We start from the raw sequence: 139,730 nt of genomic DNA on the forward strand, positions 1-139,730 counted from the left end.
CTTACAAATTTGAGTTCAGAAGCAAGATCTGTCAACTTCAAGAATCCCTCTTGTGTCCTTCCAGGCCAATTGCTTGGGGGAGAGCATCCAAAAGTGATTTTCTCCCTTTTCCAGATCTCCATTTAAAGATCCAACCGTCTGGATTTTAGAGGGGGAAAAGACAAACCTATCCTCAAAATTTCAGTCTAATCCAACATCTAGATCTCAAGATATCAAGGTTTTAGTGAGGATAAATCTGGACCATTGGATCGTTTTATTTTCTAAAAAAAATGATTTTTCCTGATTGGTTGAGCTTATTTCTCGTTTTCCGCCTTATGGGATCACGTGTCGCCTTCGTTGTCCGCGTTGGCCGCCCACAATGATTGGAGAACAATCATTGTCCACTCGCCCTGAAATAATAAAAAAAACAAAAGTCTCTCTCTCTCTCTCTCGCTCTCTCTTTTATATATTTTAAATCATAAGCCGCTTATTTTGACTATTCTTCTCTCTCTCTTCTCTCTTTCATATATTTTAAATCATAAGCCGCTTATTTTGACTATTCTTCTCTCTCTCTTCTCTCTTTTATATTTATATAATAATTATCCACTCATTCGCCCGAATTTCGGGCGAATGACATGGATGCCCCTTAATATATAAATAAATATATTATAAAATGCTAAATAAATTAAATAGATGTTATTTAAATAAGTAAAAAATCATTTCTTGGCTATATAACGGTCAAAAAAATAAAAAAAAAATATGGAAAAATTCCATAAAAATCATGAGAACACTTACCAACCTTAAGCCAAGTATTTAAAGCCCTGCAAAAAATATTTCTTCACTAAAATGAGGTTAAATTCCATGTAAAAAATGATAAAAAATCAGAAATAATAGTAAAATGAGAGTGTAACTGATTTATCTTTATTTTAATATGATAACATGCAAATTAGTCATTAAAATACATAAATATAATGTAAAACTCATTAATTAATCATGTTAATTTGCAAGTTATCACCCTGTTGATCTTTTGTCAGTTTTATCACCTGCCCAATATGCATAAAAAATTTATACATACGTAAGCATCTATAGTTAAACATGAATCTTTATAAATTAATAATCATTGTACTATGCTTACTTTGAGATACTGAAGCAAATTCTTCAGGTTTTCTCAATCATTGTTTGATGACGAGTCCATTTTCTTGCATGCCTTATTTTCTGTAAAAGCTAAATCTGGTCATGTGAGAGTAAGATATTGAAGAGTAGAAACAAATTTATGTATAGAGTATCATCAATTAAAAAACCATTGTTATCTACAGAGTTTGAAAGGGCACACAAAGTAGAGGCTGGTCTACATAATGCATTTAGATTTGAGTCAGAAAATATCCCATAATGTGTTTAACCAATTCAATCCGAAGAAGTAATGCACAGATTGTAAATGCTAAATGGAAAATTCTCAATGTAAGTATTTGGACTTATATATAGAATATCATTCGCCTAAATTAAAATTAAAATGGGATCATGCTAAAGCTTAAAATGTAACGATGTATCTCTTTAGAATCTGACTGAGCCAAGATTTTGTAAATGAGAAGTAAGTTTTCTAAACCAAGCTCGTGCATAGAGAGATTTCATGAGGTGGTATACATGATTTAGAAAATTTTCATCTTTAAATCAGGTGGTTGTTCCATGAAGATCGTTTCATGTAAATCACCATGGAGAAAGGCATTAGATACATCTAGTTGATGTGCCTTCCAATTTTTTCTAACACCTAAGGATAACATCAAATGAATTTTAGTATGGTTGATGATTGGATTGAAGGTTTGCTAAAATCAAATCCTTCATGCTGGTTATATCCTTTAGCTAGTAATATGGCCTTGTATTTATCTATTTCTCCATTGGGCTTATATTTAAGTCCATAAACCCACTTGTATCCAATGATATGAAAATTAGGATTACGTGGAACTAAAGTCCATGTGTTGTTAAGTATAAGAGCGTCAAGTTGAGCAATGGAGAAATTATAAAATCTGTTGGTAGATATCTTGAAGACTTTTAGTTTTGACGGTAACTCTTGGTTCAGGTGTGCCATACAGAGTAGGAATGATATCAGGCTGTCGTTCAATTAAGACATGGGGATGAATTTTTAGAGTTCTATCAACAGATTTTGACTTTTTAGTCAAATATGCGTGAGAAGAAGTGAGTGAATAATTAGGTGTATTTATATTAGATTCAAGACTAGGTACAGAAACAAAGGATGTTTAAGAAGCAAAGCATATGAAACATAATCAAAAAGAGGCACATGAAAGACGTGTGCATTGTGAGTGTCATCAAATTCCTCTTTATGAGTTCCTAATAATCCATGAGTTTCATTGTTAAGAGCAGATGAAAAAGAAAGCTCGTCTTGATAAAAGACAACAGTACGCGAGATGAAAGTTTTACCTGTGTGAAGGGAAATGTACACATAGCCAACATGCATAGAGCTATAGACCAATAAAACACACCTTTGTGATTTGGCTTCAAGTTTATTTTGAGAATACAGTTTCAACTAAGGATTACATAAACAGCCAAAGGTTCTGAGCAAATAATAATCTGGTTGACTTTTTTACAGTACTTCAAATGGTGATCTATTCTTAAGAACTGGTGTAATTAAACGGTTTATAAGGAACGTAGAAGTAGTAACAGCTTCATCCCAGAATATTTAGGCATGTAATTTTGATTTAATAATGCAAGAGATACTTCTATTATATGTTGTTCCATTCAGCAGCTCTCTTTTGTTCTGGGGTATGAGGACAAGAGATCCTAATTAACAATTCCTTTGGTTTTCAGATGGGGGTGGAGATATTGATACTTTCCACCCATGTCTGGTTAGAAATAGAATCTTTTAGTACAAAACTAATTTTCTACTCAACTCTGGAATTCTATAAATATGTGTATATTTACTAAAATCATCAATAATCAGAATCTAATCTGAATAACCAGAATGAGAAATAATTGGATAAGGTTCCCAAAGATCTGAGTGGATAATTTCCTGGCATTTGCTCGAAGTATGATAAGTTGGCTAAAAAGTTGTTTTTGGGAGTAAGAAATTTTGCAAAATTCACATATAAAACTTCAATCGAGTTGTGTAATAGGAAGTCCAAATGTTTTGATGATTGAATTTAAATTGAAAAACTGTGGGTGGCCAAGTTCTTGCGGACGCCTTTTCTCCAAGAAAAGTAGATTTGGTTTGATAGTGTGTATCCAAGCAGTAGATACCATCTTTAACTGCTCCTTGGAGAAGGATCTGATGGCTTGTTTTGTCCTTCACAAGACAATAGAAATCATAAAATTCAAAAAATATGTTGTTATCTCTAGAAAGTTTGTGAATACACTAAGTTCCTGGTGATTTCGTGTACATGCAGAATATCTTTTAGATCATTTTGGAAGTATCTTTTTTGAATAACCAACAGAAAAGATTCTCAAACGTGTACCATTACCTAGTTGTAGTTGATTGTTCTCACGATATGCTTGATGATGAACAATCACATTTTGGTCAGATGTTTCATGGTGAGTTGCTCCACTATTAGGATACCATCCCTGATTTTCTAATGAATTTACAACATAAGTTCGAGCGTTGGTTGCTTGATTGCAATTCATGGGTCTCCAATTTTGGAAATTTCTTTGTATATCAGGACATTCCTTTGCTCTATGTCTGAACTGTGAGAACAATTGACAGAGAGGTTGGAATCTCTGGTTTATTCCCCTCTCAGATCCTTGATTTGGAGAAAAACTTCTGTTCTGGCTGTAGTTTCTCCAATCAAAGTTGGATGGTAGCTGAAATCTTTGATTATGTATATTGTAAGCCATGGGAGGAAAAAAAGTTATAGCATCTTCTTGCTAATCATGAATTGAGAGCAGGAAGATCCTAATCCGCTTAAGTAAAAATAACATATGGTCATTTACCGGATGTCCCATTATCTCTAGGGATTCAACAACAGACCTGAATTATCTTATGTACTCATCAGTGGTCAATGATCCCTTCTTCATGTTGTGTCACTGTCTTTGGAGCTCCATCACTCTTACTTGATTCCATCCGGAGAATGTGTTTTCTAGCTTTTCCTAGTCTTCTCTTGATGATCTTGCATTACGGATGTGTGCCAAACCAGATTCAGATATAGTTTGGTGAGGAAATCCTAGTATATGTAGATCTGTTCTCCACCACTTCCTGAACTCTGGATTATCTTCCACATTTCATTGTGCATCTGAAATAGAAAAGGGAGGTGGAATGCCTATTCAAAATGCTGACTCCTCTTCACATGTGAGGCTCCCTCCCTCCAGGCCTCCTCCCCGATTAGGTTTGGGGAACTCAAAAATGAAGTTGAAAAGATCAAAACCAAGAGGATATCCAGATATTGAAACTTTAAAATCACTTTTGAGTTACCCAAATACATATTTCAAGTCTATCAGTCGAGGTAAAGCACTTTGATCATTAAAAAAAGGTTATGAAGGTGTGACTTTAGGAGTGGAGCAACTAAGTGAATTTAGGCGCAAATTTACAAAGTGAATTTAGGAGAAAAGAAGTGATAGAGAAAAATAAGAAACTAAGTAAATTAAAATTTCAATATAAATATGAAGCACTTCAAAGGTATAATTATGAGTATGGGTTGGTTATCGAGACATTTTTTTATTTCATCATCAGTATTCTATAGGGGGATAAACTATGTCATGATTATACATTTTGAGCTCTTTTAATAATGGAAATAACTAATCATTTTTATTTAGTTCCTGTGTAAATTTTGATGGATGTGAGTACATAATGTGGAAGTATGTCATAGAGAAGTTTACCCTCAATTGAATCTGATTTAGTCTGATATTCATTAACAAGAAAATATGACAAAGTTTACCCGCACTTGGAATCAAAGGGTTTTGCTAGTTGAAGTTTTTGAATGGTCAATTTTTTTATGAGATCGTGAACTTTCTCAGTCCAACAAATTATATTTTGAATTAGCATTCTTTTCCACACCATCCACTGAATATCCCTGAGTCAATGATAAAGAAATCATATCCAAACTAGACAAATAAAGTGTAATACTTATTTGCTTCACATAAATAAATTCTTCTCGTCATCCACCTGAATATAATTTTAGATAGTAAACAGCTTTGATCATTCTTGAATGATCATGCTGATAGTTTCTCAATTTAAATATTTTTAATCATAAAATATATAGAGCCAACTTTTTTTGTTCATACTTAGAAAACTTAATGAATGATTAGAAGGTGATCATTACTTATACAGTGGTCCTTTAATCTTGATGAAACCTCTTATAAAAAATATAAGGTAGAAGACTTTGACTTGAAAAAAGGTTCAACTCACATATTCATTTCTCTTTTAACTCAAAATAAACTTATATATTGAGCTGAATTTGTTTCAAATGGATCTAGACTAAACCAAGGGCAATAAGACTTCCCTGTGTGATATCAGAGAAGTAGATGTGCATAAGGGTTTTGGAGATATAGATGATTTAGAGGGGTCAGATGAGGGAGTTATTGGCCAAAAGATTTTTAATAGGATAGGTGGAATTTCCATCGTGAAGGCAGGTTTTTGAGGAGTTAGATGGCTAGAGAAGGTATACATCAAGGATTTCACAAGAAAAAAATATTATCCAACATCGTGGTCATTGATGCTGGTAGCTATCTGACACTATTTTAAACTCATTTTTAGTGGGGATGAATGACACCTAAAATTATAATATAAAGTAAAACCACCATGACATCGTGGATGCCAGTAACCCTTTTTTTCTCCAGCTCGAGGTGATGGAATTGCTATATAAGCTCAGAACTAGACCCCCCAGACCATTATCATACTTAATGATGACCAATCATCATGGTGTTTAATGGGAAGCCTTATAATAAGGTTAATTTAGACACATTAACCCTCTATATCTGGTTAAGGTGTTGTCGTCACTTTGAGGATCAATGCTAAAGTGATCCACTCATATTAAATTTATAAATGAGTTAAATTTGAGTAATTACCTTCATAAAGATGTAAAATTATGATATTGACCATAACTTCAATGATCTAATCCAAAATCATTATAATTTGATAATATGTATTCATAATTTCATACATAACTTATTTATACATTTATCCATGGCTACTTATTAATCTTATAGACATAGCACGTGATATCATCTATATTTCTTCATTATCATACTTTAAAGACATTATTCGTGTCATTATTATGCATACTTTATTTGACTTTATTTGACCTGAAGATTTCAGAAATCGATTCATCCCACATCTTATCATTTTTTAACAGATAACTGCACGTTATGAGTTTTCTTTATCATATATGGAGAAGTAATTTTGGTTAATGGAGATTAAGTTTAATGAACCAAGTTGGAAGGGGTGCCAAATAGAGGTAAAGGGCCAAAACTGTTAAAGGTATGAACAAATCAAAGGGACATCAACAGTCTTTGAATTTAGAAGGTGAGAGGGAAGGTGTGGCTTATCTCAGATATTGATATATCCATAATTTCCATCAATCTAGTGATCGGAATAATGAGGACACCTTCTTTGGGAGGCTATGACATCTGGTGTATGAATTCTCAAAATTTGCACCTTGATGAAGGCCACTACTAATGGTAGCCAAGAAAATCCGTGTTTTAAAAAAAGGAATTTTGGGAGTTATTACTCTATTCATAAATTGTATTCTTTCGATTTCTGTCTCTCTTTTGATAAGGATCTAGAATTTTCTGTCCAAGTTTCAAACCCTCTCCCTGTGTACCTTTTTGGGAATGATATAAACTTAAAAATTGAGATAAACTTAAAACAAAAAATGTTAAGAAACAATAGGTGGCATAGATATTCATCCTACAATTGATTAAAACTGACTAGGACGGCTACGGAATGGACGACTAAGGAATGGATGACGAAGGAATGGACGACTGGGTTGATGGGACAGACTACGGGTAGATGGGCGACTAGGGATGGATCGGATACTGGAGAGATAAAACAGTCACAGAAATCACACGGTCGAATTCGGACTTTAAAACCGATGAAAATCTGGTGGTGCAGCTCCCTTATCGACGGCGGGAGTACTGTCTTCCCCCACCGTGACGATGCCTAAGCACCGAAATCAATATCCAAATTCGCGTCACAAAGAAACACTCGAGAAAGAGAGAAAAGAAGTGGAAATCCAAACCAAATCTAATTCTGACAGTGGTGGAAACTTCTCGAGAAAACACTGGACGGAGAACACTTTCGAGACCAAAGAGTTCAGGCGTACCTCGGCACCGTAGTGCATGAAGAGGATGCGGGGAATTCCGATCATGATGAGGCTGGGAGAATCCGGGCGTTGAGCGGCCCATTGGACGAGGAAGATTCTGGGTGTTCCGGGCATTGAATGGCCTTGGTAGAGAGTAGATGTCATTGTCGCAGAGTCAGGCATAGGCGAATACCCGAGCGCGCAAAGCGCGTGTAGGGTGCGCGGAGTGCGCGGAGCGCTGGCGCGCGCGCGGAGTGCGCGGAGGCCGTGCAGCGCACCCGGAGCGCGCGTAGCGCGCGCGGCTCGAAGCGTTGGACGGCATCGACGATGACCGGCGCCGCTAGTGTCGAAGTCTTGCGGGGCGGCCTGGGCGGCCCTGGTTGGGACGGTCCCAAGCGGGCAGCCTGGGGCAGCCTTGGCGGCCCTGGTAGGGGCGGCCTGGGCAGCCATGGTTGGGGCGGCCTGGGCGGCCCTAGTTGGGTCGGCCTGGGCGTCCTTTGGGCGGCCCTGAGCGGGCGGCCTGGGGGCGACCTTGGCGACCCTGGCAGGGGCGGCCTGGGCGGCCTGGTTGGGGCGGCCCCAAGCGGGCGGCATGGAGGTGGCCTTGGGCGTCCTTTGGAAGGCGAGAGAGGGAGGGGGAGAGAGAGAGAGAAAGAGAGAGAGGATGGAGAGAGAGGATGGAAAGAGAGGATGGAAGGCCGACGTCGCGAGGCGGCGGCGGCGATGGCGGCGCTAGGGTTGGCGAGATAGGGAGGCTTGGGCATTCCTCCAAGAAGAGTTAAACAAAACTTAATTCTTGAAATTTGACTGCCTAACTGTTTCTTGAAACAATGGCCTATACATATAGGCCTTGGAGGAAAGAGAAAATACAACTTGAAGATGAGGAATTAAAGACGAGTTGTGCTTCATGTCACGCCAAGGGGCAGTTGTTGATCTGTCGTTGGCGACGTGTCATGACGCACAAAGGAACGTGCGTGTGTGGAGACATGCGTAGTGGAGACGTGCGTAGTGGAGACGGTTGCGGCACGTCCGGAGTGGGAGTGTTGACGTGCGTGCATGAAGACGTGCGTGGCGGAGACGGTTGGGGCATGTCCGTAGCAGGAGTGATGACGTCGGTTGACTGTGGCGGCGTATCCGTGGCGGAGATGTTGACTTCGGTTGACCGTCGCGACACGTCCGATGGTGATGTGTCGGCGTCCTCGCCATAAAAAACCATGGGTTGGCCTTATGGGTCTAAAATTTAGGATTCGATCTATTACGCATATGACCTTTTCTTGATTCAAGAAACTAGTTATAGATGTGGTTAATTAGTATTCATGATTATTCATTTGGAACCTCCATTATTCCCCCTTTTAAATGTCTCTATTTTTTCCACATTTTATATCATCCTTGGTTTTTGTCTCTTCTATCCTTCTATCTCAGTCTTTTATTTTCTATCTCCTCACACCTATACGTCATAAATATTAATAAATATATGATCTAACTCATTAATTAAACACAAAACATACACAAATTTATTGACCATAATTTAGAATATCAAAATGCAGTTTTAAAGATTTTGCTTTGCAGATGTCATTTTTTTGATGTATTTCCTTCATTAGATAAATTTATAAATTTGAATCAACACTCATGAAATTTAATTTTCTTAATGAGATTTATTCCATCATTAATTTTACGAGGAAAGTATTTTATAAAAAAAATGTCGATATAAATTTATGGAATTAATGATAATTGGTTAGAAAATGTTCATGGTGGAAATGGAGAGTTCTATTTTGATGTATTTGTATGAATTACTAGTTATCTGATTTTTTAGCTGAATGAAACTTGGGGGGTATGTCATTTGTCTTATAAAAGGAAATTTATCATTGTGATGAAATATTAGCTTAGGTCTTAATGATATTTTTTATAATGACTAAGTAATGGAATTAAGTGTGGCCAAAAGGGAGGCTCTTATTAATCTCTGTCACAGGCCTAAAAGTGTATTGAAATGATTACAGTGATTGAAGTGAAGGTTACCGTTTAAGTCGGGGGCATAACTTTAATGAAATATACAGAGACATGAAGTGTCAGTCCTAATCATTCGATGACAAGATAAAATGAGGTTGATAATGCCACAAGAGTGGATAAACATGACAAAAGAAGAATGGTAAGATTAAAGTTTGATAGTAATGTTATGGTATTTCATGATGGTGAAGGAGAATGAGGACAGCTGTTACTACATTTAATATTTCTTAGTTTGTGTTATGTCTCTTCGTATTTGTATTAGAATTACTTTTTCTTGTGTTTTTTAAACAATAATTTTTATTTAAATGTTGAGAAAGGGAAGCCAATTTTTTAGGGCAGAACTTGTGCTTGAGAAGTCTCATTTGGATGGAATATTTCTGTTGAAGCCAATCATGAATCCCATGATTGATGAAACATATTTACAGAAACTCACTGGGCCATACAAGTGAGATAGTATATAAAAACAACATGCACAATATTTCTAACATGTGATAAAATACTTCAAATTTAATTTTGAAAATGTCATTGTCATTTTAAATGGTTTAGGATGACGTTCAATGTAATTGGTTGCAAGTGGACTCTATTCGTTCAGATATGTATCCACCCTATTTGGATATTACTATTTGGAATCTCTTTTGCATTTTTTTCAGGAAAATCAGATATACTCTCAAACTAAAATAGTTGGCACCAAAAAAGAAATATAAAGTACACCAGAATTATATTATTTCAGAATTCAAGGTTTCTAAAGTTATCAGCTTCAATATTAGACGAAAAGACCAAGCAGTAAGAATGAAAGTATAATAGTGTTTTAGAACATATTAAGAGCAGACCATAAATACAGGAGAAGTATTCAAAGTTCCAGGAGAAGGCCCAAGGCAACGAACGTTGCATGGCCTATCTCACTGATTATTTAACCCTAGAGTTCCACAGAAATTATATATAGAGAGAATGATGGAAAGAGCTCTTACAGAAAATATTTCGCCTTGAGGAAGTTCAGGAACTCATTAACCTTCTCACTATCAGGGAAGACCTTCAAAGCACTCTCTCTTTCCTTGCATCTCTTCACCCAGCCCGCCAGCTTCGGCAGCTCGACCTCCATGCTAAAGCCTCCAGACAATTCGTACGTGCCGAACCAGGGCACGTAGCCAGCAAGGGCGATGTCCAAGAATCCAAACACTTCACCGCCAAAATACGACTTCTCGCCGAGCTCATTTTCCAACAACTTCATAACTTCTATAAACTCGTTCTTCGCCTCGGCCATCGCCTCCTCGCCTTTGGCCTTCCATAAGTTCACGCCGGCATTGTATACCTGAGAATTATTGAAGTACAACGCCATGCTTAAAGATGAAAAGTAGCACCCTTGCTATCAGCTATAGCTTTTAACACAGTTAGTAAGCACTTAAATCCAACATGGTAACACACTGCCCTCTTAGGCTATAAATGGGCCAGCAGCAGCTATTGTGGGTGGGTGTTGAAGTACAATGTACTGCTTAAAGAGAAAAGTAGCACCCTTACTATCAGCTATAGCTTTTAGCACAGTTGGTAAGCGATTAAATTGAGTAGGAACAATAGTCTTCAGTAGACTGACCTTGTCCTTTCAAGAGATGGCCAGATGCATAGGTATATATTGTATGTAGGGAGAGAGAGATTTTGGAAAATATGATTAGATCAACCGATTGATCTCTCATTTAGAAATATAGGAGATGAAAAGTAACTTAGTATACTTCGTTATTGCTGGGTATGAGATTTATAAATCTGATATATAACGACGGAATTTATACAGCAACGAAAGATCTGATAAGTGAACCGTGAGGCTTGTCCCTTCAGGGAGACAGCAGATGTGTGTGCGAGAAGGAAAAGAGAAAGGGAGAGAGAAGGAAAAAAGATAGAGAGAGATGGAGAGGGAAACAGAAAGAGAGGAGAGAGATATTATAGAGAGAGAGATAGTGAAAGAGGGAAAGCTAGATATAGAGAGGAGAGAGATAGTGAAAGAGGGAAAGATAGATATAGAGAGGAGAGAGAGTGAAAGAGGGAAAGATAGATATAGAGAAGGGGAGATATGTAGAGAGAGAGGAGAGAAGTATATAGAGAGAAAAGAGAGGAGAAAGATATTATAGAGAGGAGAGAGATAGTGAAAGAGGGAAAGATAGATATAGAGAGGAGAGAGAGTGAAAGAGGGAAAGATAGATATAGAGAAGGGGAGATATGTAGAGAGAGAGGAGAGAAGTATATAGAGAGAAAAGAGAGGAGAAAGATATTATAGAGAGAGAGAGATAGTGAAAGAGGGAAAGATAGATATAGAGAAGGGGAGATATGTAGAGAGAGGAGAGAAATATATAGAGAGAGAGAAGGAGACATAGAATAAGAGAGATCTATTGAGAGAGGAGTGAGAATAGATACGAGCAACAAAAGATGGATTAGATCTCGGAGATGTGAGATCTGAAAACTAACTCAGAAAGATACGAGCAGACAATAGAGGGTGAAAGAAGACCCGACAGCAATCGATACCGCAACAAAGATTTGTGAACAGAAAGAACCGGCAAGTAGAGAGAGAGAGAGAGAAAGATATCACCTTCTTATCAATCTATCCATTTATCTATCGATCCACCTATCTATTTATCTATCCATCTATCTATCGATCTATCTATCTATCTATCCATCCATCTTGTTGGAAACGTCAAACCCCCAGCCCTAAGTTTCAGGATTGTGGGGGTTGACTTGGTACATCCTAGAAAGTAGGATGACCTAGCACATCCTTGAGAATAGGATCGTACCTGCTTTCTAGGATCGTGCCTAGTTTTTAGGGGGCATTTACGCCTTGGGTTGTGCCTATAAAAGGCCCCCCATTTCCCTTGTTTTCTTCATCCAAACATCCCTTGATGTATTCTTCTTTTCTCCCTTTGAGTTGAGTAGAGTTTATTGAAAGTTCATTTGAACTACAAGTATCTTTCTCCTTCCCTCTCTCTCACTCTTGGAGTTGGTGCTCTCTTGACGGTGACGACGCGGGGACGTGACAAGGCTAACAACTACGCTTCGGTGTTTTTCCTCGTATCATCTTGGGATCTTCCTCGACATCTTCTGCATTGGTTCACGTCCATGTACGCTTCCGCGAGTGTGTGCGCACAACACATCTATCTAGCTATCTGTCTATCTATCCATCCATCTATCTATCTATCTTTCTATCTATCTATCTTTCTATCTATCTATCTATCTATACAGCCATCTATCAAACTATCTATCGATATATCCATCTATCTACCTATCTATCTATCCATCTATCCATCTATCTAGCTATCCATACATCTATATATCTTTCCACGATCTATCTATCTATCAATCCATCTATCTATATCTCTATCGATCTATCTACCTCTCTATCCAGCTATCTATCTCTCTATCCATCTATCTACCTCTCTATCCATCTATCTATCTCCCTATCCATCTATCTATTTATCTATCTATCTATTTATCGATCTATTGATCGATCTATCTATCTATCTATCTTTATATGATCCATCTATCTATCCATCCATCTATCGATATATCTATCTATTTATCTATCTATCTACTTATCTATCTTTATATTATCTATCTATCTATCTGCCCATCTATCTTTCAATCTTTCCATCTATCAAAGATTTACGGACAAAAAGAGCCAGAAATAGAGAGAGCGAGGGAGAGGGAGAGAGAGAGAGAGCAAGAGAGAGAGAGAGAGAGAGAGAGAGAGAGAGAGAGAGAGAGCACCTTCTTATCGATGAAGTCGGCCCAGAACCGGGCGTGGGCGCGGGCGAAGGGATCAGAAGGAAGAAGCTTTGAAGGGGCGGCGGGCCAGACCTCGTCGATGTAATGGAGGATGACGAGGGACTCGCAGACGGTGCGGCCGTCGTGGACGAGGACGGGGATCTTCTTGTGGACGGGGTTGAGTCTGAGAAGAGTCTCGCTCTTGTTGGCGAGATCCTCCTCCCTGTACTCGTACTCGATCCCCTTCTCCTCCAGAGCGATCCTCGCGCGCATCCCGAACATGCTCGCCCACATGCCCAGCAGCACCACTCCCTTCTCCGACACCTCAGACGCCATGCCTGTCCAAAAACCCTGAAGAAAGATCTCTCTCTCTCTCTCTCTCTCTCTCTCTCTCTCTCTCTCTCTGTCTCTGTCTCTCCAAGGATCTGTGTTGGATCTCCCCTCGCGTGCTCTCTCTATCTCTCCCCTTCTTTCTCCTTTTATTCTGGGTCTCTCTCCCCTTCTTTCTCCTTTTATTCTGGGTCTCTCTACCCTTCTTTCTCCGTTTATTCTCTATCTCTATCTATCTTTATCTATCTATTTATTATCTCTTCCTCTTTCTCCGTTTATTCTCTATCTCTATCCATCTTTATCTATGTATCTATTATCTCTTCCTCTTTCTCCGTTTATTCTCTATCTCTATCTATCTTTATCTATCTATTATCTCTTCCTCTTTCTCCGTCTATTCTCTATCTCTATCGATCGCGCACTCTCTCTCCCCTTCTTTCTCCTTTTACTCTCTCTCTCTCCCCATCTTTCTCCCTTCTTTGCCCCTTTATTCTCTCTCTCCCCTTCTTTCATCCTTTTTTCTCCCTTTATTCTCTCTCTCTCTCTGTCTATCTATCTCCCTCTCTCTCTGTCTATCTATATCCCTCTCTCAGTCTCTCTCTATCTATCTCCCCCTCTCTCTCTGTCTATCTATCTATCTATCCCTCTATCTATCTATCTTTCTCCCTCTCTCTCTGTCTATCTATCTACCTACCTACCTACCTACCTATCTATCTACCTACCTACCTACCTACCTATCTATCAGTCTATCTGTATATCTATCTTTCTCCCTCTCTCCTTATCTGTATATCTATCTATCTATCTTGAGTCTCTCTCGCGCTCTCTCTCTCTCTCTCCCCTTCTTTCTTCCTTTACCCTGGGTATCTCTCCTGGATGTCTATCACTTCTTACTCCCTTTATCATGTGTCTCTCCCCTGGATGTCTCTCTATATCCTTGGACGGATTATCTGTGCTCAGATTATAGACCAGAGTCACAGTGACTATATCTCTCTCTATCCTGAATCTCTCCCTACTAATATCTTGGGTCTCTGTCGCGCACTCTCTCCCTTCACTTCTTTGTCCCTTTATCATGGGTCCCTCTCTTGAATGTCTCTCTCTGTCCTGAGTCTCTCTCGGATTGTCTCTGCTCGGTATAGCCCGTTCTCGCTAGCATCTTCTTGCTTCTTCGCGACGTTTCGGGGTTAGTGGGCGAGTGGCTTATCCTCACGAATCCATGCGGTCTCCAAACCAGCGACATCTCTCTCTCTCTCTCTCTCTCTCTCTCTCTCTCTCTCTCTCTCTCTCTCTCTCTCTCTCTCTCTCTCTCTCTCTCTCTCTCTCTCTCGCTCGCTCGCTCTCGCTCTCTCTCTCTCTCTCCATTACTATTTTTGTTTCTATCTCTAACTCTGTCTTTTTCTGTCTATATTTCTATCTCTGTCAGTATCTCCACTTCTATTTCCATCTCTATTTCTATCTAAATCTCTATCTCTATCTCTCTCTCTCTCGTATCTCTATACCCAGGATATCTCCTATGGATCTCTCTCTCCTCTATGCCCTGGCCCCCCCCTATGGATCTCTCTCTCCATGCCCTTGCTCTCTCCTATGGATCTCTTTCTCTACCAGGGGTCTCTACTATGGATCTCTCTCTCTCTTCTCTCTATAACCTGGGTCTCTCCTATGGATCTTTCTCTCTACACCCTTGGTCTCTCAAATGGATCTCTCTCTACCAGGGGTCTCTCAATGGATCTCTCTCTCTATCTCTCTTCTCTCTATGTACCCGGGGTCTCTCCTATAGATCTCTCTCTCCTCACTCTCTCTCTCTCTCTCTATACCCTTGGTCTGTCATATGGATCTCTCTCTGTACCAGGGATCTCTCATATTGATCTCTCTCTCTATTCTTTGTCCTGGGTCTCCCTTGAGGTCGAATAGACGTGGAGTCGTCCGTTACCTTTCCCAGCAGCTACTTGCTCAACGTTTCCAGACAAGTGGAATGGACTTGATGACACTTCGTCCACTTGGGTACCTTGTGTAAACTACCATGTTATAGGACGTATAATACAAAAGTTAGTGCATATGAAACTGGTAAATGACCTTGGGTACCTTGGGCTCAAGGCTACAAACTGGTAAATGACCCATAGTTAGTGCATATGAAATATAATCATTATTATTCATCTCCATAAATATGCATCACCAAATGTACAAATTCAATTTTTTTTAATATTACATATTCTTGTTGAGTATTCTCTCATGACCCTGTAACTTTATTTTTGTATCAGATCCAAAAATGCCTGGGGCTGCAGTTCCAATTAAGGAATCCGTGAAAGAACTTGAGTATACAAGGGGAAGAAGAAGAAGAAAAAGGAGAGAGATGGAGACACCGAGAAGTGGGGGTTGAGAGATCATACATAAAATAGTAAGTTGTAATGGTTTATGGCCTTATATTGCAACTATATATCTGTTATAATCCTAGCTGTTACAATGATATTATCAAAATTAAATCATGGACCCTATAATGCTCCTATCAATAATGAATCCTATCCCCCAGTTCTCATCATATCTATCGTTGATCCTGGCCATCTATCATTGATCCTACATTGGATCCTAGCCGCTAATCTCATAACGAATATGTCTATCTGTACAATTCTTACTTGTCTAAAGTTGTGGTAATCCCTTTTAGTCTAGGATGATGCTAATGTGGACATTCCTTCAAATAACATTTCTTATTAAGCTCCACCCTTAATTCGATCGCAGCCGTTCAGCTCGTTCAAGTAAGCCTTCATCAAGGGATGCCTGATGCCTCATCAAACTCCCTATTGGAGAAGTGTTTCGCCAATGTATCTTGGAGGATATTTTTCCCTCAGAAAACTTTGATATGACCCCCTTTGTAAAGCTTACAATGGAAAACTACATACTATTGCACACCATGACTCTCCCAATTTTCAATGTTCAACTCTATGAATTGTTGCTCCGTATTGCGTTGGGCAAAACCTTTTCTAAGGCCTGATCAACAGATATCTTGATGATGGACGTCATCAGTGATGTCTTCCGGATGGGTATCGAGACGATGCTCTGATACCAATATGATGTCGGACGTCGTCGAGGATGTCGTCCGATTGAAAAATTCCCTAACGAGAATGTAACTTTGTGATACGATGAACCGTAGGTGGATGTACGTGCAGGCCCCGACTCGTGGGGATTTGCCGAGCACTGAGCTCCGGGGTGGGAGACCGGTGACGGTGACGGTGACCTTCTGACCCTCGTCGGAGCAACGACGGTGACTACGGCATCGAACGGAAAAGTTCCATTGGCGCTCGCACGTAACGGACGGGCTCGACCCGTACTTGGGGAATCACTCGAGAAGTAGTTTTCATGATATAATCTCTCACCTAAACTAACCCGAGCGCGGTGCAGTGCAGCCAAAAATATACTGAAAGACGTAATGTAATTGACGAGTAAGGGGAACGATGTACCTCGTCGACAGTGTCGCTTGTCGTTGGTGTCTTGGTCGGCATGAGCCGGTACGGCCAGGTGTGGTGGAGCAGTGCCAGAGACGGGCACGGTGTAGCTCAACAGGCACTGTCACATTGCTAGAGCCTAACATCGGAGGTCGGAGGCGAAGATAGAGGGGAAGCGCAGCCGCAATGCGGCTCAAGCGAATGGCTATTCTCAGAGTGTGTGGCCCCTCTCTAGAGGCTCGGCACGAACGAAGACAGATAATCATCGCGAGCGGTGGCAGGCAACACGATGGTAGGGTGTAAGTCGATACACCATCGGTCGATCGAGAGGTGGCATGCTGGCGTGATGGAGCACGAGCGTTTACAGCTCAAAGTAGCACACGGCCGAACGGATGGTGCGTGTGCGTAGCAGTGCGGGTGATGCACGAATGGCGGTTGCAACGGCGATGGCTGGGGCAAGAATTGACACTTGCACGGTGGGTTCGGAAGTGCCCGTCATGGATACACCAATGACCAACAACTATGGACGGCTGGCGGCGTGTCGTGTGACGACCGTCGGCACTATGAGAGTGTCGTATGCTTGGCCCGAATAGGGGCACATGACGATGCCTTGATAGAAGCGTTGCAGGCAGTTGTGATGTCAACTGTGAACTCACGTAACCGAAAGGTCGACCGTGAGCGACGCCGTTAACACCCGAGGAGCGCACTTGCCACACTTGCAGGGGCAGTCGTTTGCACTGGCTAGGGAAGGACAAGCATCATCCGTCACGTCACACGTCACTATGACAGAAACGTGACGATGACTGTGATGGATGACGATGGGGGTGTGACGGTGACGTGACGGTGATGGGGTGCTCAGGACGCATGATGTGATGACGTCATGGATGACGTACGTGTCATTATTTCTGAATACAGTTAAAAAACAGTATTTTTAACTGCCTCCAATCACCGTAAAAGTCCCAATTGCTTCATAATTTACGAGAAATTACACTAAATTCAAGAGATCTTCAGCCACCACACATTGAAGGCATCTGTTTTGCCCTTGGTGATCTGGTTCTTCGCGATGCAGCTATTCAGGACATCTTTCGTGAACTCATATAGGTTCTTCCCATCATCAATCAAACTGATCGCACCCATAGAAATAAATAACAAGTCAATAAATTTTACATATTACCCAAGAACAATCTAGAGCAGACTCACTTGATAACTTCCATGGGGATTTGGAAATTACAATTCCCAGCAAAATTTTGCATCGTGTCAAATTCAGCGATGGGGCATTCCTAGGATAAGAAAAAAACTTGAATTTCAATCCATAGAAACAAAAACTGGGAAAGAGCAGATTGAAGAAGAAGATTGAAAGGAGAGGATATGGTTTCTACCGTCGTTGTAAGAGGGGAAGTTGAGAAGCAGCGTGGAAGGTGGAGACAGTGAGGTGAAGTTGATGAAGTAGGCCAAGTGTTTTCTGAATGAAATTGGTGATCTGGTTAAGATTCTGCTTTGAGTCGTCGTCTTCGTTGCTTTGCGTGCTCTTCGAAGAGTCCATTCAGCCTGAAAACTTTCCTTTTAATTTTTTTTACTTTGAAATTCTTTCTTTTCCTCTGCGATTCTGGAAATTCGTCGATAAATTGTTTCTGCGGGATACTGTTAGGGAAGATGAAGAACAAAACCTCAAAATTTTTCTGTAGAAGTGCGTTTAGAAAGCGTGATTTTATTTTCTGACAATGAAATTTCCGATATCAAATCATCAAACGATCACCGAACTAAATTATTTTTGTGACTGAAAATGTAAATCTCCAAGACTAAATCATCAAATTGCACCAAAACAGATTGTTCCCAACTCTTGAAACAAAAATTTCTGAGATTGGACCACCAAATAAACACCGAAACCAAGTATTTCAACAGCCCAAAAAGAAATATTTGAAATAAAATTATCAAATTATGCTGAAACCCACTGCTCGCAGTACAAAGCGATCTGCCATTCACACTTCAAATAAACACCGAAACCAAATGTCACATAGGATTTTTCCCGTCACCGGTGACGGTGACGCCGTCACGGTGATGTGGACGTGATGGGACACCCAATAGAGGGACACATGACGGAAAGTGACGGTTTTTTTGTATTTTGTGGGATGCGTGACGTGATGATGACATGACAAAAGTGTCTTCAAGTCACCGTCTGTCACATTCCGTCATCCGTTCTGTCATGTCTGGGGCGTCACGTCCCGGACGTGTTGTTCCCTAGGACCAGCTCTGTCACAGCAACGTTGGGAACGATGTCTCCAGCAAGAGTGACTCAAAGATCCTCGTGGAGCAGTGCGGGCGGCTGTTTGTCAGAGTGTGCGGGTCTGACTGAGGATGCGGGCAGATCCTTCGTCAGCGCGGGCGGGATGTATTCGCTCTTGCTGGGCGGTCATGTTGACCACGCACGAGGGATATGTCGGATGGCCGTAGACCAAGCAATGCCGGAGAGAGTTATTCCCGCACTCACGTCCAACCCGACGCGTTGACCACGCATGGGAGAAGCCTGTGGCCGTGAACACAAACCATGCCGGATGGTTTGCTCATGTTTTCACACCCACCCAGAGATGTTGTGGTGGTGTAGCGGCCTAGGGTTGCAATGTCAAGTGTCGCTGCTCCCTCTTTCCTTCCTTTTCTTTCTTCTCCTTCCTCCTCTTCTTCTTCCTTTCCTCCCTCGCTTCTTCTTGGTGAGACCTGGATGATGGTAACTGCCAAAATACAAATTCCAGATCTGAACTATTTTGGGTGCCCATCATGGCCTTATATAGGGCCATGATAGGCCCTTACAAGAGGGTCCATTAAGGGGCCCTTGTACATGGATTCCCGTTACAAGAAAACAAATAAACTAAGAACCATAAAGAAAGCCACATGGCGCACAACGAACATAACACAACACGGCGAACCGACACGATGAAAACGAAAACACAAGCACGGTAAAAGGAGAAATAAAACAAACACGAACCTGAGAGAAATTCAAACAATCGATGCGCGGTCGTGCTTTTCACCCGAGGTGTTAAACCCGGATGTCTTCACCATCACCTTGGCATGCTAGTCGTGTGGGGGCGCGAGCCGGCGGGTTGTCGACGGTGATGATGACAACTCCGATGGTCTCCGATGGGGTAAGCTGGCGCACTCCATCTTATCTTCCCCCATGATGAACTCAATTTGGGGTAATAATTTTCATATAGGTAGAAAATACACTTATTTGAATTCCAATATAGGTAGAAAAAGTATGAGAACTTAAAAGCCAGAAATTAAAAGTTATACCCCCACATATCATAGGGTGTAAAGTACAGGTTTATGAGAAGAAAATAAACCTCTGTACAAGGGTTGACACTATGTAGATTTTAAAAGACGTAAATCCTGTAAATAAAATGAAAAATAACAAAAAATAACGAAAAATAAAAAATAACAAAAATTAGAAAATTAGATAAAATAAGAAAATTAGAAATTTAAATAAAAAATTTTAAAATATAAAATAAAATAAAAATGAGCTAGCAAGTTTTGGGTGTGAGGCTTCGCTGATTGAGAACTCCTAAGCTCAGTCGAGGCTTCGCCGATTTAGAAATTCTAAGCTCTGTACTTGGAGGCTTCGCCGATTGAGAACTCCTCAACTCAGTCCTTGGAGGTTTTGCCGATTGAGGACACCTTGGAGGCTCCGCTGATTGTGAACACCTCTGTACTTGAGTGGGTGTGAGGCGTCACCGATTGAGAACACCTCAGGCCTTGGAGGCTTTGCCGATGGAGAACACCTCAGTACTAGGAGGCTTCAACGATTGAGAACACCTTAGTGAGGCTTTGCCGATTGAGAACATCTCAGTCCTAGGAGGCTTCGCCGATTGAGAACACCTCAGTCCTAGGAGGCTTCGCCAATTGAGAACACCTTAGTGAGGCCTTTCTTGTTTGGAGCCACTTACAATGAAATGATTTTGCTCGTCACTTACAACTGAAGTTATATTGATTATATGCTGAAGCTTGCCCTCGTAAAAATAAGTGTTTTGCTTAACCCTGAGTAAATGAGCTCAAGGTTGTCTCCACAGGGAGCATATAATAAAGTTTAGATGGCCTTATATATGGTGATTAGGGGATAAGAGAAGATATTTATAAATTAAGAATGCAATGAAATGATAAAGATAGATACATGGAATAATGAGTTTATTTAATATAATGAATAAGAGGGTGCATCAAAATGATGGTGACAGATGAATAGAATGGGTGTTATGAATGAGATGGATGTGGATCGCTAGATAGTGATGGATTGATGCAAATGGGTGGACTTAATATATCAATTATACAGAGAAGAAGATGATGAAGTAAGAGTAAGAAGACACACCCTGGATTCTTATATTACATCAAGATCAAAATGATTTACGTACAGAGAGAGCCTCTCCACTTCTCTTTTTCTTTCTAACTTTAAAAAAGGAAGGAATATATAATAAAAATAAATAAAATAAATTATCTTTTTAGACAGACCAAGAAAATTTGATAGATGTTAAAATTGCTCTCTTTCACTTAACCTTGTAAAGTAGAAACTGTTGCTAGATAATTTTACATGAATTTTAAGGTTTATTAACAGATCACTATATGAATGGATACATGAGAGACAGCGAGAAAGGAAGCTACTCTCAAATTTTCAAGAGGATTTGAAGTTGAATGATTCTTAACCATCTAATTTTCTCTCTCATCTTGATTCTGCGGCAAGTCGCCAGTGTCATGAAAAGTCATAACTGGCATTCGTCATGTTTAAGTTTGTCATCTATCAATGTTCAGAGCAATGGACGGATGACTCAATGAATTGTTTTCAGTCATCACTCATATGTCACAAATGTTGGATGACTGATAACAAAAATGACAAAACAGATGATAATGATGACTGATGATGTTCAGGATGATGGAAATATAAAGGGATATATATTACATTTAAATAAGATATAAAGCATCTTTGTAGATGGAGAAGATAATGAGAATGACTATCGAAGATGACTGTAAAGGGGATGATGACTGTACACAATGTGGATGGTGACCGACAATGATAGGGATAAACATTATAGGTGACCAATGATCCCTGGCGATGAGGGTTAGACAAGTGTCGACAGTGTGGACAATAACTGCTGATAACATGAACAAAAACCATAGATATGGGGACAATGACTATCGATGATGCATAAGACGACCACCACCAATGGGGATGGCTATTGTGGATAATGGGGATGACGACTGAAGATAATATAATTCCTATTTCAAACAAAGATACCTAAGAATTAGAGTTTGTTCATTGTTGCAGAGATAAATGACACCAACAGAAACCATTGCCAAACCCCACTAAGACTGGGAGCTTTGTCACAACTGCTCCATCATCGACATGGCCGGGGGCTCCGTTTAGGGACGATGACGCGAATACTTCTCCGAGCACCTGCAAGGTATCATTTATGTACCATTTCATTTTCTTAACATGGGCGTGGACGAGTGGGATCCGGGTGTAATTGGCATATTTATACTCGTTCCACGCCTATAAACACTTATAAACACTCCACTTATATATAACACCCCCTGGGTGGTGTCCAGGGCATGGATGGATCGATCTACAGGCACAACCGCAGGGTTGGCCGTACCCGGCACCATGTTTTTTGCCATTAAAATTATAAAAAAAAGGAAAGACTGGGAGCTTTGTGACTCTCTCTACATTATGCCAATATCATTTGTTTGATAAAAAACATGGTGAGCCCTCAAGAAATCATTTTTTTATCACTTTCTTGGGTAAAAAAGATCCCAGGGCGGTAGCTTCAAGGAATGCCAATGACAATGCACATGACGAGGGCGGAGGGCAGCGAGGGGTGGCAACAGCGGGCACGTAAGGCAAGGGCGACACGAAGAAATAACTTGATTTGACTTTTTTAACTACAATATGTTTATTTAATGTTTTTTTAATATGTGACTTGTCTTCATTCATCTTTTTTATTTAATTTAATGTTTTTACGACATCTGTTTCGCCATCCGTCCAAGACAAGTTGTCTCGTCCATCATCTGTTCCATTTTCCAACACAGACAAATGACAAAAAAAGGCTGATGACGGCGTTGTGAGGATGATAAAACATGGACAAATGAAGATTCCAACAAGAGGAATATTCTTGGAAGGATGATAGAACAGATGGTCATTCTGTCCCCTTCCGCACATTCGGAAAAATTATTATTCATCATCCATCCAACAAGCCTACTAACAAGCTTCCTTTGATGGGGTTGGAGGGAATATTCTGCCACAAGGTCTGCAATTCCAAGCATCCAGGATGATACTTTCAGACGAAAATCATACAAAACCCATCATTGGCCACATGCCTGACTGACAATTGATGATTTACAAATGGATGACGAAAACTATCACATCGTCATCACGTTAAGGATGAATGATGATGCCAAAGATCCTCTCATGGATGATATGATGATGATTTTGATGTGGATTCTTGATTATCCTCTCTTCATCATCACATCATCATCATTAGTGATGATGATGTCTAGGCAATATGCTTCCAAAGATGGGCTTGGAAAGAATATTCTGTGTCCAGGCAAAAATATTCCAAGCATCCAAGACATGATTCTTGACAACCATCAAAATTATCCAAAACAAATCATCGGCTGCCGGCGTGAATGACGATGATGATTTTGCAATCATATCTTGTCATATGAGAAAACACTACCAAAGGGTTGATGAAAACTATATCATCATCTTCATCATGTGAATAACACAAGATGATGATAATGATGATCTTATCACAGGCGAATGATGGGACAATGATGTGGGCTCTTCATATTTCACATCATCATCATCATCACCGGCATCATCGCCATCATCTTCATCATCATCACCATCATTGACATCACAATCATCATTTTACTTTTGTATCATCATCACCATCATTGTCATCACAATCATCACCCTACATTTTTATCATCATTGTCATCATCATCGGCATTGTCATGCTCATCATCGTAAACATTGCCATCATCATCATCATATCATAGTCATCCTCATCGTTGTAATCATTCTCATCATCATCGTCGTCATCCTCAAAATTGTAATCATCGCTATCATTATCATATCAACGTCATCCTCATTATCGCCATCATTATCATTGCCATCGTCATCCTTATCATTGTAATCATTGTCATCAACATCTTCATTGTAATTATTGTCATCATTGTCATCATCATCATATCATGTTCATTCTCATCATCGTAATCTTTATCATCATCATCATAGCATCGTCATCCTCATCATCATGATCCTTGCCATCATCATCATATCATTGTCATCCTAATGACTGTAATCATTGTCGTCATCATCATCACTGTAATCATTATAATCATCATCATAATAACAATTGTCATCACCATTATCATCATCACAAGCATCATAATAATCCTTATCATCATCCCCATCCACATCCCCATCATCATCATCATCATTGTCATCATGCGCCATCATCATTATCATCATCACAATCCTTATCATATCCCCATCCACATCCCCATCATCATCCTCATCCTCATCATTGTCATCATTCGTCATCATCATCATCATCATCACAATCCTTATCATCATCCCCATCCACATCCCCATCAAATGCCGACCATCGAGGAGACAAAGTAAAAAAAGGCCGAGAAAGCCCAGCGAGACAGAGATAGAGATAGAGAGAGAGATAAAGAGAGAGAGATAGAGAGAGAGAGAGAGAGGCGTCGTAGAGGCATCCATGGCCACCCAAACCCTTGTACTCCTCCCAACAAGACGACGACGACGACGACGACGACGAAGGCGACGAGAGCCCAGGAGAAAAAGGGGGGCGAGAGAAGGCCCTCTTCTCCCTTCTTCTCCCCCCCTCTCCCATGGCGACGGCCTCCCTCTTCTCCACCCGCCCCCTCCTCCCCCCCGCCGCTCGCCGCCCTTTGCCGATGGTGCCCCCGATTTCCAGAGATTCCTTCAAAATCGACCCCAAATTGGTCGATTTCCACGCCGGGCTGCGATCCCCGCTCCTCGTGGGCGGCGGCGATGGCGGCGGAGACGATGGCGGGAGGAATGAGTTCTACCTCAACCTCGGGATGGCCGTCCGCACGCTGCGCGAGGATCTCCCGCTCGTCTTCTCCCGGGACCTTAATTATGAGATTTACCGGTGAGTGCCGTGTTCTTCTGTGAATTTGGCGCGGAGGGTTGGGAGCTCGCGAACCCTGGCCTTCCTCTTCCTGCCAGAATTTCTCGATTTTCTGGCAGAACTTCTCAATTTTCTGGCAGAATTTCTCAATTTTCTGGCAGAATTTCTCAACTCCTGGCAGAATTTCTCTACTTCTGGCAGAATTTCTCAACTTCTGGCAAAATTTCTCGACTTCTGGCAGAATTTCTCAATTATTGGCAGAATTTCTTAATTTCTGGGGTTTCGCCGATCGAGGGTTTTGGTAGTTGGAAGACATGAAGAATTATTGGCTAGGGCTTCGGGGACCAAGAAATTGAGAAGCCCTAGCCCTATTTTCTGCTGGAATTTCTAAGACTGGGCCGTGGTAACGCGAGAGATTTGAGAATTCCTTCTCCATCTCTGCCAGGAATTTGGGGAATTAAGCTTCTCCTACCTAGAATTTGAGAAACCCTATTGCTCTTTTTTGCTAACTTTTAGGGGATTTTAGGGCTCTCGAAGGCAAGAAATTGAGATTATCTAAAAATTCTGATTCGCTTGGATTTTGAAGCTTTTGACGAGATTACCAAAACTTTGCTGAAAGTTTGACGGATGTTGATTTTTACCTGCATGAGATTGAGAATCTCTAGCCCATTTTTCTGCCAGGGTTTCAAAGATTAAGCTCTTCCAACCAAGAAATTGAGAAACCCTATCATCCTTTTCTCTGCTAGGATTTCGGGAATGGAGCCTTTCAAACACAAGAAATTCATAATTCCTGTCTCCTTTTTGCTGCTAGGATCCGGAGATTCACATTTCCAACCAAGGAATTGAGAAACCTTAGCCCTCTTTTCTGACAACTTTTAGGGAATTAGCGTTTTCATACGCTGGAGATTGATAATTCCAAGCTTCTTTTTTAACCTGGATTTTGGGAAATGAGCTTTTCAACCAAGAAATTGATAAATCTGTGGCCCCTTTTTTGCCAAATTTTAGAGAATTAGGGTTTTTAAACTCAAATGACTGAGAACCTTTAACCCCCTTTTTTGCTCGGTTTTTGGAAATTCAGACCCTCCAAACAAAAAATTGAGAGTCCCTACCCCCTTTTCTGCTAGGGCTTATTGGATTAAGCTCTTCCAAACAAGAAATTGAAAGAGGCTAGGGCTTCCAAACAATAAACTATCAAACTCAAATAGGCTATCCAAACAATAATGATAGCAGGGCTTCCTTATCTGCTAGGGCTTCCAAACAATAAACTATCAAACTCAAATAGGCTATCCTCTCCCTCCACCCGAAAAAGACAGCAGCGCCTCCACACCATGAGTGGCATTCTACACCGAAGCCACCCTCCCTTTAAACACTATCTTGTTTCGATGCAGCCATATCGTCCAGAGCACCGCCAGCAAGCGCTGCTTCTCCTTAATTAGCGAGCAGGGTTTTCAATTGGCAAGAAATTCTGTGGAAATCAGGGTTTTTAATTAGCAAGAAATTGAGAATTCTTAATCCTTTTTCTGCTTCTCCTTGGGGGATTAAACTTGTCTATCCAATGAATTGAGAATCCCTAATCCCGTTTCTCTGATAGGATTGAGGAAATTAAGGTCTTCAAGTGCAAGAGACTGAGAATTCATTACCCTTTTTGCTTTTCAACAAAGTTTTAGGAAATAAAATTTCCTTGCCCCTCCTTTTCTGCCAAATGTCTTGATGATTAAGTTTTTTTTTTCTTGATTGTGCTTCAGGGCGGATATCACCTTCTCCGATCCACTGAATTCTTTCCAAGGGATCGACAGCTACCGTCTGATCTTCTGGGCTTTGCGATTCCATGGCCGGATGCTGTTCAGGGAGATCGAGCTGGAGGTGCTGCGCATCTGGCAGCTCTCCGACGACGTGATCCTCATCCGGTGGCGCTTGAAAGGCGTACCGCGAGTGCCATGGGAGGCCAGGGGCGAGTTTCAGGGCACATCCAAGTACAAGCTAGATCGCCGAGGCAAGATCTATGATCACAAAGTGGATAATCTCGCTGTGAACTTCCCCAAAGTGACGGCCCCGCCGCTACGTGTCGCCGCTGGGTTGGATTTGGTCGCTCCGTCGCCCTGCCCGCCCGTTGCGCTCCTTGTTCCTGGCGGGGAGGGCGCCATGGCCTGCAATTCTTCCTGGATCGAGTTCTACCGTGCCGTGGAGCGGACCCTTGATCAGAGGAAAAGCCTGCTTGCCGACGATCCGCCACGGTACATCGATGCAAACCCAGAATCCTTTGCCCCATTACTGCTCAGTTTCTGCATCTCATAACTTCAATGTAAGTGTATATATATATATATATATATCTGTAGTGCATCCTTGAATTTCCTTCCATCTCTCTGCCTCTCTCTACATCTCCCTCTCTATCTGTCTCTCTCATTGATCTCTAACAGTCTCTTGTTTTCTCTCTCTCCCTCCCTTGTAGTCTTTGTCTTATCTCTCTCTGAGTCTCTCATCTAGCTTTCTGTTTCTCTCTGTCTCCCATTCGTCCCTCCCTCTCTCACTCTATCTCTCTCCATCTATCTTTTTATCTCCATTTCCTCTAATAATTCTCTATCTTTCTTGTTATCATGGTTTCTCATGCGCTATTATCCCTCTCTCTGCCCTGATTTATCTCCTTATTTTCTTCTCTCTCTATCTCTACCTCCATCTCGATCTTTATTGATCTATCCAAAGCGTCTCTCATCTCTGTCTTCATTCTAGCCTCTCTTGCGCTGTATTTTTATCACTTTCTCTCTCCTTCACTTTTTATATGTTTACTTCTTAGATCTCTCTCTCAGCATGTATCTCTCTCTTGTCTCTCTCTTCTTTCTCTTCTCAATCTAATCTCTAAATATTGTGCTGAAACGGATTCATCAGACTGAGCTCAGAGCAAAAGGAATCTAGAACTCACAAAACTCAACACTCTCTATTTTGCTCTTTCTACCTTATATTCAACATTAAATTAACATCAGAACCATGCCACGATTGTTGTCTTTCATCTAAATCAAATCAAAATTAAACTAACAAGAATGCCAAAAGTCAATTTCCTTACAGTTGAATTTTACGCCTTTTTACTAACTTGAGATCACTACCAATATAAGTTAACCAGAAGAAAGGAACATAAGAGTTTGTAGCCAGGTATTCGACCAAATAAGATTGTCCAGTAATCCCACCCCATGATAAGTGCTCTCTTGTTGCTACTTCCAATCACTTGAGCCAATTTAACCCTTATTTCCGGATTCTTAGTATTGTTTAAATATTTCCAATTTAGTATTTAAGTATTTGGCCAAATATTCAAAAGTCGTCGTTTGGTTCAGTCAGTTTTTATAAAAGTTCACGCATCAAGATATTATCATTACTGCCTAGACAATTAGATAACCCAATGGCAAGATAATTAGATAACCCATTATCAACCCAATTGCAAGATCTAGGAGTGGACTTCATGTCGTCTTTCAAGCATCGCAGGTCCATTATTGTAAACCCTTAAATATTTGGTGCAGCGGATGACAGCCTCTTGAATGTTCTTGCTGTGTTCTATAGTTCATTCTCTCTCTCTCCTCACATCTCTCTCTCTCCCACCCCCCCCCAAAAAAGTTGACTTCCAACCTCAGTGCCAGCAGCTGCAGAGGATGATCTAAATATAGCCAAGATAGGGCCAATTTACACTGTGGCAGCCCTTCTGGCGGCGGCGGCGACGACGGCGGAGGATCTAAGCTCCGGGGCAGAGCTAGGGAAGAGCACGTCGAGGCGGTGGAGGACGAGATCGGCCTTCGAGGGCAACTCGTTGACCAGGAACTGCTGCACAATTGGCTTCTTGAACCAGTCAAGGACAGTATCACCACTGGCCCTGAGCACCACCTTCCCCACCTCAAACGGCGGCTCCAACGGCGCCAACGCCGCCGCCACCGCCGCCTTCAGCCCCGGCCCCGCCACGAGCTTTATCCTCCTCGGCACCACCCCGTAGTACACCATCCTCTTCCTAAACCGGTGCAACGTGTGCGCCGTCGCCGCCACTGCCGCTCCCACCGACAGCCCCCTCACGTCCAACGACCACGCAATGTGCTGGTCGAAGACGATCGCCTTGGGGAACAGCTTCGCCTCATAGGCCACCTTCCACACGCACCTCGCCCTGTTCATCTGCCCCATCAGCACCAAGTAATTGAGCAGCACGTTGACAAAGTATCTGGCGGCGCCGCCTTCCTGCTCGTAGTCCAGCCCCTGGAAGAACTCCCTCACGAGGGCCAGCGCCGGCCGCTGCCGCCGCTCCGGAGACGAGAAGAGTGAGCACATGAAGGCGTGCGCCGGGTGCTTGGCGGCGCTGAGAATTCCCATCAGGGCGGCCTCGTCGTCCTCGTCCCTGCACCGCACCAGGTGGGCGAGGATCGAGGTGTAGAGCACGAGATCGACCTTCGCGGCAGCGCCAACGTAGGCCTCCAGCAGGGGCCTGGCCGAGGCGTAGAGGCCGGCGCGAAGGCACGACTCAAAGAGCTGCCGGAGGAGGAAGCTGTTGGCTCGGACGCCGGCGGCTGACATGAATTGTAGCCACTTCAGACCGAGGTCGGCGGCACCGCCGCGGACGAAGGCCATCAGCACGTCGCTGGCGGCGATCTCCGCCGGCAGCCCCGCCGTCTTCATCTCCAGCAACACCTGCCCGGCGGCGTCTGCCATCTTCTTCCCTGCTAAGGCCGCCAGGAGGGCGGAGTACGTGCTCGCCCCGGGCCGCATGCCGGCGTCTGCCATGGAATTGGACAGTCTTAGCGCGGCGGCCGCATCGCCCGCGGCGGCGTGGGTCTCGATCAAGGCCGCAAACGTCGCCGGAGAGGGCAAGAACCCGGCTCGCTCCATCTCGGTGAAGAGGGTGGCGGCAGCGGCGAGGCGGCCGGACTTCGAATTCGCCTCCACCATGGCGGTGTAGAGAGCGAAATTGGGCCGGAATCCCATCCCCTTCATCTGTTCCCAGAGCTCGCCGGCGGCGTCGAGCTTGCCGGCCTTGACGAAGGACTCGATCAAGGCGGCGAGGGTGGCAGCGGAGGGCCGGTGCCCGTCTTCCTGCATTTCCGCAAACACCCGGAGGGCGAGCTCGAGGCGGCCCGACTTCGCCAGCGAGTCGACCAGCGAGGCGAAGGTCTGGGCGGCGATGTGGCGGCGCGTCGCCGCGTCCGATCGCATCTCCCCGTAGAGCTTGACGGCGGTGTCGAGGCGGCCGGACCGCGCCAGCGCCGGCACGAGCAGGTTGAAGGTGGCGGCGTCGGCGCCGCCCCCCGGCATGGACTCGTGGAGCTCGAAGGCCTTGTAGGGGAGGCCCTTGGAGAGGAGGACCTTGATCACGGCGTTGAAGGTGGGGGTCTCGACGGCGGGGCTGACGAGCTCGAGGAGGCGGCGGAAGCAGTGGAAGGAGACCTCGACGCGGCCGGCAGCGGCGAGGAGGCGGACGGCGTGGTTGGCGGCGGGGGCGAGGGCAGCGTCGGGGGCGATGTCGTCGAAGACGGCGACGACGGCGTCGAAGTCGCCAGCGGAATTGAGGCCGGCGAGGAGGAGGGAGAAGGGGGCGGGGTCGGGGAGGTACCAGGGCTGGCGGCGAGCCCAGCGGAGGAGGGCGAGGGCGGCGGGGGGGCAATTGAGGAGATCGGCGACGGAGCGGGAGAGATGGAGAGGGGAGGGGGTGAATTGGAGATTACCGAGGTGGGATTCCATGTCGGGGCCCCATCGCCAGCGGCGGACGAGCTCGACGATCTTGGCTATGGCGGAGGCGTCGGAGAGGGGGCGAGCGCGGTCGCCGACGAGGAAGTGGGAGTCGAGGCCGGGGCTGACGGGGCGGACGAAGCCGCGGCCGGAGCAGATCACCGAGCCGGCCTCGTCGAGGTATTCTACCTCGTCCGCCGCCCAGCTGCCGGCGGCGCCGCCGCTGCCGCCGCCGCTGGCGCCGGCGGAGAGGAGTCGAGCGGGGGCGACGCCATGGCGGAAGGGGCGGAGGAGCTTGCGGAGCATCGCCTGCGATCGCTCATCGACGGAGGAAGAAGACGATGGAGAGTGAAAACCCTAGGGTTTAAGGAGAGAATGGAGTTTGGGTTCTTCTGCTTTGATTCTTGTGAATAGTGTTTTACATTGGATTACGGTATCAGGACGGATGCTGAATGGATATATCATTCAGGAACTAAACGATTTTTTGGTCCCGGGACGAAAAAATTGTCCCGTCTGAAGATAAGGACGAATTTCGAGATGAAAATTCATCCTGGTGACCACCGGACAGGACGGTTTTCGTCCTGTGGGGCGAAAAAACCAACCTTTCGGAGGTCTCGGACAATGGACGGACAGATGTGGACAAAAAACTGCCAGATTCATATCCAACGGTTGAGATCTCGCCACGTGCCTCGCTATGACAATTCGCATCAAGGTTCCTGTATTTTTTCGCGCGTGCAAAATGATGTTGCTCAGAATTAATTGTACATATGTCCATTAGCATTCTCTCCCCTCCATATTTCCCTTAAAAAACTAAGAAATCAATATTAATATATTAAACATAAAATGGGTTTTTTTCGTCCGAGATGAATTTCAGGACAAAAATTCATCAGGGAGGACTGGACGGGATGAAAAATATCTCGATATGATTGGACGGGACGGTTTTTTATTGTTGGACAAAAAACTGTCCCGTCCTTTGTCCATGAACTTACTCTGGACATCGAACGGGACGAAATTTGTCCTGTCCCGTCCATCCTCCACGTCCGGGACGATCTGGAGCTATAATCTGATATCCGGATATCGGATAACGATATCAGATATCAGTTGCTACGGTACCAATATCTGATATATTTATCCGTCTCAATGTTGTTATCTGACTCCATTTCCCAAGAAGGATGACGATATCTGATAACGGAGTTGGCATCAGATTTCGATATTCAACATGGAATGGTTGTAAAAATACATTTATTCGTTGAAGCTGTCATCGTGCAATGGTTTTGGAGAGAATTTTTCAAACATGTTATCAGCTCGTTTAATGTTTACAATTCAAAATTTTTGTTTTCTTCCATATGGGATAATATGATTAGGAGTTTTAAACTCCAAGTCCTATTATCCCATATAGAAGAAAATAATTTTTTTGAAGCGTATAAATGAAACTAAGTAATAATATTATTACCGGGCAATGTTAACGTTAAACATCTAAAATCATGTTTATCATTGATTATTTCTCTTGATACCGGATACCGGTTCTGATATCGGGACATCAAAAGCTGATATCTGGTATCCGATATCCGCCTCGTCCTAACCTATTTGATATCTAGCCCGATATCCATTGTACACATGATTGTCGATATCCTTTCCATATCCAATATCCGGTATCAGACACTGTCCTGTTTTTTTTCGGATGTCGGATGTACGGTACCAGATATCGGACAGTCAATCCCTAGCTGTGAAGCTTAGTTGTTTAAATGAGGAGGTGGATTTTTTTTTGTTTTCTTTTGGGATGCAAATAGAAAGTTTTGTTGGATCAAAGCTCTGTTTTATTCAAGAAGTTTTGTTTACAATTCCATGTACAAGTGATAATTCAAACGGGAAAATGTGTTTCCTAGAATGTTAAGTAAACGTTGATTGGATCAGTGTTTGATTGTCATGACGTCCCGCATATGTGATGTTGCAAGTTCCAGGGGGGACAACAGAGGACTCCCCACCGACTTCATCATAACTCTCTCTCTCTCTATCCTAACTCTCCCACTCCTCTCTCACTCTTCATCATAATTTTTTCTCTCTCTCTTTATCATATCTCTCTCCCTCCCTCTCTCTCTCTCTTTATCTTTATCTTTATCTTAACTCCCACTCCCTCCTCTCTCTCTTCATCTTTATCTTTATGTTTACTCCCTCGCTCGGTGGATGGAGGTTTAGGATGTTTCTTAATGTTGATCAAAATAGTAAATGTGATAATGACCTGTCATCCACCATGACCATAAAGATGGATGGGAAATCCCACGACAAGAGGGGAACAAAAGGCGGATGCACTCAACAAGAACCTTTACAGTCCTGAAAACACTAGATTTTTACATATATAAAACCCGTGGTTGGCATCCATGGAACTACTTGATCTATCTATTAGCACAACCCGTGGGTCAGTCTTACCCGGCACAGTGTTTTTGCCCCAAAAAAAAATACTTCTATGACCTATTTTCATAAAATGACTAATTCTTAAATATTATGATGTGCCTTTTCTTGGGTATTCATCTATATGCTCATAATATTAATCATAGTCTCGGCGTGGCTCTCTCTTTCTATATTAACATCGTCCCTCTCCGCTTTCACTCTTTACCTTAATTCTCTCTCTCATCTCTCCCTCTTTATCGTAACTCTATCTCCCTCTCTCCTCTCTCATTCTTTATTCTAACTCTCTCTCCTCTCTCACTATTTATATTAACTCTCTCTCCTCTCTCACTCTTTATACTAACTCTCTCCTCTCTCACTCTTTATTTTAACTCTCTCCCTCCGCTATCCTCTCTCATTCTTTATCTTAACTTCTCTCCCTCTCTCCTCTCTCACTCTTTATCTTAACTCTCTCTCCCTCTATCCTCTCTCAATCTTTATCTTAACTCTCTCTTCCTCTCTCCTCTCTCACTCTTTATCTTAACTCGCTCTCCTCTATCCTCTCTCATTCTTTATCTTAACTCTCTCTACCTCTCTCCTCTCTCACTCTTTATCTTAACTCTCTCTCTCCGCTATCCTCTCTCACTCTTTATATTAACTCTCTCTTCTTCTCTCCTCTCTCCACTCTTTATCTTAAATCTCTCTCCTCTCTCCTCTCTCACTCTTTATCTTTACTCTCTCTCTCTCCCCTCTCTCACTCTTTATGTTAACTCTCTTTCTCCTCTATCCTCTCTCACTCTTTATCCTAACTCTCTCTTCTTCACTTCTCTCTCACTCTTTATCTTAACTCTCTCCTCTCTCACTCTTTATCTTAACTCTCTCTCTCCGCTCTCACTCTTTATCTTAACTCTCTCTCTCCTCTCTCACTCTTTATCTTAACTCTCTCTCTCCTCTCTCACTCTTTATCTTAACTCTCTCTCCCTCTCTGCTCTCTCACTCTTTATCTGAACTCTCTTTCTCTCTCTTTATCCTAACTCTCCCTCTCCTCTCCATTCTTTATCATAACTCTCTCTCTCTCCACTCTCTTTATCCTAACTCTCTCTCTCCTCTCTCTATCCTAACTCTCTCTCTCTCCTCTCTCTTTATCCTAACCCTCTCTCTCTCCTCTCTCTTTATCCTAACCCTCTCTCTCACTCTTTATCATAACTCTATCTCTCTCTCTTCCCTCTCTCACTCTTTATCTAACTCTCTCTCTCCCTTCCTCCCTCCCTCCCTCCCTCCCTCCCTCAACTTTCTCTCCCTCTCCCTCTCTCTCTCTTCATCTTCATCTCTTTATCCTACCTCTCTCTTCATCTCTTCCCTCTCTCACTCTTTATCCTAACTCTCTCTCTTCCTCCCTCCCTCCCTCTCTTAACTTAACTCTCTCTCCCCTCTCTCACTCTTTATCCTGACTCTCTCCCACCCTCCCTCTCTCTCTTCATCTTCATCTCTTTCTTAACTCTCTCTCCCCTCTCTCGCTCTTTATCCTAACTCTCTCCCTCCCTCCCTCCTCTTAACTTTCTCTCCCTCTCCCTCTCTCTCTTCATCTTCATCTCTTTATCCTAACTCACTCTTTATCCTAACTCTCTCTTCATCTCTTCCCTCTCTCAACTTTCTCTCCCTCTCCCTCTCCCTCTCTCTCTTCATCTCATATCTTTCTTAACTCTCTCTCCCCTATCTCACTCTTTATCCTAACTCTCTCCCGCCCTCCCTCCCTCAACTTTCTCTCCCTCTCCCTCTCTCTCGCTTCATCTTCATCTCTTTCTTAACTCTCTCTCATATCAGATTATCAGTCCTACGGGTTTTCGCTCCCCTCATGAGATAGATAGCATGCGACCACCCCGCCCACCCACCCCTCCTCTCTCCAGACCTCAACCCCCCAGCCCAAGCAGAGCAGCGGAGCAGCACTGCCTCTCCCTTCTCCGCTCCTGCGCCAACTCCCCCTCCTCCCTCCGCCAGACCCTCGCCCACCTCCTCAAGTCCGGCCTCCACTCCAACCCCCTCGTCCTCACCAAGTTCATCTCCACCGCTGACCCCCCCACCGCTACCTCCCTCTTCTTCTTCCCCTCCTCCTCCCCTCCCCCACTCGACGCCTTCCTCTTCAACTCTCTCATCCGCGCCCACGCCACCTCCAAACTCTCCCTCCCCCGCGCCTTCTCCTTCTTCTCTCTCATGCTCCGAAGCCGCGTCTCCCCCAACAAGTTCACCTTCCCCGTTCTCCTCAAAGCCTGCGCCGGCCTTCCCTCTTCCGCCACCTCCCAAGCCCACGCCTCCGCCTTCAAGTTCGGCCTCTCCGAAGACCCCTTCGTCTTGAACACTCTCCTCCACGCCTACGGCTGCTCCTCCGCCATAGCCTCCGCCAGGAAGCTCTTCCTCTCCATGGACAAGGCCAGCTCCGTGACGTGGAGCGCCATGATTGGCGGGTGCGTCCGGGCCGGCCTCTGCAACGAGGCTATCTCCCTTTTTCGCTCCATGCAGAGCTCCGAGGCCGCCCCGGACGACGTCACTCTCGTCATCGTTCTCTCCGCTTGCGCAGACCTCGGCGCCTTGGAAACTTGCAGGTGGGTCTGCTCCTACGTTGAGAAAAACCCCGCCATTGTTAAGAGCGTGGAGCTTGGGAACGCCATGATCAACGCTCTGGCGCAGTGTGGGGACGTGGACGGCGCGCTTGCGGTGTTCGAGGAAATGCCTGTCAGGACTGTGGTTTCTTGGACCGCTGTTATTGGTGGGCTGGCCATGCATGGCCGTGGCGGGGAGGCTGTGGCCGTGTTCGAGAGGATGAAGAAGGCTGGCGGGGCGGCAGACGCGGTGACCTTCGTCGCGGTGCTCTCTGCGTGCAGCCATGGCGGCCTCGTCGATGAGGGGTGTCGGTACTTTGCCGCCATGAGGGACGAGCACATGCTCGAGCCCGGAATTGAGCATTACGGCTGCATGGTAGACATGTTCAGCAGGGCCGGGCAGATCCCGCGGGCTCTGGGCTTCGTGGAGTCTATGCCTATGGCCCCCAATATGGTCATCTGTCGAACCCTAATTCGTGGCTGCCGCGTCCATGGTTATGGTGTGGCAGGGGAGAGCCTGGCGAGGCAGCTTCTAGAGGCTGACCCGAGCCAGAGCTCGGGGTACGTAATGCTGTCCAACTTGTACGCCATGAGAGGGGAGTACGAGAAGAAGTTGGGGGTGAGGAGGGCGATGAGCGAGAAAGGGATAAGGAAGGAGCCCGGGTGCAGTGCAGTCGAGGTGGGTGGGGAGATTTATGAGTTTACGGCGGGGGAGAGGGTGAGGGAGGTGATGGAGATGGTAGAGGAGGTGGAGAGGCGGCTGAGGGCGGGGGGGTATGTGGCGGAGACGAGGGAGGTGATATTGGATGTGGATGAGGAAGACAAGGAGATATCGCTTGGGTTTCATAGTGAGAGGCTGGCAATTGCATTTGCACTGCTGAGGACCGGGCCGGGGACGACGATTAGGGTGGTGAAGAACCTGCGCGTGTGCAGTGACTGCCATGCTGCAACCAAGCTGATATCAAAGATATACAAAAGGGAGATTGTGGTCAGGGATCGTACCCGGTTCCATTTGTTTAGGGATGGGTCTTGCTCATGTGGTGACTTCTGGTGATGCCCATCTTTGGCATTGTTGTCAAATAAGTATATTGTGAAGATAGTTGAAGCATCTCTGGAGACAAGCTTATTTAATGAAAAACAAATGTGCAAATCACAATCTGTAAAGACAATTTACCATTTTAGGAGATATCCTGGAAACAATATTTTTTTTCCTTAGATAAAGTATCATAGAGATGTCCAAAGTTTGGATATAATTCCAGTAGTGTCAAACAAAATTAATGAAAGCTGAGCCGATATTTTAGCCACATAATGTTGATGGAATAAATGTCATCAAACGTCAACAAGTGTTTTAGTACCCATATCATCAGAGAATAGCAGACTTGAAAATAATGAAAACTGAGCCAGTCTTTTAGCCACATAATGTTGGTGGAATAAATGTCATCAACAGTCAATGAGTGTTTTAGTGGTCATATCATCATAGCATAGCTGACTTCAAAATAATGAAAACTGAGCCTATCATTTAGCCACATTATGTTGGTGGAATAAATGTCATCAATGGCCAATGAGTATTTTAGCTGCAGATTGCAAAATCTTGGTCTTCACTAATAGGTTCAAACCGTTCTAATTGAGAACTATGCAAAAATATACAATACCAATAAACTAGGCCTGTAGATTTCAAGCATAACATGTCTTAACAGGAAAAGGGAGTCTTTACATTTTGGTCTGCATTAATATACTTCACCTCAGCTCACAAAATATTAAGTCACTATCATGTACCAGTACACTCACACAAGCAGGTTTTCTCGCAATTGGCTACGGGAAATGCCATATAAGAAATCCAGAAGATGATCATCTCTACAGAAATTACGCCTGATGGGTTCACTCTAATCCCGCTGACTTTAAAGAATGTTATATCCAAAAACCCATAATGTCCCTCTAAAGTTCAAGTAATCCAACCTATTCTGTACATTAATTATTTTATCTTACACAGTAGTGTTAACGCAACAAATAACTGTCGATATCTTTCATGTTCAGTTTTTAAATAAAAAATAATTTTTAGATATGCCTTAAAATTCATATAAAACATCAACAAAAACTGTTAAATCTCAAAATAAAGTAAAATGCTTTCATCAAAAATATGACTTTTGTTGACCATCATATGAACGAATAAAAACCTCTCACACTTTTTCTTCTATAATTTTTTTGAATAAATCTTGCATTTGATTTATTCATAAATGGAGGCTAGTTTGTAAATTCAATTCATATGGGCCAAAAGTATTCCAACGAGTCAATTAATATGGCATCTTGAGCTTAATATCACAAATATTTTTACTCAGAATATTAGTTTTGTCCATTTGACTTTCAGTGAAAATGTCACCGTTCTCATAAATATGAAGATTCAAAGTACTAATTCATTCCATCTCATTCCAAAATGATTTATGACCATTAATCCATTGTTGCATATGGGTTTTTGCTATGAAGGCAAAATTTATTTGACCAACGTTTGACCATTCCATATTGAACAAGCCATAAATCCTAACATTGGATGTTCATAAATCACCAATATCTGAATTATGAATGAAGAAGCAAACTTTGATTCTTCAACCATATCTCTACACTCTTCGGATTGTAATGATTAATTAGATTTCAAATAAAAAAACCAAACCTACTTCCAAGTATAAACTTTGCCTGGAGAAACCAATTAAATGATTGAGCCTATAGGAGCTAAGTTTCATTTTTTGAGCCCACAAGCACTTAGGGTGAACTCCCAAAGAACCAATAACAGTAGGACTCCAAAACCACCAAAAGAACCAAAGCATGCAAACTCCATCTTTATAGAGCCTTCTGTTGATCCAAGGAAAGAAAAAATCTCTAAAACTAGAAGCCTATATCTATGTAATTTATTTCATATGCAAACTAAGGAACAGCACGTCCGGGACGTGACGGCCCAGACGTGACGGAACAGATGACGAAACGTGATGAACGGTGACATGACGAACTTTCATCACATCACCGTCCCGTCACGCATCCCAGCATATAGAAAAAGCTGTCATGCTCCCGTCACACGTCCCTCCATAGGGCGTCCTGTCGCGTACCCGTCACCGTGACGGCATCAAAGTCACCGGTGACATGAATAAAACCTTATTTGGAGGACAGAGAATCGGTTTATAGGCGGCGTCGGTTTGCGCGCTCAAGAAAACAGGGAATTCTGTGCAAAATGACAGGAAATCAAAATGGCGACGTCATGTGGCAAAATCTCTGCCGTTTGACAGCTTAAAAATAATGATTTTTACTTGTATTTTCTGTCCGTTTTAACTACTTCAAAAATTCCGGCACGGCCGTCATCTGTGATGGCCGTTCCGTCACGTCACGCATCCGGGGCACCCCATCACCATCACGTCCCAGTCACGACCCCTTCGTCATCCTGTCACGACCCCTAAAACCATCACTGTTCATCTGTCACGTTTCCGCCATGGTGACGCGTGATGGATGACGCGTGTAGATCCCTAAATTATTGCAAACTAAGCCCAAAGCTTCTTCTTCTTCTCTTTCAATCTTTCATCATAAAAAAACTTCCTCCATGAAGAATTTCACCTTGAGAGAGAGCCAGAGATGGAGATAGGGGCAGTATCACTCTCCTCCCTCCTACCTCTCCAAAGGAAAGATACCCATCTCAGCCGACCTCCTCCTTCGTCCCCCTCTTGCAATTCCAACCTCTCTCGACCCACCGCAAGAACCAAGCTCGAGACCCTCTGCAAAAATGGCGATTTACATGGCGCTTTTCTCCTCCTCCAAAGCTCCCCCCGCCACCGCCGTTGCAGCCAATCTCTCCAAACCTTCCTCCTCGCCTGCAACGATCTTCAATTGGGCCGCCAAGCCCACAAACTCATCTCCTCAGAAGGATTAACCGAAAACCCTCTCATCATCGCCAATCTCCTCTCCATGTACTCGGCCTGCGGCTCACCGGATAGCTCTCTCGCCGTCTTTAAAGCTGTTCAAACAAGAACTCTCGTCCTCTGGAACGCTCTCATCAGTGGGTTCTCTCGCAACCGACAGTGGGAGAAGGCGCTTCAATCCTTTCAGAGTATGATCATCTCTGCAGAATTCTACCCAGATGGGTTTACTCTTCCTTCTGTGCTCAGGGCCTGTGCTGGGATTTTAGCTTTGGAAGAGGGGAGGCAGGTTCAGGCCATGGCGGCGAAGCTCGGCCTTGGTGCCGACGTCTTTGTCTGCAATTCCTTGGTTTCCTTGTACTGTAGATGTGGGCAGCTTGATGATGCTCTCCAGATGTTTGATACTATGCCTGTGAGAAACTTAGTCTCTTGGAACTCTATAATTCAGGGGTGCTCCGAGGCCGGAATGGCAGAGAATTGCATTGATTTCTTTGAAAGATTGGTTCTTGGGGAAGATAATCTGTGCCCAGATGATGCCACCATGATTGCTGTTCTACCCGTTTGCGCTTCCAAAGGATGGATTGAACTGGGGAGGGGTGTCCATGGCCTGGCCTTGAAACTCCAGCTTCTTCGTCTCACTTGTGTTTGCAACTCCCTCCTGGACATGTACTGCAAGTGTGGGGAGTTGCAGGAGGCCGAGGTCTTGTTCAGAGTGCTCCAGAATAAGAACAGGGTCACCTGCAATGTGATGCTTGGCGGGCTCGCTCGGGCCAGAGAGGCCCACAAGGCCCTTGACCTGCTCCGGGCCATGGCGATGGATGGTGAGAATGTCGACGGGGTCACCCTCTTGAATGTCATCTCGATTGCTTCGATCCACGCCATGATCGGCACCTTGATGGAGCTTCATGGGTATGCCATCAGAGCTGGGCTTGTGTCTGCTGAGCTGGTGTTTAATGCTCTGGTTGCAGCATACTGCAGGTGTGGGTATACCATGGCGGCGGAGAAGCTCTTCTTCTCCTCGCTGGGGACGAGGAAAACTGTTAGCTCATGGAATGCTTTGATAGGAGGCCACACCAGGACTGATGATTCACAGAGAGCTCTGGATCTCCATCTCCAGATGGTCTCCAGTGGCCTCCAGCCAGATGAATTCGGTGTGGGGAGCGTGTTGTCGGCCTGCGCTCACCGGCGAGATCTTCGAAGAGGAAGATCTGCTCATGGGTTTGCTCTCAGGAGCTCGCTCGAAGACGATGCATTTATCCAGGTCTCCCTGCTGTCTCTCTATGCCCAGTGTGGAGAATTGGCATCTGCAGAGGTTATCTTCCATGGAATGAAGGAGAAGAGATCAATTGCATGGAATGCCATTGTCTCTGGCTTGGCCCAGAGCCGCCACCCGGCGAAAGCGCTCGAGTACTTCCGCCAGATCCACCAGCCCTCAGCAATTGCCATCGCCGCCGCCTTCTCCGCTGCCGGCCAGCTCTCTGCCCTGAAACTAGGCCAAGAGCTCCTCTGCTACGCCATGAAGCTAGGCCTCTGCGACGAGGAAGATGTGTTCGTAGCCAGCTCAGTCATCAGTATGTTCTCCAAATCCGGCGCCATCGATGACGCTCACCGGTTCTTCGACTGCATGGAGAAGAAGATGAAGGGGAAGAGTGTGGTGTTATGGAATGCGATGATCATGGGGTATGCAGTCCATGGGCGAGGGCCGGAAGCAGTGGAGCTTCTGAGAAGGATGGAGAAGGAAGAGATAATTGAACCGGATTCTTGCACATTCATTGGAGTGCTTGCAGCTTGCAGCCATGCAGGAATGGTGGAGACTGGGGTGCAGCTTTTTGAGGAGATGAAGAGGAAGTACTCCTTGAAGCCAAAGGTTGAACACCTCGCTTGCATGGCGGATATGCTGGCGAGAGCGGGGAGAGTCAAGGAGGCGGCGGCGATTACCGTGGAACCAGACACGCAGATGCTAAGCTTGCTTCTGGGGGGTTGCAGGATCCATGGGAAGTTTGAGATAGGGGATGAGATTGCTGGAAGGTTGATGGCGATGGAGCCGGAGAAGCCTGAGCATTACGTTTCGGTGTCGAATCTGCTTGCAGCTGAAGGGAGATGGGACGAAGTGGGAAGGTTGAGAAAGACGATGAAGGAGCTGGGACTGAGGAAGGAGGCTGGGTGCAGCTGGATCCATGTTGATGGAAAGGTCTATGAGTTTATTGCAGGAGATCTCTGAAAGAATTGCCAGGTAGGGAGATGTCATCCTAGCAAGCTTGGGAAGAACACGACCTGGGGTTGTGTAAATATTGTTTTAATGAATTGTACAGCCTTAATCTTTTTGGCATAACGAAGGCAAAGAAAATAAATAAAACCATAACTTTAATGAATTGAACTTTTGACTTGTAATGGTATCTGTTCCACGGGAAATAAACTCTAAGACGTTGCTGTAACAAAGGAAAGTGGACCATTTGTTTGCTTAGGCTCCACATAAGATAAATTGCCCACAATCTACACACAGAGATAATATTTATCAACAATTATGTGCCTTGTGACGCTAAACATGTTTGTCTCAGCTTCAACATGCCACAAGGAATAAAACATAGACTTATCTAAAATTAATCAAAAGGTATTTTTTGAAAGAATTAACTTTGTAACAAATATCAATACAAAATGAATATTAGACTTCTTAATTGCGCTCATGGAAAAAATGATCCCAAGTAACTATGGAGCATAATTTAAGCTTACAAGGAAATTAAATCGTGGATTGTGGCCAAACATGAAACAGCACCTACCATTCAAAATGAAATTTTTTTATAATCCTCCCAATTTAGGTCAACTAAACATACCATCAAACAAGCATTATTAAAAATCCAACAGAGAGTACTATAAACTAAAATAAACATATTCAAATATTCTCCAATCTAATTAATAATGAAATTAATAAATAACAACGCCAATAAAATGATAAAACAGCTCCAGTCATTTTCTACAACCTCCAATAATTAAATAAATCTATTTTTCTTAATTAATGCTACCGTTGACGTAGGACGACTACGGGGTAGGCGAGAATGGGCGGGATGACAGGACTAGGGGTAGGATAGGCGTGAGGGATAAAACAATCCACAGAAATTCACGGTCGGATCCGGACTTTAAAACCGATGAAAATTTGGTGGTGCAGCTCCGACCCTTATCGAGGGCGGGAGTACTGTCTTCCCCCACCGCGACGATGCCTAAGCACCGAAAACAATACGTCGAATTCGCGTCACGAGGAAACACTCGAGAGGTAGGTTGAAGAAGCAGAGAATCCAAACCAATTCAGATTCCGACGGTGGTGGAAACTTCTCGAGAAAACACTGAACGGAGAACACGTCGACACCAAAGAGTTCAGGCGTAACTCAGCACCGCAATGCGTGAAGAGGTTGCAGGCAATTCTGAACGTGACGAGGCTGGGCGAATCTGGGCGTTGAGTGGCCCTGGATAAGTGCGGTTGTCGTGGGCGCGATCAAGTGTGGGCGAACACCAGCGCTGGCGCGCCTGCGCGGCTTGAAGCGCCGACGGCGTCCAGACAGGGGCAGCCGGAGTGCGGTCTCGGGCGGCCCTGGCGAAGGCTGTTAGGGCAGGCGAGGGCGGCGCGCGGACGGCGTACGTGCGGCGCAAAGGCGGCGCGTGGGCGGCGCGTGGGCGAAGCACGGGCGGGGCGCCGGCAATGCGTGGGCCGCGCGCGGGCAGCCTGGGTGGCCCCTTGGCAGACTACCTGGGTAGCCTTGGGCGAGAGAGAGAGGAAGAGAGAGAGAGAAAGAGAGAATGGAGAGAAAGAGAGAGAAGAGAAAGAGAGAGGAGAGGGGAGGCCGACATCGCAAGGCCGCGGCAGTGGCGGCAGCGGCGGTGGCGGCGGCGATGGCGGCGGCGATGGCGACTAGGGTTTGGAAGGTGGAAGATAGGGGAGGCTGGGATATCCTCCAAGAAGAGTTAAACAAAAACTCGATTCTTGAATTATGATTGCCTAATGTTTCTTGAAAACAATGGCCTATATATAGGCCTTGGAGGAAAGAGAGAATGACGAGAAAATAAAGACGTGCGCCGTGTCACGCCAAAGGGCAGTTGTGGATCTGCCTCTGGCGTCGTGTCATGACGCGCGTAGGGACGTGCGTGGTTGGATACGTGCTCGTTGACGGTTGTGGCATGTTGACTTTGGTTGACTCTGGTTGACCGTGGTCCATAGCGGGCGTGTTGACTCCGGTTGACCGAGGTGACGCCTTCGGTGCTGAAGTGTTGGCGTCCTCGCCATCAACCGTCCTCTCTATCTCACCCTAACTCTCTATCTTTCTCCATCCCTCTCTCTCTATCTCTCATCCTCTAGGCGTTCGCTCCTATCTCCATGATGTAAATAAAAATCTTATAACTTCACTCCATTATTTCTATCCTAGACATTAATCTTTGTTCACTAATCTCTTCTTAGCATGTCCCTTATATCTATTACAGATAATTATCTTTGTTCTATCATTTAATATTCCTCTCTCCCTCATTCCAATTCTAAATAATTGTCCTTCTTCTGTAATCTATCAATAGTCCGCCCCTAATTCTACCAACCTGTTATCTCTTCCCTTATTATCCCACTAAGATCTCTCTCTCTCTCTCTCTCTCTCTCTCTCTCTCTCTCTCTCTCTCTCTCTCTCTCTCTCTCTCTCCCCCCCTCTCTCTCTCTCTCTCTCCCCCCCCCCTCCCTCCCTCCACGGCGTAAATTAGGCATATTATCGCTTCGTTCCCCGGTTTCTAATCTAGGCATTCATCCCTGTTGTCTCGTCCCTTATTACTCGAAGCCTTATTCGTGTCCTAGATGCATCATCCTGTCATCTCTTATTACTCCGCCCCTTATTCGTATCCTAGATGCGTCATTCTGTCGTCTCTTATTACTCAACTCGGCCGCTCATTTGTATCCCGGGCACGTCATTCCGTCGTCTCTTACTACTCCGAACCCCTTATTTCTTCTCTAGATGCTTGACTCCGTCGTCTCCGCTCCTCCGGTGGTATTCCAAAGTATTACTCGTTCCGGACTATTCCTTGTCCGTTCCAAAGTACTCGTAGGTGTTTACCGCTTGATTTTTCGGCGACGAAGAACGAGTTCTCCGCGGAAGCCCCGCCTACCCCGGGACGAAGCGCAGCGGCCTTGCTGGGTGGCATGATCCCGTCTTGACGTGGGCGGGCTCCGCGGACACCCGCCTTGGCGTGGGTGTTGACCTCCGCTTGATTCGTATTGAAATGTTCTTGTGCGGACAAGAAGCGAGTTCTCCGCGGACGCGCGTGAAAGGGTCGAACCCGCTGAACGGGCGCTGCGCTACTCTTCATTCTCTTCGTTGCACGGCCCTTGTCCGTTCTCTTCGTTGCACCGCGATCCAAAACGAAAAGGGAGGGGAGAGCAAAAGGGTGCAACACGAGGACTTCCCAGGAGGTCACCCATCCTAGTACTGCTCTCGCCCAAGCACGCTTAACTTCGGAGTTCTGATGGGATCCGGTGCATTAGTGCTGGTGTGATCGCACCCGACATGGAATCAAGCCCGCTCGTATTTCTTCGCTGCTCGCCAGACCGCGAATGCTTGCTCGCCGGGCCCGGCGCGCTATCCCACTAAGATCTCCTCTCTCTCTCTCTCTCTCTCTCTCTCTCTCTCTCTCTCTCTCTCTCTCCCCTCCCTCCCTCCACGGCGTAAATTAGGCATATTATCGCTTCGTTCCCCGGTTTCTAATCTAGGCATTCATCCCTGTTGTCTCGTCCCTTATTACTCGAAGCCTTATTCGTGTCCTAGATGCATCATCCTGTCATCTCTTATTACTCCGCCCCTTATTCGTATCCTAGATGCGTCATTCTGTCGTCTCTTATTACTCAACTCGGCCGCTCATTTGTATCCCGGGCACGTCATTCCGTCGTCTCTTACTACTCCGAACCCCTTATTTCTTCTCTAGATGCTTGACTCCGTCGTCTCCGCTCCTCCGGTGGTATTCCAAAGTATTACTCGTTCCGGACTATTCCTTGTCCGTTCCAAAGTACTCGTAGGTGTTTACCGCTTGATTTTTCGGCGACGAAGAACGAGTTCTCCGCGGAAGCCCCGCCTACCCCGGGACGAAGCGCAGCGGCCTTGCTGGGTGGCATGATCCCGTCTTGACGTGGGCGGCCCGGGGCTCCGCGGACACCGCCTTGGCGTGGGTGTTGACCTCCGCTTGATTCGTATTGAAATGTTCTTGTGCGGACAAGAAGCGAGTTCTCGGCGGACGCGCGTGAAAGGGTCGAACCCGCCGGAACGGCGCTGCGCTACTCTTCATTCTCTTCGTTGCACGGCCCCTTGTCCGTTCTCTTCGTTGCACCGCGATCCAAAAACGAAAAAGGGAGGGGGGAGAGCAAAAGGGGTGCAACACGAGGACTTCCCAGGAGGTCACCCATCCTAGTACTGCTCTCGCCCAAGCACGCTTAACTTCGGAGTTCTGATGGGATCCGGTGCATTAGTGCTGGTGTGATCGCACCCGACATGGAATCAAGCCCGCTCGTATTTCTTCGCTGCTCGCCAGACCGCGAATGCTTGCTCCGGCCCGGGCCCGGCGCGCTATCCCACTAAGATCTCCCTCTCTCTCTCTCTCTCTCTCTCTCTCTCTCTCTCTCTCGCTCTCTCTCCCCCCCGCCTCCACGGCGTAAATTAGGCATATTATCGCCGTTCCCGGTTTCTAATCTAGGCATTCATCCCTGTTGTCTCGTCCCTTATTACTCAAGCCTTATTCGTGTCCTAGATGCATCATCCTGTCATCTCTTATTACTCCGCACCTTATTCGTATCCTAGATGCGTCATTCTGTCGTCTCTTATTACTCAACTCGGCCGCTCATTTGTATCCCGGGCACGTCATTCCGTCGTCTCTTACTACTCCGAACCCCTTATTTCTTCTCTAGATGCTTGACTCCGTCGTCTCCGCTCCTCCGGTGGTATTCCAAAGTATTACTCGTTCCGGACTATTCCTTGTCCGTTCCAAAGTACTCGTAGGTGTTTACCGCTTGATTTTTCGGCGACGAAGAACGAGTTCTCCGCGGAAGCCCCGCCTACCCCGGGACGAAGCGCAGCGGCCTTGCTGGGTGGCATGATCCCGTCTTGACGTGGGCGGCCCGGGGCTCCGCGGACACCCGCCTTGGCGTGGGTGTTGACCTCCGCTTGATTCGTATTGAAATGTTCTTGTGCGGACAAGAAGCGAGTTCTCAGCGGACGCGCGTGAAAGGGTCGAACCCGCGGAACGCGCTGCGCTCCTCTTCATTCTCTTCGTTGCACGGCCCCTTGTCCGTTCTCTTCGTTGCACCGCGATCCAAAAACGAAAAAGGGAGGGGGGAGAGCAAAAGGGGTGCAACACGAGGACTTCCCAGGAGGTCACCCATCCTAGTACTGCTCTCGCCCAAGCACGCTTAACTTCGGAGTTCTGATGGGATCCGGTGCATTAGTGCTGCTGTGATCGCACCGACATGGAATCAAGCCCGCTCGTATTTCTTCGCTGCTCGCCAGACCGCGAATGCTTGCTCCGGCCCGGGCCCGGCGCGCTATCCCACTAAGATCTCCCTCTCTCTCTCTCTCTCTCTCTCTCTCTCTCTCTCTCTCCCTCTCCCCCCCTCCCTCCCTCCACGGCGTAAATTAGGCATATTATCGCTTCGTTCCCCGGTTTCTAATCTAGGCATTCATCCCTGTTGTCTCGTCCCTTATTACTCGAAGCCTTATTCGTGTCCTAGATGCATCATCCTGTCATCTCTTATTACTCCGCCCCTTATTCGTATCCTAGATGCGTCATTCTGTCGTCTCTTATTACTCAACTCGGCCGCTCATTTGTATCCCGGGCACGTCATTCCGTCGTCTCTTACTACTCCGAACCCCTTATTTCTTCTCTAGATGCTTGACTCCGTCGTCTCCGCTCCTCCGGTGGTATTCCAAAGTATTACTCGTTCCGGACTATTCCTTGTCCGTTCCAAAGTACTCGTAGGTGTTTAGGGCTTGATTGTTCGTCGACGAAGAACTAGTTCTCGCGGAAGCCCGCCTACCCGGGACGGCGCAGCGGCCTTGCTGGGTGGCATGATCCCGTCTTGGCGTGGGCGGCCCGGGCTCCGCGGACACCCGCCTTGGCGTGGTGTTGACCTCCGCTTGATTCGTATTGAAATGTTCTTGTGCGGACAAGAAGCGAGTTCTCAGCGGACGCGTGAAAGTCGAACCCGCTGAACGGGCTGCGCTACTCTTCATTCTCTTCGTTGCACGGCCCTTGTCCGTTCTCTTCGTTGCACCGCGATCCAAAACGAAAAAGGGAGGGGGGAGAGCAAAAGGGGTGCAACACGAGGACTTCCCAGGAGGTCACCCATCCTAGTACTGCTCTCGCCCAAGCACGCTTAACTTCGGAGTTCTGATGGGATCCGGTGCATTAGTGCTGGTGTGATCGCACCCGACATGGAATCAAGCCCGCTCGTATTTCTTCGCTGCTCGCCAGACCGCGAATGCTTGCTCCGGCCCGGGCCCGGCGCGCTATCCCACTAAGGTCTCCCTCTCTCTCTCTCTCTCTCTCTCTCTCTCTCTCTCTCTCTCTCTCCCCCTCCCTCCTCCACGGCGTAAATTAGGCATATTATCGCCGTTCCCGGTTTCTAATCTAGGCATTCATCCCTGTTGTCTCGCCCTTATTACTCAAGCCTTATTCGTGTCCTAGATGCATCATCCTGTCATCTCTTATTACTCCGCCCTTATTCGTATCCTAGATCGTCATTCTGTCGTCTTATTACTCAACTCGGCGCTCATTTGTATCCCGGCACGTCATTCCGTCGTCTCTTACTACTCCGACCCCCTCACTTCTTCTCTAGACGCTTGACTCCGCCGTCTCCGCTCCTCCGGTGGTATTCCAAAGTATTACTCGTTCGGACTATTCCTTGTCCGTTCCAAAGTACTCGTAGGTGTTTACCGCTTGATTTTTGGCGACGAAGAACGAGTTCTCCGCGGAAGCCCGCCTACCCGGACGGCGCAGCGGCCTTGCTGGGTGGCATGATCCCGTCTTGGCGTGGGCGGCCGGGGCTCCGCGGACACCCGCCTTGGCGTGGGTGTTGACCTCCGCTTGATTCGTATTGAAATGTTCTTGTGCGGACAAGAAGCGAGTTCTCCGCGGACGCGCGTGAAAGGTCGAACCGCCGAACGGGCGCTGCGCTACTCTTCATTCTCTTGCACGGCCCTTGTCCGTTCTCTTCGTTGCACCGCGATCCAAAACGAAAAGGGAGGGGAGAGCAAAGGGTGCAACACGAGGACTTCCCAGGAGGTCACCCATCCTAGTACTGCTCTCGCCCAAGCACGCTTAACTTCGGAGTTCTGATGGGATCCGGTGCATTAGCGCTGGTGTGATCGCACCGACATGGAATCAAGCCCGCTCGTATTTCTTCGCTGCTCGCCAGACCGCGAATGCTTGCTCGGCCCGGCCCGCGCGCTATCCCACTAAGATCTCCTCTCCCTCTCTCTCTCTCTCTCTCTCTCTCTCTCTCTCCCCCCCCCCCTCCCTCCCTCCACGGCGTAAATTAGGCATATTATCGCTTCGTTCCCCGGTTTCTAATCTAGGCATTCATCCCTGTTGTCTCGTCCCTTATTACTCGAAGCCTTATTCGTGTCCTAGATGCATCATCCTGTCATCTCTTATTACTCCGCCTTATTCGTATCCTAGATGCGTCATTCTGTCGTCTCTTATTACTCAACTCGGCCGCTCATTTGTATCCCGGGCACGTCATTCCGTCGTCTCTTACTACTCCGAACCCCTTATTTCTTCTCTAGATGCTTGACTCCGTCGTCTCCGCTCCTCCGGTGGTATTCCAAAGTATTACTCGTTCCGGACTATTCCTTGTCCGTTCCAAAGTACTCGTAGGTGTTTACCGCTTGATTTTTCGGCGGCGCAGCGCGTGTGCTCCGCGGAAGCCCCGCCTAGCCCGGGGCGACGCGCAGCGGCCTTGCTGGGTGGCATGATCCCGTCTTGACGTGGGGCCCGGGGCTCCGCGGACACCCGCCTTGACGTGGGTGTTGACCTCCGCTTGGATTCGTATTGAAATGTTCTTGTGCGGACAAGAAGCGAGTTCTCCGCGGACGCGCGTGAAAGGGTCGAACCCGCCGGAACGGCGCTGCGCTACTCTTCATTCTCTTCGTTGCACGGCCCCTTGTCCGTTCTCTTCGTTGCACCGCGATCCAAAAACGAAAAAGGGAGGGGGGAGAGCAAAAGGGGTGCAACACGAGGACTTCCCAGGAGGTCACCCATCCTAGTACTGCTCTCGCCCAAGCACGCTTAACTTCGGAGTTCTGATGGGATCCGGTGCATTAGTGCTGGTGTGATCGCACCCGACATGGAATCAAGCCCGCTCGTATTTCTTCGCTGCTCGCCAGACCGCGAATGCTTGCTCCGGCCCGGGCCCGGCGCGCTATCCCACTAAGCTCTCCCTCTCTCTCTCTCTCTCTCTCTCTCTCTCTCTCCCCCCCTCTCTCTCTCTCTCCCCCCCCCCCTCCCTCCACGGCGTAAATTAGGCATATTATCGCTTCGTTCCCCGGTTTCTAATCTAGGCATTCATCCCTGTTGTCTCGTCCCTTATTACTCGAAGCCTTATTCGTGTCCTAGATGCATCATCCTGTCATCTCTTATTACTCCGCCCCTTATTCGTATCCTAGATGCGTCATTCTGTCGTCTCTTATTACTCAACTCGGCCGCTCATTTGTATCCCGGGCACGTCATTCCGTCGTCTCTTACTACTCCGAACCCCTTATTTCTTCTCTAGATGCTTGACTCCGTCGTCTCCGCTCCTCGGTGGTATTCCAAAGTATTACTCGTTCGGACTATTCCTTGTCCGTTCCAAAGTACTCGTAGGTGTTTACCGCTTGATTTTTCGCGACGAAGCGAGTTCTCCGCGGAAGCCCGCCTACCCCGGACGGCGCAGCGGCCTTGCTGGGTGGCATGATCCCGTCTTGGCGTGGGCGGCCGGGCTCGCGGACACCCGCCTTGGCGTGGGTGTTGACCTCCGCTTGGATTCGTATTGAAATGTTCTTGTGCGGACAAGAAGCGAGTTCTCGCGGACGCCGCGTGAAAGGGTCGAACCCGCGGAACGGCGCTGCGCTACTCTTCATTCTCTTCGCACGGCCCTTGTCCGTTCTCGTTGCACCGCGATCCAAAACGAAAAGGAGGGGGAGAGCAAAGGTGCAACACGAGGACTTCCCAGGAGGTCACCCATCCTAGTACTGCTCGCCCAAGCACGCTTAACTTCGGAGTTCTGATGGGATCCGTGCATTAGTGCTGGTGTGATCGCACCCGACATGGAATCAAGCCCGCTCGTATTTCTTCGCTGCTCGCCAGACCGCGAATGCTTGCTCGGCCGGCCCGGCGCGCTATCCCACTAAGATCTCCTCTCTCTCTCTCTCTCTCTCTCTCTCTCTCTCTCTCTCTCTCCCCTCCTCCTCCACGGCGTAAATTAGGCATATTATCGCTTCGTTCCCCGGTTTCTAATCTAGGCATTCATCCCTGTTGTCTCGTCCCTTATTACTCGAAGCCTTATTCGTGTCCTAGATGCATCATCCTGTCATCTCTTATTACTCCGCCCCTTATTCGTATCCTAGATGCGTCATTCTGTCGTCTCTTATTACTCAACTCGGCCGCTCATTTGTATCCCGGGCACGTCATTCCGTCGTCTCTTACTACTCCGAACCCCTTATTTCTTCTCTAGATGCTTGACTCCGTCGTCTCCGCTCCTCCGGTGGTATTCCAAAGTATTACTCGTTCCGGACTATTCCTTGTCCGTTCCAAAGTACTCGTAGGTGTTTACCGCTTGATTTTTCGGCGACGAAGAACGAGTTCTCCGCGGAAGCCCCGCCTACCCCGGGACGAAGCGCAGCGGCCTTGCTGGGTGGCATGATCCCGTCTTGACGTGGGCGGCCCGGGGCTCCGCGGACACCCGCCTTGACGTGGGTGTTGACCTCCGCTTGGATTCGTATTGAAATGTTCTTGTGCGGACAAGAAGCGAGTTCTCCGCGGACGCGCGTGAAAGGGTCGAACCCGCCGGAACGGCGCTGCGCTACTCTTCATTCTCTTCGTTGCACGGCCCCTTGTCCGTTCTCTTCGTTGCACCGCGATCCAAAAACGAAAAAGGGAGGGGGGAGAGCAAAAGGGGTGCAACACGAGGACTTCCCAGGAGGTCACCCATCCTAGTACTGCTCTCGCCCAAGCACGCTTAACTTCGGAGTTCTGATGGGATCCGGTGCATTAGTGCTGGTGTGATCGCACCCGACATGGAATCAAGCCCGCTCGTATTTCTTCGCGGCTCCCCGGACCGCGAATGCTTGCGCCGGCCCGGCGCGCTATCCCACTAAGATCTCCTCTCTCTCTCTCTCTCTCTCTCTCTCTCTCTCTCTCTCTCTCTCTCCCCTCCCTCCCTCCCCGGCGTACATTAGGCATATTACCGCTTCGTTCCCCGGTTTATAATCTAGGCCTTCCTCCCTGTTGTATCGTCCCTTCTTACTCGAAGCCTTATTCGTGTCCTAGATGCATCATCCTGTCATCTCTTATTACTCCGCCCCTTATTCGTATCCTAGATCGTCATTCTGTCGTCTCTTATTACTCAACTCGGCGCTCATTTGTATCCCGGCACGTCATTCCGTCGTCTCTTACTACTCCGAACCCCTTATTTCTTCTCTAGATGCTTGACTCCGTCGTCTCCGCTCCTCGGTGGTATTCCAAAGTATTACTCGTTCGGACTATTCCTTGTCCGTTCCAAAGTACTCGTAGGTGTTTACCGCTTGATTTTTCGCGACGAAGAACGAGTTCTCCGCGAAGCCCGCCTACCCGGGACGGCGCAGCGGCCTTGCTGGGTGGCATGATCCCGTCTTGGCGTGGGCGGCCGGGCTCCGCGGACACCCGCCTTGGCGTGGGTGTTGACCTCCGCTTGATTCGTATTGAAATGTTCTTGTGCGGACAAGAAGCGAGTTCTCTCGCGGACGCCGCGTGAAAGGGTCGAACCCGCCGAACGGCGCTGCGCTACTCTTCATTCTCTTCGTTGCACGGCCCTTGTCCGTTCTTCGTTGCACCGCGATCCAAAACGAAAAGGGAGGGGAGAGCAAAAGGTGCAACACGAGGACTTCCCAGGAGGTCACCCATCCTAGTACTGCTCTCGCCAAGCACGCTTAACCGGAGTTCTGATGGGATCCGGTGCATTAGTGCTGGTGTGATCGCACCCGACATGGAATCAAGCCCGCTCGTATTTCTTCGCTGCTCGCCAGACCGCGAATGCTTGCTCCGCCCGGCCCGCGCGCTATCCCACTAAGATCTCCTCTCTCTCTCTCTCTCTCTCTCTCTCTCTCTCCCTCTCTCTCTCTCTCTCCCCCTCCCTCCTCCACGGCGTAAATTAGGCATATTATCGCCGTTCCCGGTTTCTAATCTAGGCATTCATCCCTGTTGTCTCGTCCCTTATTACTCAAGCCTTATTCGTGTCCTAGATGCATCATCCTGTCATCTCTTATTACTCCGCCCTTATTCGTATCCTAGATCGTCATTCTGTCGTCTCTTATTACTCAACTCGCCGCTCATTTGTATCCCGGCACGTCATTCCGTCGTCTCTTACTACTCCGAACCCCTTATTTCTTCTCTAGATGCTTGACTCCGTCGTCTCCGCTCCTCCGGTGGTATTCCAAAGTATTACTCGTTCCGGACTATTCCTTGTCCGTTCCAAAGTACTCGTAGGTGTTTACCGCTTGATTTTTCGCGACGAAGCGAGTTCTCCGCGGAAGCCCGCCTACCCGGGACGGCGCAGCGGCCTTGCTGGGTGGCATGATCCCGTCTTGGCGTGGGCGGCCGGGCTCCGCGGACACCCGCCTTGGCGTGGGTGTTGACCTCCGCTTGATTCGTATTGAAATGTTCTTGTGCGGACAAGAAGCGAGTTCTCGCGGACGCGTGAAAGGGTCGAACCCGCGGAACGGCGCTGCGCTACTCTTCATTCTCTTCGTTGCACGCCCTTGTCCGTTCTCTTCGTTGCACCGCGATCCAAAACGAAAAAGGGAGGGGGGAGAGCAAAAGGGGTGCAACACGAGGACTTCCCAGGAGGTCACCCATCCTAGTACTGCTCTCGCCCAAGCACGCTTAACTTCGGAGTTCTGATGGGATCCGGTGCATTAGTGCTGGTGTGATCGCACCCGACATGGAATCAAGCCCGCTCGTATTTCTTCGCTGCTCGCCAGACCGCGAATGCTTGCTCCGGCCGGGCCCGCGCGCTATCCCACTAAGATCTCCTCTCTCTCTCTCTCTCTCTCTCTCTCTCTCTCTCTCTCTCTCTCTCTCTCCCTCCCTCCTCCACGGCGTAAATTAGGCATATTATCGCCGTTCCCGGTTTATAATCTAGGCATTCATCCCTGTTGTCTCGTCCCTTATTACTCGAAGCCTTATTCGTGTCCTAGATGCATCATCCTGTCATCTCTTATTACTCCGCCCCTTATTCGTATCCTAGATGCGTCATTCTGTCGTCTCTTATTACTCAACTCGGCCGCTCATTTGTATCCCGGGCACGTCATTCCGTCGTCTCTTACTACTCCGAACCCTTATTTCTTCTCTAGATGCTTGACTCCGTCGTCTCCGCTCCTCGGTGGTATTCCAAAGTATTACTCGTTCGGACTATTCCTTGTCCGTTCCAAAGTACTCGTAGGTGTTTACCGCTTGATTTTTCGACGAAGAACGAGTTCTCCGCGAAGCCCGCCTACCCGGGACGGCGCAGCGGCCTTGCTGGGTGGCATGATCCCGTCTTGGCGTGGGCGCCCGGGCTCCGCGGACACCCGCCTTGGCGTGGTGTTGACCTCCGCTTGATTCGTATTGAAATGTTCTTGTGCGGACAAGAAGCGAGTTCTCCGCGGACGCGCGTGAAAGGGTCGAACCCGCCGGAACGGCGCTGCGCTACTCTTCATTCTCTTCGTTGCACGGCCCCTTGTCCGTTCTCTTCGTTGCACCGCGATCCAAAAACGAAAAAGGGAGGGGGGAGAGCAAAAGGGGTGCAACACGAGGACTTCCCAGGAGGTCACCCATCCTAGTACTGCTCTCGCCCAAGCACGCTTAACTTCGGAGTTCTGATGGGATCCGGTGCATTAGTGCTGGTGTGATCGCACCCGACATGGAATCAAGCCCGCTCGTATTTCTTCGCTGCTCGCCAGACCGCGAATGCTTGCTCCGGCCCGGGCCCGGCGCGCTATCCCACTAAGATCTCCCTCTCTCTCTCTCTCTCTCTCTCTCTCTCTCTCTCTCTCTCCCCCCCCCCCCCCTCCCTCCCTCCACGGCGTAAATTAGGCATATTATCGCTTCGTTCCCCGGTTTCTAATCTAGGCATTCATCCCTGTTGTCTCGTCCCTTATTACTCGAAGCCTTATTCGTGTCCTAGATGCATCATCCTGTCATCTCTTATTACTCCGCCCCTTATTCGTATCCTAGATGCGTCATTCTGTCGTCTCTTATTACTCAACTCGCCGCTCATTTGTATCCCGGCACGTCATTCCGTCGTCTCTTACTACTCGAACCCTTATTTCTTCTCTAGATGCTTGACTCCGTCGTCTCCGCTCCTCGGTGGTATTCCAAAGTATTACTCGTTCGGACTATTCCTTGTCCGTTCCAAAGTACTCGTAGGTGTTTACCGCTTGATTTTTCGCGACGAAGAACGAGTTCTCCGCGGAAGCCCGCCTACCGGGACGGCGCAGCGGCCTTGCTGGGTGGCATGATCCCGTCTTGGCGTGGCGGCCCGGGGCTCGCGGACACCCGCCTGGCGTGGGTGTTGACCTCCGCTTGATTCGTATTGAAATGTTCTTGTGCGGACAAGAAGCGAGTTCTCCGCGGACGCCGCGTGAAAGGGTCGAACCCGGAACGGCGCTGCGCTACTCTTCATTCTCTTCGTTGCACGCCCTTGTCCGTTCTCTTCGCACCGCGATCCAAAACGAAAAGGGAGGGAGAGCAAAGGGTGCAACACGAGGACTTCCCAGGAGGTCACCCATCCTAGTACTGCTCTCGCCCAAGCACGCTTAACTTCGGAGTTCTGATGGGATCCGGTGCATTAGTGCTGGTGTGATCGCACCCGACATGGAATCAAGCCCGCTCGTATTTCTTCGCTGCTCGCCAGACCGCGAATGCTTGCTCCGGCCCGGGCCCGGCGCGCTATCCCACTAAGATCTCCCTCTCTCTCTCTCTCTCTCTCTCTCTCTCTCTCTCTCTCTCTCTCTCTCTCTCTCTCCCCTCCCTCCACGGCGTAAATTAGGCATATTATCGCTTCGTTCCCCGGTTTCTAATCTAGGCATTCATCCCTGTTGTCTCGTCCCTTATTACTCGAAGCCTTATTCGTGTCCTAGATGCATCATCCTGTCATCTCTTATTACTCCGCCCCTTATTCGTATCCTAGATGCGTCATTCTGTCGTCTCTTATTACTCAACTCGGCCGCTCATTTGTATCCCGGGCACGTCATTCCGTCGTCTCTTACTACTCCGAACCCCTTATTTCTTCTCTAGATGCTTGACTCCGTCGTCTCCGCTCCTCCGGTGGTATTCCAAAGTATTACTCGTTCCGGACTATTCCTTGTCCGTTCCAAAGTACTCGTAGGTGTTTACCGCTTGATTTTTGGCGACGAAGAACGAGTTCTCCGCGGAAGCCCGCCTACCCGGGACGGCGCAGCGGCCTTGCTGGGTGGCATGATCCCGTCTTGGCGTGGCGGCCCGGGCTCGCGGACACCCGCCTTGACGTGGGTGTTGACCTCCGCTTGGATTCGTATTGAAATGTTCTTGTGCGGACAAGAAGCGAGTTCTCCGCGGACGCGCGTGAAAGGGTCGAACCCGCCGGAACGGCGCTGCGCTACTCTTCATTCTCTTCGTTGCACGGCCCCTTGTCCGTTCTCTTCGCACACCGCGATCCAAAACGAAAAAGGGAGGAGAGCAAAAGGGTGCAACACGAGGACTTCCCAGGAGGTCACCCATCCTAGTACTGCTCTCGCCCAAGCACGCTTAACCGGAGTTCTGATGGGATCGGGTGCATTAGTGCTGGTGTGATCGCACCCGGCATGGAATCAAGCCCGCTCGTGTTTCTTCGCTGCTCGCCAGACCGCGGATGCTTGCTCGGCCCGGGCCCGCGCGCTATCCCACTAAGATCTCCCTCTCTCTCTCTCTCTCTCTCTCTCTCTCCCTCTCTCTCTCTCTCTCCCCTCCCTCCCTCCACGGCGTAAATTAGGCATATTATCGCTTCGTTCCCCGGTTTCTAATCTAGGCATTCATCCCTGTTGTCTCGTCCCTTATTACTCGAAGCCTTATTCGTGTCCTAGATGCATCATCCTGTCATCTCTTATTACTCCGCCCCTTATTCGTATCCTAGATGCGTCATTCTGTCGTCTCTTATTACTCAACTCGGCGCTCATTTGTATCCCGGCACGTCATTCCGTCGTCTCTTACTACTCCGAACCCCTTATTTCTTCTCTAGATGCTTGACTCCGTCGTCTCCGCTCCTCCGGTGGTATTCCAAAGTATTACTCGTTCCGGACTATTCCTTGTCCGTTCCAAAGTACTCGTAGGTGTTTACCGCTTGATTTTTCGGCGACGAAGAACGAGTTCTCCGCGGAAGCCCCGCCTACCCCGGGACGAAGCGCAGCGGCCTTGCTGGGTGGCATGATCCCGTCTTGACGTGGGCGGCTGGGCTCGCGGACACCCGCCTTGGCGTCGATGTTGACCTCCGCTTGGATTCGTATTGAAATGTTCTTGTGCGGACAAGAAGCGAGTTCTCCGCGGACGCGCGTGAAAGGGTCGAACCCGCCGGAACGGCGCTGCGCTACTCTTCATTCTCTTCGTTGCACGGCCCCTTGTCCGTTCTCTTCGTTGCACCGCGATCCAAAAACGAAAAAGGGAGGGGGGAGAGCAAAAGGGGTGCAACACGAGGACTTCCCAGGAGGTCACCCATCCTAGTACTGCTCTCGCCCAAGCACGCTTAACTTCGGAGTTCTGATGGGATCCGGTGCATTAGTGCTGGTGTGATCGCACCGACATGGAATCAAGCCCGCTCGTATTTCTTCGCTGCTCGCCAGACCGCGAATGCTTGCTCCGGCCGGGCCCGCGCGCTATCCCACTAAGATCTCCTCTCTCTCTCCCTCTCTCTCCCTCCCCCCCCCCCCCCCTCTCCCTCTCCCTCCCCCCCCCCCCCCTCCCTCCCTCCACGGCGTAAATTAGGCATATTATCGCTTCGTTCCCCGGTTTCTAATCTAGGCATTCATCCCTGTTGTCTCGTCCCTTATTACTCGAAGCCTTATTCGTGTCCTAGATGCATCATCCTGTCATCTCTTATTACTCCGCCCTTATTCGTATCCTAGATCGTCATTCTGTCGTCTCTTATTACTCAACTCGGCGCTCATTTGTATCCCGGGCACGTCATTCCGTCGTCTCTTACTACTCCGAACCCCTTATTTCTTCTCTAGATGCTTGACTCCGTCGTCTCCGCTCCTCCGGTGGTATTCCAAAGTATTACTCGTTCCGGACTATTCCTTGTCCGTTCCAAAGTACTCGTAGGTGTTTACCGCTTGATTTTTGGGCGACGAAGCGAGTTCTCCGCGAAGCCCGCCTACCCGGGACGGCGCAGCGGCCTTGCTGGGTGGCATGATCCCGTCTTGGCGTGGGCGGCGGGCTCCGCGGACACCCGCCTTGGCGTGGGTGTTGACCTCCGCTTGGATTCGTATTGAAATGTTCTTGTGCGGACAAGAAGCGAGTTCTCCAGCGGACGCCGCGTGAAAGGGTCGAACCGCCGGAACGGCGCTGCGCTACTCTTCATTCTCTTCGTTGCACGCCCTTGTCCGTTCTCTTCGTTGCACCGCGATCCAAAACGAAAAAGGGAGGGGAGAGCAAAGGGTGCAACACGAGGACTTCCCAGGAGGTCACCCATCCTAGTACTGCTCTCGCCCAAGCACGCTTAACCGGAGTTCTGCTGGGATCCGGTGCATTAGTGCTGGTGTGATCGCACCCGACATGGAATCAAGCCCGCTCGTATTTCTTCGCTGCTCGCCAGACCGCGAATGCTTGCTCCGGCCCGGGCCCGGCGCGCTATCCCACTAAGATCTCCCTCTCTCTCTCTCTCTCTCTCTCTCTCTCCCCCCCCCTCTCTCTCTCTCTCCCCCTCCTCCCTCCACGGCGTAAATTAGGCATATTATCGCTTCGTTCCCCGGTTTCTAATCTAGGCATTCATCCCTGTTGTCTCGTCCCTTATTACTCGAAGCCTTATTCGTGTCCTAGATGCATCATCCTGTCATCTCTTATTACTCCGCCCTTATTCGTATCCTAGATCGTCATTCTGTCGTCTCTTATTACTCAACTCGGCGCTCATTTGTATCCCGGCACGTCATTCCGTCGTCTCTTACTACTCCGAACCCCTTATTTCTTCTCTAGATGCTTGACTCCGTCGTCTCCGCTCCTCGGTGGTATTCCAAAGTATTACTCGTTCGGACTATTCCTTGTCCGTTCCAAAGTACTCGTAGGTGTTTACCGCTTGATTTTTCGGCGAAGAACGAGTTCTCGCGAAGCCCCGCCTACCCGGGACGGCGCAGCGGCCTTGCTGGGTGGCATGATCCCGTCTTGGCGTGGCGGCGGGCTCCGCGGACACCCGCCTTGGCGTGGGTGTTGACCTCCGCTTGGATTCGTATTGAAATGTTCTTGTGCGGACAAGAAGCGAGTTCTCAGCGACGCCGCGCGTGAAAGGGTCGAACCCGCCGGAACGGCGCTGCGCTACTCTTCATTCTCTTCGTTGCACGGCCCCTTGTCCGTTCTCTTCGTTGCACCGCGATCCAAAAACGAAAAAGGGAGGGGGGAGAGCAAAAGGGGTGCAACACGAGGACTTCCCAGGAGGTCACCCATCCTAGTACTGCTCTCGCCCAAGCACGCTTAACTTCGGAGTTCTGATGGGATCCGGTGCATTAGTGCTGGTGTGATCGCACCCGACATGGAATCAAGCCCGCTCGTATTTCTTCGCTGCTCGCCAGACCGCGAATGCTTGCTCGGCCCGGCCCGGCGCGCTATCCCACTAAGATCTCCTCTCTCTCCCTCTCTCTCTCTCCCTCTCTCCCCCCCCCCCCCCCCCCCTCCCTCCCTCCACGGCGTAAATTAGGCATATTATCGCTTCGTTCCCCGGTTTCTAATCTAGGCATTCATCCCTGTTGTCTCGTCCCTTATTACTCGAAGCCTTATTCGTGTCCTAGATGCATCATCCTGTCATCTCTTATTACTCCGCCCTTATTCGTATCCTAGATCGTCATTCTGTCGTCTCTTATTACTCAACTCGGCCGCTCATTTGTATCCCGGGCACGTCATTCCGTCGTCTCTTACTACTCCGAACCCCTTATTTCTTCTCTAGATGCTTGACTCCGTCGTCTCCGCTCCTCCGGTGGTATTCCAAAGTATTACTCGTTCGGACTATTCCTTGTCCGTTCCAAAGTACTCGTAGGTGTTTACCGCTTGATTTTTGGCGACGAAGAACGAGTTCTCCGCGAAGCCCCGCCTACCCGGGACGGCGCAGCGGCCTTGCTGGGTGGCATGATCCCGTCTTGGCGTGGGCGGCCCGGGCTCGCGGACACCCGCCTTGGCGTGGGTGTTGACCTCCGCTTGATTCGTATTGAAATGTTCTTGTGCGGACAAGAAGCGAGTTCTCCGCGGACGCGCGTGAAAGGGTCGAACCCGCGGAGCGGCGCTGCGCTACTCTTCATTCTCTTCGTTGCACGCCCTTGTCCGTTCTCTTCGTTGCACGCGATCCAAAAACGAAAAAGGGAGGAGAGCAAAGGTGCAACACGAGGACTTCCCAGGAGGTCACCCATCCTAGTACTGCTCTCGCCCAAGCACGCTTAACTTCGGAGTTCTGATGGGATCCGGTGCATTAGTGCTGGTGTGATCGCACCCGACATGGAATCAAGCCCGCTCGTATTTCTTCGCTGCTCGCCAGACCGCGAATGCTTGCTCCGGCCCGGGCCCGGCGCGCTATCCCACTAAGCTCTGCCTCTCTCTCGCTCTCTCTTTCTCTCTCTCTCTCTCTCTCTCTCTCTCTCCCCCTCCCTCCCTCCACGGCGTAAATTAGGCATATTATCGCTTCGTTCCCCGGTTTCTAATCTAGGCATTCATCCCTGTTGTCTCGTCCCTTATTACTCGAAGCCTTATTCGTGTCCTAGATGCATCATCCTGTCATCTCTTATTACTCCGCCCCTTATTCGTATCCTAGATCGTCATTCTGTCGTCTCTTATTACTCAACTCGCCGCTCATTTGTATCCCGGCACGTCATTCCGTCGTCTCTTACTACTCCGAACCCCTTATTTCTTCTCTAGATGCTTGACTCCGTCGTCTCCGCTCCTCGGTGGTATTCCAAAGTATTACTCGTTCGGACTATTCCTTGTCCGTTCCAAAGTACTCGTAGGTGTTTACCGCTTGATTTTTCGGCGACGAAGAACGAGTTCTCCGCGGAAGCCCCGCCTACCCCGGGACGAAGCGCAGCGGCCTTGCTGGGTGGCATGATCCCGTCTTGACGTGGGCGGCCCGGGCTCCGCGGACACCCGCCTTGGCGTGGTGTTGACCTCCGCTTGGATTCGTATTGAAATGTTCTTGTGCGGACAAGAAGCGAGTTCTCGCGGACGCCGCGCGTGAAAGGGTCGAACCCGCGGAACGGCGCTGCGCTACTCTCTTCATTCTCTTCGTTGCACGCCCTTGTCCGTTCTCTTCGTTGCACCGCGATCCAAAAACGAAAAAGGGAGGGGGGAGAGCAAAAGGGGTGCAACACGAGGACTTCCCAGGAGGTCACCCATCCTAGTACTGCTCTCGCCCAAGCACGCTTAACTTCGGAGTTCTGATGGGATCCGGTGCATTAGTGCTGGTGTGATCGCACCCGACATGGAATCAAGCCCGCTCGTATTTCTTCGCTGCTCGCCAGACCGCGAATGCTTGCTCCGGCCCGGGCCCGGCGCGCTATCCCACTAAGATCTCCCTCTCTCTCTCTCTCTCTCTCTCTCTCTCTCTCTCCCCCCCTCTCCCCCCCTCTCCCTCCACGGCGTAAATTAGGCATATTATCGCTTCGTTCCCCGGTTTCTAATCTAGGCATTCATCCCTGTTGTCTCGTCCCTTATTACTCGAAGCCTTATTCGTGTCCTAGATGCATCATCCTGTCATCTCTTATTACTCCGCCCCTTATTCGTATCCTAGATGCGTCATTCTGTCGTCTCTTATTACTCAACTCGGCCGCTCATTTGTATCCCGGGCACGTCATTCCGTCGTCTCTTACTACTCCGAACCCTTATTTCTTCTCTAGATGCTTGACTCCGTCGTCTCCGCTCCTCCGGTGGTATTCCAAAGTATTACTCGTTCCGGACTATTCCTTGTCCGTTCCAAAGTACTCGTAGGTGTTTACCGCTTGATTTTTCGGCGACGAAGAACGAGTTCTCCGCGGAAGCCCCGCCTACCCCGGGACGAAGCGCAGCGGCCTTGCTGGGTGGCATGATCCCGTCTTGACGTGGCGGCTGGCTCCGCGGACACCCGCCTTGGCGTGTGTGTTGACCTCCGCTTGGATTCGTATTGAAATGTTCTTGTGCGGACAAGAAGCGAGTTCTCCGCGGACGCGCGTGAAAGGGTCGAACCCGCCGGAACGGCGCTGCGCTACTCTTCATTCTCTTCGTTGCACGGCCCCTTGTCCGTTCTCTTCGTTGCACCGCGATCCAAAACGAAAAGGGAGGGAGAGCAAAGGGGTGCAACACGAGGACTTCCCAGGAGGTCACCCATCCTAGTACTGCTCTCGCCCAAGCACGCTTAACTTCGGAGTTCTGATGGGATCCGGTGCATTAGTGCTGGTGTGATCGCACCCGACATGGAATCAAGCCCGCTCGTATTTCTTCGCTGCTCGCCAGACCGCGAATGCTTGCTCCGGCCCGGGCCCGGCGCGCTATCCCACTAAGATCTCCCTCTCTCTCTCTCTCTCTCTCTCTCTCTCTCCCCTCTCTCTCTCTCTCTCCTCCCTCCCTCCACGGCGTAAATTAGGCATATTATCGCTTCGTTCCCCGGTTTCTAATCTAGGCATTCATCCCTGTTGTCTCGTCCCTTATTACTCGAAGCCTTATTCGTGTCCTAGATGCATCATCCTGTCATCTCTTATTACTCCGCCCCTTATTCGTATCCTAGATGCGTCATTCTGTCGTCTCTTATTACTCAACTCGGCCGCTCATTTGTATCCCGGGCACGTCATTCCGTCGTCTCTTACTACTCCGAACCCCTTATTTCTTCTCTAGATGCTTGACTCCGTCGTCTCCGCTCCTCCGGTGGTATTCCAAAGTATTACTCGTTCCGGACTATTCCTTGTCCGTTCCAAAGTACTCGTAGGTGTTTACCGCTTGATTTTTCGGCGACGAAGAACGAGTTCTCCGCGGAAGCCCCGCCTACCCCGGGACGAAGCGCAGCGGCCTTGCTGGGTGGCATGATCCCGTCTTGACGTGGGCGGCCCGGGGCTCCGCGGACACCCGCCTTGACGTGGGTGTTGACCTCCGCTTGGATTCGTATTGAAATGTTCTTGTGCGGACAAGAAGCGAGTTCTCCGCGGACGCGCGTGAAAGGGTCGAACCCGCCGGAACGGCGCTGCGCTACTCTTCATTCTCTTCGTTGCACGGCCCCTTGTCCGTTCTCTTCGTTGCACCGCGATCCAAAAACGAAAAAGGGAGGGGGGCGAGCAAAAGGGGTGCAACACGAGGACTTCCCAGGAGGTCAACCATCCTAGTACTGCTCTCGCCCAAGCACGCTTAACCGGAGTTCTGATGGGATCCGGTGCATTAGTGCTGGTGTGATCGCACCGACATGGAATCAAGCCCGCTCGTATTTCTTCGCTGCTCGCCAGACCGCGAATGCTTGCTCCGGCCCGGGCCCGGCGCGCTATCCCACTAAGATCTCCCTCTCTCTCTCTCTCTCTCTCTCTCTCTCCCTCTCCCTCTCTCTCCCTCTCTCTCCCTCCCTCCACGGCGTAAATTAGGCATATTATCGCTTCGTTCCCCGGTTTCTAATCTAGGCATTCATCCCTGTTGTCTCGTCCCTTATTACTCGAAGCCTTATTCGTGTCCTAGATGCATCATCCTGTCATCTCTTATTACTCCGCCCCTTATTCGTATCCTAGATGCGTCATTCTGTCGTCTCTTATTACTCAACTCGGCCGCTCATTTGTATCCCGGGCACGTCATTCCGTCGTCTCTTACTACTCCGAACCCCTTATTTCTTCTCTAGATGCTTGACTCCGTCGTCTCCGCTCCTCCGGTGGTATTCCAAAGTATTACTCGTTCCGGACTATTCCTTGTCCGTTCCAAAGTACTCGTAGGTGTTTACCGCTTGATTTTTCGGCGACGAAGAACGAGTTCTCCGCGGAAGCCCCGCCTACCCCGGGACGAAGCGCAGCGGCCTTGCTGGGTGGCATGATCCCGTCTTGACGTGGGCGGCCCGGGGCTCCGCGGACACCCGCCTTGACGTGGGTGTTGACCTCCGCTTGGATTCGTATTGAAATGTTCTTGTGCGGACAAGAAGCGAGTTCTCCGCGGACGCGCGTGAAAGGGTCGAACCCGCCGGAACGGCGCTGCGCTACTCTTCATTCTCTTCGTTGCACGGCCCCTTGTCCGTTCTCTTCGTTGCACCGCGATCCAAAAACGAAAAAGGGAGGGGGGAGAGCAAAAGGGGTGCAACACGAGGACTTCCCAGGAGGTCACCCATCCTAGTACTGCTCTCGCCCAAGCACGCTTAACTTCGGAGTTCTGATGGGATCCGGTGCATTAGTGCTGGTGTGATCGCACCCGACATGGAATCAAGCCCGCTCGTATTTCTTCGCTGCTCGCCAGACCGCGAATGCTTGCTCCGGCCCGGGCCCGGCGCGCTATCCCACTAAGATCTCCCTCTCTCTCTCTCTCTCTCTCTCTCTCTCTCTCTCTCTCTCCCCCTCTCCCTCCCTCCACGGCGTAAATTAGGCATATTATCGCTTCGTTCCCCGGTTTCTAATCTAGGCATTCATCCCTGTTGTCTCGTCCCTTATTACTCGAAGCCTTATTCGTGTCCTAGATGCATCATCCTGTCATCTCTTATTACTCCGCCCCTTATTCGTATCCTAGATGCGTCATTCTGTCGTCTCTTATTACTCAACTCGGCCGCTCATTTGTATCCCGGGCACGTCATTCCGTCGTCTCTTACTACTCCGAACCCCTTATTTCTTCTCTAGATGCTTGACTCCGTCGTCTCCGCTCCTCCGGTGGTATTCCAAAGTATTACTCGTTCCGGACTATTCCTTGTCCGTTCCAAAGTACTCGTAGGTGTTTACCGCTTGATTTTTGGCGACGAAGAACGAGTTCTCGCGAAGCCCGCCTACCCGGGACGGCGCAGCGGCCTTGCTGGGTGGCATGATCCCGTCTTGGCGTGGGCGGCCGGGCTCGCGGACACCCGCCTTGGCGTGGGTGTTGACCTCCGCTTGGATTCGTATTGAAATGTTCTTGTGCGGACAAGAAGCGAGTTCTCAGCGGACGCAGCGTGAAAGGGTCGAACCGCCGGAACGGCGCTGCGCTACTCTTCATTCTCTTCGTTGCACGGCCCCTTGTCCGTTCTCTTCGTTGCACCGCGATCCAAAAACGAAAAAGGGAGGGGGGAGAGCAAAAGGGGTGCAACACGAGGACTTCCCAGGAGGTCACCCATCCTAGTACTGCTCTCGCCCAAGCACGCTTAACTTCGGAGTTCTGATGGGATCCGGTGCATTAGTGCTGGTGTGATCGCACCCGACATGGAATCAAGCCCGCTCGTATTTCTTCGCTGCTCGCCAGACCGCGAATGCTTGCTCCGGCCCGGGCCCGGCGCGCTATCCCACTAAGATCTCCCTCTCTCTCTCTCTCTCTCTCTCTCTCTCTCCCCCCCTCTCTCCCTCTCCCTCCCTCCCTCCACGGCGTAAATTAGGCATATTATCGCTTCGTTCCCCGGTTTCTAATCTAGGCATTCATCCCTGTTGTCTCGTCCCTTATTACTCGAAGCCTTATTCGTGTCCTAGATGCATCATCCTGTCATCTCTTATTACTCCGCCCCTTATTCGTATCCTAGATGCGTCATTCTGTCGTCTCTTATTACTCAACTCGGCCGCTCATTTGTATCCCGGGCACGTCATTCCGTCGTCTCTTACTACTCCGAACCCCTTATTTCTTCTCTAGATGCTTGACTCCGTCGTCTCCGCTCCTCCGGTGGTATTCCAAAGTATTACTCGTTCCGGACTATTCCTTGTCCGTTCCAAAGTACTCGTAGGTGTTTACCGCTTGATTTTTCGGCGACGAAGAACGAGTTCTCCGCGGAAGCCCCGCCTACCCCGGGACGAAGCGCAGCGGCCTTGCTGGGTGGCATGATCCCGTCTTGACGTGGGCGGCCCGGGGCTCCGCGGACACCCGCCTTGACGTGGGTGTTGACCTCCGCTTGGATTCGTATTGAAATGTTCTTGTGCGGACAAGAAGCGAGTTCTCCGCGGACGCGCGTGAAAGGGTCGAACCCGCCGGAACGGCGCTGCGCTACTCTTCATTCTCTTCGTTGCACGGCCCCTTGTCCGTTCTCTTCGTTGCACCGCGATCCAAAAACGAAAAAGGGAGGGGGGAGAGCAAAAGGGGTGCAACACGAGGACTTCCCAGGAGGTCACCCATCCTAGTACTGCTCTCGCCCAAGCACGCTTAACTTCGGAGTTCTGATGGGATCCGGTGCATTAGTGCTGGTGTGCTCGCACCCGACATGGAATCACGCCCGCTCGTCTTTCTTCGCCGCTCGCCAGCCCGCGAATGCTCGCCCCGGCCCGCGCCCCGCGCGCTCTCCCACTAAGCTCTCCCTCTCTCTCTCTCTCTCTCTCTCTCTCTCTCCCCCCCTCTCTCTCTCTCTCTCCCCCCCCCCCTCCCTCCCTCCACGGCGTAAATTAGGCATATTATCGCTTCGTTCCCCGGTTTCTAATCTAGGCATTCATCCCTGTTGTCTCGTCCCTTATTACTCGAAGCCTTATTCGTGTCCTAGATGCATCATCCTGTCATCTCTTATTACTCCGCCCCTTATTCGTATCCTAGATGCGTCATTCTGTCGTCTCTTATTACTCAACTCGGCCGCTCATTTGTATCCCGGGCACGTCATTCCGTCGTCTCTTACTACTCCGAACCCCTTATTTCTTCTCTAGATGCTTGACTCCGTCGTCTCCGCTCCTCCGGTGGTATTCCAAAGTATTACTCGTTCCGGACTATTCCTTGTCCGTTCCAAAGTACTCGTAGGTGTTTACCGCTTGATTTTTCGGCGACGAAGAACGAGTTCTCCGCGGAAGCCCCGCCTACCCCGGGACGAAGCGCAGCGGCCTTGCTGGGTGGCATGATCCCGTCTTGACGTGGGCGGCCCGGGGCTCCGCGGACACCCGCCTTGACGTGGGTGTTGACCTCCGCTTGGATTCGTATTGAAATGTTCTTGTGCGGACAAGAAGCGAGTTCTCCGCGGACGCGCGTGAAAGGGTCGAACCCGCCGGAACGGCGCTGCGCTACTCTTCATTCTCTTCGTTGCACGGCCCCTTGTCCGTTCTCTTCGTTGCACCGCGATCCAAAAACGAAAAAGGGAGGGGGGAGAGCAAAAGGGGTGCAACACGAGGACTTCCCAGGAGGTCACCCATCCTAGTACTGCTCTCGCCCAAGCACGCTTAACTTCGGAGTTCTGATGGGATCCGGTGCATTAGTGCTGGTGTGATCGCACCCGACATGGAATCAAGCCCGCTCGTATTTCTTCGCTGCTCGCCAGACCGCGAACGCTCGCCCCCCCCCGCGCCCCGCGCGCTCCCCCCCTCAGCTCCCCCTCTCTCTCTCTCTCTCTCTCTCTCTCTCCCCCCCCCCCTCTCTCTCTCTCTCTCCCCCCCCCCCCTCCCTCCCTCCACGGCGTAAATTAGGCATATTATCGCTTCGTTCCCCGGTTTCTAATCTAGGCATTCATCCCTGTTGTCTCGTCCCTTATTACTCGAAGCCTTATTCGTGTCCTAGATGCATCATCCTGTCATCTCTTATTACTCCGCCCCTTATTCGTATCCTAGATGCGTCATTCTGTCGTCTCTTATTACTCAACTCGCCGCTCATTTGTATCCCGGCACGTCATTCCGTCGTCTCTTACTACTCCGAACCCTTATTTCTTCTCTAGATGCTTGACTCCGTCGTCTCCGCTCCTCCGGTGGTATTCCAAAGTATTACTCGTTCCGGACTATTCCTTGTCCGTTCCAAAGTACTCGTAGGTGTTTACCGCTTGATTTTTCGGCGACGAAGAACGAGTTCTCCGCGGAAGCCCCGCCTACCCCGGGACGAAGCGCAGCGGCCTTGCTGGGTGGCATGATCCCGTCTTGACGTGGGCGGCCTGGGCTCCGCGGACACCCGCCTTGGCGTGGTGTTGACCTCCGCTGATTCGTATTGAAATGTTCTTGTGCGGACAAGAAGCGAGTTCTCCGCGGACGCGCGTGAAAGGGTCGAACCCGCCGGAACGGCGCTGCGCTACTCTTCATTCTCTTCGTTGCACGGCCCCTTGTCCGTTCTCTTCGTTGCACCGCGATCCAAAAACGAAAAAGGGAGGGGGGAGAGCAAAAGGGGTGCAACACGAGGACTTCCCAGGAGGTCACCCATCCTAGTACTGCTCTCGCCCAAGCACGCTTAACTTCGGAGTTCTGATGGGATCCGGTGCATTAGTGCTGGTGTGATCGCACCCGACATGGAATCAAGCCCGCTCGTATTTCTTCGCTGCTCGCCAGACCGCGAATGCTTGCTCCGGCCCGGGCCCGGCGCGCTATCCCACTAAGCTCCCCCTCTCTCTCTCTCTCTCTCTCTCTCTCTCTCTCCCCCCCTCTCTCTCTCTCTCTCCCCCCCCCCCCCTCCCTCCCTCCACGGCGTAAATTAGGCATATTATCGCTTCGTTCCCCGGTTTCTAATCTAGGCATTCATCCCTGTTGTCTCGTCCCTTATTACTCAAGCCTTATTCGTGTCCTAGATGCATCATCCTGTCATCTCTTATTACTCCGCCTTATTCGTATCCTAGATGCGTCATTCTGTCGTCTCTTATTACTCAACTCGCCGCTCATTTGTATCCCGGCACGTCATTCCGTCGTCTTACTACTCCGAACCCCTTATTTCTTCTCTAGATGCTTGACTCCGTCGTCTCCGCTCCTCCGGTGGTATTCCAAAGTATTACTCGTTCCGGACTATTCCTTGTCCGTTCCAAAGTACTAGTAGGTGTTTACTGGTTGATTTTTCGGCGTCGAAGAACGAGTTCTCCGCGGAAGCGCCGCCTAGCCGGGGACGAAGCGCAGCGGCCTTGCTGGGTGGCATGATCCCGTCTTGACGTGTGCGGCCTGGCTCGCGGACACCCGCCTTTGACGTGGGTGTTGACCTCCGCTTGATTCGTATTGAAATGTTCTTGTGCGGACAAGAAGCGAGTTCTCCGCGGACGCGCGTGAAAGGGTCGAACCCGCTGAACGGGCGCTGCGCTACTCTTCATTCTTCGTTGCACGGCCCTTGTCCGTTCTCTTCGTTGCACCGCGATCCAAAACGAAAAGGAGGGGGAGAGCAAAGGGTGCAACACGAGGACTTCCCAGGAGGTCACCCATCCTAGTACTGCTCTCGCCCAAGCACGCTTAACTTCGGAGTTCTGATGGGATCCGGTGCATTAGTGCTGGTGTGATCGCACCCGACATGGAATCAAGCCCGCTCGTATTTCTTCGCTGCTCGCCAGACCGCGAATGCTTGCTCCGGCCCGGGCCCGGCGCGCTATCCCGCTAAGATCTCCTCTCTCTCTCTCTCTCTCTCTCTCTCTCTCTCTCTCTCTCCCCTCCCTCCCTCCACGGCGTAAATTAGGCATATTATCGCTTCGTTCCCCGGTTTCTAATCTAGGCATTCATCCCTGTTGTCTCGTCCCTTATTACTCGAAGCCTTATTCGTGTCCTAGATGCATCATCCTGTCATCTCTTATTACTCCGCCCCTTATTCGTATCCTAGATGCGTCATTCTGTCGTCTCTTATTACTCAACTCGCCGCTCATTTGTATCCCGGCACGTCATTCCGCTGCCTCTTACTACTCCGAACCCCTTATTTCTTCTCTAGATGCTTGACTCGCTGCCTCCGCTCCTCCGGTGGTATTCCAAAGTATTACTGTTCCGGACTATTCCTTGTCCGGTCCAAAGTACTCGTAGGTGTTTACCGCTTGATTTTTCGGCGACGAAGAACGAGTTCTCCGCGGAAGCCCCGCCTACCCCGGGACGAAGCGCAGCGGCCTTGCTGGGTGGCATGATCCCGTCTTGACGTGGGCGGCCCGGGGCTCCGCGGACACCCGCCTTGACGTGGGTGTTGACCTCCGCTTGGATTCGTATTGAAATGTTCTTGTGCGGACAAGAAGCGAGTTCTCCGCGGACGCGCGTGAAAGGGTCGAACCCGCCGGAACGGCGCTGCGCTACTCTTCATTCTCTTCGTTGCACGGCCCCTTGTCCGTTCTCTTCGTTGCACCGCGATCCAAAAACGAAAAAGGGAGGGGGGAGAGCAAAAGGGGTGCAACACGAGGACTTCCCAGGAGGTCACCCATCCTAGTACTGCTCTCGCCCAAGCACGCTTAACTTCGGAGTTCTGATGGGATCCGGTGCATTAGTGCTGGTGTGATCGCACCCGACATGGAATCAAGCCCGCTCGTATTTCTTCGCTGCTCGCCAGACCGCGAATGCTTGCTCCGGCCCGGGCCCGGCGCGCTATCCCACTAAGATCTCCCTCTCTCTCTCTCTCTCTCTCTCTCTCTCTCCCCCCCTCTCTCTCTCTCCCCTCCACGGCGTAAATTAGGCATATTATCGCCGTTCCCGGTTTCTAATCTAGGCATTCATCCCTGTTGTCTCGCCCCTTATTACTCAAGCCTTATTCGTGTCCTAGATGCATCATCCTGTCATCTCTTATTACTCCGCCCCTTATTCGTATCCTAGATGCGCCATTCTGTCGTCTCTTATTACTCAACTCGCCGCCATTTGTATCCCGGCACGCCATTCCGCTGCCTCTTACTACTCCGAACCCCTTATTTCTTCTCTAGATGCTTGACTCCGCTGCCTCCGCTCCTCCGGTGGTATTCCAAAGTATTACTGCTCCGGACTATTCCTTGTCCGCTCCAAAGTACTCGAGGTGTTTACCGCTTGATTTTTCGGCGACGAAGAACGAGTTCTCCGCGAAGCCCCGCCTACCCCGGGACGGCGCAGCGGCCTTGCTGGGTGGCATGATCCCGCCTTGACGTGGGCGGCTGGCTCCGCGGACACCCGCCTTGACGTGGGTGTTGACCTCCGCTTGATTCGTATTGAAATGTTCTTGTGCGGACAAGAAGCGAGTTCTCCGCGGACGCCGCGTGAAAGGGTCGAACCCGCTGAACGGCGCTGCGCTACTCTTCATTCTCTTCGTTGCACGGCCCTTGTCCGTTCTCTTCGTTGCACCGCGATCCAAAACGAAAAAGGGAGGGGGAGAGCAAAAGGTGCAACACGAGGACTTCCCAGGAGGTCACCCATCCTAGTACTGCTCTCGCCAAGCACGCTTAACTTCGGAGTTCTGATGGGATCCGTGCATTAGTGCTGGTGTGATCGCACCCGACATGGAATCAAGCCGCTCGTATTTCTTCGCTGCTCGCCAGATCGCGAATGCTTGCTCCGGCCCGGCCCGGCGCTATCCCACTAAGATCTCCTCTCTCTCTCTCTCTCTCTCTCTCTCTCTCTCTCTCTCTCTCTCTCCCTCCCTCCCTCCACGGCGTAAATTAGGCATATTATCGCCGTTCCCGGTTTCTAATCTAGGCATTCATCCCTGTTGTCTCGCCCCTTATTACTCAAGCCTTATTCGTGTCCTAGATGCATCATCCTGTCATCTCTTATTACTCCGCCCTTATTCGTATCCTAGATGCGTCATTCTGTCGTCTCTTATTACTCAACTCGCCGCCATTTGTATCCTGGCACGCCATTCCGCTGCCTCTTACTACTCCGAACCCCTTATTTCTTCTCTAGATGCTTGACTCGCTGCCTCCGCTCCTCCGTGGTATTCCAAAGTATTACTGCCCGACTATTCCTTGTCCGCTCCAAAGTACTCAGAGGTGTTTACCGCTTGATTTTTCGGCGACGTAAGAACGAGTTCTCCGCGAAGCCCCGCCTACCCCGGGACGGAGCGCAGCGGCCTTGCTGGGTGGCATGATCCCGCCTTGACGTGGGCGTCTGGCTCCGCGGACACCCGCCTTGACGTGGGTGTTGACCTCCGCTGATTCGTATTGAAATGTTCTTGTGCGGACAAGAAGCGAGTTCTCGCGGACGCGCGTGAAAGGGTCGAACCCGCTGAACGGCGCTGCGCTACTCTTCATTCTCTTCGTTGCACGGCCCTTGTCCGTTCTTCGTTGCACCGCGATCCAAAACGAAAAGGGAGGGGGAGAGCAAAAGGGGTGCAACACGAGGACTTCCCAGGAGGTCACCCATCCTAGTACTGCTCTCGCCAAGCACGCTTAACTTCGGAGTTCTGATGGGATCCGGTGCATTAGTGCTGGTGTGATCGCACCCGACATGGAATCAAGCCCGCTCGTATTTCTTCGCTGCTCGCCAGACCGCGAATGCTTGCTCCGGCCCGCCCGGCGCGCTATCCCACTAAGATCTCCTCTCTCTCTCTCTCTCTCTCTCTCTCTCTCTCTCTCTCTCTCTCTCTCCCCTCCCTCCCTCCACGGCGTAAATTAGGCATATTATCGCCTGCTCCCGGTTTCTAATCTAGGCATTCATCCCTGTTGTCTCGCCCCTTATTACTCAAGCCTTATTCGTGTCCTAGATGCATCATCCTGTCATCTCTTATTACTCCGCCCCTTATTCGTATCCTAGATGCGCCATTCTGTCGTCTCTTATTACTCAACTCGGCCGCCATTTGTATCCCGGCACGCCATTCCGCTGCCTCTTACTACTCCGAACCCCTTATTTCTTCTCTAGATGCTTGACTCGCTGCCTCCGCTCCTCCGGTGGTATTCCAAAGTATTACTGCCCGGACTATTCCTTGTCCGCTCCAAAGTACTCGAGGTGTTTACCGCTTGATTTTTCGCGACGAAGAACGAGTTCTCCGCGGAAGCCCCGCCTACCCGGGACGGCGCGCAGCGGCCTTGCTGGGTGGCATGATCCCGCCTTGACGTGGGCGGCTGGCTCCGCGGACACCCGCCTTGACGGGGTGTTGACCTCCGCTTGATTCGTATTGAAATGTTCTTGTGCGGACAAGAAGCGAGTTCTCCGCGACGCGCGTGAAAGGGTCGAACCCGCTGAACGGCGCTGCGCTACTCTTCATTCTCTTCGTTGCACGCCCCTTGTCCGTTCTCTTCGTTGCACCGCGATCCAAAACGAAAAAGGAGGGGGAGAGCAAAGGGTGCAACACGAGGACTTCCCAGGAGGTCACCCATCCTAGTACTGCTCTCGCCCAAGCACGCTTACCTTCGGCGTTCTGATGGGATCCGGTGCATTAGCGCTGGTGTGATCGCACCCGACATGGAATCAAGCCCGCTCGTATTTCTTCGCTGCTCGCCAGACCGCGAATGCTTGCTCCGCCCGGCCCGGCGCGCTATCCCACTAAGATCTCTCTCTCTCTCTCTCTCTCTCTCTCTCTCTCTCTCTCTCTCTCTCCCTCCCTCCACGGCGTAAATTAGGCATATTATCGCTTCGTTCCCCGGTTTCTAATCTAGGCATTCATCCCTGTTGTCTCGCCCCTTATTACTCAAGCCTTATTCGTGTCCTAGATGCATCATCCTGTCATCTCTTATTACTCCGCCTTATTCGTATCCTAGATGCGTCATTCTGTCGCCTCTTATTACTCAACTCGCCGCCATTTGTATCCCGGCACGCCATTCCGTGCCTCTTACTACTCCGAACCCCTTATTTCTTCTCTAGATGCTTGACTCGCTGCCTCCGCTCCTCCGGTGGTATTCCAAAGTATTACTGCCCGGACTATTCCTTGTCCGCTCCAAAGTACTCGAGGTGTTTACCGCTTGATTTTTCGGCATTTAAGAACGAAGTTCTCCGCGAAGCCCCGCCTACCCCGGGACGAAGCGCAGCGGCCTTGCTGGGTGGCATGATCCCGCCTTGACGTGGCGGCCTGGCTCCGCGGACACCCGCCTTGACGGGGTGTTGACCTCCGCTTGGATTCGTATTGAAATGTTCTTGTGCGGACAAGAAGCGAGTTCTCGCGGACGCCGCGCGTGAAAGGGTCGAACCCGCTGAACGGGCGCTGCGCGCTACTCTTCATTCTCTTCGTTGCACGCCCTTGTCCGTTCTTCGTTGCACCGCGATCCAAAACGAAAAAGGGAGGGGGAGAGCAAAGGGGTGCAACACGAGGACTTCCCAGGAGGTCACCCATCCTAGTACTGCTCTCGCCAAGCACGCTTAACTTCGGAGTTCTGATGGGATCCGTGCATTAGTGCTGGTGTGATCGCACCCGACATGGAATCAAGCCCGCTCGTATTTCTTCGCTGCTCGCCAGACCGCGAATGCTTGCTCCGCCCGGCCCGGCGCGCTATCCCACTAAGATCTCCTCTCTCTCTCTCTCTCTCTCTCTCTCTCTCTCTCTCTCTCTCTCCCCCTCCCTCCTCCACGGCGTAAATTAGGCATATTATCGCTTGCTTCCCGGTTTCTAATCTAGGCATTCATCCCTGTTGTCTCGCCCCTTATTACTCAAGCCTTATTCGTGTCCTAGATGCATCATCCTGTCATCTCTTATTACTCCGCCCCTTATTCGTATCCTAGATGCGTCATTCTGTCGCCTCTTATTACTCAACTCGGCCGCCATTTGTATCCCGGCACGTCATTCCGCTGCCTCTTACTACTCCGAACCCCTTATTTCTTCTCTAGATGCTTGACTCCGCTGCTCCGCTCCTCCGTGGTATTCCAAAGTATTACTCGCTCCGACTATTCCTTGTCCGCTCCAAAGTACTCGAGGTGTTTACCGCTGATTTTTCGCGACGAAGAACGAGTTCTCCGCGGAAGCCCCGCCTACCCCGGACGGCGCAGCGGCCTTGCTGGGTGGCATGATCCCGCCTTGACGTGGCGGCCTGGCTCCGCGGACACCCGCCTTGACGTGGGTGTTGACCTCCGCTTGATTCGTATTGAAATGTTCTTGTGCGGACAAGAAGCGAGTTCTCCGCGGACGCGCGTGAAAGGGTCGAACCCGCTGAACGGCGCGCGCGCTACTCTTCATTCTTCGTTGCACGGCCCCTTGTCCGTTCTCTTCGTTGCACCGCGATCCAAAAACGAAAAAGGGAGGGGGGAGAGCAAAAGGGGTGCAACACGAGGACTTCCCAGGAGGTCACCCATCCTAGTACTGCTCTCGCCCAAGCACGCTTAACTTCGTGGTTCTGATGGGATCCGTGCATTAGTGCTGGTGTGATCGCACCCGACATGGAATCAAGCCCGCTCGTATTTCTTCGCTGCTCGCCAGACCGCGAATGCTTGCTCCGCCCGGCCCGGCGCGCTATCCCACTAAGATCTCCCTCTCTCTCTCTCTCTCTCTCTCTCTCTCTCTCTCTCCCCCCCCCCCCTCCCTCCCTCCACGGCGTAAATTAGGCATATTATCGCCTGCTCCCGGTTTCTAATCTAGGCATTCATCCCTGTTGTCTCGCCCCTTATTACTCAAGCCTTATTCGTGTCCTAGATGCATCATCCTGTCATCTCTTATTACTCCGCCTTATTCGTATCCTAGATGCGTCATTCTGTCGCTCTTATTACTCAACTCGCCGCCATTTGTATCCTGGCACGCCATTCCGTCGTCTTACTACTCCGAACCCCTTATTTCTTCTCTAGATGCTTGACTCGCTGCCTCCGCTCCTCCGGTGGTATTCCAGTATTACTGCTCCGGACTATTCCTTGTCCGCTCCAAAGTACTGAGAGGTGTTTACCGCTTGATTTTTCGGCGAAAGAACGAGTTCTCCGCGGAAGCCCCGCCTACCCCGGGACGAAGCGCAGCGGCCTTGCTGGGTGGCATGATCCCGTCTTGACGTGGGCGGCTGGCTCCGCGGACACCCGCCTTTGACGTGGGTGTTGACCTCCGCTGATTCGTATTGAAATGTTCTTGTGCGGACAAGAAGCGAGTTCTCCGCGGACGCCGCGTGAAAGGGTCGAACCGCCGGAACGGCGCTGCGCTACTTTTCATTCTCTTCGCACGGCCCTTGTCCGTTCTCTTCGTTGCACCGCGATCCAAAACGAAAAGGGAGGGGGAGAGCAAAGGGGTGCAACACGAGGACTTCCCAGGAGGTCACCCATCCTAGTACTGCTCTCGCCCAAGCACGCTTAACTTCGGAGTTCTGATGGGATCCGGTGCATTAGTGCTGGTGTGATCGCACCCGACATGGAATCAAGCCCGCTCGTATGTCTTCGCTGCTCGCCAGATCACGAATGCTTGCTCCGGCCCGGCCCGCGCGCTATCCCACTAAGATCTCCCTCTCTCCCTCTCTCTCTCCCCCCCCCCCTCTCTCTCTCTCTCCCCCCCCCCCCCCCTCCCTCCCTCCACGGCGTAAATTAGGCATATTATCGCCTGCTCCCGGTTTCTAATCTAGGCATTCATCCCTGTTGTCTCGCCCCTTATTACTCAAGCCTTATTCGTGTCCTAGATGCATCATCCTGTCATCTCTTATTACTCCGCCTTATTCGTATCCTAGATGCGTCATTCTGTCGCCTCTTATTACTCAACTCGCCGCTCATTTGTATCCTGGCACGCCATTCCGCTGCCTCTTACTACTCCGAACCCCTTATTTCTTCTCTAGATGCTTGACTCGCTGTCTCCGCTCCTCCGGTGGTATTCCAAAGTATTACTCGTTCGGACTATTCCTTGTCCGCTCCAAAGTACTCGTAGGTGTTTACCGCTTGATTTTTCGCGATTTAAGAACGAGTTCTCCGCGGAAGCCCGCCTACCCGGGACGGCGCAGCGGCCTTGCTGGGTGGCATGATCCCGTCTTGACGTGGCGGCCCGGGCTCCGCGGACACCCGCCTTGACGTGGGTGTTGACCTCCGCTTGATTCGTATTGAAATGTTCTTGTGCGGACAAGAAGCGAGTTCTCCGCGGACGCGTGAAAGGGTCGAACCCGCTGAACGGGCGCTGCGCTACTCTTCATTCTCTTCGTTGCACGGCCCTTGTCCGTTCTCTTCGTTGCACCGCGATCCAAAACGAAAAAGGGAGGAGAGCAAAAGGGGTGCAACACGAGGACTTCCCAGGAGGTCACCCATCCTAGTACTGCTCTCGCCCAAGCACGCTTAACTTCGGAGTTCTGATGGGATCCGGTGCATTAGTGCTGGTGTGGTCGCACCCGACATGGAATCAAGCCCGCTCGTATTTCTTCGCTGCTCGCCAGACCGCGAATGCTTGCTCCGCCCGGCCCGCGCGCTATCCCACTAAGATCTCCTCTCTCTCTCTCTCTCTCTCCCCCTCCCTCCCCCCCTCTCCCTCTCTCTCCCCCCCCCCCCCCCCTCCCTCCCTCCACGGCGTAAATTAGGCATATTATCGCCTGCTCGGTTTCTAATCTAGGCATTCATCCCTGTTGTCTCGCCCCTTATTACTCAAGCCTTATTCGTGTCCTAGATGCATCATCCTGTCATCTCTTATTACTCCGCCTTATTCGTATCCTAGATGCGTCATTCTGTCGTCTCTTATTACTCAACTCGCCGCTCATTTGTATCCCGGCACGTCATTCCGCTGCCTCTTACTACTCCGAACCCCTTATTTCTTCTCTAGATGCTTGACTCCGTCGTCTCCGCTCCGGTGGTATTCCAAAGTATTACTCGTTCCGGACTATTCCTTGTCCGTTCCAAAGTACTCGTAGGTGTTTACCGCTTGATTTTTCGGCGACGAAGAACGAGTTCTCCGCGGAAGCCCCGCCTACCCCGGGACGAAGCGCAGCGGCCTTGCTGGGTGGCATGATCCCGTCTTGACGTGGGCGGCCCGGGGCTCCGCGGACACCCGCCTTGACGTGGGTGTTGCCCTCCGCTTGGATTCGTATTGAAATGTTCTTGTGCGGACAAGAAGCGAGTTCTCCGCGGACGCGCGTGAAAGGGTCGAACCCGCCGGAACGGCGCTGCGCTACTCTTCATTCTCTTCGTTGCACGGCCCCTTGTCCGTTCTCTTCGTTGCACCGCGATCCAAAAACGAAAAAGGGAGGGGGGAGAGCAAAAGGGGTGCAACACGAGGACTTCCCAGGAGGTCACCCATCCTAGTACTGCTCTCGCCCAAGCACGCTTAACTTCGGAGTTCTGATGGGATCCGGTGCATTAGTGCTGGTGTGATCGCACCCGACATGGAATCAAGCCCGCTCGTATTTCTTCGCTGCTCGCCAGACCGCGGCACGATTCGTTTTCTGTGGTCGAATTTGTCTTTTTGGACTTTTCGTAAAGTTTGTTTCGCCAATCTACTAGTTGAGGTTATATAATGTGGGAATACTTTAGTATGATATTGTGTAGATTGTTTATTACCATAGTTTAGATGGTTAAGGACCATAGTTTTTTTCCTCATGTAGAAGTAAATAAGAGCATTGTTGAGGAGGTTGTAGGAATATATTGTGGATATATATTTCATGAACTTGTAATAGCAATATACATATATGTATATGATTCCACTAAGGGTGACAGCATGAATTACACTCTTGTGTTCAGGGGTACCTCTTCTTGTGTTCAGGTTTTTCCTGCTGAGGGGACGCTTACCAGCCCCTTGTGCTTGTATTCTTTATCCTCTTTCTCTTTATTGTTCTCTCTCTATCATCCCTTCTCTCCATTACGTGATTTTCTCCTTCTCTTCATCGTGTGCTCCATCAAATTGTATTCATCTGTGAATCACACTTAGAATTGGTTAGTATTTATAGTGTTGTATGATAGTATAATATAATATTTTTTGTTTTAATCATAGCCGTTATAACTGGTCATAACGGGTATATTAAATCAAATCTTAACCGTTGGATAGAACGGATATGTATCTTATATATGGTTTAATCCTAGCTCCCTATCTTGAATCCTATCTATGTTGAAATCCTGGATTTAATCCAAGCTGCTAATTCTCAAATTTACTTTTGAATTCTTTCTATGCTGATCCATCAAATAATATTTTAAACATTTTTGAAACTTTAACTGCTTATTTTGGTTCTCTAATTTATTCATTAATTTAAACACCAATTTCTGAGCCTTTTCAGTAAGCCTATTTCTGTCCACCCCTATATCTAACTCCATATCCTTCTATTTTTACGGCAATAAGAAGACAGCGTGTTATTGGACATATCAGACCATTCTTCTTATAATGAGATAAATGATTCAAAATAGCTTATTGAGGATAAAAAAACCCTCTTAATCAGATTTTCTAGGTTCGTATGATATCCTTTTGATCACTCATATGCACTGATTGATTGAATTATTTGATTTGATCTTTCCTTGTTTTCTTGGTCGCTAATGAATAAAAACTAGTGGTTAAATAAAAAGTGGTTTAATTATGAAATGTTATGGACTCTGCTGTTATTATTTTCATGCGCACACATATGCTTCTATGCTGTAAAATAACCTTATTTTAAATTGTATCTCCCCATATTGAATATAAAATATTTCAATATAATGTGCCAAGTCTGTATAACACTTAATAGTTCCTTCAATATTTATTTCTTCGTACATAAATAAATGTCTCTTTTTCATTATATTTTTTTGAAAACTTCAATTAATTTTCTTGGAATCAAAATTCTAGTGTAAGGAAAAAGACCTACGGACATTAGCTGTAAATATTATGCGGGAAACAATGCAAGAAGCGAGTGATGACTATGTCAGGAATACCAAATCGAAGTGTGACATAACTCAACCAACATGATCTAAACTTCCTTGCAAAAGTGGAATATCAACTCAAAGATGGATCCATAAACCAAATACACCAACTTAGCATGTATTGAATATGTGGCTTCTAAATGGTAATCATCAAGTATTTTAGATGAAAAACCTCCAGATATATCCACACAATCTTCATTGCAACCGATCTCCATCTTTTGATGAACATGGCTGCCGGAAATCTGACTTCCTCTCCATCCAAATCTCCATTGGAAGCAGAACTTTGGGAAGAGGAAAAGAAGAAAGAGAGGAGCCGCTCAAATTGACTTCCCTGTGTATCAAATGATGGTGCCCTTTTCTAGTTCTACTGTCTAGAGAAATTTTCATAAAAGTGCAAGGGCAAATCTCACAAAAATCCCCGTCCTCGAGAAAAAATCATAGAAGTCCTACTTGTATTAGTGTACATCTACCAACAACTCAAAACTTGTATTAGTGACCCCCTAAGTCAACATATCAGCCAAAGTAAATTACTTCAATGACCAACTTACTTTATTGGTCTGACTATCGGGCTGAACTTAGTAATCAAGGAATAATTTAACCTTGTCGATTGCTTAAATTGTTCAATCATGGGATGCCAAGCTATACCTTGTGTCCTAGATGATATCACTTGTGTAACATATACTATCATTGCTAGATTGTACTAACACTGCGGGTGGAAGCTGGAGAAGCATAACAACATTGGGGGGTTGTGGAAGCTTCAAAGTAGGTGGCATTCCTGCCTGCGTACTAACTGTTGATGACTTTCTCGTATACTTGGACTCATAATTGGAGATGGAGATTGAGTTTGTAGCATTGACACCACACACATCACGAGGGGCGATGCCCAAACCTGATCTGTGAAGCCAATGTCCATTAGGTGCTTGAGCTCGTTGGGGCGCAATCACAGTTGATAAGGGCAGGCCACACACAAGCCATGGTGTTGTGCGCGCTGGCCACCGAAGTTGCGCGGGTGCAGGGAGCTACGTGTCGTGCCTGAATGCACAGTGTGTGCGGTAGGGCACGAGCGCTGCACACACATACTAATGTGGGCATGGGTGCAGGTGCTAAACATCGTAGTGCATAGGCGGTCCATGCTTTATGCGTAGGCTGTGGGCTGTACATGTGCAGGGCATGGGCTGGGGCCATTCCACTAGGAGATTAAAGCATGACATAGTGGGCATCGAGATGGATGCGGGGCGCGGGGCAGCCCTATGGGTAGTGTTGTGGCGCATAGGCCCCGATGCTGGGTGCTTGGGGCGACAAGCATAGAGGCACCAATGTGGGCCGAGCTTGTGCAGGTGGCACACAGAGCGTCAAGGCTGAGATCGAGTTCAAAGGTGTGGTGGTTGGATGTCAGGCCGTGTGGTACAACCGACAATAGATACGTTGAGGGTCATGACCCATGTGTGCACACTTGGGCCTGTGGGCACGCTTGTAAATGTGGTGCCTGTAAGCACAAATGCCTCAGGGCGCACGATTGTAGCTGTGGGTACATGCCTCAAGGCGCAGGAATGCCTCATCTTGTTACTTCAATATCATCCCTTATCTTTCCCCATGTAATAGCTAGGACCCCTTCATTATAATGACCCTTCATTATGATGTAATTCCCTTCATTATAATACAAGGGCCTTACCCTACCCTTTCTCTTTAACCTTCAAGCAATATAAAGCTGTCCAAAAAAACTTCCACTGCACCAGCATTGAGGTTGACGCACATTCAATCTGAGCATTGCTCTTAGCTCCAAATTTGACTGCATGACAGGTGGAATAGAGCCCCATTTCTCCAATTTATCCTAATTTAGTGCTTTGAATCCAATCGATTTCTATTAAATTTTGCATTATAAAAAACCATAAAATACATATTAAACATAACAATCAACATGCATCGTAAATATAATATACCTTAATCCCTCAAAAAATACATCTTAATATCTATGATTAACTCTTTATCCATCATTATTTTCTAGCGTCATCCATTCTTCTCCTTCTCCTCTCCCTTTCTCTGCATAATTTCTAAACTTCCCTTAAAATTCCATATATTTATACATAATCTACCTTTTCTTCATCAGTCTCTTCTTATTGTCTATCTAAGTATTATTTATTTCTGTATCTATTAAAATTAAGGTACTCTGATTAACTATCTCCCTACTGCATAACCTTCTTATTATCTACCTTCTTATTTTATAACATCCATTCCTCTTCTTATTCTCTATCATAGTCTTGCTTAATTACTATATATAGCTCTCATAAAAGACATAAAATTATATCATTCAGAAATTAAGTGTAATCAACAATATTTAAGCAACTATTCTCATAAATAATTTAGTTAGACAGTGATAAGGGTTGTCTCCGCAAGGCATGTATATTTGGGAAGGAACTCTCTTTACCCGGTGTAGTCGAGAAAATGATAAGACATAGATATAGCGTGTTGGGTTCTACAGGCCTTGATATGGATAAAGACAAGGATTCAATGCAACAAAAGACATGTAACAAATTACCTCGTCGCGGATCACATCTGTGATCCCTTCGATTCTCGAACGAGTCGCATGGAGCTGCTCACATGTGCAGCCTCTAGAAGTATCTACACAGTCCTCAGCACGTCAAATCTCCTCCTTGTTGACAAGCCCCATCCAATTACATCAAGAGCCGAGAGGAGATGTGGGAAGAAAGGAGAAGAAGAGGAAGGCCCCTGAAAAATTCTTGCTTAGGTGAATTTCATTCAGGGCCTTTCCCTATTCATGCTAAGTGGGTAGTTTTTATAAAAACCCCCATAACTTAAGTTTGGGCATTTGCGTGTGACCCTCTAGGCCCATGTATCCGTCTAGTTAATGACTCGAGCAGCCCAACATCTATATCAACATATAGATTAATTAAAGTTGGATTGATTTAACCCAATCGATAGGTTGAGTCTCCAACACATAGGGTGCCAAGCTACACCTAGTGCTCTAAAAGATACAAAGGATTGTGCATCGACTCACTCATGGCACCTGTTCGTCATCAGTTACCATGTATGTGTAATCCCCCATCCACTTGAAAATCATAGGACAACTTAGGATATGGTTAACTGTCAAACCCTAATCGGCCATCAGAGTATTACTGATGTATTAAATCATTGGAGAACCCTTCTATGATATTTTGCTGCCTTGGCCAAGGACTTCATCACATCGTCTTCCTTGAGCTGTCACCTCTATACTGAGGGTGGACGATCCCATCTTGACCACTCAATCGTCTTCTTGAACTTCTTTATGCACCCAAACTAAGACTATAGAATGCCGTGAATAGGGACACATAGGTCATAGTCAAAGTACAACTGTCAATACACCATATGTCTTTGGTGTTTCAGATCTAAGGACCACTTACACAACCATGACGTGAATCAACCTGATTGATAGTTTGGATAATACCATTCAGGGATTCATACATGACAATTCAATGTCTATTCTATCCGGATACTTCAATGTCCTTCTCAGGTATCCTTTGAATAGGAATATTTAGAATACATGCTTAAAGACTAGTGATCTCCGTACTACAATCTCATCATGATTCACTAAGTCCAATTATGTATTCATTGACTTCATTATAAGCATCACATGTGCCCTATAATGAATCTATTCTATCAATGAACGTGGAACGACCACAGATATTTTCGTCATAACGTTTGAGCCAGTTAATGGGAATGGGTAAATAAAGTGACTGCGATAGCATACCAACTAATGAAGGATGAGTAGCGCGTTACTACTAGTAGTGATTGCTGAGTTGGACGAGAGGATGAAGAAAGAAGAGAGTGGAGGCGTGAGATGAAATGGATATGAATGAATGATGAGAGGTGGCTAATTAAGGGTATAGAATTTAGGGTTTATAATATATGATGATGAAGAGATTGGAAAGAATGAAGAAGAGGGTGTACGGCGTAGTGATGTGGATAGTGAAAATGAGATGGGATGATGATTAACACATGAGAGATAGTGATATATGTTTTCTAAAAGTATAGGAAAGAGGTAGGGTATGAGATCATAATGGTGTAAGGAACACCATTACATGAATGGTAGATGAAGAAGGATAGGGAAGATAATGGGTGAAGATTGAAGTGGGTTAGTGCAGGGGATAGATGAAGATGATGGATGGACTACCTAAGTGTATTGAATAAGATTCAATGTAAGGCGAGGCGTTAACCTCAGATCCCTATATTCTGCTGGGATCAAAGCCTCTTCCTAATTCAAATCAGCATCCCCACTTCTCTGTTGAACCTCTCCAAGCACTAGAGACACCAATAAACCCTTGATAGACCTTCAAAACTTCACTTTCTTTCAATCTGCCTCTCTTGGAGTAAGTGAGCTTAAAGATGTTTTTACAAAGATGAGAAGCTCAATTTATAGATCCAGCCATACGTATGGATGTAGGACATAACTTTCAGCTCAATCCAAGATTTGGAAGTTGGACTATCCCTTTCTGTTGATTCAACCAAAAGATTTCTCTCTCCTAATCCTTGTCAACCTCGTCACGTCATCGCAATTGATGGCTCTTGTTGTGCCACTTGTTGCCCTTGGAAAAAGACAAAATAGAATAATAATAGTATAATATTTAGAAATATTTATTAAATATTTAGCTTGCTGCTGATCTGGCACTGCATTAGCATGCGCCAGGTCCGCTTCTTCCCCTTTTAATCCACAGGGGCTGACACGTGCCATTTGTTGCTGACACATCATCGCAACTGTCATTGTTGAAAAGAATTAAAATACCAATATATAATTCTCGCTCCTTGGTGTATGTGTCACATTTATTATAAAAAGTTGTCCTTTTCTTGTAATAAATTATGGTTGGCCTTGGTTGGTCGCCGTTCGATGAATGGAACTGCGACACGTGGCATCACAAAAATAAAGACACTAAAATATGTTCTAAAATTCACATATAATTTGACTTAACAATAATCACGTCTTTACAAATTCAATGAAAAGAATTTCCAGACAAGTTATATTCCTTCGTAATTTGGTGTCAGAAAAATCCGCAAAAATACGTTAAAATGCAGAAATTCAGAATATGATTCTAAAACTAAATTTAATCATTTTATGTTTGATAACATACATAATACAATTAATTTAATGCAAATAAACATGTAAATATGGCCAGTTAAGCTACTAAAACTGCATGTTATCAAGAACAACCAAGAATATTATCTCAACTTATAGTTTCCCCCATATTATTAAAATACACACCCCACTATGTATCTTAATATTTTCATTCATTATAATATCATAAATATATTTCATCAGCTTATAGATTCACCACCTCTTATTTTTTGAAAAAATACATGATGTATTATCTTGTACCCATATCTAATTATCCATTTATAATTTCTACCTACCCTCTCACTTTTAATTATCTTATATATTATTACTTAAAACTAATCTTGTTTAATTACTATATCTACATCTTATTCTGTATCTTTTTATTTAATTATATAACTACTTAATTCACCTCAGCATTTCGAATAGAAGTTAGTATTTCAGCAATGGTGTGCCTACTCATGATGAATTATAAATTATAATTGCCTCCTAATTGTGATATAATCAACATGTTTATTTTGGAATTAAGAAATAAAAGTATATGCTTCAGACATAATCTACTAGTTAATTTTATGATGGGGGACCATTCACTACCAGCACCAAAAGACGTCAACAACCTCGTCGGGCAGCTCGAGACGATGCCTGCGACAAGTCGTACAAGTACTCCGCTTGACGACACATCAGCACGAGCTTTATTTTTATCGTTATTTCTTTGGATGTAATTTCCTCTCGAATTGAGTACGGGCCTATTATGTTTTGGGCCTCGTCCTTTTGAACGGCTTTATTTTCGTCGTGTTGAGAGGGCCGCTAGTCAAGAGACCGTTCCCTCCTGTATAGTTGATTGGGCATGCCTTCGACTCTATATAAAGGTCGGCATGCCCAAGAGGACCCTTAAGATGTAATTGAATTGAAAGTTGGAAGTTGAAACTTCTCTAGTTATTTCTTTCTGTCAATAGTTAGATCGTCTAGTAGAACATGGGATTGTGGTCTCCTTCCATGTCGAGAATTATCATGGAACGTCGCCCACACTCGCCGGTTGTCCTCAGATTGTCTCACCATCAAGAACATCCTTCTTGGTTGTTTCTATTCACGAAAACCTTCAAGAAGTGGAATACCATTGACTTCCTTCATCTCCGCCTGCTGCCGCCAGCACCTGCCCATGACCGTGCTCCGCCGCACGGCCATCCTTCGCAGTGCATGCCGAGCCTGCCTCGCACCGGTGCTCTATCGCACCCCTTGCTCCACCATGCGCCGCCTTCGGCACCACGCGCTCGTGTCCACCGCCGCCGGATCTTGTCGGATCAGTTTCTTGAACAAACATGACCACGACGACACGCCCACACACGGTGCGCTGATGCCTGACCTTGAATCACATCATCGCGTGCGTGCCCCTCCATTGCCGATCACCTGGCAGCGCCCGCGACCGCCAACTCCGACCTTGTCCTTTCTTGGCCGCACACACATTCGCTGTCAAACGTTCATCAGCACCTGCCATCGCCAACGCCCTGCCCGAGCCGTGCCTCCTCGTTTGGTTGTACGTGTTCATGCGTGCCCTGTGGTGTCACTCTGCCCATGCCAGCCCTCCTTGCCATGCCCTAACGCTGCTCGTACACCCACCGACTGTCCGCGCCCACGCTCATCTCCAGCTGTGTGACTGCCGGTCACGTGCCAGAGTCTTTCCCCTTGACTGGTCTACACACAGCTCGTGTTTGTGCGTCGTCCCTTGATTGAAGCTGCACTCCGGACTTATCGTGCCATTGACGGGTATCGTCCACCAGGTTCCATCGACATCTCCTTCGTTCGCATTTTGGTTATTTCCTACAGTATTGTTGAATTGTAATCTGTGCCTCAGAGTGTTAGGATTACTATTGACGATTGAGTATAATGAGAGATATGATATTTTCTTGTTGGTGACGCACTAGTAGTTACTAAGAAGGATCTACACTAAGGTTAAAAATATCAACTAATGGTTGTTAGTATAAGAATGATCATAGATCTCTACAACAACCAATTATTGATCCCTTTGACCCACCTTCGTATGAAGAAGGTCTTTCATCACACAAATGATAGATTGTTCAACCTCTTTCCAGCATAGGGCCACCACCAAGGCGGGTGTACCCATTGATTTAGCATCCAATCTCATATTGCTAGCCTACTACCTGATGTCACACAATGCTTCGGGATCAAACGGCTTATGTTATACCACAAGGAAAGGACAACCAATCTGTAAGTGCCGGCGCGGGGCAGTTGTGTCGGTAACGATGACGGGGTGAGCCTCGGGTATGGCTTGCTATTGGCAACAAAGACAGGCATCGCTGGCACAGAGCAATGCTTGTTCTACGTGCGATAGCATGTACTTCGCAGCGGTGAACTAGCGGCGGCATGTCGACCAGCGGACGTCTCCCTTGAAGTTACTCTAGGAGACAGTAGCAATGGGATAGGACGATGCAAAGGCGCAGTGGCATAGGGTGGCTGCAACCAGGTACTATCGGACATCAGCAACGACGATGTTTGGCATCTCTACGATGACGATGATGGCTGTAAAGCTAGTTACTCGTAGAAGGAGGTAGGCATCGGTGACGACGGTGGTAGTGTCTGTTCATCCTGCGACGCCATGTACTTTGCAGAGGTGACTAGTGGCGGCGGGCCGTCTGACAATCGCTCCCCTCAAGACTACTCTAGAGAACACTCGGTGCAGGTAGGTGCAACGCCGCACGTGAGCGCGGTGGCACACATGGGCGCAGTGAGACACGTGGGCACGACAACGTAGGTAGGCGCAGTGACGGGCTCTGAGGCGAGCGCAATGATGAGGATGATGACAAGCATAGGTTGGCACAATGACGTAGGTAGACACCATGACGAGCCTGGAGGCGATCACAATGATAAGAATGGCGGTGCAGGTAGGCGCGGCGGTGGGCTTGGAGGCGAGCCTAGTTGCGAGGACGATGGCGGTGCATGTAGGGGTGGCTATGGGCTTAGAGGCGTGTGCAATGACGAAGACGGTGGTGCAGGTAGACGCGAGGATGGCTCGGAGGCTAGCGTGGTGGCGAGGTTGACGACAATTCAGCTAGGCGTGACGTCGATCTTGGAGACAATGCGGCTACGTTTGCAGGTGCAGCTGCGCTGCGATAATGACGGTTGTGCGGCTACGCCTGTGACTGCAGCTATGGCTGCGCATCTGCGGCTAATACACAACTGTGCAGCCGCAGGTCTGCGTAACTATGGTTGCGGCCGCTTGTGGTGACTACGGCTACACGACTACATGACACGCTTGAAGCCGCTTGTGCTGGCAGCGGTGATGGCGGCTGCGACCGTGCTGGTGGCTTCAGCCACATTGGAAGGCCACGCCTGCTCGGGCGACTGTGGCCGCTTTGGATGGCTGCCGCTGTGGGTGGCTGCCGCTACGAGTGGCTGGTGCCGCTGTTGGTGGTGACGACCGCTGTGGTTGGCTTCGGCTGCTGCGGGCGGCTGCAGCTGCTGCAGTCAGCTGCGGGCGGCTGCCGCCACTACTGGCGGCTATGGGCGGCTGCAGCCGCCCCGGTTGGGGGGAGTCACGACTTGCAGCTTCGGCCGTTGTAGGCGGCTGAGGCTTTGGCCTGGTCCGATGACGGTGGCTGTGTCCAAAGCTAGCTGCTCGGGCGCGTCTGGTAGCAACGTGGCAAACCCGCGTGTGATGACTCTGACACCGATGATGGCGGCGGTGGAGACAATAGCACCGGCGATGGCGACGGCAGCGCTCCGGTGAAGATACGACAGAAATGCCCTAATTTTTCTTTCCAAGAGGCATTTTTGTAAATCTCTCAAACTCTAAAACTAAGCTAAAAAACATGAAAATCCCGAGTACATTTATGCAAATATTTTTCTTCTATTTGTGCTCTTTTTGCTCTTTTTGTTGGTAATTTTCTTTTTACCATGGACACCCCCTTCTTATAGGGGAAATATGGGCCTTCTCCCTTAGAAAAAGGGAAGAAGGCCCAAAAGTTTAAAAGAGGGTCCAAATTAGGGAAAAAATACAAATACATGCCCATACATGGGCTCGCCTACGCACAAAAATGTAGGACCATACCTGGCCCATACAGGTGCAAACAAAACAAAGAAGATAAATCTTCGAGGCTGGATGGTCCCCCATCACTACTTGTCTTCTTAGGGATGTTGTTAGGCCCCTAACTAGGTGGCATTCCCTGCCCAGAGGCCTGCGTGGTTATTAGGAGGGCGTGTCCGTGTAATTCGGCTCACGACATTAAAGGACTGAGTCATTATGGGTAGCGATGCCCAAATACCTGGTCTTTCAGGCCATTGCCACTGACCGTGGTGATTCACGACAGACTGTGCACGTGCCCGTCCACGCCCAAGGTGGGATGGATCAGGTACGGTCCGCGCGTGCTGGGCGTGCGAGCTGATTAGTGTGTGCGCATGCGTGCCAAGTGTCGCGCGCTAACGCCAAGCACCACGCACAGGCGCCAACGCTATGCGCTAGTGCTGTGCGCTGCACGCGGGAGCAGGAAGCGCTGCCACAATTGCAGCGCGCGGAGTTGTGTGGGGTGGCACGCAGCGGCCGCGCGGACAGCGCGTGCATTGCGTGTGAGGGGCGCGGCGCCGGGAGACATCCCGCCAGGAGACTAAGGCATGTGATGCACTGAGAGCGCCAAGATGGCACAGCGAGCGCATAGCGCTCCTACGGGTAGTGTTGGGCATGCATCGCCTAGCTCAGGGGCACCGAATGCCGCGGCGTCGCGCAGACTGCATGCGAGAGTGTCGACACGGGTGCTGGTGGCGTGTGTGATCGTCAAGGCAGGGGTGGCGTGTGTGATTGCCATGCCCGCGGGCGCGCGGTACACGGCCCAACGCACTTGTGTAGCGGCAGAGCGAGCGCGCGTGCACAGAGCGGCGGCCCTGAGGCGGTGTGGTGACATTACCTCGGAGCAAGGTGCCTCGTCTCATTCCTTGTATCACCCCTCGTCTTCCCCCATGTAACGACCCTATTCCCTGACGGTGCTCAGCACCACCATCTCCTCTAACCCCTTCTATGCGATCTTAAGCAATCTACGAAGCTTCCACTATAAGAGATCAAGGCTGCTCAGTGTTTCGCCCTGAACATTGAGGCCGACACACACCAAATTTGAGCAAGAGTCCTAGCTCGGGATTTGACCGTGTGACAGATGCCTATAGAGGACCTATACCGGTTGATAAAGGATCTCCCAGAGTAAGTGAGATGAACATTTATTGACATATTCCACTAGAAATAGTGACTACATGGCTATTTCAACTCACTTTGGGGGACAAGAGGAAAATAATTTAAGAGGCAACAAGTTTTGTTACTCATCTATTAATGTTTGTTGGAAAGAACCATATGAAAATTGTGGAAATAGAAATTTATTGATAAGAAGGGAACCTTTTAGAGGACTTGGCACTTAAGTAGCCCTGCTAACCAGAGTTTTCATGGTGAGAAAACCCACCAACCTAACCCTCATTTCCAAGGGAGCTAATCTAGTGGAGGAAGAAATGGACCTTTAATCACCCTACATTATCATGAAGAAAGTTTTGGCTTGTTTATGCAACATTGCTAGTCCCTTAGAAATCATTAGAAGTTAAGATCACATAATAATGAGTAATAATAAAATAGTGAGGATGAAAGAGATAAAGTAAGAAATAATATATATACGATAATATATGTTTATATTATTATGATTATTATATTTTTAATAGATATTCGAGATAGTGAATACACATGGCGATGAAATATATTTATCTTATTATAATGAAAGGAGATATTAATCTATGTAGTGCAAAGGTTATAGATTTTAATGAAGGTGTGAGAGTAGTAAGCTAGAGTGTTAGAATAGTAAAAATAATATCTTTACTATGATTGATAATTCATATATAGGATAGGAGAGTTAGATATAGTGATCCAATCATATCAATATTAGGGGGGATACTGAATAAGTGCATTCGTTTTTAATAAAATAAAAGAGGATTAATATAGAGGAAAGTGAATAAGAGTATGATATATCGGAAGAATAATTTATTAATTATATATAGATATACTAATGGAGTGAAGACAGATTATCTATCTGATATGAATTTGAGATTAAGATAGTGAGAAAACATATTTTATTTTTTAGAAGAATGCAAAAAATAGGTAGAGAGGGATGGATGATAATAGAGAATAATACTGGCGCATTAAGGGTTGATTATATGTAATAATATTGGGTAAGGAGGTAGATTAAGGTGTCTGAGAAAATGGCTCAAACAGGCTACCCTAACTATCTTCAATTCAAACTTTGACTCACGTCTAATCTAATGAACATCTAAAGGAAATCAATACCAGGTGATGGTGATGGAGATGGTGATGTCGTCGATAAATGAGTCCTTTTCCAGGTGCACTTTTGATGTATGCAAGGATCCATAAAGCTCTAACCCAGTGAACTTGACGTGGTTCCTACATGAATTGGCTAAGGACATGGTGGCACACACGACTATGCCCCATCATCCAATGTGACACCACCACTGTAGGAGGAGATGACATGTTTCATGACACATCATCAGCGTCAACCTCGGCTTTGAGATCCAAATATGATTTATAATTATATTTGATATCTGATTTTTTTTGAAATTTCTAGTTATTTTCTCTTTCCTCCAAGTCCTACAAACATGCCATTTCTGTAATCATTCATTGGTGATTTTTTGAATTGAAATTTTCTTCTGAGAATTGCCTGAGTATCCTCTTCGTCCTTGAGAGGAGGCCGCCGTCCCTGCATCAAAGAACAGACTTGGCCAAAAGAATCTGCAATTTAAAACTCTAAATGCAACTAATTTTGGGGCATAGTGTCCACCACATAAAGAAGAATGGCAGGCATCTAAGATACTCCATTGTTCCTCCTTGGGTACACATCTTCTAAACACATGGTCAACGCTGATGCTGAACGTCGTCGGTGATTTCGTCCGACGGGTGATAACATGCAAATAAGAGCTGATTTCATCATATTTTTGGGATTTTAATGTTTAAATAAATTAATTTTAATGTATGTTATCATGATTTTAGGTTAAAAGAAAAATTTTCTTAAATTTCAGATTAAACAACATTATGAACAAATAATTAGGTCAATTTCTACATTTTAAACTTTTTTAAAATGATGTTTATAAGAAACTAAATGTTTTAATTGACCTATTTCTAAAAATAAAAAGAAAGTAACAATAAAATTATTTAAGAAATTATTAAAGCATTTTTCTAAGTATTAATAAAAGAGGGAAAAAACAAAATTGAAGGTGGTTCTTGATCTGGAAGCGAGAGAAGTGCCCGAGCTCCCTCTCTAACTCGAGCAGCTTGGAGTGCATTCGGAGCTCAATTGGGACAGGATTTTCGACGATCCAACGCCGCATTCTTCCCCAAAATCAAGCGTCAATTTGTGGAAATCTGATAGCTCATTACGCGCAATTCTCCCCAATCGACTCAGAGTCGCTCCTGGTACTTCTCAGTTTATTCTTAATCAATTTTACTCTTGATTTTGTACTTGATTCTAGAAATTTTATAGTTTTGTTCATGTTCAAAGTTTCTTCTTCAATTCTGATTTTAATCCTTTTAATTCTAAAATTCACCTTGTTTTCCAATCAATTAATATTCCTTAAGTTTAGATTAGCCATTTCTAATGACATCTAACCTTTAAATCACTCATTTTAGTTCTTTATTTCTTAAATTAGCAAATCATAGTCACGATTTGCTAATTTAAGATATCTTTTCCATTTTGGAATAAATTAGGATGAAATAAAAAATTCCATAAAACCTTCTTATCATTTCTAATCCGTGAGGAAATATTATTAGGTTTGAAATTTTTTTAATGAATCAATTAGGAGTAAGAACTTCCTTAACCATTTCCAATTCACTAAATAACCTAAAAACATAATTCAAACTGAATTAAGTTTTTGGGAAAAATAAATGAAGCACGATTAAGGGGCAACTTTTAATTTGGATTTGAGTACTGCTAACATTCTAAAAATCTAAGATCAACTGGACACATAGACAATCTAGTTAGGAGATTAGTAACTAATTCTTATCAAGAATTGCTAACTAATCATAAATCTGATTCTCCTTGATGAATTTTTTTTTAGAAATTAAATATCTGTTGATTGAAATATAACTGAATTTGAAATATAACTTACAAACATTATTTTCACTTTAGTAAAAGGATGTCATCAGTTCAAGTGAGAGTTCTAAACCAAAGTGAATTTACCATAGCCTCCATAGGTTCGACCCCTTACTCAAGCATTAAGGGACGATGCTCTGATACCAAGTTGATGCTGGACGTAGTTGGTGACGTCGTCCTATTGGTATGGAGATGATGCTCTGATACCAAGATAGTGTTATCCGTCGTCAATGTATTTGTTGGTGCGGCGACCGGTATAGGTAGGTAGGGCAAAGGTGTGCCAAAGACGAGCACAACATTGCTCGACAGGCGGCATGACACAAGAAGTAGTCAAGGGTGAGGAGGTGAGGTGAGTGACGGTGAGGCACTCAAATGTTCGGCCGATTCCAATGAGTGCAACCTTAGGCGGGTTTGGCGCAGCAAAACCAGTGGTGGACATGAGCACGATAAGTGCGACCGGAGTAGCATGGTGTGGCACGCACAGGCTTAGCGTCGTGCCAAGGTGGTATTGAGCGGCGGGTGCTAGCAGCTGCTCGGTGCAGGCGTCGATCGATGCAATTTGCAGATGGCAATGGACAGCTACAATGGGCGATGTACAGCGGTAGTGTGGTGGCATTGGGACATCGACATGCAGCACTGACGTAGCGAGCGTGGCCGTGGGCAACGTAGCAAATTAGACGACACTAGGGCGACAGCCAAGCGGCGTTGGCACAGTTGGAAGGGGCTGCGGATGGTGCAGCAGCAAGGTAGTTTTTGGAGGTGCCCGATCGATGCTAGTGTGAGCAGACAATGTCGCAGGTGTCGCTACGGGCGGGGCTGAATGGCTTCGAGATTGGTCCATGGAGTTTGCCGCACGTGGGATCAGGTGTAAGCGTAGGCCGCATTGACCGACCACGATGACGGTACATATCTCCAACGGTGCAACCACACCAAATTGGGCGAGAAGCGTTGCCCTAACGATGGGAGTCACGCGTTGCGGGGCTCAACTCTGGCGATTCGGACGAGAATCAGTGCAGTGGAAGGAGCCACCAATCATGCGGGCGCTGACAGCAAGTAGTGTGACATTATCAACTTTTGCGTTCATGCGACGGGGCAGAAATGCTTGACGCGATACCGACGAAGCAGGTGGTGCTTTGATCCGGCGGCCAACGATGGCCGTTCTGGGTGGGCAGGCAACACTAGAGGTAGCGACAACCCCCACTATTTCTTCCCTCTTTTTCACCTTTCTTCTTCTTCTCTTGTGAGACCAGGGATTCTATAGGAATTCAATACGATATACTGGTCTAAGGAACTATAGGGGCATGATGGCCTTTACCAAGGGCAGATGATCCCTTGGTAACCGCCCAAGTGCCCTTACCGAGGGGGGATCTTATACATAGGGACCCCCCTTAACACAAAACTAACCATATGTCTGACACACGTTCGACGACACAAAATGACACGACACACAAAAATACAGACATGACACAATGAAAACAGAGACAACGAACACGAACACTGTAAAACAACGAGCATAAGAAGCACATGCCGATGAAAATCAAATTGTTCGGATATTAGGATGTGCTTTACCCTGGGTATTTGAACCCCGGTGTTTCACCTTTGCCCTGGCATGCCGATCAGGCTGGACACAAACCGGCGGGGCTGTCGATGACGATGGAGATGGAGGCTTTGAAGAAGTCTCTGATGGAGTGGGCTGGCACACTCCATCAAATGCCTAAGTTAAAGAGTTCCGGTTCATCATAGTAATAATAACTAATTTCCTTATAGAAATTTTTCTATCATTACCTTCCCAGTCATTATGCAATAACCTTGTGACAAGAAAATTTACAATGTGAGCATACTATGGAAGTTTTTTTGTTTGAATTTCTAGTATGTATTCGTAAAGTAATTCATCATGGATAAGAGTTGATAATTCTGTAGATTATCTAGATAGGTGATATACTACTATATTGTCTATTCCATGTTTATCTTTGACTTTAATGCAACATGATTTGAGAAAAAAATTATTTTACTACCTAAAAGATAGGAACAAAGTTTTTCTAAGGCAAAAATAATAGCAAGCCATTCTTTTTCAGCGGTTGAATAGTTTACCAAAGCTCCTCCTAAAGTTTGGCTCGCGTAGTATATGGAAACTGGCTTTGTATCAATTTTTTTGGCCTAGAATGGCTCCCACTGCACAGTCAGAGGCATCACACATGATTTCAAAAGGTTTGTTACAATCTGGAGCTTGTAAAATTGGTGCTTGAACCAAAGCCTCTTTAATCTGCAAGAAGGATGCTGTAGCATTTTCATCAAAAAACAAACAATGTATCTTTACAAAGTAAATTACTTAAAAGTTTAGGAATTTTAGCAAAATCCCCTAAGCTATTTTTAGGGTTGTGGACAGGGGGAGGTTCTTGATGATCTCGACCTTGACCCTGTCCACCCTTAGCCCATCTTTGCTGATATGGTGCCCCAAGGCAATTCCCTCTTCCACCATGAAGTGAGACTTCTCCCAACTTAACACCAGATTGTTTTGGACACATATCTGCAGCACCTTGATTAAATTAGATAAACAGTTATCAAATGATCAACCAAAGACTGAAAAATGATCTATAAAAAATTCTAGGCAATCCCCTACTAACTCAGAAAACATAGCAGTCATAAAACTTTAGAAAGTTTCTGGTGCATTACACAACCCAAAAGATAGTCTGATGGTGCACACCATCTTGACTCGTCGAAGGCGTCATCTGCACCGCCGCCATCGTCATCGACTGTTGGGTGAATTATGCTCATTTTATCGTGTTTTGATTTCTCATCTTCTTTGTTAGTTGATTCTCATGTTTTTTCGGACTTGTCGAGTCGCCTTCGTCGAATCGCGACGCGTCTGTCATTTTGTCCATGTGTCTTTGTCATCATGTTGGGAGGGGTCCTTGGTCATTTGGACTCCCCTCCTGGTGGCGACGACGTTCATGCATCGACACTGGACACATCACCACCATCGTCCGAAGTCAACACGATCGCTAAAGACATGCCGCCATCATCGCCAGATCAAGTCAACACGCCAGCATCAGGCATGTTTCCACCCACGCACACCCCCTCACGTGTTTTGACACGTCACCAAAGGAAGATCCAGAACTGCCCCCTAACGTGACGCGAAACGACATCGCTCGTCTTTATTTTATTTCTTTTAACTGTATTTTCTCTTTCCTCCAAGGCCTATATGTATAGGCCAATGTTTCAAGAAAGAGTTACACAGTCATTATTCAACAATTGAGTTTGTTTCTAACTCTTCTTGGAGGACTGCCCAGCCTCCCCTATCCCTTCTCCAACCCTTCCGCCGCTGCCTCCGCCGCTGTCACCGCCTCACGTTGTTGACCGCCTTCTTCCCCTTCCTCTCCATCTGTCTCTCTTTGTCTCCTTTCCTCTTGTCTCTCTTCTCTCGTCCCCTCTCTCTTCCCTCGCCCAGGACCACCAAGGCTGCTCACCCTTGGCCACCCAGGGTAGTCCACCCTAGGACGCCCAAGGCAGCCACTCCAGGCTGCCGAAGGCCGCCACCCCAGGCCACCGAGGCAGCCCGCCCTAGGCCGCCCAAGGTCGCCACCCCAGGCCGCCCAGGACAGGCCGCCCTAGGCCGCCCAAGGCAGCCACCCTAGGCCGCCCAAGACAACCAGCCCTAGGCCGCCCAAGGCTATCGCACAGGGCCGCCCAAGGCCGCCCAAGGCTATCGCACAGGGCCGCCCAAGGCCGCCCAAGGCTATCGCACAGGGCCGCCCAAGGCTATCGCCTAGGGCCGCCCAAGGCCGCCACCCCAGGCTGCCCAGGACAGCCAGCCCTTGGCTGCCCAGGGCAGCCCGCCCTAGGCCGCCCAAGGCCACCATCCCAGGCCGCCCAGGGCAGCCGGCCCTAGGCCACCCAAGGCAGACACCCTAGGCCACCCAGGACAACCAGCCCTAGGCCACCCAAGGCTACCGCCTAAGGCCACCCAAGGCCGCCGCTCCAGGCTATCCCGGGCCGACCAAAGCTGCCCACCCATGGCAACCCCAGGCCGCCCAAGGCCACCACCCTTGGGCCGCCCAAGGCGCATCATCCGCACTGGTGCCCGCGCATGCCTGCCCTATCCGCATCCGTTCTCAACATGCTTTCTACCAGGGCCGTACAATGCCCAGAACGTCCAGACTCTCATCCAGTGGGCCATTCAACGCCCGAATTTGCCCAGTCTTGTCACGATCAGAATTCCCCGCAACCTCTTCATGCACTACGGTGCCGAGGTACGCTTGAACTCTTTGGTGTCAACGTGTTCTTCGTCCAGTGTTCCCCCGAGAATTCTCACTGCTGACAGATTTGATTTGATTTGGATTCCCTAAAATTCTCTCTCTATCGTGAGTTTCCTTCGCAACGTGAATTCGTGTATTGGATTTGATGCTTCGGCATCGTCGCGGTGGTTGAAGACAGTACTCCTGCCCTCGACGAGGAACGGGACTGCACCACCAGTATTTCATCGGTTTTAAGTTCTGGATTTGATCACGTGGATTCTGTGGTCTATTTTATCCATCCACCCTATCCCGGCCAGTATCCTCCACCCGTCGTTGCCCTACCTGTCCCCACAGTCATCCTTTTCCCAGCTGTCCTGCATCACCTCCCTTTTCCCCCCTTCCTTTTATGTTTTATTTTCCTTTATTTTTGTAATGGGACCCCATTATATAAGGCCCTCCCCCCTTATGGACCAATTCCTCCCCTTTTGTTGACCTCCTAGTCCCATTAACCTCCCCTTATAAAGGAAGAGGGGCGCCCTAGGAGAAGGGCAGACCAGGAAGAAATGTCATGTGTTGTTTTTTTCTCTCTCTTGGTCTCACCGTGAAGAAAATGAAGGGGGGAGAAGAGGAAGAACAAGGTGCATGAGAAATCGTGGAGAACTGAGAGAGAAGAAGCAAAAGGGGAAAACGAATTCGCTACCCCTTGAGATTGCAAGTACCTCCCCCCCCTCTGGAATCTCCACTGTTTCCCCAAGGAACCTACTCCTCGGAAGTCGCCGACCAGCGCCCCACAATTGGCAACGACTCCTCGTCGTGTCTGCACTCCCGTGGCGGCTACACGGTGAATTTTGGAGGTGTCCACGTCCTGATCGACTGCCTTCGGCGAACCCCTCCAATAGCAACATTCTCGGTGATAACTTGCAAATTAACAGGATTAATTGATGAATTTTACATTATATTTATGTGTTTTAATGGCCATATTTGCATGTTATAACATTAAAATGAAGATAAATGACTTGCACTTTGATTTTACTCTTATTTCTAATTTTTATCATTTTTTATATGATATTTAACCTCATTTCATTGAAGAAATATTTTTTACAGGGCCTTATATACTTGGCTAAAGGTTGGCAAGGGTTTTCCTATTTTTCTAGAAAATTTCCCATATTTTTATATAATTTTCTGACCATTCTATAGCGAAGAAATGATTTTTTCATATTTAAATAAAACATATTCTATTTATTTGGCATTTCATAATATGTTTATATATATATCAAGGGGCATCCACATCATTTGCCTGAAATTCAGGCGAATAACTGGATAAATATTATAAAAATAATATTAAGAGAAAGAGAAAGAGTATTATTGGCTTATTATGGCATCGCAAATCGCGATGCCATAATCAGCCAATCATTAGCTCGGAATTTACGTGGCGCGGTCGGCGAGAGAGAAAGGTATGATTTTTAATTTTTTACTTTTACTTTTCGTACAATAAATGCACATGGGGAATTGATCTCTGCGTGCATTTATTAAGCAAGAATATTCCGTCGGTTAGCCGTGTGCATTAAATTCACGCGGCAACCGACACACGTGCATTTATATTTATAATTATTCTTAGTTGTTAGCGCGTACATTTAATGTACGCGCTAATCAACCCACGTGATTCAAAGTGCATGCGGTGTCGATTCGCCGAGTGCATTAAATGCATGCGGAAATCGACGATGTATGTGTCAAATATTACTGCTGATTTTGTCATTTTCTGCCTATTTTTACAGAAGAAAAATAAAACGAAGGGCGACATGGCATTTTTCGGGCCATTTAAATCAAACATTATTCTCCAATGATTGTGCCATGCGGATGCAGACAACTACGTGTCAGAACGCGATTCGAGAAAGGGGGAAAATGAGGAAAATTGCGGCAACCAATCAGAAAGCGCCATTTCCAAGCTTCTTGGAGGAGAGATAAATTAATCCAACGGCTAGGATTAATCCTCAGTAAAACGAGGATATCTTGAGATCAAGATGTCTGATTGGGCTGAAATTTTGAGGGCATGTTTGTCTTTTCCCCCTCTACAATCTAGAGGTTGGATCTTTAAATAGAGGTCTCAAAAAGGGAAAATTTCACTTTTTCATGCTCTCCCCAAGGATTTGGCTAGGAAGGACACAGGAGTTGCTTTGGAAGTCGACAGTTCTTGATTCTGCACTCAAATTTGTAAGTTTCTGATTTTTATTTTAAACTTCTTCTTGAGAGATTCTAAAATACCTTGGCATGGGCGAAATGTACATGCCCTAGAAGTTGTTTTGAATGAAATTAGCATTGCATTTTGAGTCTGATTCAAGATCTGATTGTTAATATTTAGTTTTAAATAGATTTGGAACAATTCTGCATTTTTAGATTTTTAATTTAGGGTCGGACTTCACATTTTCCCCTGATTCTTTACTTTCTCTCTCTAGATTAATTCGTCTAGTTTCTCTCTCTAGATTTCAAATTTTAGTTTTTGGAAATTTTAACTAAATATATAAAAATCCTAAATATAAAATTTCATCCATAAATTCGTCCATTTTGAACTCCAATTTCAAAACCACTTTCTTGATTATTAAATTCCCAATTTCAATTCGTAAAAATTGTTTTAAAATTTTATGATAATTGGGAAATTAATAATCCGAATTAATCTGATCTTAACATTGAAATAATTATATCTTGAGCTCTTTGACCGAAATATTTAAAATCAAAATTAAGTTTTTACTTGATTTTGATTAATTAAGAACTTTATTAAAGTATAATTAAGGTTTATTAATTGCAAAATTAATTCATCCTTGAATTAATTCATTAAAAATTGGATAAATTCTTGGTTGTTGCCTCCATGTGGTTCGACCCCTTGCTTGCTCTATATTCTATATTTAGTGATTAAGGGTGTTTATAATATTTATTGTATACATCTTAACGTCAAATCAACAACATATTTACATGCATTTTAAGGCTTATCACCCGGCGGAAGACTCGACGGCCGTTTGGCCTAACCACAGCCCTTCGGGTATTCTGGTCAAATTGTTTGGCGCCTACTGTGGCTAATTACACCCCGTTACCTCGGGTGAGCGCCGTTTTCCATCTTTCTACCTGATCGAAAGAGGCTCATGTTCCAGTCGACGGTATTCTGAGTGGTCGATCGATCAGCGCCAATCAATGCGAGACTGACCGACAACCCAACATCCACCTATGGGCAGTGAATTCCTGTGCCAATGCAGATGCTCCGCCGCCGAGGACAACTTTGGGATACCTCTAAATCACAACCTCCACAGGTGCCTCAAGCCATCATCGTGGGCCTGAGTTAGCGCCCTTAGGCTGTTTCCCCTCAGGGCATCAACCCACCAACCGCCGTGCCGCAGGTGCGTGGCCGCCCTGTTTCAGAGTGCTCAGTCAGTGTCTCGCCGCCCAAGAATGTCCCCGCCACGCAAGTTCTGTTTGGAACACCATCGTGAGCGCGCCACCCGAGGACTTGTCCACTCGGAACGACCGAGCGCTTGGCGAATCCCTGCACCTCGTTCCTCTCCTTCGACCTCTACCAATTGCTCTTGCACCCTATGCCGCCACTCGAGCCGTCGTTCCTCTTCGACACCACTCCACTCACTACTCGTGCCGTTTGCCACCGTCGACGAAAAATCTGCACATGAGTACGCGCCGATGATGTACTACATCTCTCCACCACTCATTAAATTACTCATTGTAGTGTATTTTCGATTGACTCCACCGTGCTCGAGCTAGATAGGTGAGGGGAAGGAAAATTGAGAGAACTACGAGAACAATTGAGCATCTTTACCAGTACGGACGAGCCCTTCCGTTACGTGCGGGCCCCTACGGGTTGACTCTATTCGACACCGTAGTTGCCTTTGTCCCTATGACAAGGCTTGAGAGACCACCGTCGGCGTCACCCGGCGACCCAGTCGGAGCTCAGAGCTCGGCATCTCCATCAAGTCGGGGAATGCAAGTACTACACGTAGGATGCATTCATTCATTTCCTCGTAGTTACATCACTCATTAGGGTTTGCTTTATCAGTCGGACGACATCGTTGATGACATCTGACATCACTATCTTGGTAACCGAGCATCGTCTCGATACTGCCCGGACAACGTCGTCTGGCATCACAGTCTTAAATGCAGAAGTACCCACTGGGCATGTAAATGTTATTTTTTCCTGATCATTTTTGTGAATTTCAATTTGGTTATATCCTGAATATCCATCTAAAAAACAGTAAAACTTTTGCCCTAAAAGTCTTTCAAGAATCGGATCAATGGATGGTAATGGGTAATGATCTATTTTAGTTACTAAGTTTAGCTTCTTTTAGTCTATGCACACTCTCCTACTCGAAGCCACTCTTGTTTGAACTTCTTTACTATTTCATCCTTCGTCACTGTAATTTCTGTTTTGTTAAGCACTACATGTATTGGACTTACCCATGGTCTATATGAAATGGCATATATGAAATCAGCTTTAAGCCATTTCATGATTTATTTCTTGACAACCTCTAACATGTGTGGGTTGAGTCACCGTTGAGGTTGTCTTGTTGCTTTAGAATTTTCTTCCAAGAAGATACTCACAAATGCTTGGGTTAATACCCTTAATATCATCTATTATCCAACCTAAGGCACATTTTTATGTAGATAAAATATTTACTAACTCTAATTCTTGTTCAGAGGATAACAATGATGATACAATAACTGGAAAGGAATTACATGGTCCTAAATAAGCATACTTCAAAGACAAAGGTAAAGATTTAAGCTCAATTTCAGAATGTAGATAAATATTTGCTGGTATTGATAATTGTTCATTCGTGTACCTGTTAGACTCATAAGAAAATAAATCATAAGAGCAAAGATCACAATCAAAATTATCATCTTCTGCCAACCTAGAAAACAAACATCCTCACTAGTGTCTTTAGGGTATTACATTAATTTTGATATGGATAATTCAATCTTTTCATCCCCTACTCTAAGTTCAATTGTACCCTTATCCAATTTGTGTTAGCTTTTGCCATGGCTAAAAAAAGTCTCCCTAAAATTATTGGAGCATGACTAAGATTTCCTGTTATTTTCATATCTTCAACTATGAAATCAACATGAAATTTACAGTTTTATACTTTCACAATAACATCTTCTAAGTTTCCATAAGGTTGCCTAATTGATCGATTGCCTAACTGTAGTTCGACAAGAATTGGTTCAAGTTCACCAAATCAAAACTTTTCGTTCAAAGCTTTTGGCGTTATGTTGACACTAGCACCATAATCAAGAAGGGATTTGCTAAAAATCATTCCTTCCATTTTATATTTAATTAGAGAGGTCCCTGGATCTCTTCATTTTCTAGGAATATCATTTAATATAATCAAACTGATATTTTCTGAAAGTTTTACTCTTTTCTGTTTTTTAGAAGGGGTAAAAAAGTCCTTCATATATTTTACATATGAAGGAATATTTTGTATTGCTTCGGTAAGAGGAAAAGTGATATCTACATTTTTGAATTTTTCAAGCAAGTGGTGATTTTCTGTTTTTTGCTTGGTCAAATTTAGGGCACTAGGAAATGGAATTGGTGTCCTATAATCCACTAGATTAGGGTTTACCATTTTTGGATGCCTTTCTTCATCCCGGCAGCCTTCATTTTTTGGATCATTATCCATCTCTACATTCGCTTCTTCTATATCTTGGTGTATTTCTACACCTTTTTCATGTGGGTAGGAAAATTTTCCCATTTCTAAGTTTTGAAATTGCATGCACTTGCTCATCTGTTTCTTGATTGTTCCTATCTCCTTCAGGCTTATACAAAAAATAATTTATTGTACTAGTACATGATGCAACATTATTATTTTTTCTAAGATAAGATTTATTTGCATTTTCAGAAGATAAAAAACATGATGATTCTAAATTATTATCTACACACAACATGATATTCTTGAGATTAATATTCGGTTAAATAGGAAATTGACCTGGATTGCTTTATCTTAGAGTGATATCTTCCTGATATCTTATAATTTACCTTTCATTCTGAGGTTAGGCTGTTGTGCTTGTGTGCCTTGTCCTCGGTTGAGCATTTCAATCTCTCTCTTGTGCTCTTCCAAGGTTTGCATCAACATCTTCCTTTCTTCATGCATGCGCTTTCTCTCTTCCTGCATTTCCCTGATAAAATCTATTAAAGTAGAGTTAGTGTTTTCATTAGAGTTGTTAGGATGAGAGTAAAGAGGTCTAGAGTAGTTTTGAAAATTTAATGGATGCTGTTGCTGGAAAAATTTCTTTGATGCCAAGTTGTTGGTTGCTTCTCTGTTCTAATTCTGGTTGGAAAAATTAGGTCTTGCATTCCATGGAGCGTGCCCAGCATCTTGTCTCCCAAATGCATTAACCTGTTCAATCACGGGACAAGATTCATCAGTATGTTCTTCACTAGAGAGAACAACAAGGGATGTTAGTGGAAGTGTTGCCATCAAATGCAATTTCCTTTCCCTTAGTTTCCTGCAAAAAAAATTTTAAAATGTTATTCATATATTTTATATTTTTACCAATTTTTCTCACGTCTCTCTCCAATTTTTCCATTCTGAGCTCTCGTTCAACTGCTTTTACATCAATGAGTCCTCCACACTTTGGACCTACATTTTGGTTAGTGTCGAAAAAACTTTGTCTATATGTCCAATCTTCTACTAACTCCATAAGCTTCATGGATTCATCTGCATGAGAATCAAGGAACATTCCTCCATTAGTTATATCTGCTAGGTTTTGTTCTTAATCATTCAATCCCCATAAAAAAATTGAACTAGCTCATAAGATGGTATTCCATGATGTGGACACTTCCTAGTAAGTGCCATGAATCTTTCCCAAGCTTCTCCAAGGGTGTCATTTTCCTGGTAGAAGTCTCTTATTACCTTTCTTATGGAAGTTGTCTTTCCATAAGAATAAAATTTCTTTAGAAAACTAGACTGCATTTCACTCCATGATTGAAATTCTTGACCTATTCCCTTGGACCACACTTTGGCTCTTTCTTTCAAAGCAAATTGAAATAGCTCAAGCTTGAGAATTTCTTGAGGGACACCTGCAGAGCTATAGGCAGAACATATTTGAGTATATTCTTCCAAAAACTCATAAGTTTGTTCATTGAACTCCCATAAAAGATAGGTAATTGATTGATCATATGTGGGTCAATTCCAAAGTTGACATTTTCGGGTAGAGGAGAACAAACTTTTATGTAGGTTTCACTTTCTGCAGGGTCAGAATACTCTCTCAATTTCATTCTCCTAATTCCTTTTTCAGCTCTACAGTTATGGTTGTCTTACATTCTGTCTAAAGTTTGTTGATTCTCTTCCTCAGAGCCCTCAAAGATACTATTACTTCTTCTACCATTTGTATCAAAGTCAACTAGGTGGGGATTCAAAGATCTCTTACCGTTCATGCAAAGGTCAGTCTCAATAGATAGTAAGGACAAGTCAGATTATCTGAACAGAAAATTAAAATAAAAGATAGAAAAATGATAAATTTGGAATATTCACTATGTGTTTGGATAAAATCCGAATTCTGAATTTAAAGGAAAATTTTAGTGCAAGTGCAGAATGTAGAAAATCCAGTTATACACACTAGATATGTATATTATTGATGTATAATTTTTTTTACATTCACCGTGCCTCCCTGGGAACTGCGCCAATTCATAAGCCTAAATTTGGGTAGAAAATTCAGTAAATAATGTCATTTAGAATTTGGCTTATGCAATAAAATTTGTACTATTTACCCTTAATCACAAATATGAAATTTAGGATGAGAAAGGGGTCAAACCACAAGGACGCACTTCTCAAGAATTTCTATCCAATTTTGTTATGAATTAATTCCACAAATGCATTAATGTTGTACTTAGTGAGCCCGAGTTATGCTTAATTTTGTTTGTAATTACTAAAAAGTATTTAGAATCTTTATATTAATATTTATATTTTCATTCAGAACAATTTAGAGACTATGATTGTTATTCACATGTCAAAAGAAATTGAAACAATTAAATGCAAGGTGATATGATTTATCAAGAGAATTTTTATGCATTTAAATTTGGAACTAATAAGCAAAGTAATTGATTTAGAAATTGGACTTGAAGATGGAAATATTTTTTAATGAATTTTTGGATTTAGGTATGGTAGATGTGGAATTAAATTTTCCAGCAATAAATTTTGATATCTAGAGAGAGAAGTTAGGCGAGATAATCATGAGAGAAAAAAAGGGAAAATCTAGGGAAAATCAGTTGTGGGTGAAATTCGACTCTGATCTATGGATCTAAGATGCAAGATGAGATGAGAAATAGTTTAGAACTGGAAATTTAAGTTCAGATATTTAATCAAAACCAAAATTCAATGCTAAAAACCATTCAATTCACCTCCAAGGTCATTTACATTTTGCCCGTGCCTTGGTGTTTTAAAATCATTCAAGAAGATGTCCAAATAATGAAGAAGAAACTTAAAACTTTGATCCTTGAAGCAAGATCTGTTGACTTCAGAAGCAAATCATGTGTCCTTCCTGGCCAACCAATCTGGGGGAGAGCTTCCTCGGTCCTTTTCCCCTCTCTCCCCAATCGTTTGGATCGTAAAGAGTAAAAAGACAAACCTACCCTCAAAATTTGGGCAAAATCGGATTGTTAGATCTCAAGATATCACCATTTTACTATCAATTAATCTCAGTCCTTATATAATTTTATCTCTCCTCCACGTAGGTGAAAAATCCCATTTTCTGATTCACCAGGTCGCTTTCCTTGTTTTCTCCTCCCTCGGATCACGTGCTGCCACGTTTCTGTGCACTAAAATCAAAGCCATTATTGCAGCTTAACGAGAGAGAGAAGGTGCACCTTTAGATGGTTGAGAGTGTGCCATGTTGCCTTGCATCAGCACTTTCTAGTTTTAGTAAAAAATAAAAAGTTGCTTCAATTTGAATAATTGTACGCAGTTATCGATTCACCATGTGCATTTATTGCACGAAAAAGGCCAAAGAGAAGAGAAATGAACCTTTCTCCTCAAGCCACTCGCGCCAGGTAATAACGAAGATGATGATTGAATAATTATGGCGAATGATTGGCTGCGCCAATCATTTACTCAAAATTTCTGGCGGAATGATGTGGATGCCAGGTAAATCATAAAATTCATTCTTTTAACTCTAAAAATTATTTCTTGGCTCACTACTGGTAAAAAAATTATAAAAAAATATGAAACGTTTTCATAAAAATTAGTACAGGCCTTAACAGCCTCTAGCCAAGTATTTTATGCCCTGCAAAAATAAATATTTGATGCAGTAAGGTCAAAATGTAATGTGAAAATATTAAAAATTTAAAAAAATCATGAAACTATAATGCAAGATATTTGAGTCCATGTAATTATGATAACATGAAATGTGGCCAATAGAACACATATATATGTAATATTCATCAATTTTATTTTATAAATAGCAAGTTATCAGTCCACGGCTACAGGTTAATCATAGCCATTGATCCCTCTTAAGGAGGATCAGACGGTTGAGAAGAAGCTCAACCTTCTTCTTCCTCCCATCGTTGTCTCTGTCGCAAGAGACTTCACTCCGACGACGAGAAGGTGGATTTTTACAAAATCACCACCGGAGATGGAGGGAAGGTGGTCCCATATTGTTCATGAAGGTCATTGGACCATTCCTGACCTATAAAATGTACTCTAGATTGTCAAAAATATCATCTTCGCCATCGCAATTGAAATTGAACGAATGAAATAAAATCGAGGAAGATCCTCTTTTCTGTACATTTTCTCCTGGTTATCTTGGTTGACAGGTGTGACAGTCACGTGACTTGAAGAAAGAGATCAGTAATATAGTGGTAGAAGAATAGAGAAATCAAGAAGAAGGATCAAATACTTACCTGAAAGAAGACTCCGCCGGATGAGGATCTGAAGTAGTCTGCGACCCCCAAATGGCAAGGAATTCTGCTAAGTGATCAAAATTTCAATATCCTCATTTGACATACTATAGAATATCAAATAAAGATGGATTATTCATCCTCAATCCAACAATTCAAAGTCTTTGATTTCTGTAAGCAAACTCCTCCTTGTAAGCATTTCCACAAACAACTGATCTACAATTTTTCTTAAACCAATTCTTAATCGATATTTTTGATATTTATAAATCCAATTAAATATCCTAAAAATCCTAAAAATTAATAATTACACATCTTATTCTGCTGATTTTCTAGTTCTAAAAACACAAAATTCATTTCTTTTTTAAAGAGAAGCATCGTATAGAGACTCTATCTCGTGTAGGCAACTCATCAAACACTTCATGTTCATAGTCTTCTCCAAAATTTGACTTGGAAATTCTACATATATTGACTCCTAAAAATTCTACAAAAATCACCTAAAATCTCTAATCTATGTCTATCTCTACACAGAATCTCGTCTAAGAGTAAAATCTCAAAGGAGGATTCTCTTTATAAAAATGTATACACTCCTTAGTAGTAGTATCATTTTCAAAAATCCCTCTCTATATTCCCCAACTCATTAGTTAAATTTGACTCTAAGAGCCAATCCCTGTGGAGACGACCTTAATCTCAACTATATATTTCAGAGTAAGATAACTAATTCACAAATTTTATTTGACTGAAGTGAAAATATTAACAACGACAAATTAACACCACATTTTCACTTTGTCAATACTCCATCAGAGAGTTGCCCTACTGACCCAACCATCTATAGTTAGGCTGCCCTACTTGGCCCGATCATTTGTGCTTTGGTAAATCTTCCCCTTATTGGCTCAAACATTCTTTCCCATCAGACAAATCTAGCATAGAACACCCATGTTCCCTCTACTGACCCCCAGGAGTAGGATATCATTCATGTTCTACTATTGGGTGCATCATTGATTATTTGATCCATTCTTCTACTAAACCAAGCATGAACGAAGATGACAACATTGCCACTTGCACATGCTGTGTTGAGCCATAAATCTCATCACTTACTAGGAAAGTTTTTTTATGTGTGCACTTACCCACCGCACATATGTTGACCTCCACCATTGCTTCCATTACTACTACATCCCTGACAGTTCCACAAATGCTTGGAGATTCCACTGACATGCATGTAGATTCTATTAGCATTTAACTTTGGGAAACTTTACTAGCCTTGGTGTCATAGATGCTCACAACCACCACAGTGTCCTCATTAGATTTCATCTATAGGAGGATTTGTGGAAGGTGTAGAATCATACTACATGAAAAATCAGTGGTTTAATTATGCATACCTACTGCTAGACACCAAAGACATTGGGAAATTCACATGATCAAAAACCATATTTTGTCCTGATATGATTTGGTTCCCAGGACTTCACGCACTCTTTTTCACACCCAATGCTCTTGGGTCATTGGCCAATCCAATAGAAACAATTATATGTCTTGATAAAGACATCCAATTATTTAGTCACCTCAGGTATGCATGACTGGGTGATGAGGTTGGCCTCTTGGGACTCCAACACCACATGATTCTAGTAAGGAATAGGGAAATTTTGATCCACCAACTCATAGTGTAAGAGAAAATAAACATAGTTATACACCCATTCTACTTTAGTTGGACATACAATACATTATCACAAAATGGAGGTCCAACCTACACAAGCTATTATGCCCACCTTCCTTCCCCTTTGCCCTATGATGACCACAGTAGAGAGACACGGAATATCCCATGGGGCCATCGACGTCCTTATTGTCTACTGAACTCTTCTTGATTGATGCCTGTGTAGGCTGCATCCCTCACCCACTCGGTTTATCACTAGTCCCTCTTTCCCTAGATCTTCCCGCACCCCCCCCCCCCCCCCCACCCTTAGTCACCCATCTGGCTTACTTCTGGCCTGGTCTACCTACATATCTTTGACCATCCTTGATAGACTCATCTCTCCTAAGCAGTTTGGTTTTGTCAAGGGTTGACTGATCCACAACAATATCGTGCTAGTTCACAAATTAGCACAATCAGTGGACACTCATATTACGAGTTCAAATGTCACCATCAAATTCGATATGGAGAAGGCATTTCATAGAACTGAGTGGACTTTCCTTACCATAGTGGTTCGATGCTTTGGTTTCACTAATGCATTCATCGATCTTGTTGATGCTTTTTTTAGAGAGAATCATCTCACTCTCATGGTGGATGGTGATAATCTCAATTTTAGGGGTTTTAATTTCGTCGTTGGTAATTCAGATTATTCACTAAATTTTTTATTTAACCCTACTTAAGAATATTTAGTTAGTGATGAGCATGGATCGTTTCCACAGGGAATGATGATTAAGGATTTAATTTTTTCACTATAGTGATTATTAATATGAGAAGAGATAAATACGAGACATAGTGATATTAAGGAAATATAAGTAGAATTACGCGAAGTGTTACAGGAACAAGGTGGATGGTGCGACGGATACAATAGTGATCGAATGCCTGAATGGTATGATGATAAAGATAGAAATGAGATACTGGGGACGTAAGTAAATGAAATGATAAATGAAAAGTTGATAAAAAACTATAGTTATGGTAACGATGATGTTGGGAGAGAAACAACGTAAGTCGAAGACACTTACCTTAGATCCTTACATTCCGCTAAGATCACAGCGATTTGTGAGTGTCGGTTAGCTCCCTCTCTTCTCTTATGCTTCTTCCCACACACCCAAGACACCAATAATACAGTTGATGGATCTCAAAACTCACTATGTTTCCCACACACAAGTAGGAAGAGAGTCCAAGATGAATTTCACAATGGTCCAGGCCTCTATTCATATATCAGAGGTATGGATGGAAAGAGGAGGTGAAGACGAAGCAATGCTGAAAACTTCAGCTCAATCGGAGTTGTAGATCAAGAGTTATGGTCTTTTAAAGTTGAGCCAATTCTAGCCCTTGATCTCTTTCTCTCCTCATGAGCATCCTCATTTTCCATGTCTGCTAAGAAGTCAAAGCGATTGAGATTCCACACTTTTCATATTCCGCGTGGGTGTTTTTCGTATTCCACGCCAAGTGTACCTGAAAAAAGGACAAAGAAAAACAAAATAAAAAGCATAAAATAACTCTTTATCGAGGCTGACATGGCAATGCGTCAGCACACCACGTCAGCACACCACGTCACCCTCTTTCTTCTTTCTTCTTTCTTCATTTTTCTTTTATTTTAAATGAGTGGATGTGAGCACGCCAGGTCACCCTACGCCAAAAAAATGCAAAAATACTTTAAAAATTCATAATAAATAAAATAGAAGCCCAAAAAATACATATAAATATATATTTTGCTTATTAAAATCATATCATTTCAAATTTAATGTCAAAAATTCCATAAAACTCATATTCTGTCTCAAAAGTTATATTCTCTTAGAATCTGTTAGAAAAATCCCAAAAAATACAAAAAGGTCAAGAAAAATATTTAAAAATAGATTTAATGTTTTTGAGCTTGATAACATGCAAATATGAGTGATTTAATGCAAATATGCATGTAAATATGATCATGTTAAAGTGCTAAACATGCAGGTTATCAGATGTAAACTATATTAGTTTCTTCATTGCCACGCAAGGTCTGCAGCAAGGTGACCCTATCTCACCCCTCATTTTCATATTGATGGAGGAGATCTTTAGGCGATCACTTACATGATTGACCATGTGAGGACTCATCCAACCATATTATTTGAAAAGAGGTTGCCCGTTCATCTTGCATTCTCTATTCACAGATGATGTTATTCTTTTCCTTAATGGATCTAAAAAATCCAATAAGGGGCTTATGAGTGTACTCACTACATACGAGCAAACTTTCGGCCAGCTTGTCAATGCCTTGAATAGTAGCTTTATGGTTGGACCATTTACCATCGTAAAGCGCACGCATATCACCAGCAATATACTCAATACTCACTAGGATGCCTTCCTTTCGACTATCTTGGATGCCCCATCTTTCTCAGCCCGCACACGATCATTATTTTGATGCCTTGTTTGCCATGATGAAAAAGACACTAGATGGATGGAAAATTTGCCTTCTATCCCCTCGAGGGTGCATCTTACTCATACGACACATCCTTATGAGATTTCCATTGCATACCCTAGTGGTACATTTGTTATTGCTCTCTGTCCCTCGTTCTGTAGAGAGCCTATGCGTGGATTTCCTATGGTTGGGTAACCTCGAGGGAGGCCATAAACACCATTGGGTCTCTTGGCAAAAAGCCTATCGACTGAAAGGTGAGGGGGCTCTAGGGATTGTGTACCCTCAAGATGTCTAAGACATGCTTTAGAATAAGCTTTTGTGGCGTACGCATACCACGAGCTCTCCATTGGAGCTCTCCATTGGGCTCGTATGGAGTCAGATATCAAGGGCCACAAAAAGTGTGGTACTTTGAAGCATCATTGGCTAAATATATCCAATGTGACACATTTGCACATTAGCCACAACACGATCACTGCTCTGTATGATGCTTGCCATGCCAACACACCCTTAGCTTGCCACCCTAACTTTGTCCACCATAGCCTACGGTTGACTATAATACATTTACTAACAAGGAACATGTGACTAATATAAGAGCAACATGGCCTTCCGTTAGATTCTTTGTAGTAGGATATGGCTACTACAATAGGGACCTCCCTAGATTGCCCTATCTGGACACTCACGCTTGATGGGAATTTCTCATGTTGATCCTCTTAGCATCACCTTCTAGAGAGATTCAATGCACAAAATTTCGGTGGATGCAACTGGTATCAGGTGATTATTACTCGTATCTCATTCTTCCTTTAGAGATTCATGCACCGTAGCCTCCATAGTCACTAGCGGGTGACCCGTATCTGTCACTCCCTTAGTTGGCACGACCATTGTTGCCCAATCTCTCCTCAATTTGAGACTATGGAACACATTTTCTTCCATAGTGAGATTGCTATAGAATGGTGGCACCAATTTTCTCACCATTGGTTTCCATTCTATGGGAGCTATGGAAAGGGAAAATTTCTTCTCGTTTTCCAAGGTCTACCATGAGCGCACTAGACACTATGCAATGTGTCAAGGTATGGCTATGGAGAACACACCATTTTGGACTGCTCATTGCCATACACTCTCCACTTACATGTGATATACTTCGCACCTAGGGAATCCCGGTGGCTTTGACTTCTATGACCACTCGGCTACAATTTGTCTATCGGCATCCACTATCAATAGGCATTATAAAGCTCAATATGGATGGTGTGGCCAAAGGGAACCCAGGCCCAGTAGATGGAGGTGGTATCCTACGAGACCACACATGGATTTTCATTTTTGGTTTCTCATCTTTCAATAGATTACAAACTAATATAGTCGCTAAAGCTATGGGGATACGTGATGGCTTGCTCCTCTAGAGGATAAAAACCTTCACAATATCATCTTAGAATTGGACTCACAGTTGATGGTCCACATGTTCCGTGCACATGATCCCAATGGCATCTCCAAAGAGTCTAGTAAGACATCATGCGATGTCGCCCACGCTTGGCCAACACTAGAAAAAAGCACCAACACTCTATTTTTTGCCAATACTAAAAAAGCATCAACTTTGGGACACCTGGACAGATGAATGTATGCATCATAATATTAGAATCAATAATAAGCTTGATGAGGCTATGAGATAATAAGATATTTAATGCCTCTAAAAATCATGTAACCATTGGCTTAGAGAGAGAGATCGATTTACTTTCATGCCTCGATCTGTCATAGCTCTCAACCAAACTTTACGACCCTACTAGAAATAGATAAAAGGACCCCAACAGATTGGTAGAGGCTGGTGTTGACTCCTTATGACCCGAAAAATTGGTCCTTAAATTGAAAATTGATATGGAAAAGGTGTTTGATGGATTCGAATGGATTTCCATACTAGAGTGTTGTGATGCTTCAGTTTCACTGACATATTCATTCTCCATGTCAATGTTTTATTATACATAATCATTTTTCTCACTTGGTGAATGGAAAAGCTACTCGTTTTTTGACTGCCCCGCGCGGTCTACGGTAGGGCAATCCTATCTCACCAACTCTTTTCATCTCGGTGGAAGAGGTTCTCAATCAATCACTTGAATGAATAATTGATCAAGGTTTCATCTAATCATACTATTCAAAAGGGGTTTCTTGATTACCTCACATTTTTTATTCGCAGTTGGTGCAATCCTCTTACTTAATGGATCTAAAAAAATCTGCAAAGGGGTTAATGAGTGTACTTAATGTATAGTAGAGGCCCATAAATGCCTTGAAGAAAAACCTTTGGTAGGGCCATCCATTATTGTAAAACACTCACACCTATCCAATAGTAAACATTATAAACATGAGGATATTTACTTTTTAACTATCTTAGATGTCCCATCTTCCATGGTCCCACCTGACTTGATTACTTTGATGCATTATTGGGCAATGATAGAAAGAAACTCGAAGGATATGAACTTGATTTGGTAACCCAGGGGACACATTTAAATGATATGTCACATCCTCATGAGCATCCCACTTCATACTTTAGAACTGCACTCAATATCCCTTACAATTCTCCTATCTATGAAGCACCTTTGTGTGAACTTCATGTGATCTAATCTACTATAGGGCACTCATTGCCATGACTGGGCTCCCGGAAAAAATCATGTCGATTGATGGACAAGGGGGTTTTAGTCATCAGCATCCCAAAGACATCTAAAACATGCTTCAAAAGAAGCTAGTGTGGCATATGTGTACTGCTTGCTTCCCCTTGGGACTCTTTATATATGTCAAATATGGAGAATGGGCTTACCATGCAGTCAATATCAAAGGCTCTGAATGACAGTGTACTTGGAAATATCACTAGCTAGATATGTCCAGAATGATTCATTGCCAAGTTGGCCAAGGCACAATTAGTACTTGGTGCAATTATTGGCTCACGGCTACCCCACTAGCTAGCTATCCTACCGTTCTAAACCATCACCTCTGGTTGATGGTGGCTCATTTTCTAACGGGGAACACGAGGCTCTGGTTGAATCCTTACACGAGGTTTGCGTTCTCAGATGGAGACCTTACCTACCATCTTATATAGACACTCACGCTTGACCAGAATTGCTCTTGTAGTTCCTCTTGGGTATATTATTGAGTGAGATTCCCTATGCAATTGACAAACCAAAATTTGGGTTAAATAAGTCATTTTAAGGCTCTGATTTATGTAACACTATTTATAAATTTTTCCTTGCTTAGCATAGGGTCAAGGTCAAATCCACAAGGAGTAGTTAATGAGAGCAGTTAAAGTGGCGGCACTTTACTAGGCAGGTAGTAGAATGAAAACGTTGTAAGTTTTGGTACAAGAGGAATTTTTCAGTGATGCTTGATGCTTTGGAAATCTTGAAAGTATAGGATATCCACTGGAATGTTTACCTAGAGAATAAATAAAACAAGAATTTATCATTTCCCCCAAAGATAATAAAACATAAATTTAAATTGAGAAAATGATAATAAAACATGCAGAAGATCACATGAACTTTGTCATCATTTCCCCCAAAGGCCAAATGGTGCTATTTCTCCAAGAACCTTGAACACCCTTGAACTCTCTCTCACACTCTCTAGAACAAGAATGGATCAAATAACTTTGATGCACTAGGCCTCCAACAACCGGTTGGGAGCAGAAATCAAAGATGAGATACGAAGAGAGGGGAGAAGCAAATAAATAGAAGTGTCCTAACTCTCCCATCCATTGAATTTAATTCCAAGGGTTTGGAGGGCTAGGATTTCTTGATTTCCAACCTGGACCCATGTTCTCTCCTTCTCAAATTTTAAAACAGGCCTTTCAAATTCAAATTATGGGTAAATTCAAATTTTAAAACAGGCCTCTTTAGTTGACCTGGTCCTTCAGGAGGTTTGAATGGGCTTCTAAAGTGGGCTTCTTGTGTATTGGGTCTCTTATTATCCATTAGATGGCTTGAGGTTGTACTTTCCTCCCATTTGTATCTCAAATTCATCATTGTATTTACTTAAGTCCTGTTTTTCAAATAAACTCCAAGAAGTTTTGAGAAATCCACTCGACTCAAGGAGTCAAGTGGGTTAGTCTCAACAGAGAGGGAGAAAATAAGATATACCAGATCCCCCCTGATTGAGGACCAGGGGGTGGGGGCACCAAATGCCACCCCTTACCCAAGTGTGTTTTCCCCTTCTCTTCTCCTTTGTTTTGGAACATATTGTTGTCTTCCTACACCCTATATGGGACCTTCCTGAAGCTCCTGACCCCTCAAAGGTTGTCACAGCTTGACACACAGCGACGTGTCACTGAAAGGGTCTCTGTCATCTTCTTCTTGCAATGAGAGATGGGGGAGTTAGACTTTAAAAAGTGCATTTACAAGGTATAGATAGACCCCCTTTCAACCTTACATTTAATGGGCCCTCCATTTAAAGATTATATTTTCTGAAAAACTACATCTTTTAAGGTATTCTTCCCATTTTTGTTGAAGAATATTTAAGGTTGGATCTCGGCCTGTAATACATGGGAAGGACTCCAAGAAACCTAATCCAGTCCAGTTAATTGACCAAACATTAGTGAGGTCTTGTCCAACTTTCCATTTGTTTACTTCACCCATTTATAGTCATATAATCTTCAGGTTTTGAGCTCTCCAAGGTAGTCTCATAGATGACACATTCAAATCCGAGTTCCCAAATTTAGCTATAATTATTTCATCCATAGAATATTCTTCATATGGAAAAATCAGATTTTTTATGCAAAGGGATTTCATGATATCTTGAAGACTCAAAATTCCAAACCCATTTTCATCTTTGGGAAAACATATTTTTTTCCCATGATGTACAATGACATTGTTTCCGGCCTTCATTATTTGACCATTAAAATGGTGCTATAATCATGATATTGAAAGGAGTTTCTTTGAAATATCATAAACATATAAAATGTAAGTAGGCACGCTTTTAAAACAGAATTAATCCATCTCAAAACCCATCCATGAGATGATAACTTACCATTCCAGCCCTCTAATGTACATCTAACCTGCATAAGAAGGTTATAAAAATATATGGCTTTAGTGTGTCCAGTGAAAATAGCAAAGCCCAAGTAGATAGATGGAAATTTGCCTATAAGAAAAGGTGTATATTTGAATTTCAGCTATTTTCTATGGAGGGATTTTTTCCAATATGTGGAATGAACTTATGTCCCTGTTTATTCTTTGATCTGAAGAATTTTTGAATTTCTCTTGTAACTTCATCATGTTTTCTAATGATTGTTTCTTTCCACTAAGTAAAATAGTTGTGTCAAGTGATTGGAGCACCTTTTTTGTAAAATATGATCCCACATTTTTATTTAATGTTCTTTTAGTAATATTTCTATAGAGGATTTATTCACCTGAAATAAATAAACTTAGAGAGATCAGCGCCCCTTGGCTAAGACCTCAAAGTGCTAAAATAAAAGGGGAAGAGTTTCCATCGACCAGGACCAAGAAATAATTTTGTTTCTTGCACTCCTTAATCATTGAAATATAAATAATTCTGAAATAAAATCCTTGTAAAACATCACGTAAAAAAGTCCATTCCGCTCGATCATTGCATTATCATGTATAACTCAAGAAATCTCTTGTAGTAATTCAAACTTTCATGAACTTATTTCCCTTATACAAATCCAAGCTGTTCCTCTAATACTAGCTTAGGTAACAATAGACTTAACCTCTCATTAAGTAATTTAGTGATGATTCAGTACGCACAATCACATAGGCTTATTGGTCTAAAGTCAGAAAAATAATTCGGTATTGTGTGTTGATCTATCCATCTATCTATCAACTGTCTTTTTATCTATATAATTCTCTGTCTATCTACCTATCTACCTGACTACCTATCTGATAACTTTCAAATTAACATGATTAATTAATGAATTTTACATTATATTTATGTGTTTTAATGACTATATTTGCATGTTATCATATAAAAGTGAAGATAAATCACTTATACTTTGATTTTACTATTATTTCTAATTTTTTATCATTTTTAACATGGAATTTAACCTCATTTCAGTGAAGAAATATTTTTTACAGGGCCTTAAATACTTGGGTAAAGGTTGGTAAGGGCTTTCCTAATTTTTCTGGAATTTTTCCATATTTTTATATAATTTTTGACCATTATATAGCCAAGAAATGATTTTTATATATTTAAATAATACATATTTGATTTATTTGGCATTTTATAATATATTTATATATTTATCAAGGGGCATCCACGTCATTTGCCCAAAATTCGGGCGAATAAATGGATGTATTAAATTTAAATATGAATAGAGAGAGAGAGAGAGAAAATGAGCATTATTGGCTCATTATGGCATCGCAAATCGCGATCCCATAACGAGCCAATCATTAGCTCATATATGGCACAGAAGGCGACAAAAGGAAAGATAAAAAGAAATTTATCTTAGTCATTAGTGCGTACATTTCATGTACGCACTAACCGACATGTCAAACAGCGTGCATTCGGCATCGATTTGCCGCGTGTATTAAATGCACGCGGCAACCGACGCACGTAAGTCTAAAAAAAATCAATCATTGCGCCGTGATTTAATCATCAAGCCGCATGATTTAATCATGCATTTAATGCACGCGGAAACCAACACACGTGGGTAGAAAAACAATCAACAATTGTGGCTAACTTTTTCCTTTTCTGTTTTTTAGAAAAATTAAATAAAAGAAGGGCAACGTGGCTTGTTTCTGTCCACTCAAAAGGGATTCAAATGCCCAATGATTGTGCGCCGACGACGCGGACAATCACGTGTCAGAACGTGATCCGAGGAGGTAAAAATGAGAAAAATCATGCGGAACCAATCAGAAAGCGCCATTTCCAAGCTTCTTGGAGGAGAGATAAATTAATCCAACGGTGGAGATTAAGCGCCAGTAAAATGACGATATCTTGAGATCTAACCATCTGATTGAGATGAAATTTTGAGGGCATGTTCCTCTTTTCTCCCTCTACAATCCAGACGGTTTGATCTTTAAATGGAGGTCTAGAAGGGGGCAAGAATCACTTTTTAAAGCTCTCTCCAAGGATTTGGCCAGGAAGGACACAAGGGATTCTTTGGAAGTCGACAGTTCTTGATTCTGAACTCAAATTTATAAGTTTCTGATTTGTATTTCAATCTTCTTCTTGAACGATTTTAAAACGCCAAGGCGTGGGATAAATGTACATGCCCTAGAAGTTGGTTTTGAATGAAATTAGCACTGCATTTTGATTCTGATTTAAGATCTGTTTTTTGATTTTTAATTCTACATCAATTTAGAACATTTCTGCATTATTAGATTTTTAATTTAGGTATGATTTCATCTTTCCCCCAAATTCTTCACTTTCTCTCTCTAGGTTAATTTGTCTATTTTCTCTCTCTAGATTTTTATTTTTATTGTTTGGAAATTTAATTTAATATATAAAAACCGTAAAAATAAAATTTGAACCGAAAATTCATCCATCTTGAAGTCTAATTTAAAAATCCCTTTCTTAATTATTTAATTCCCAATTTTAATTCATGAAAATTGTTTAAAATTTTTATAACAATTGGGAGATTAATAATCCGAAATAATCTGATCTTATAATTAAAATAATTCTATCTTGAGATTTTTGACTGAAATATTTAAAATCAAAATTAAGTTTTCTTACTTGATTTTGATTAATTAAAAACATTATATAGTATAATTAAGGTTTATTAAGTGCAAAATTAATTCATCTTTGAATTAATTAATTAAAATTGGATAAAAATTCTTACTTGTTGCCTCCTTGTGGTTCGACCCCTTGCTTGCTCTATATTCTATATTTAGTGATTAAGGGAAACTATATATTTTATTGTATAAGTCTAAACGCCAAAGCAATGACATATTTAGACGCATTTTTAGGCTTATCACTATCTACCTATCTATCTACCTACCTACATATCTATCTATCTATCGACAGATTTATCTATCTATCCATCTATCTATCGATAGATCTCTCTATATATCCATCTATCTATCGACCGATCTATCTGTGTATCAACATATCTATCCATCTATCTATCTATCGACAGATCTATCTATCTGTCCATCTATCTATAGACAGATCTATCCATCTATCTATCTATCTATCTATCGACAGATCTATCTATCCATCTATCTACCTATCTAAGTATCTATATATCTATCTATCTAATATATATATAGATACCGCTGGATACCGCTGGAGGCTGAGCAATGTAACAACTTGAAGAAACACTCGTTGGAAGCAAGTAAAAGGGTGAAATAGTTCCCTACAAGTTACTCATTCTGTTACATGTTTTATAGATCATTCGTGAAATGATCTAATCCTTCCACTAGTGGAAATAAGTTTTCATACATAAAAATTTATAGCCCCAAAACCCAACATTATGAATAAGATTTTTTATAGATATTCAAGATAGTAAGGAAATATGATTATGAATTAGATTTATAGCTCTAGAGTATAGGATGATACTAAGATTGGTAGTAGAAGAAGTATATAACATCAATAAGGTAGAGAGAATAATAATTTACTATTCTTAATAGAAGGTAGAAAGGTTATTTATTTAATTAATAGTAAGGTTTATATAAGATAGGAGGTAGATATAATAATGATGGATATTAAGATTTTGTCAGATTTACTTTAATAAGATGTAAGAAGTTAATTAATATGAAGATTTATTTTAATAAGAGGTCAGAAGAATAAGAAGAATGAAGAGGAAAGGGAAAGAATTATAATAGGTGAGGAGAAGAATGGATTATATATTAAGATATAGATTAATGGAGGAGGGAAATAAAAGTATATATATCTAGATGTTAAGGATTTGAGAGTAAGAGATAGGTAGGAGAACATTGAGCATCTAAGTTATAAGATAAATAAGTGGTTAGATAGAGAGGATATTTAAAGTAGTTTACTCAACTAGGTAGATAGAGAGATTCATTTATAAAAGGTGGAAGTATTAAGAAGTTTATTAAGAGGAATCTTAGCGTAATTCTGTGAACCCTGTAGGTGGTCGACAGAATGCCTCAAAGAGGCCGCGACACAAAAAACACAATGAAATCACGCCTCTCTTTGAGTCAAACTAAAATTGACTAGTTCTATTACATTCATGGAGTAATTTTCAATCTGATTGAGTTGAGAAAATTTTAAGACTCTAACTGAATCAAAGAATGGGGGTAGGAACGCTGATCGCCGCCCCTGCTCTAGTGTGTGATTTCCCCTTCTCCTTTGTATTGGTATGGCTTATTCTCTTCAAAGCCCTTCTCTGATGCCTGCCATAGCCAGTTGAGCCGTGGCAGAGCTGTGACCACTCTCAAATGTTCGCTCCAAGCCTAAAAAGGGTCTCTGCCAAGGTTCTTTCCGCCTGCGATGAAGATACCTAAGTTACGGACAAAACATATATTAAAGGATCGAGAAAGTTCTCTCAACCCTTCCATGGGCCACGCCTGATCCAACGGATTTCCAGGAGTCGTTGGATTGGTCTGTGTTATCCCCCCTCCCCCCATCTCTGACCTACACCAACTGGCTGACGAGAACGACAGCCAGAGGTTGAGAAGGATGGGTTGAACAATTGTGATTAAATTGCAATTGTGGACCAATTATTTAATGGTGTACCCCCTTGTTCCCACATCATTAAATACATCATCATCCACATCCTAGTGCCACACTCTTCTTCCCTGTTCATATGGCCTGCAATCTGCGTTAGCAACCTGAGCGAATCAGAAATTTAAAACAAAACATTTCATAGAATGAAAATGATCTCGTCATCTGATCTCAAACGACCCATTATACACAGGCTTTGGGCTTGGTCAGCTCAAAGCCCAGCCATAATTTCATCATACTGATAATATTGAAAATTTAAGCATGGTGTTGATTAGGGATATCGTTTGAATAAACTAAACACTTCCTCTGTTGTGCTCGTATCCACGTCCATAAGTGGGCTTTGTGCGATTTATGGGCTCCAAGGCTGGCTTGTGCGGGTCTCTAACGGTGCGACAGCACTTGTCAGCTGTAGGCGGCCTTGAGTGCTTCTGCACTCGCCTGCCTATGGCAGACTTGAGTTATGCCGCTGCTTGTGCTTGGCATAATTTGCATAATGAATTTACTTCTTTCATTACTTTTATTGTCTTAGAAAATATAGAATAACCAGTAGAAAGAATTTAATCCATTTATAATTTTAAAAATCATTTTGCATGAAAATATTCGGACTTGTAAATTATGCAAAAATTATATAAAATTTTATTGTTGTAACAAATTGCTATATTTAATTCATGAGATGAAAATTAATTTAAGATGAAGATAATATAAACAAAATGATCTCGAACATGGCCTCAAAATATGCATAATCTCATGCTACATTTAGGGTTCATCAGCATCTCTTGTCAATGTTTATGTTTATCGTATGTCTATCGTATGTCAATGTTTATGATTATTTTATAATCTCATGCTAAATTTTATTGTTGTAAAAAATTGCTACGTTTAATTCATGAGATGAAAACTAATTTAAGATGAAGATAATATAAACAAAATGATCTCAAACATGGCCTCAAAATATGCGTAATCTCATGCTACATTTAGGGTTCATCAGCATCTCTCGTCAATGTTTGTCTATCGTATGATTATTTTATAATTTCCAAGCAAAACATTCTTTGATAAGTTCACTACATATGAGAATAATGCATACCTTTTGGCATTGCAAATTTGGGCATGTTACCAATGTAAGATTTATAATTTTCTTAAGGATAAATACTTAGGTGAAACTGATTTCAAATCATGTCTAACCTACAACTATTTCCTAAACTGGTAAATTATCAATATCTTAATTTACAAAAAGGAGAGGATATACCAAGGGAAACTTAATTACTTTTACTGATGAATTTTAGAGAATCATATGGGTTTACTTGTGAAGTAAAAATAAAACTGAATATTTTTTTACAAAAAGCACGTGTGAATCCTCCAATAAATCTGAATATTTTAGGCATGCAGTAGAGAAATAGTAGAAACAATTTCAAAGATCTTATATCATATCAAGGAAGAGAATTTGTAGAATTCCTAACTCATATGACTCATGCCTATATGTTGTAGACGAATGATCTGAGAGAAGAGACATTATAATATGATGTACATGGTGCAATCCATAGTGACATTTTCAAAATTATTGGTGTTCCTTTTGGGATTTGTGCTTGATATCGATGTGCATTTACTGACATGTTCCCTAGAAATCTAAATTCCACTCGCTATAAGATATGGAAAGGAAGGAGATCCAATTTAGAATATTTTTAAGCACGGGGTTGTATGAACATGTGAAGCGGAAAAACTCAGATAAAATAGAGTCTAGGATTGAGAATTGTGGAATGAATAGATATCCGGAAAAGACATTTTCAAGAAAACAAGGTGCTTAGATGATGCATATCTTTTTAAAAAATATAGGGAGATTAAAATAGTGTTGGCGCCAATTCAAGACGCAAAAAAAGCACAACCTCATTGGATGAAGACTCAGGCATGGAACCTTATAATACACATGCATAAACCATATAATTTTTTTAGAGTACACAAAAAACCCAATCAATATATAGGACATACTGATTTATGCAACATTAAACATATCATTTAAAGGATGGTGATTGTTTGACCAACAAGGACATGGTTTAATATTCTAAATCTTATGTTTCTGAAGTAGAAATGAATTTCAAATTTCATTCCATGCATGTGAACCAAGTTTGTAAATTGGAGAACTCTCCTGATGGTATTTTTATGATACTGGACGCAAATGAATTTCTAAAAGAAAGATATGTGATGATAGAAAAGTTGACAGTCTAAATGAAAGGTTGATTGTAAAAGTTTATATTGACAGATAAAGAATGTAATATTTGAAAATAATCCCACCATTTTCCATGAGTAAGATAATCAGAATTCTTCTCACCATAAAAACACACCATGCTAATGAGATTGGGTAAATGAATGTCAAGATTGTGTTCCTCATTGGAAACACTTTTTGAAACATTAAAGATGAGGTGTATAAGATACAAGCTAAAGGTTTTTTATCCTATTGATTTTTCATGTTCAAAATATACATTTATGTATTGAAGCAAGATTTTCAATGTTTGAACTTAAGATTTAACAAAGCCCGACATTTTCAAATTTCAAACCTTGTTTGTAAATTATACATGTTTGTAACCGTCAAGTCATATCATTTACAGCTCTTATTCAATTTTTTATTTGAGGAATTTATCTTAACATCCATTTTACATATCATTTAATCATTGTGTGCTGCTATATTGGGAAAATTTATTCTCGACTTCATCATGGCATTTGGTCGGACAGTTTTTTCATATGAAACTCTTTGAAATTGACCATAAACTTTACCATCCTACCTTGCTTTGGAAGAGTCGACTTGTCCATTAGCACTGATATTTATGTAAAGGTCCACAAACACATGATGGTACTAATACCCTTGGGAGGGTCTTCTAAGTTTCAAAGGTTGTTTTATGTATTAAAATTTTAAGAATCTTCCCACCATTCACACAAAATCAGGAATCATCTTTTAAATTAAATTAAACCCTTATACATGAATATAATGGAATTGAACAAATTTCAGACCTGGCATCAACACAACTTAAATGGATGAGGACTCAATAAACTTTAAAATTCTTCAGATAGACATAATAGTACCAGATAAATTTACATGTTTCCAACCTAGACTCTAGCTTGCATGTATCATGCCTCTTCTAATGGGCCAGAGACCCTAACATTTAAACATGTTTAAAGCCACATTTCTTTCTGTAGATATCTCATCTGGAGTGGAATTCTCACAATTATTCAAGCACATATCCCAATAAGGACATTATAATTTTGAGAAGCTCATCAGACAGCTTAGGATAATCCATAATGCTATTCAGGGGTATTTGTCCTGAGCTGATGATGTGCACTGACGAAGCAAATATGGGTTTTAATTTTGTATCATTGTTATTATGTCGCTGCAATCAAATAAAATTTGTATCTGTAAACTTACTCAGAATTGAATAGTGTTGAGTAGGGTCGTATCTACAGGGATTGGTTCTTAGGGTTGATATTACCTATGAGTTAGAGGGAAACAAAGGAAGGATCAAATAGGAAAATACTAATAGGGAATTTAATGATTATTAGTCTTCACTTGCATTCAGAATTAGGAAGTGTGGTGAATATTCAGAAGAAGATTAAGTGAACATTTGATATATTTAAATAGAACTTTCCACAATATTGATAAAAAAACACCACTAAGTGTTTGTTGTAGTATCTAGGAGAGAACTAGGAAGAATTTATAAGTGATTTGATAAAGGAAGTTCCACAAAAAGATTTTTTTCAACTGAAAATTTTGTATAGAGGTAATAGAAGTCAATTAGTGATTTTAGAATATTTTAGAGAATTTTCACGAGTCAATTTCTAGGGGAAAATGGAGGGTCAAATATCGAAGATGAAGAGTTTGCTAAAATGCCTAAAAGAAGAAAATGGATTGATAGTGTATTTGTATGGAGAACGAAATTGATTTTGAATATATTTTTATCTTGGAGGTATGTAGAATAGGAAGTATAACTTCCTAGATTTTATCCTATATTTTTATAGTTTTTTAATTAGTCAAAAATTATTAAAAATGGTTGTGTAAAAATCATTTAGAAGACAAGCACCTCAAGTGTTTGAAGAAATGCCTAAACTGATATGGTTTTCGACCTCTATCTTTTGCTCAAAATTGAGCTAATTTGATTTAGAGGAGGTAGATTAAGGAGATGATTCCTCAATATTTCTTTGATGTTCTATAGTATATCAATTAAAGATATTGAAATTTTGATCATTTACCAGAATTCCTCTTCGTTTGGGTGTTGCCGACAGCTTCAAATCCTCATCAGACGATGTCTTCTTTCTGGTAAGTATTTGATCCTTCTTCAACATTTCTCTATTCTTCTTCCACTCTCTCACTGCTTTCTCCCTTCAGGTCACAGGCCTGTCACACCCATTGGCCGAGAGAATCACGAGAAAAGGGGGAAGAAGATGAGGATCTTCCCCGAAGTGTTATTTCAATCGTTCGATTTCAACTGTGGTGGCGAAGATAATTTTTCCGATGATTTACATTGTTATTATAGGTCAGGAAAGGTCCAATGACCTTCCTGACCGGTATGGGACAACTCTGGCGCCATCTGCGGCAACGAATCGGCAAAAATCCTCCTCTGGTGGCGGGAGGAGGAAATTGGTCGAGATTATTCTCGATTGTCCTATCCTCTATGAGAGGGAACAACGGCTACGATTAAATCGTAGCCGTGGACCCTCTTTAGATCAGGTGGACCCTGCTCCGTCAGCGGTGCCATGTCAGCGCTGATTCCACTTATCCATATTTGATTCGTCCAGATCGGTGCTCCATGATGAGCTGTCGCCTGAAAATAGAAGAAAATAAAAAAAAGAATTAAAAAAGCTGATCTTGACCATTCGAACTTCAAAAAGAAAATTGACGGTCAAGATTATATCGACATTTGAAGAAAAGCCCGATTCGATATGAGCTTCGGGCCGGGATGGCTCGAAGTGTGGTCTAATTTTGTTTGTATTTTTCTTAAGATCTGCTTTGAGGAGCCGGACTTGGCTGCAGCTGCAGGTGCCGCTGGCTGTTGCGGCCTTCGCTGTGGCTGCGGGTGGCGCGCGCGATGCCTTGGCCTTGGCTGCACCTTGGCGGCTTCTTGGGAGGCATCTTTTATTCATTATATATTATTATTATCATTATTATTATTTTATTTTTTATTTTATTTTTACTTAACAACAAGTTTCATACTATTTTTTTTTGCAATGCAAAAACTCATTAAAATATGACATTTTACATAATGAATCAATAATTGCATAAAAATGGAATTTAACATGAAAATGCATCTTCATTTCATTATATGACTTCATAAACCCTTAAAAAATGTTGCTTTGCATGCATGATTTATGGTACGTCATGCACCATTTCAAACCTTATACAAAAGGTTTTTCATGAGAAGACATTGAATGATTAATCTCTATCTCTTTTTCTCATGGAATTCGTTATCAAGATGGATCGCCCTTACGCGGTCCCTAACTGTGTTTGTGCAAGTGTCTCCCAAACAAATCACATGAAAATAGGGCTGAACAAGGATACCAAAAAAGAAAAAAATCAATTACGCTCTGTCATCCTCAACCCTCAAAGTCTTCCACGGACGATGTCACTTAACCAACTTCAACTTGGCCCCCAAAGCCTTCTTCTTATGGTCTCCAAAGCCTTAACCTGACTGACCACAACGATCTAGCAACAACAATATTTTTTGAACAATATCTTGTCCTCAACAACACCTAGTACTACAACTCCTTAAGTAGTATTCAAGACAATGCCTAATTTCATGTATTTCAACAGGAATATTTTTAGACCTGAAATTTATTAATTCAGAGATAAAAACTCATAAATGTAATAATGACTTCCCTATAGCATAAATGAAATTCATAAATTTCATGTATTTCTATGTTTGTGGTCGTTCTTTCCTCAAGTCCTCTTCTCCTCTAAGTTTCTCTTTGGATGAAATTCCTTGATTTGTGTTTGACATTTGGTGCTCAAAACTCAAATATCTTTTTCATTCCTTCACAAAATGAGAGGATTCTACATAGAACAGTTTTTAAGCACAATTTCGCACAACTGTTATCTAACACAAAATGTTCAAAATTGAATCAGATAAATCTCCACAGATCAATGTTTCCACATTCCTAGTTGACCGCATGGTTCTTCCATGTCCAACTTCAAATACCTATAAATCTCTCAAAAATCAACCAAAAATTGTGATTCCAAGTTCTTTGGATTTTTATGGATGCTAGAAACTATTCATAAGCTAAACACAATCTAAAAACCAATACTAAAGTTATATTAAAGATGAAAAACTTATCACAAGGTCAAGAATGTGAGAATTATGGAGGCCAGCCTTCCTTTGAATCTTGAAACGCCCTGCACCATAAACCACAATTCCAAGTTCTATGGGCTTGGATTGATGTTAGAAACAAATGTTATCTTCAAAGAATGCTCAAAAACTGCATGAAAATTGCTCCAAGGATTGAAAGATCTCCCTAGCTTTTGGAGTGCGCTTTTCAAAGGGCAAGGAGAAGGGAGTTAGAAATCAGGGCTCAAAACTATATATGTACTAAAAAATATGAAAGGTCATAATAGTAATTTTCAACAGCCCAACTGTCATATGCATTGATTATGATTAGACAATATAAAAGGATAATCAGTTTGATTTTTAATTTTTATATTTACTATGTTGTCATAAGTTCAAAATACCTTTCAAAGGTAAAGAGCAAAAACTATACCTCATGCCAAAGATTTCAGTGTTAAACTAATCTAAAACTTTTAGGTATGTTTAACACATCATTTTAATCTATGCATCACCATTGGATATTAATTTCTTTATGTAATTAAATTTCATTAAATCATCAATAAATCCAGCCTTAAATACTCGAAGGTAGTAATTAGAAATCTGAAGAAGTTATCAAACCAATAAAATAAAGTCAAATTCGGGCAAATATGTGAGCAGTGTTATAAGATATGTTTATCTTAATGTCATAGAAAATACAAAAGGCTATGGATTTTACCTTGATTGTGATCATTTTTGTAGAAATTCATACTGTAAAAACTGCTTATATTGGTTGATTCCATGTGATTTTTATGATGTAGTGTTCTGTGATCTTATGGATAATTTGAGACTGACGAAATTTAAATAATGAGATCCAAAAGTATCCAATTAATTCAGTTTGTTGTGTGAAATTTTTTATTCCAGGGAGAAATGTATCATACATCCCAATTGGAATAGGTTGTGACCAACGGGCAAGTTTATTTATTGTTTCATAAGGCAATGATATCCGCAGTTGTCAAGAGTAATCATCTGATATCTCAGAAATGTTTTTTAAGAGAGAAGGAAGATAAGAGTGAGAGTGGTTTTGCTTTAGAAGCAGCTGGTTTTCTTGTTTGAGATTAAACCCTTGATTTGGATGGTAGCTATCATATTATTGATACAATTATGGTAACTGGGGAAATTTTTAATGAGAAATTTTTTTCAGGGTGTACAATTGGTTCTTCTTTTAATGGGTATTTATCAAAGTTGTGTTAGTTCTAAGAACTGATAGAGTAGGTATGAGAACTAAATGAACATGGCTGTAGCAACATTTACTGTTTGAGCCAATTATCATAAATGGGGCACGTATTTTATTTCTGAACTTAGACGCAGGTTCAAATTTGTTAATCCTTAAATAGTAAGTTGGGGCATATATTTATAAATCTATTTAAAGATGTATTTTTATCATTTTTTGCCAAAATACAATCATTAGTAAATATAACTCATGGATCTTGATCACTAGACAGAGGGTTGGTAAATAAAATAGGCATTATGTTTTTGCACTGAGTTCTACATTGATTTTTTTTGGCTTTGGAATTATCGAGTGAGACGAATATCAAGATCAAGCTAGTGGTTGGTTAAATTCCCTATCTGTGAGACTACGACTAAAGGGAGAAGAGATCATCAGTCTGACATGGTGTTAGGCCCCTTACTAGGCGGCATTCCCTGCATAGAGGCCTACGTGCTTATTGGGACGGCGTGTTCACGTTGGACTCAGGATATTTAAGGACTGAATCATATTTAGTGTTCACGCACTAAGGGTAGCAATGCCCAACCTGATCTTTCAGGCCATTGCCCCCGTAGGTGGTGATACACTGTGGACGATGCGCGTGCCCGTTCGCGCCTAAGGCAGAACGGATCAGGTGAAGAGCGTGCTTGTTGGGCGCGCCGGCCGACAAGCATGAGCGTGCGCGCGCCATGCGCACCAAGCGCGACGCGCAGGCGTCAAAGTTACGTGTGAGCGCCAAGCGCCGCGCGGGAGCGTGAAGTGCTGCGTGCACGTGCACGATGCGCAAGCCAAGAGGCATGCCGCGAGTGCAGCGTGCAGAGTTGTGCAGGGTGCCGCGCAGCGGCCGCGCGGGCAACGCATGCATTGCGTGTGCGGGGCTCGGGGTTGAGAGACATCCCGCCAGGAGACTATAGCAAGTGGCACACTGAGAGTGTTGAGGCTGCATGGGTGTGCGTGGTGTTCCCACGGGTAGTGTTGGGTGCACAGCGCCCAGCTTGAGGTGCCGAATGCGGCAGCGTCGCGCAGGCTCCGCGCGAAGGTGTCAGCGCGGGTGCTGGTGGCATGTGTGATCATCAAGGCAGGGGTGGCATGTGTGACCGCCACGACCGCGGGCGCGCGGCGCCCAGCCCAGGGGCACAAGAGTAGCGGCAGAGCACGCGCGCGCGCAGAGCGGCGTTCTCGAGGCGGAGAGGCAACACTACCTTGGCACGATGCGCCTCGTCTTGTTCGACGGATCACCCCTCGTCTTCCCCCCTTGTAACGTCCCAACTACGATATAATCTTTGTATGATATTAATACAATGACCCTATTCCCCGATGGGGCTGCGTCCTCACCATCTCCTCGAACCCCCCTTCAATTGCAAAGACTTCCGCTGCACGAGATCAAGGTTGCTCAGTGTTTTACTCCGAGCACTGAGGCTGGCACGCGTCAGATTCGAGCAAGAGACCTAGCTCGGGATTTGACCTCGTGACACATGGCTGTAGCAACATTTACAATTTGAGCCAATTATTATAAATGGGGGATGTATTCTATTTTCTAAACCTAGTTGCAGGTTCAAATTCGTTAATCCTTAAATAGTAAGTTGGGGCATATATTTATAAATCTATTTAGAGATGTATTTTTCTTATTTTTTGCCAAAAGACAAGCATTGGTAAATATAACTCATGGATCTTAATCACTAGACAGAGGGATGGCAAATAAAATAGGCATTATGTTTTTGCACTGAGTTCTACATTGATTTTTTTTGGCTTTGGAATTATCGAGTGAGACGAATATCAAGACCAAGCTAGTGGGTGGTTAAATTCCCTATCTATGAGACTATGACTAAAGGGAGAAGAGATCATCAGTCTGACATGGTGAAAACCTAAATTTCTCATAATCTATCCAACCCCTTCACTATTCAAGTACAATTTATCCTTTTTGCGGCTAGAATAAATTAGCATATTTGATTTATTCATATCTAGATTATAGAAGAGTAAATTTGTAGCTCTCAATGGATTAGGAATTCTTTTAGTTGATTAGTAGGGGGAAATTTTGAAGTTTGAGAAAAAGATCGATAGAATATAAATGTGGGTGGTAGTTTGATTGGTAGATTGGTAGATTGATAGATTGAGGTCAAATGAATGGATGGATAGAAACGGGTTGAAGATAGTAACAATTGGAGAGAAAGAGAGAGAGAGAGAGAGAGAGAGAGAATGATGGATAGAGGAAAGAGAGTTGAAGAAAAAGTGAGCGATAGAAAGAGAGAGAATGGTGGATAGAGGAGAGAGAGTTGAAGAAAAAGTGAGCGATAGAAAGAGAGAGAATGGTGGATAGAGGAGAGAGAGTTGAAGAAAAAGAAAGTGAGAAAAAGAGAGAGAATGACAAAACTTAGGGGAATGACAGAGATTGATCTAGGTGAAAGAGAGAATGATGGATAGAGGAAGAGAGAGAGAGATGGAAATGGGTTGAAAAAGGGAATGAGAGAGAAGGGAAGAGTGTGGTTGAATAACAAACGGTGAGAGGGTAAGACAGATTCATAGGGAGTGAGATAGAGAGAGAGAGAGAGAGAACTGGTAGAGTGCTGAAGAGGGAAACAAGTGAGACTAAAAGAGAGGGAATGAGAGAGAAAGTGCAATGTAGAGTAAGAGAGACCCAGAGACAAGAAGAGGCTGCAAGCTAGAGAGAAACAGATGTGACATTGGTTCTAAGAGAGAGAAAGGGGGAGTCAGGCTGAAAGCTAGAGAGCATATATATATATATATATATAGAGAGAGAGAGAGAGAGAGAGAGAAAGAAAATATAAGAACTGGCGATGAATTAAAAGAGAATGAGAAAGAAAGGGATACCCAAGTTGAAAGCTAGAGAATGCATAGAGAGAAAATATGAGACTGGCAATGAATTAAAGAGAGTGAGAGAGAAAGAGAGAGTCAGCCTGAAGGCTAGAGAGTGCATAGAGAGAGAATGTAAGAACTGGCATCGAGTTAAAAGAGAGAGATATATGATATATAAGAGCTCGTAACGAGTTAAATCAGATCAAGGGAGAAGGAGAGAGCCAGAGTGAAAGCTAGTGAATGAGAGACGATAGAAGAACTGGCGTGGGTCGAACCGATGCCCGGGAAAGAGCACAACCAGATTCTACAAGTTCTCATCAGGAAGAGAGAGATAGAGAAACAGAATACAAAAGAGAGAGAGAAAAGGGGAAGCGATAAGTACACAGAGATGAGGAAGCATTCTTCTAACCCAATTTGGCCAACACGTCGTCGAGCGCCGACTTGGTCTCCGCGTAGTACTTCTCTGCCTTCTCCGAACTCTTGATCTTCGCGGCGTAGTCAAGCTGTACCATCAAAACCCCACACCCAAATAAATTTCTCACATCTTATTCTTCATTACTTGTTTTCTCTCCTGTTCTTTTGAGATCTGATTCTTTTTTCTTCTTTTCCTTAAAATCTAGTTCTTTTAGTTTTTTACCAGGGATCCAGTTTCTATAGTACATTTTTTAGATCGGATTCTATGCTCTTCTGGGCAGTCAGGAATCAACCTGATCAACTAATACTTCATTAGATTCAATCATCCGATCTGATCAGATCAGATTGGATTTGGATCTAAGTAGGAAGGAATGGGAGTTTGGTCAGCCATCTGTCACAAAGTCTGCCGTTTCATTCTGTTCCTGTTCAAAGGGCCGGATCGAAACGAGGATGATTGTAACAAAGCATAATCATCCGTATAGTTCTGGATAGTCCCGGACGTGGACGATGGATGGGACAGGACGAAATTCGTCCCGTCCAACGTCCAGAGTAAGTTCAGGGATGAAGGACGGGATGGTTTTTCGTCCATCGATAAAAAACCGTCCCGTCCAATCATACCAGGACAGTTTTTCGTCCTGTCCAGTCCACCCGGGACAGATTTTTGTCCAGAAATTCATCTCGGACGAAAAAAACCCATTTTATATTTTTAATAATTAATATAGCTTTTTCTAAGTTTTAAGGGAAATATGGAGGAGAGAGAATGCAAATTGACATATGTACAATTAATTCTGAGCGGCGTCCGTTTGCACCCGCGAAAAAATACAGGGACCTTGATGCAAATTGTCATAGCGAGGCCATGTGGCAAGATCTCAACCGTCGGATGTGAATCCATCGGTTTTTCGTCCACATCCGTCCCTCCATAGTTTGAGACCTCCGGCCAGACGGTTTTTTCGTCCCACGGGACGAAAACCGTCCCGTCCGGTGGTCCCCAGGACGAATTTTCGTCCCGAAATTCGTCCATATCCTCGAACGAGACGATTTTTTCGTCCCAGGACGAAAAATTCGTCCTGTCCGCATCCCTGAACTATAATCATCCGCATCTGATGACGGAACAGAACAGAATGGAAGACACGATGGCTTACATTCCGTCGATGATCTGAGGTAAGGATGGCCGAGTGATGCCAGTAAGGCACAGAACTGATGACGGGTCATCATCCGTCCATGCGCCTTAATCAGGATAAGGATCCATCGATCGATCAGATCTTTTGATCCGTACAAATCTGCTAAACTTATTTTTTGTCTTTGAGAGATCTGCTTCAACATTTTTCCTGAAAATTGATCTCGTATTGCTAATTTTAATACCTGGGGCTATGAAATTGATTTTTGTAGGGAAGAACTTACGTTGTCGATCTTGGAGAAGAGGTTGCCGGTGAGGGCGGAGAGAGCCTTCTTCTCCTCCTTGGGCTTAGAGGCGATGACGGTGTTCAGGTCGTAACGGAGGTAGCTCGCCCTGAGGCGGAGGTCGTTCTGTACATACGGCCACGCCTTCTTGTCGATCAGCTCCTTCACATTCAATATCTCCTTGGCCGACTCCTTGGCCCTCGCCGCAGCCTCCGCCGGTGGCAGCGGCTGCAGGTAGAACCGCTCCTTCAGCGGCAGCTTAGTGTCCCTGGCCTGGTCCGAGTTCAGCGTCCCCGCTGCAGCCACATCAGCAATCTCAGATTCAGGGGACAAAATAATTTTTATTTGAATAAAACATAAATAAATAAAATAAATAAAAGACGGAGCTGCATCGTAATAGAATTGTTTTCAAGGAGAGGAAGACTTCGACGGACGAGGTCATTCAAGCAGTAGAGGGTTTTGTTTCATGCTGGTTAAAAGGGCCAGTTTGGTCCTTATAATTCTTGTTTATATTTATACTGAATCAGGTTAATCACTGATCTAGATTGATCTTCCTTTTTCCTTTCAAAAAAATAAAAAGTGTGTAACTAAAGAACAAAAATATATGCCTCTTGAGGAAGGTTGTGTTTGTTAGATTAACAAGCAGCAAACAGATTTTGATTCTAGATTGGAATGCAGATCAGGAGGAAATCAGCAGCGGGAAATTCGACCCTCAATATTTATTTCAAATGTTTGAATAAAAACATGAAGATTAAAAAAATCCAGAATCTCCGATAGCTGGCTCAAACTTGCTTCTAATATCAGTTCATTCAAGATTTAAGCCACATGCGAATCAAGATTACAATTGCATGAAAATCAAAATACGACAATCACTCGCCAAGAGCAATCAAATCAACAGAATCTCAGACATCCAATTCGCAAGAAAAAACCAAAACACCACAATTACTCACCGAGAGCAACCAAATCCACAGAATCTCAGAGCTCCAATTCGGAAGCAAAAATCAAAGCACCACAATCACTCACCGAGAGGCAATCAAATCCACAGAATCTCAGACATCCAATTTGCAAGCAAAGATCAAAACACCACAATTACTCACCGAGAAAAATCAAATCCAGAATCTCAGGCATCCAGTTCGCAAGAAAAAATCCAAACACAAGGATCATTCACCAAGAAAAATCAAATCTACAATCTAATAGATCCAATTTGCAAGAAAAAATCCAAACACAAGCATCACTCACCAAGAAAAATCAAATCCGCAATCCTAGAGCTCCAATTTAGAAGAGAAAATCCGAACACAAAAGTCATTCAATGAGAACAATCAAATCCACAGAATCTCAGACATCCAATTCGCAAGAAAACATCCAAACAAAAGAATCACTCACCGAGAAAAATCATATCCACAACCTCAGAGCTCCTATTGGCAACCCAAATTCAAAACACGACAATCACGCACCGAGAAAAATCAAATCCACAGAATCTCAGGCATCCAATTCGCAAGCCAAAAAAAAGAAAAAAACGCGAGCAACTCAGAATCGAGCAAAACGAGCAGATCAAGAGGCGAGACAATACCAAGGCCGCCGGAAGGCGGGGGAGGAGGGCCGATTTTGATCGATCTGGCAGGATCCTCGGCCAGAACAGCCTTCGCGAAGGATCCACCGGCAAGTCCAGCGGCCACCAGCCCCAGCGCAGCCCTTCGGCTCGTCTGCGCCGCGCTCGTCTCCCCCTCCGCCGACGCCCTCACCGCCGCCACCATCTGCCGGCTCGGCGCGGCCGCCCGTCCGCCGTTGATTCTCCCCGCCCCGCTCATCTGACGGCTCCCCTCGAGCACTCCCTGCGAAGCGCCCCTCAACCCCGCCATGGAAGCCACCGCCTGAGCCATATCTCTATCTTTCTCTCTCTACTCCTCTCCCTCTCTCTCTCCTCAGCTCGGCAACTCCTCGACTGAGCTATCTCCGAGAGTGTTTATAGTGTTTTTTTTGTCCGGGGAGGAGCTCGCGGGCAGCTCGGGCAGCTCGGGCAGCCCGCCTTATCTGCCCGATATGGTGAGGATAAGCAATTCGCCAATCCCCTCCCGCCACGTGTCTCGCCTTGTGGTGCCCGGTCCTCGGCTGGATCGTGTGGCCTTCGGCGAAGGGGATGGCGACACGTGGCGGGGGGCGTGCTGAGGTGGACAAATCCGTTGTGGCTTTTTTGCGGTGGATAAATGAAATAGATAATATCTGCTTAATTTTTGGTAATTTTTTGTACGTTGTGGAAGGTACTACATAATGTTTTTCATTATGGTAAGCAGTTCTTACTTATTTTCTGGTTTATAGATCTAATAGAAAAAAATTGAGGAAACTAAAGGTTTATCTCAAAGGTGGGAATAAGCTTGTTGGATAGGATGGACTGCCATACGTCATTCTTCATTGTACGAAAGGATGGGCCGATGACTGGACGGAACTATGTCTGCCATCAGTCATCCATCCCAGATGACGGATCGCTGGGAACAGAATGATGAATGGATGACGAGGGATGACTGATGGCTATAGGATGACAAAAGTGTGGGAGAAAAATCAAACAAAATTTTGACTTAGATGATTGATGTTGCCAATTATACATGAAAAATTGTATTTACATATTGACACAGAGAAATTATGTACTCTACAATTAGTCTTTCTTGCAAAGAGAACATTGGATGATAAAAAAGCCATTGAAGACTACCATCATTTATAAATGTTAAGGAGAAAGAAGACGAAGACGAAGAAAGGAGTGAACAACTCGGCAGCCACGTCAGCAAGGGATTCTCCAATACGACTTTTAATAAAGAGTAGACTAGTATGAATTGAACGCGTACCCTATACTCGTTAAGAGAAATAGACGGACAGGATTAAATGTAGGTTCAAAGATAGACATGTAGGTAGGGATGGAGGACGGATGACGATTTCGTCATCCGTCATTTGGTTTTCGTCATCCGTTTCCGTTCTTGCGGATTGACGGATGACTGAACGGTTGTATTTCCGTCATTCGTCATTAGTCATTCGTCATTTGTGACGAATGACGAATGACAAAAATTACTGACGAATGACGGGAATGACGAATGACTATATCGAATGACGAAAATGATAATGTATTCATTAGAAAGCATCAAAATGTGACGAATGCCAAGGAGGAGAGGAAGCCAATGGTGTTCGTTGATTCCATGGGGTTGCATTGCTTCTAGCCTTCCAAATAAACATATTTTGATTTTTTCAAATTTATGCTATGACCCTGCTGAGTTCTTAATCGCGGAGTTCTTACCATAGCGATAGAGAGACAAAAAACTGAATTTGCACCTCTCTTCGTACCACGACAATGCATGTGGCGTTCAACACCACAACGGATGAGACAGAGAGAGGGAGAGATGCAACGACCGTGGAGAGGGGGAGAGATGCTTCGAGGGGTGGGGAAGGGAGGTGGGAGAAGGAGCGAAGGAGAGGGGCGGGCTACGAAGATGGGGAGAGGGTTTCCGGTTGAAGAGGGGGCAAGGCGAGAGCGGCGAAGGGGAACACTCGGAGAAGAGGGGAGAGGGGGAAGAGCATCGAAGGGGGGTTCATGAGAAGGGGGGGGGGGGGGGGGGTTGGGGTTGTTTGTTTTCCGTCATCCAGATGCCCGTTCCATTCCATTTGCGTCAAAAGACGAATGACGGAACGGATGAATGATGGAAACCTTCAAATGACGAAACGGTGACAAATGACGAAAACGACAAAAATTTTTCCGAAAAATGGATATCGGAACGGAATTCCGTTCCGATACGTTCCGTCCGCCCATTTTCGTCATTCGTTTCCGTCCTCCATGCCTACATGTAGGATTCAATCTAGTTTAGGATTAAAGATAGATGGCCATGATCTCATCTAGATAGGCAAACAAACTAACGGTTACAATTCATCTTATTCTAGCCGTTATAACAATTACAACGGCTAGGATTAAAATGTTTATAATGGACATAACTACTATATCGTAATATAAATAATAACCAATGTCGTAAAATAAACTTTGTGATTTTTCAATGATTTAATACAACTTCCACTCTCTCTCGTCTCTATCTCTTCCTTCTCTTCTATCTCCGTTCTTGTTCTAGAAGTGCCTCTAAGAATCCAAGGAAATTTACAGTAAATGCATCATCATCCAGGATGATGAATGTTATTGATGAGGATGACAACTGTCATTGGTGAGCACGATTGTTGTTGATGAGGATGGATATCATCTACAAGGAAGAATATTGTCACAGATGTCATTGAAATTTTTTGTTGACGACGAAAACAATTGTCCTTGATAACAATGGTTGTCATTGATGAGGATGATAATTGGCAAAGAAGAGGACAATGACTATGCCCATTAATATCAACAATGATGATGTCTAATGTTGATGGGAGCAGCTGCTGTCATCGTTTCTAGGGATGAAAATCATTATTGATGGTGAAAATTTTCCATGATGATGATGGCAACAATTTTTACAGAGATGGTAGATTATCTACAAAAGCATTGGCAATGCGGATGATGACCAAAATCAACAAGGATGACTACTAATGTTGATGAGGACAGCGACTCTCATCGCCCAGAATGAGAGCTGCCATCAACGACGACAACTAGCACGATAGTCATCATAGATCAAAACAATAAATGTCTTGACTCAGACAACAACCATAACCAATGTGGATGATGGGTGTTGCCATTGGTAAATGGGAACAACCACTATCATGCACACGATAATATCCACGATGGGGACGAAAACTGTCGTCGAAAGGCATGGAAATTTTCTTTGATATGGACAATGTCCAGGACAAATGTCATCCACTAAGGCAGCGCCCATCGTCGAGGGACAATGACCATCGTTGACATTAACGATGACCAACTATTTGTTGTCATGGATGATAGAGACGACGACCGCAGCAATAGTAGTCAACATGGATGCCTGATGAAGGCAAACTACATGTCTCTTTTATGTCCTTGTGATTTAATTTGCCCAGATCAAATTAAATTTATAGTTATGGAAAGCTCAATCAAATATGTACACTAAGAGTGTGATCGTCTCCACAAAGACAGGCCTTTAGAGGTGTATTTAATACTTAAGGAATACATAATTAGGATGATAGTTAGGGTAATTAAAGAGTTTAGTTATATAAGTTGATTTAGAGAAGTGATAATTATAATAAAGGTAGTCAAACGGTAAAGATAAGTAGAAAGAGGTGGCTAGGCAAGTAGAAAAATTAGGATTATATATACTAATAAGTAATAGTAAGTAGTGAAGGGAAGAGATAAATTAGTTATAAGAAAGGATGTTAACTATATAATTTTTGATTTTTTTGGATATTTAATATAGTAACTAATTTAATTATCTTATTTTTTATTATTAAAATGAAGGGATATGTTAAGATATGTAGTGGAAGAGTTATATAAGATTAATAGTCTACAGAAAATAATATGATACTATTCTTAGTAAAAGATAAGAAGTTTATTTGTTTTGACTAATACGTAGGTTATATTTAAGGTACGAGATAGATATACTGATGATGTATTATTATGTAGGGAGTTCATTCATATGAGTATTTATTGCATTAAAATGATAGATGAAGAAGAAAGGGTATGAAAATATTTATAATAATAAGAATTTAGAATACGTAAATATGTATATATTAATTGAGTGAGGTGATTATATCTTTATTTAATTTTAGATTTTAAGAATTTTGAGAGAGGGAGAGAGAGATTAAGAGAATATAGATGGGGATAATAAGAGGGCTTGAGGAGTATATATTTATGGTTTTTATAAGAAGAGGTGATGGAAATATATGTGGCAGGCAAGCCAATCACACATTCCACATCTCGCTCCAAGTTCTTTAATAGAACATACTCATTATAGTGCATGTGTGATGTTCATAATGAAGTCCATGAATACATGATCTGACTTAGTGAATTATGACAATATTGTAATACAGAGATCATTAATCTTTAAGCATGTGTTCTGTTGGAAGCTAAGAGGGGGGGTGAATTAGCTTATCTTCTTTTTGTTTACCTAGTTAGCTTTTAGGATTCCTTGATTTGACACTCACCTTCTTTCTCTCGAACACTTAGATTTACTTGGTTCCTCGATCCGCTTAGTGATCGAGTCAATCCAAGGCCCCCCTTCGAGTCCAAATTAGGACTTAGGATAATCTTACTAAGGATCCTCCCTTGTAAGGTACCCTAACCCAACTTACAAAGTTGCTTCTGCAGAGGAGTCTTCCGATGGCACGTCACGTTCTTTGGCGCACGAGCTTCAACCCTGAACCGCCTTCGGGTAGACCGTCACGAACTTTTCCTCGTACGTCCACTTCCCTCGTCCCCGTCACGTCCTTGGTGCCACCAACGTCACCTCCCTGCCTTCTTGATCTTCGTCACCTGTTCAGATTAGTGGAAGAAACGATATACCGCTCCCCGTGATTGATCAAATGTCAATCACCGCTCTCAATGATGTATGAATGATCAAACAAACTAAGATTCAAATGTAATATCAAGATAAATTCTGAAAACCTGTTTCATAAGTACTTTCAAGATCAACAAATCAATTCCTCTTAATCACTTTCAAAAATAATATCAATCCCTTCACTATCCTTCACAAAATCTCATAAAATCACCACTAACTCAATGATTGTGGAGGAAACTATCACCCTATTCAGTAAATAAATGAATGATGAAAATTAAAAACTTCCCTTATCAATGGAGAAGCACAGCCACACTGATTGCAGGGGAGAAACTTCATAAGAAGCAGCACTTTCTTCTTCAAGAGTAGCACAAGAGAGATGTTTTTCAAAAGGGATACCTAAACCCTTGCTCTGAAGGGGTATTTATAGGGGTAGAGGTGTAGATTGTAATTTTATGAGAATTTCAAAAAAAATTTGAGCTCAAAAGGAGCTGTAATTAATTTTTTATGATTTTTCAAAGTTTTATAGAAAGTTTCCTTAATTAAAAAATTAATTATAGTAATTAATGCTAATTAAAGTAGTCAGGTTTAATATAGGAATTTCAAAAGTCGGAAAAAATATGATTTTTAGAAATAAGAAATAATTTTGGAAAGTCAACCGTCGGACCCGACCTTTGGAATAAATCGAATTTCCTAATTTGATTTTTTGGGTCCAAAGTACATTATATATAAATAATTTATTTCTACACTAAGAGATGACTTCTGGCGCAGTGGTAAATCTCTTCATTATTGAGGCAGAGGTCTTGGGTTCAATCTTTAGTAGCGG

General features: G+C 44.9%; 5 protein-coding genes, 1 long non-coding RNA gene, 35 other non-coding genes and 1 pseudogene across 41 annotated transcripts; 4 read left to right on the forward strand and 38 right to left on the reverse strand.

The window, feature by feature from the left end:
• Positions 1–10,008: 10,008 nt before the first annotated feature.
• Positions 10,009–13,459, reverse strand: LOC144707436 (glutathione S-transferase U25-like). The gene is made up of 2 exons (XM_078580541.1): positions 12,969–13,459; positions 10,009–10,533 (listed from the first exon to the last, which is right to left on the reverse strand). The coding sequence occupies exons 1-2, from the start codon at positions 13,299–13,301 to the stop codon at positions 10,189–10,191; spliced, it is 678 nt and encodes a 225-aa protein (XP_078436667.1). The 5' UTR covers positions 13,302–13,459; the 3' UTR covers positions 10,009–10,188.
• An 88-nt stretch (positions 13,460–13,547) lies between these two features.
• On the forward strand, positions 13,548–16,185 carry LOC144707437 (uncharacterized). The gene is made up of 3 exons (XR_013582473.1): positions 13,548–15,394; positions 15,548–15,684; positions 16,023–16,185. It is a non-coding gene; the product is annotated as an uncharacterized LOC144707437 (long non-coding RNA).
• An 8,364-nt stretch (positions 16,186–24,549) lies between these two features.
• On the forward strand, positions 24,550–27,243 carry LOC144707515 (uncharacterized). Its single transcript, XM_078580653.1, has 2 exons — positions 24,550–24,906; positions 26,631–27,243. The coding sequence occupies exons 1-2, from the start codon at positions 24,623–24,625 to the stop codon at positions 27,178–27,180; spliced, it is 834 nt and encodes a 277-aa protein (XP_078436779.1). The 5' UTR covers positions 24,550–24,622; the 3' UTR covers positions 27,181–27,243.
• A 1,098-nt stretch (positions 27,244–28,341) lies between these two features.
• Positions 28,342–31,011, reverse strand: EMB2217 (Pentatricopeptide repeat (PPR) superfamily protein). The gene has a single exon (XM_078580652.1). The coding sequence runs from the start codon at positions 30,877–30,879 to the stop codon at positions 28,552–28,554; it is 2,328 nt and encodes a 775-aa protein (XP_078436778.1). The 5' UTR covers positions 30,880–31,011; the 3' UTR covers positions 28,342–28,551.
• Positions 31,012–34,703: 3,692 nt separating this feature from the next.
• On the forward strand, positions 34,704–36,663 carry LOC144707660 (pentatricopeptide repeat-containing protein At5g66520 pseudogene; annotated as a pseudogene).
• Positions 36,664–39,127: 2,464 nt separating this feature from the next.
• LOC144707867 (pentatricopeptide repeat-containing protein At1g18485-like) lies at positions 39,128–41,820 on the forward strand. The gene has a single exon (XM_078581118.1). It carries the CDS (start codon positions 39,168–39,170, stop codon positions 41,667–41,669), a length of 2,502 nt encoding a protein of 833 aa, XP_078437244.1. The 5' UTR covers positions 39,128–39,167; the 3' UTR covers positions 41,670–41,820.
• Positions 41,821–44,854: 3,034 nt separating this feature from the next.
• On the reverse strand, positions 44,855–44,973 carry LOC144708148 (5S ribosomal RNA). The gene has a single exon (XR_013582688.1). It is a non-coding gene; the product is annotated as a 5S ribosomal RNA (ribosomal RNA).
• An 856-nt stretch (positions 44,974–45,829) lies between these two features.
• Positions 45,830–45,948, reverse strand: LOC144708145 (5S ribosomal RNA). Its single transcript, XR_013582685.1, has one exon. It is a non-coding gene; the product is annotated as a 5S ribosomal RNA (ribosomal RNA).
• Positions 45,949–46,801: 853 nt separating this feature from the next.
• Positions 46,802–46,920, reverse strand: LOC144708162 (5S ribosomal RNA). Its single transcript, XR_013582701.1, has one exon. It is a non-coding gene; the product is annotated as a 5S ribosomal RNA (ribosomal RNA).
• Positions 46,921–47,764: 844 nt separating this feature from the next.
• Positions 47,765–47,883, reverse strand: LOC144708157 (5S ribosomal RNA). Its single transcript, XR_013582696.1, has one exon. It is a non-coding gene; the product is annotated as a 5S ribosomal RNA (ribosomal RNA).
• An 825-nt stretch (positions 47,884–48,708) lies between these two features.
• Positions 48,709–48,827, reverse strand: LOC144708161 (5S ribosomal RNA). Its single transcript, XR_013582700.1, has one exon. It is a non-coding gene; the product is annotated as a 5S ribosomal RNA (ribosomal RNA).
• Positions 48,828–49,677: 850 nt separating this feature from the next.
• Positions 49,678–49,796, reverse strand: LOC144708169 (5S ribosomal RNA). The gene has a single exon (XR_013582707.1). It is a non-coding gene; the product is annotated as a 5S ribosomal RNA (ribosomal RNA).
• Positions 49,797–50,638: 842 nt separating this feature from the next.
• LOC144708171 (5S ribosomal RNA) lies at positions 50,639–50,754 on the reverse strand. The gene has a single exon (XR_013582709.1). It is a non-coding gene; the product is annotated as a 5S ribosomal RNA (ribosomal RNA).
• Positions 50,755–51,604: 850 nt separating this feature from the next.
• LOC144708178 (5S ribosomal RNA) lies at positions 51,605–51,723 on the reverse strand. The gene has a single exon (XR_013582715.1). It is a non-coding gene; the product is annotated as a 5S ribosomal RNA (ribosomal RNA).
• Positions 51,724–52,554: 831 nt separating this feature from the next.
• LOC144708175 (5S ribosomal RNA) lies at positions 52,555–52,670 on the reverse strand. The gene has a single exon (XR_013582713.1). It is a non-coding gene; the product is annotated as a 5S ribosomal RNA (ribosomal RNA).
• Positions 52,671–53,505: 835 nt separating this feature from the next.
• Positions 53,506–53,624, reverse strand: LOC144708094 (5S ribosomal RNA). The gene has a single exon (XR_013582642.1). It is a non-coding gene; the product is annotated as a 5S ribosomal RNA (ribosomal RNA).
• An 841-nt stretch (positions 53,625–54,465) lies between these two features.
• Positions 54,466–54,584, reverse strand: LOC144708105 (5S ribosomal RNA). Its single transcript, XR_013582651.1, has one exon. It is a non-coding gene; the product is annotated as a 5S ribosomal RNA (ribosomal RNA).
• An 834-nt stretch (positions 54,585–55,418) lies between these two features.
• Positions 55,419–55,537, reverse strand: LOC144708150 (5S ribosomal RNA). The gene has a single exon (XR_013582689.1). It is a non-coding gene; the product is annotated as a 5S ribosomal RNA (ribosomal RNA).
• Positions 55,538–56,388: 851 nt separating this feature from the next.
• LOC144708170 (5S ribosomal RNA) lies at positions 56,389–56,505 on the reverse strand. Its single transcript, XR_013582708.1, has one exon. It is a non-coding gene; the product is annotated as a 5S ribosomal RNA (ribosomal RNA).
• An 853-nt stretch (positions 56,506–57,358) lies between these two features.
• Positions 57,359–57,477, reverse strand: LOC144708159 (5S ribosomal RNA). The gene has a single exon (XR_013582698.1). It is a non-coding gene; the product is annotated as a 5S ribosomal RNA (ribosomal RNA).
• Positions 57,478–58,330: 853 nt separating this feature from the next.
• Positions 58,331–58,447, reverse strand: LOC144708167 (5S ribosomal RNA). Its single transcript, XR_013582705.1, has one exon. It is a non-coding gene; the product is annotated as a 5S ribosomal RNA (ribosomal RNA).
• Positions 58,448–59,295: 848 nt separating this feature from the next.
• On the reverse strand, positions 59,296–59,414 carry LOC144708117 (5S ribosomal RNA). The gene has a single exon (XR_013582660.1). It is a non-coding gene; the product is annotated as a 5S ribosomal RNA (ribosomal RNA).
• An 834-nt stretch (positions 59,415–60,248) lies between these two features.
• Positions 60,249–60,367, reverse strand: LOC144708156 (5S ribosomal RNA). Its single transcript, XR_013582695.1, has one exon. It is a non-coding gene; the product is annotated as a 5S ribosomal RNA (ribosomal RNA).
• An 857-nt stretch (positions 60,368–61,224) lies between these two features.
• On the reverse strand, positions 61,225–61,343 carry LOC144708129 (5S ribosomal RNA). The gene has a single exon (XR_013582669.1). It is a non-coding gene; the product is annotated as a 5S ribosomal RNA (ribosomal RNA).
• An 848-nt stretch (positions 61,344–62,191) lies between these two features.
• LOC144708139 (5S ribosomal RNA) lies at positions 62,192–62,310 on the reverse strand. The gene has a single exon (XR_013582679.1). It is a non-coding gene; the product is annotated as a 5S ribosomal RNA (ribosomal RNA).
• An 861-nt stretch (positions 62,311–63,171) lies between these two features.
• On the reverse strand, positions 63,172–63,288 carry LOC144708172 (5S ribosomal RNA). Its single transcript, XR_013582710.1, has one exon. It is a non-coding gene; the product is annotated as a 5S ribosomal RNA (ribosomal RNA).
• Positions 63,289–64,150: 862 nt separating this feature from the next.
• LOC144708140 (5S ribosomal RNA) lies at positions 64,151–64,269 on the reverse strand. Its single transcript, XR_013582680.1, has one exon. It is a non-coding gene; the product is annotated as a 5S ribosomal RNA (ribosomal RNA).
• An 847-nt stretch (positions 64,270–65,116) lies between these two features.
• Positions 65,117–65,235, reverse strand: LOC144708141 (5S ribosomal RNA). Its single transcript, XR_013582681.1, has one exon. It is a non-coding gene; the product is annotated as a 5S ribosomal RNA (ribosomal RNA).
• Positions 65,236–66,096: 861 nt separating this feature from the next.
• On the reverse strand, positions 66,097–66,215 carry LOC144708158 (5S ribosomal RNA). Its single transcript, XR_013582697.1, has one exon. It is a non-coding gene; the product is annotated as a 5S ribosomal RNA (ribosomal RNA).
• An 873-nt stretch (positions 66,216–67,088) lies between these two features.
• Positions 67,089–67,207, reverse strand: LOC144708142 (5S ribosomal RNA). The gene has a single exon (XR_013582682.1). It is a non-coding gene; the product is annotated as a 5S ribosomal RNA (ribosomal RNA).
• Positions 67,208–68,076: 869 nt separating this feature from the next.
• Positions 68,077–68,195, reverse strand: LOC144708143 (5S ribosomal RNA). The gene has a single exon (XR_013582683.1). It is a non-coding gene; the product is annotated as a 5S ribosomal RNA (ribosomal RNA).
• Positions 68,196–69,053: 858 nt separating this feature from the next.
• Positions 69,054–69,172, reverse strand: LOC144708151 (5S ribosomal RNA). Its single transcript, XR_013582690.1, has one exon. It is a non-coding gene; the product is annotated as a 5S ribosomal RNA (ribosomal RNA).
• An 849-nt stretch (positions 69,173–70,021) lies between these two features.
• Positions 70,022–70,140, reverse strand: LOC144708144 (5S ribosomal RNA). Its single transcript, XR_013582684.1, has one exon. It is a non-coding gene; the product is annotated as a 5S ribosomal RNA (ribosomal RNA).
• An 833-nt stretch (positions 70,141–70,973) lies between these two features.
• Positions 70,974–71,090, reverse strand: LOC144708174 (5S ribosomal RNA). Its single transcript, XR_013582712.1, has one exon. It is a non-coding gene; the product is annotated as a 5S ribosomal RNA (ribosomal RNA).
• Positions 71,091–71,918: 828 nt separating this feature from the next.
• LOC144708163 (5S ribosomal RNA) lies at positions 71,919–72,036 on the reverse strand. The gene has a single exon (XR_013582702.1). It is a non-coding gene; the product is annotated as a 5S ribosomal RNA (ribosomal RNA).
• Positions 72,037–72,871: 835 nt separating this feature from the next.
• On the reverse strand, positions 72,872–72,990 carry LOC144708166 (5S ribosomal RNA). Its single transcript, XR_013582704.1, has one exon. It is a non-coding gene; the product is annotated as a 5S ribosomal RNA (ribosomal RNA).
• Positions 72,991–73,821: 831 nt separating this feature from the next.
• On the reverse strand, positions 73,822–73,938 carry LOC144708168 (5S ribosomal RNA). Its single transcript, XR_013582706.1, has one exon. It is a non-coding gene; the product is annotated as a 5S ribosomal RNA (ribosomal RNA).
• An 836-nt stretch (positions 73,939–74,774) lies between these two features.
• LOC144708173 (5S ribosomal RNA) lies at positions 74,775–74,892 on the reverse strand. The gene has a single exon (XR_013582711.1). It is a non-coding gene; the product is annotated as a 5S ribosomal RNA (ribosomal RNA).
• Positions 74,893–75,719: 827 nt separating this feature from the next.
• LOC144708146 (5S ribosomal RNA) lies at positions 75,720–75,838 on the reverse strand. The gene has a single exon (XR_013582686.1). It is a non-coding gene; the product is annotated as a 5S ribosomal RNA (ribosomal RNA).
• An 841-nt stretch (positions 75,839–76,679) lies between these two features.
• Positions 76,680–76,798, reverse strand: LOC144708088 (5S ribosomal RNA). Its single transcript, XR_013582636.1, has one exon. It is a non-coding gene; the product is annotated as a 5S ribosomal RNA (ribosomal RNA).
• Positions 76,799–77,658: 860 nt separating this feature from the next.
• On the reverse strand, positions 77,659–77,777 carry LOC144708147 (5S ribosomal RNA). The gene has a single exon (XR_013582687.1). It is a non-coding gene; the product is annotated as a 5S ribosomal RNA (ribosomal RNA).
• Positions 77,778–130,897: 53,120 nt separating this feature from the next.
• Positions 130,898–134,431, reverse strand: LOC144707939 (oxygen-evolving enhancer protein 3-1, chloroplastic-like). Its single transcript, XM_078581222.1, has 3 exons — positions 134,056–134,431; positions 132,486–132,781; positions 130,898–131,173 (listed from the first exon to the last, which is right to left on the reverse strand). The coding sequence occupies exons 1-3, from the start codon at positions 134,363–134,365 to the stop codon at positions 131,075–131,077; spliced, it is 705 nt and encodes a 234-aa protein (XP_078437348.1). The 5' UTR covers positions 134,366–134,431; the 3' UTR covers positions 130,898–131,074.
• Positions 134,432–139,730: the final 5,299 nt, after the last annotated feature.

Source organism: Wolffia australiana, chromosome 9 (genome assembly GCF_029677425.1).
Source record: "Wolffia australiana isolate 7733 chromosome 9, ASM2967742v1".
Classification (NCBI taxonomy): Eukaryota; Viridiplantae; Streptophyta; class Magnoliopsida; order Alismatales; family Araceae; genus Wolffia; species Wolffia australiana.

Excerpts from the sequence above, each read along its gene's own strand:
- EMB2217 (XM_078580652.1), bottom strand. The coding sequence starts at position 30,879 with ATGCTCCGCAAGCTCCTCCGCCCCTTCCGCCATGGCGTCGCCCCCGCT.
- LOC144707515 (XM_078580653.1), top strand. The coding sequence starts at position 24,623 with ATGGCGACGGCCTCCCTCTTCTCCACCCGCCCCCTCCTCCCCCCCGCC. Across the intron at positions 24,907-26,630 it reads CTTAATTATGAGATTTACCG|GGCGGATATCACCTTCTCCG; the intron begins GTGAGTGCCGTG and ends ATTGTGCTTCAG.
- LOC144707436 (XM_078580541.1), bottom strand. The coding sequence starts at position 13,301 with ATGGCGTCTGAGGTGTCGGAGAAGGGAGTGGTGCTGCTGGGCATGTGG. Across the intron at positions 10,534-12,968 it reads CCGACTTCATCGATAAGAAG|GTATACAATGCCGGCGTGAA; the intron begins GTGCTCTCTCTC and ends AATAATTCTCAG.
- LOC144707867 (XM_078581118.1), top strand. The coding sequence starts at position 39,168 with ATGGAGATAGGGGCAGTATCACTCTCCTCCCTCCTACCTCTCCAAAGG.
- LOC144707939 (XM_078581222.1), bottom strand. The coding sequence starts at position 134,365 with ATGGCTCAGGCGGTGGCTTCCATGGCGGGGTTGAGGGGCGCTTCGCAG. Across the intron at positions 132,782-134,055 it reads CCCGCCTTCCGGCGGCCTTG|CGGGGACGCTGAACTCGGAC; the intron begins GTATTGTCTCGC and ends ATGTGGCTGCAG. Across the intron at positions 131,174-132,485 it reads TCTTCTCCAAGATCGACAAC|CTTGACTACGCCGCGAAGAT; the intron begins GTAAGTTCTTCC and ends TTGATGGTACAG.